Below are 110556 nucleotides of genomic sequence, written 5' to 3'. Positions count from 1 at the left end.
TGGGATCATGGTATCCATGCAGATTCGTGGGCTGCAGTGGGGAGGAAGAAGGAGGTAACATAGTTTCCTTCTCCCTTTTCTCTCAGAGCAGGGCCACTGATGGAAAAGGCAGAAATATCTAACCCATTAACAGTGCCTTGATCTGTAGACATTAGCAGGTGTTAAAGGCACAGGTGCTCGGGCTGGTGACCAGACCAAGTCTGGAATGACCTATAGATGCTTTTGTAATACAGGACCAGTTTAATGACTGATCATTGCTGGCCATTGTGAGGGGATTTATTGCTGGATACTAACTGTGAACAACTGAAGTCCTTTGACAGGAACCATGGCAGAGATTGTTGAAAGAAGGGAAAAGAATCAAACAACCGTGTAGATATTTAAAGAAACCGCCTTCTGTGCAAATGGAGTAGTGGGAAGGTGGGAAGAGGAGAGAGCACAAATAAGCATCTTTGAAATGATGTGGGTGATGAGAAAATTGCAGTGCTGACAACTGGCATTTTCAGTACCAAGCATATGTAGAGGATGTTACAAAAAGAGTGAGGGCAAGTTTAAGCCTTCAGGGCCAAGGGAATTTTTATCGAAGGCTCAAGCCAGTAGGAAGAATACGGTAAGTTAGAAGCCATATACGTTACTTGCAAACAATTCATTAGGTATGTTGTGTTGAATTCATATCTCATGCAGTTGTGTAGATTTCACTGTTAGAAAGGAGGAGTTTGGAGTGTACAACACTTTTGCTAATTTTATATTTGTTTCCTTATGTGTCAGTGCTGCTGCTGTAATGGAAAAAGAAATAACATCAAATTGGCGGGGGGGTGATATCGCATCTCCATTTTACCCTGTTCCAACAGATAGTCCTACTGTAGTTTTTATGAACAGGAAAATAAATATATATAGCAGTACTGACTGATATTTTCCCCACACCCTTCCCACAAGTTATAGCTTTTGTTGTTGTTGTTTGGTTAAATCAGATTGCAAACAATAAAGATGCCTTGAGAAAGACCTGGAATCCCAAGTTTACCTTAAGGAGCCATTTTGACGGAATAAGAGGTCTAGCTTTCCATCCTGTTGAGCCAGTGTTAATTACAGCATCAGAGGACCACACATTAAAAATGTGGAATCTACAAAAAACTTCTCCAGCAAAAAAGTAAGGTCATTTTTGGTAAAGATACATTGAAGTGAAACTTGCAGGCTGTGAATCTCATAAAAATATAATGGGATGTGATTAATCTGCTACTGGAGAAATGAGGTTGTTCTTTGTGGTATCTCTGTATCACACTAACAGGAAGCAGAAATTCAAAAGCTAAGCTAAAAAGGATTTTTGGCAGTTGCTCCACCCACCAAGAGATGATTAACTGCATTGTGCATTCCTTTGGTAGATGGGGGGAGCACTACATATATAGTCTTTATTAAAAAGGTTTATTGTAAAATAGAGGGGGAAATTTTATATACACACACATACACTTCGGCAAAATTCGGCCCTTCTTAATTCGGGACGTGCCGAAGTCCGAACTCCCCCGCTTTGGATCTGTGAAATTCGGCACGAGATGCGGAGTTCGGGGGAAAATTCGGCCGGGTCTTTGAAGTGCTGGGCGCCGCCTGCCCAGGCGGCGCCCACCACTTCAAACCAAGTCAGGAAGGGGGCGGGGGTCTTTAAAGAGCCCCCCCGTGGGCCTTCACGGGGCTTCCATGAAGGCACTCGGGGGGCTCTTTAAACATCTGCACCTTCCAGCTGGGAGGCGCAGATCTGTTTAAAGCGCCCCCCGCACACCTTCAGGGAAGCCCCGTGAAGGCTCGTGGAGGGCTCTTTAAACAGATCTGCGCCTTCCAGCTGGGAGGCGCAGATCTGTTTAAAGCGCCCCCCCCCCGGCTTCAGGGAAGCCCCGTGAAGGCACGCGGGGGGGGAACAGATCTGCGCCTCCCAGCTGGAAGGTGCAGATCTGGGGAGTTTCAAGACCCCCCGCCCAGTTTCCCGAGAGTTCGGGAAATTCCCGGGAGTTCGGGAATGCCGAACCTGCCAAATTTATTCGGCGATCGCCCCGAATTTGCTGGATTCGGAGCATCATTTTCCCACCTTTTTTCAGTTCGGTTCCATCTGAACTGAAAACCTCCAAATTGCGGAAAATTAGGCTGTTTTTTTGGTTTGGACGAACCGAATCGACAGCCCTAACACACATACAATATTTTCATTGTTTTTTCTCTTCATTCTGTTTGGAGACTATTCCAACTGCCTAACGTGCAACGTGCAGTTTACAAAAGGTGTCTGTCTTGTGGGGGAAAGTTACCCACTACGTTTTGATCTGTTTAGGGGGAAAACTTAGTAGACTCCTGCCAACATTTTTTTTGGGAAGTTCACTAAACAAGTGTTTGTCACCCCTCAGAGTGATTGTTTTTGAGTGAGACCTGTTGAGGTCATTAATAGTGATTACACAGGCTAGAGGCTTGTGAGGTATTGTAGGAGTAGGGAACAATTTAGAAATCTACCCCCCTTTGTCTTTCCTTTCAGGATACCCCTCCATCCTTTTTCCTTTAATCGTTTCTGGACATATAAATATTCCAGAAATGCTGAAGCTAAGGGGGAAATTCCCATTCTTCCCCTTCATTGCCTGAAGGAAAAATGGAAATTGTTGGGGAAATTGAAATGTGTAACTTGAAATTGAAACTCACTTTAAAAAAACATACATAAAACTTACCTTACTGCTTTAAGAACACAAAGAGCAGAATTCATAATTTTGTTAGAACTGGTACCAGCCACTTTACTGTAAGAAGGCTTCTCATGCAAGATGCATGCCAGTTGAAAAACTGATTCAAATTTAAATGTTTGCAGCTTTGTAAATTAAAGTTGTGTGATTATATACACTTCTATTGAAGCAAATAAATATGGAGCAGTAGTATAACCTCTTGCCCATAGCCTATAGGTAAGAGGAATGAGTCTTGTGGGTTGTTAACATTTATTTATTTATTTTAAAAATTAAAAACCTGGTAGATTTTATTGCAGCTAGCCATTGAGCTGTATGCTGTTAATCAGCTTCATTTTCTTATTACACAACAAAGCGTTTGGCTGTTGATGACTCCACAGCCATTTTGTGACTGTTCTTTAGTGATTTCTTGGAAGTACCTCTTTTCAATAGGGTAACAATAAAAATCACTAGAAGAGTACACAGAAGGATGAGGAATAATTATCTCATTATCCATACATAAAAAGGAAGTATCTTGAAAGATTGGAGTGGAGCTGGTAGGAACTAATAAATATGTAACAGATATGTAGAAATACATGAAAGTTTAGAAAGCTTTAGTGTAAAGTTTAAGGCAACTTGAAAGTTGCCCCTGAAAAGCTTTATCGGATATTATCAGTGGTTCATGTCGTGTTAAATCTTTGAACTTGCTATTCTGTTTTTATTTTTGCGTAGGAGCGCTTCCCTTGATGTTGAACCTATATACACTTTCAGGGCACACAAGTAAGTAAAATGTTTGACAAGAAAAGGAGATTTTTCCCTCTTAAGGGAGAGTATCGCTTATTATTCACTCCGCCATTTTTATGACTTGAATTGTGGATTGATTCGATCCGTGAAGCCATCATGAGGTGACTTCGTCTTGTGCAGAGTTCAGGTTTCATTTATCTAGTACTGCCATGCTTCTTTTGAAAGGGTTTTAGGAGTGGCGTGAATAAAAGCTGTGTTCTGGCCACAGGATGAACTAGAGTGCCAGTTGCAGTGACTTGAATTGGGTTGATACTTCTGCCTAATGCTGGCTTAGGGCCAGCATTTTTCAAGGTGCTGTGCATGGTATTTTGTTATTTGGAGAACTTATTGTTTTCCATAGATGAATAGGAAAGGGATGGGCAAGAAGACAGCAGTTAAACAGGTAGAGAAGGGTTAGAGCTTTTCAGAGAGGGCTTTGATGAAGAATGGAACTAAAGAAACATAAATGTAAGTAGTCTTACCTTTACAGTAGGCTGTTAGGATCCTCAGACATTTAGATTATAGCTGGTATCCCAGGGTTTGCAGCAGAAAATGGTGACAGTGAGGCCAAAAGTAGGAAATGAGGAAGGAAATACAGTGAGGAACAGAGGGCAGAAGGGAAAGCTTTTTGAACATAGACTGGACATTTGCAGTAGATGCTTGGCACAAGGGGGACTAAAATAGAGGGATGACATTATAGCAGTGGAAGAGAAAAATTCTAAATCAGTGTAAGAGGGTTGGTAACATGACTAGATCCGGGGCAAAAAGATAGTTTAGGCATATGCTTGCATGTGGAAGAAAACTAGCAGATCACAGGTGTTCTAAGGTCGCTTACCTCTTAGACAAGTGACGTGACGCCTGTCAGTGACAGAGAAGACAGTGTGTGTGTGTGTGTGTGAGAGAGAGAGAGAGAGAAAGATAAAGTTTGAGTGCTTAGAAAATCTGCCTTCACTGTGTTCACTGTGGGGTTGTCAATGTTCCAGTCCAATTTCTGTGCCCAGAAAGGGTATTGTGAACCAGCCTTTCATTTCCAAGGCATCTAGAAAAAAATTATAGGTATATAGCTTTGGCTGTGTATAACTTTGGCATGTGCTTATGTGATGTTGACAAGCTGACGCTGACGATGAAGTTCATTAGTCAAAGTATTTTTTGAATGCTTCCTCCTGCAGTAGTCCAGTGCTATGTGTCGTAATGAGTAGCAATGGGGAGCAGTGTTACAGTGGTGGAACAGATGGTCTCATTCAAGGTTGGAATACCACAAACCCGAATGTTGATCCCTATGATTCTTACGGTGAGTGTCCCTTTTCTGGCAGTGTGGTATAATGGTTAAGAGCGGTGGTTTGGAGCGGTGGCCTTTAATCTGGAGAACCAGGTTTGATTCCCCACTCCTCCACATGAATGGCGGATGCTAATCTGGTGAACCGGGTTGGTTTCCCCACTCCTCCACATGAAGCCAGCTGGGTGACCTTGGGCTAGTCACAACTCTTTTAGAGCTTTCTCAGCCCCACCTGCCTCACAAGATAAACCGGTTTGTTTCTCCCTTAAGTGGTAGAGAAAGTTGGCATATATAAATCAACTCTTCTTCATTAAACTTATATGACAACTTGTTGAATGTAGTGGAGCTCAGTATGAAATCAGAGAAAATGGGTATATTGAGGAAAATAATATAACGTGAACTAGGTGAGCTGGAAATGCTGTATAAGAGATCATGTGAGACAGTCCTGTTATTTGGAAGCAGGTGGACATATGAAGATATGAAGCTGCCTTACACTGAATCAGACCCTTGGTCCATCAAAGTCAGTACTGTCTACTCTGACTGGCAGCGGCTCTCCAGGGTCTCAGGCAGAGGTCTTTCTCATCACCTACTTGACTAGTCCCTTTAACTGGAGATGCCGGGGATTGAACCTGGGACCTTCAGCATGCCAAGCAGATGCTCTACCACTGAGCCACAGCCCGTGATCGGGGCAAGAACATATAAACATATAAAAGATACAAAATGCAGAATGTGGAATAATTTTGGAGGCACGATGAGTGTCATTGAGAACAGGGTAGAGCAAAATCTTAAAAACAAAACCTCAATGAAAACGGATTTTTCAAGTTAACAAAGACCACAAGACGCTTTTTAGAAATTTAGGCATACTTGCTTTCATTTTGAAAATTGTTCACAGATCCCTCCGTCTTAAGAGGTGCATTTGTAGGCCACACAGATGCTGTGTGGGGCTTAGTTTACAGTGGAACACACCAGCGCTTGCTCTCCTGTTCAGCAGATGGCACTATACGGTTATGGAAAGCTTTGGAGACCTCTCCAGCGCTGAATATATTTAATGATAATCAAGGTAAGGAATAACATTCTGAATCTTCGTACTTTTACAAATGATGCTGCTATCAGTATTTCAGTTTAGAACTGTGTTTTGGAATATTTATGTAGTTTAATTAATGTGGATCATTACTTCTTAGCATATATTGTTTTTAAAAAGTAGATTCCCAGTATCACAACATCAACCACCCTTAGGAAAACACAGTTTCCAAGGGCCTTAGACGGAATGTTTTGTATACCCTTAAGGATCAGACATATTTCCCTGTTTCATTTGTTGAAGAAGGTGTGTGTGTGTAAATGCACAAGCTTATTTATAGCAGAGTGTGCTAAACTTATGCACACTCACACATCCTTCAACTGTATCTTTATATGTGTCTTTACTCTGATCCTTAGGGGGTATTAGAAATAAGCATTTAATTTCTACTGATTTTTTCCCCAAAATATTTGGATAGAGATTCATATTTTGCAACAGAAATGCACAAGTAAGTTCTGTAGGAATTAACTGTAATAATAAGAAATTATACTTTACCTTTACGCCTGTTAAGACTATTTGCATTCTTAGTCGTGGAGTTGCCTGGTTTCCTTAGAAATTTTAAGAACATTAGAAGAGCCTGCTAGATCAGGCCGGAGGTCTGTCTAACACATGAACACATGAAGCTGCCTTATACTGAATCAGACCCTTGGTCCATCAAAGTCAGTATTGTCTACTCAGACCAGCCGCAGCTCTCCAGGGTCTCAGGCGGAGGTCTTTCCCATCACCTACTTGCCTAGTCCCTTTAACTGGAGATGCCGGGGATTGAACCTTGGACCTTCTGCATGAAAAGCAGAGGCTCTACCACTGAGCCACAGCCCCTCTAGTCTAGCATCCTGCTTCACACAGTGGCCAACCAGTTGTCCTGGAGGGTCAAACAGAGAATAGAAGCCGAGGCCCTCCCCTGCTGTTTCCTCCCGGCACTGGTATTCAGATATTTGCTGCCTCTGGATATGGAGGCTCCATTCAATCGCCATAGCTAGTATCTATTGATGAACCTCTCCTTGAATCTCCCCCCCCCCTTTAAAGCTATCTGTGCTCATGGCCGTTACTTTGATAGAAAAGCTCTCCTGAGCAACTCTATTTTACATAGTTTTCAGAATGATATGAGTGTAAGAGCCTTCCTGACCTCCTCAGGCAGGCCATTCCACAAGTGGGGTGAGGGGGTGCAGCCGAAAAAGCACATGTGTGGGTGAGTGTACGGAACATAGGAGGAGAGGACTTCAAACTAAGGAGCTGTATGTAATCCTTTCTGACAATTTTTTTTTTTGTACAGAGATGGGGATTCCATCTTCTGTGGATCTTGTGAGCAGTGACCCAAGCCACATGGTAGCATCATTTAACAGTGGGAACACAAGCATTTTTAACATGGAAACGAGACAACGGATTCTCACCTTGGAGTCCAACATAGATACTAGTAGGTATCCAGAATGTTGTTGTGGTGTGGTTGGAGCATTTAATTAGTTGTTGTTGATATGTAGGATTCAGTTTTTTCTGTAGTTAGTCCCAATAAATGGGGGCAGAATTCATACTGCTAATGCGATTAGAGCAATGTCCAGCATATCCCATGGCGCCTGGAAATTTCATTGTGGTGTCTAGTATATTCAACAATGATGCTGTTGTACTGTGTCAGGAATTTATTTTATTATTTTATTTACTTCATTTATACCCCACCTTTCTCCCCAGTGGGGGACCCAAATCCACTTACATCGTTCTCCTCTCTTACATTTTTTCCTCACAATAGCCCTGTGAGGTAGTTTAGGTTGAGTGTGTGACTAGCCCAAAGTCACCAAGCAAGCTTCCCTGACAGAGTGGAGACTCAAACACGGAACTCCCAGATCCTAGCCTGACTCTCACACCATTATACAACATTGGCTATCACAGCAAGTATGAAGGGTTGGATCCAAGTCCCTACTGAGAGAATACACAAGAGAGAGGAAGTATAGGAACCGGGTAGTGTCGGAACAAATATCGAAGCTGTTTCCAGCTGTGGCCTGTCTGATCTTCCCTTGCTGGTGGTGTTCCTGCTTGGATGGAGGTGGTGCGACTCTCCTGCAGCCCTTACTCTCCTGCAGCCCTTAGTCCTCTGGCATGGGCAGAGGGTGATGAGCCCTTCATTCCTACAGACTTGGAGCAGCTGCAAACTTCTTCTTTTTTGTCAGGGAGGGAGGGAGCAAGTTCCCTGCAAGGGCTGATTATCCTGTGGGCAATGGCTGGGCCCAGGATGGTTTCCCTCTTGCTGTGGTGGCCTACCTAGGAGGGAAGGATTTCAATATCTCACTAAACCTTATTCATATGGCCAGTGACAGATGTTTAGGATACAGGTGTGTGTGCCTTATTCTATGTTGTGGACTGCTGGCCATAATGTGTCTGGGTATGTGATCGGGCGCCGCCCGTGGCACAGAGTGGTAAGCTGCAGTACTGCAGTTAACGCTCTGCTCACAAATTGAATTCAGTCTGGGCTGGCGAGCCTGCTGCGGGCTGATCTGGGCTAGTACACATGGCCCGGCCCGACCACATGACATTTATGTCATATCCTAGCCCTTGTAACAAATGAGTTCAACACCGCTGCTATATGCTGACTCTAGACATTTTGGTCCCCCCCACTCCTTGTAGTGGTATCAATAAAAATGGCAAATACGTTCAAAATGTTATGGGATTGGAACTTCCGTGCATTATAGATCTTCATTATGGATGTGAAATTCAGTCAGTTGTCTGAGAAGGTGCAGTGTTAGCTAAATAAAAACTTTAATTTGTTGGGGAGGAAGGCTTGATTTCATTTTCATGTTGTATACTAAATACTCAATAGGCCTAAAGAAGCACAGTTGCTTTGAGTAAGCTAAATATAATAAAATTTGTATTTGGAACCAGCTCGGCCTGCTAGATCAACCCATTCACCCATGGCTCACGTAGCTTAACATTTGTTTGAAGTTCATTTTGTGTGTTATGTTTTTTTTCCTTAGCTGCTAGCTCTTCTTGCCAAATAAACAAAGTAATCAGCCATCCTACTCTTCCAATTAGTATCACTGCCCATGAGAACAGACACATCAAATTCTATGACAATAACACAGGTAAGTATTTTCTTTGGTGGGTCATGTAATATAAAAAAAACTATCATAGAGTTTTAAACTGTGCTTTGCAAGTTCTCTGGCTTGTGAAATAAAGAGGAAAAAGGATATACTAGCCAAACAGTACTGCTCAAAGAAATTGGGCTAATGCAGTATTTATATTACGGCTATAGCATCCCACGCAGCAATTCCTGATATTTAACTTTGTCAAATAAAAGCAGATGATGCCTAGGACCAGAGAGGGGATTGGGAGAGCTAATTCATGCACTCAAGTCTTCTATGTGACTTACTGTCAAGGGCTATGGATGTTTTCTGCGGGTATCTTTTTGACAATCTGTAAGAAGTTCTTTACTCCTGATTTTAATGCCCCAACCTCTGTCTGCACTTATAAATACTTATAAACTGGACAGTAGAAGAGAGCATTATTCAGTTGTATAAATTTCAGAATCGGCATCTCTTATTAAATTTGCTGTCATGGAAATTTTGTAACAATTAAGACTGCCTTATTAAAACCTGAGCCACTGGGTAGCTTAAATCATGTCTTTTGCAAAGTTTGATTTCAAGACAGCAACTTAGTACATGGAAGTTGCACCTGTTTTATTTTAAAGGTAAACTCTGTTTAACTTATGTATTCTCTTCATAGGTGATGCACAGTAGACATGTATTTTGTACCTGGTTATAGGATATATGAAAAGCCACCCTTAGCTTTACTGCATTTTACTGAAAATGACAATAACATTGTTGAATATATTAACTCCCAAACTTTGTATCTGAGTCCTTTGGTAAAAGTAACCCACCATGTAGAATGCATCCACCACGGTCCATCAAAGTGTGGTAGTTCCTTGTAGCCACCTTTCCCCTGCTCTCCAGCTTTATATCTGCTAAGTACATGGCCATGATATCATCTTGGACCCTTGCTACAGCCAAAAGCTGCTTATGACTCCCAGAAGCAATTCCATTGTACCAAATGCACTGCTCCATCCCTGTCACCTGGCAAAGAAGAGGGTAACATTGGGGAGGGGGGAACACACATTGTCTGCTGTTCAAATAAAATATCTGCCTGTTCTTCTTGAAGACAGTTGAGTAAATATGGTGTCGGTGTGTGTTTAAGAGTGGAGTGTGCCCTCAGTTTTAATCCAGGAAAAGTCTGCCCAGTTATCCAAAATCTGGGGAAGAGGTTTAGCAAAATGCAATTGAAGGGATATTGACTGATACAGAAGCAGAGTCGATTGGTCTTTCCAGAAGAATAAAAATTGGAAGTACACTCTCCCAATAGGAAGAATTGACGTGGTTTAACTTTTTTTAGCATAAATATCTCATTACAATAAACTCTGATAAAAGTTCTGTAATGCATTAACTTGTGAAAACAGGTTGTAACATCACATTTCATCTTTAATTGCAAAGGAAAACTGATTCATTCCATGGTAGCGCACTTGGATGCAGTCACAAGTTTAGCTGTTGACCCAAATGGCTTGTACTTGATGTCTGGCAGTAAGTACACTTAGTGTTTGTTCTTTACATAGCCTAATAAGTTTAATGTTGGCTGCAAATATTAGTTTTTTCTTTCTTTTTTCCCCTTAACATAGGCCACGACTGTTCAATACGCTTATGGAACCTTGAAAGCAAGACTTGTATTCAAGAGTTTACGGCTCATCGCAAAAAATATGACGAATCCATTCACGATGTGGCATTTCACCCCTCCAAATGTTATATTGCCAGTGGAGGAGCAGATGCACTTGCTAAAGTCTTTGTATGACGCAATGCTTCCCCTCCCTTCTAGCTGCCGGGTGTATATATATATATATATATAACAAGGTGTACAAAAGACAAGGGCAACAGTCTTGCCCTTTAATTCAAGTGAATGTTAGTAACGGTCTAGGGTTGTTGTTGTTTTTTTTTTTGCAAGGTGCTCTTTTCTAAATTAAAGGGTAGTTATAAGAGCTCAGCTGGGAAACTCTGTTTCGAACAGTCCAGAGAAGAACCGTTTTTAAAGTTTCGGCCGTGTCAGTTTGTCCAGGCAGGCCTGCGACAAAAGGAGACAACCCCTCCCCATAATTTTGTTAACTGTGTCAACAGTGCAGAGCTATTGACAAGGAAGCAGATCACTTCTCTGCCTTTTCCTTAAATGAAGAATTTTATTCCCATGCTGCAGTTAAATAATGTTAAACTCTGGTGATTCATGTGACTCCTGGATCCACCAGATTAATATCATCCCATCTTTTCCTTTTTTGGGGGTACCTCCTGCTGGATGATGTACATAAAATAATACTTGATTTAACTTTAGCCTGCTGGCTGTTATGTTAGGTGGATTGGGTTTAAGATGTTAAATATTAAAAAAAATATTAATGTGGTAATATGTTTCCCTAAGTATACTGTATTAAAAGTAGATATATAAAAGGCAGAAAATGTATGTTTTATTTAAACCTTTGAAAGAATGTGTTAAGAAGTGGCTGGAACCACAATTTAACCTTTGATCCAGCTTCATGTGATACCCAAGGGCATACATTGTTTACAAGGAATGTGACTTATTTCAGATGTTGATAATTTGGTAACTTCTTCCCTCTTCAACTAAACACGAATATCTGTGCAGGCTGTAAAAGCATGTCAGCTGCATCTAAAACAACAATTGCATTGTGTCTTGAATGAAGCATCACTATCGTGTGATCTCGGCAATCTGTTCCCTATTGCCCCAGAGTCAAGACTGCTTCTCCCCACACTGTTGCTACGAAGGAGGACTTATGTGAATTAGCCATGTAGGTGGGATTTTCCTGCTCGGTCTGCATCTTCCCTGTGGATTGCTGATTGAGCGGGGGAAATGTTCCAGTCCCACTAGTTGGTCCACATGGTTACTTCCTTCATACTACACAGCAGCCTGAGCTGTACCCTCGGAAGCAACTATATATGCCACTGTATGTATGACTGTGTGTATGTGAGAGAGAAGGGAGAGTCAGCTACTGTCCACCTAAGTGTGAAAACGGCTGCAGAATACTGGAATACTAGAAAGATTGGTTAAAAACAAACTTTTGAACCTGTGCAATTTCTTATATCTCTGAGATGTTTTAATGTAGTTGTGCTGTTTGTCATTAACTGTGTGAGGTTATGGGCAGCCTTAGTTGGAAGTGACCACCAGTAGGAAAGGCAGTCTGCATCTTGACTTCGTTCAAGAGACTTCCTGGGTTAGGAATTGGTAGCTGGCAACACCGCTTAGACGTAATTTGACACTCTTGATCACTCTTGTAAAAGGATTTAGACATCAACAGATTTATCTGTAACAAAACTGGACATCAACTAGGGACGAAGAATTCAGATTTAAACTTTTGGTGCTCTGTTGTGGAGCTTTAAACGATTGTTTCCTTTCGGTTTGAAGATGTTGCATGCTGCATTCAAAACACAAAAATGTGTGAAGAACCTGTTAATAGAGATTTCCTCTTGATACTGATGTGCAGTATATGCCCTTAAATAAAAATAAAACTTTTAGATGTAAAATTACAATAGTAACTTAAAATATTTAGGCATCATCTTACCACATATTTTGAGTAAAGTGGAAAGTCGAACTGCGTAAATATGCATTTATCTATATATGACCTTTTTATGTACATGCCCCTGGTCTTCTTGATGTCCTTTATTTTTTTAAGGGTATTACAAAGATTTATTTAGAAAAACAAATACATGAAATTGTGTATATTATGTGTTTGTACAGATATATATATATAGAGAGAGATATTATATAGATATATATATAGCTATAGATTGTAAACAATATGTATCAAAATACATTTAAGGGAATATTCTATTGGTAATTTTGCTGTTTTAGTATTAAAAGTTATTCAGGCTTTGTGAGTACAAAGGATAAAAAAATGTATGAGTATTGTGCTCTTTGATAAAGCAATGTAATACATAGTTGCTGATGTTTAAGCTACTGTACATATAAGTCAGCATGCTTGTTTTTAAGACTCTGATTCTCATTATGAATGTAAGAAGTTACTACTCAAATGTGGATTGAAAGCTGTTTCATCCTGCTTAGTGAGTTCTTACTCCAAATGAAGTGACTAGTAAAAGAGGCAAATAGCTAGAGGCTGAGATGCCTTTTGGAAAGCAAATAATAGCCTCTCCATGCGGTTGTGAGCTCTGTATATGTGCTCTTTAGACTCTGTGTCAGTATCCTGCTTGTATTCTGTAGACGGCATCAGACTGTGCACAAGGTCTAGAAGTTCTCTGGGATCCCTTTGCCAGCTAGAGATGAGAAAGACCTCACTTTAACTTTTACTTGCCTGGCGGAATTGAGACCTCACTTTAACTTTTACTTGCCTGGCATCTCTTTTGTGCATTTCTAAGCACTTGGGCCAGACTGCCGAATCTTCAGCCCGCCTTTTTTCTCCTTTTCTCTGTCACTCAGTTGTAGCTGAACTAGTGAACTGCCTTCATTGAAAAGTATTGTAGTTAAGGCGATATCAGGTTATATACAGGCTTCGCCTGTGAGGCGTTGATCTGCGAGGGGTATGAACGCATGCTAGTTGTCTCTTGGGACTTTGGTCTCTGAATGGTAAATTCAGGAGCTTAGCATTAGAAGGAACTTGTGGATCTATTAGGTTTGATCCAGATTGAATTGGCCATTTCCACTGATATCTCAGACTCCCTCATGTCATCCCTCTGTCTCCCAGGAGCAGCATTTTGTGGAGACCGGTGAGCTGCAGTGGGAGGGGGGAGGCAGGCAATTTCCATTGTGCTACTGGACAATTTAGCCTGGATCCAGCCTATTGTTATGCATACAAGTTTGCACCAGAGCAGCATAGATCTCCTCTTCCCTCTGTTTTCTCTGAGTCTCTGTAAATGAAGTGCCAAACGATATCCCCCTCCAAGAAATGAAAGACAGCATTAATTATTTTGCCATTTGGCATATCATGTCACAAGACTTTTACAGCTCTGAGCACTTTTGCAAAGAAGAATGTATCCATTTGTTGCACCAACAAGCTATGTGGGTGTTATTGCCAATCCCCACTCATTTAAATTGGCAGCCCAGGGAATTAGCAGGGCCAGCATTAGTGGGGCAACCCAAGCTGCAGGTTGCCCAAGGATTGTTCCGTATCTGGTTTCTCTTATATAGCATTGCATAGAAGCCATAGGAAATGTTGGACTATTTGCATACAAGACACTGGAAAGTGCTTTTGAGACCATCTTGCACTGCATGTGAACATTAATGCAGGATAGACTGGAGAACAAGTATAAATTCCAGACAGCCCAGATTTCAAATGCAAGTAACACAGCGATTTGAAAGTCAAGTGAAACTCCACCTGTGAAAACACATCCTTGCCCTCTATTTTGATCTTTCCTATATTTTTAATGAAAAGTTTAGATGGACTGAAAAAATGCTGAAGGCCATAAGAGCCTCTCAACACATTCAGAAAAGGTATGTGGAATAATTCTTCTGGGATCATACCACTTTGAAGACAGGTGGGGGTAGTTAATATTTCATTGCTTCCTTATATGAAAACTTTCTACAAAGAAAAAACAACAAGGAGAAGGGGCCTGAAGCTGCCACCTTGTCAGGGTGGCTTTCCATAGTCGGAGCGTTAGTGATGTGTTCAAACATAAAATGTGCTCTGAAAGTGGCTGTAGCTCAGTGGTAGGGTTTATGCTTTGCATGTGTAAGGTCCCAGATTCACCCCCTCAGTTCAAGACCCTCAGGTACCGTGTGAGGAACTTGCCAGTTAGAGCCCTATAGTCTGGTTTTAGTATAAAGTAACTCTACAAGAAGTGGAACACATGAAGCTGCTTTATACTGAATCAGACCCTTGGTCCAACAAAGTCAGTATTGTCTACTCAGACCGGCAGCGGCTCTCCAGGGTCTCAGGCAGAGGTCTTTCACATCACCTACTTGCCTAGTTCCTTTAACTGGAGATGCCGGGGATTGAACCTGGGACCTTCTGCATGCCAAGCAGAGGCTCTACCTCTGAGCCACAGTCCCTCCCCCAAGCCTAGGAGTTTTATACCATGTGCCCTTGCTACCATGTAGCCTCACCCTGAGATCTTTAACCAAAGCAGAGCTATCTGCATATAATTTCAAGCTCATTCAGCCCTCACATTGAACTCCCAGTATGGATTTTCCATACTAATTTCAAATTTTATAAAAGACCAGGATTTGCTTAGTTGAAACATGGTTTTCTAACCAGCACAAAATTACATCACCACGGCATGGAAGTAATTCCGCCTTTAGTACTTTAATATGATAACATTGATTTCACTTAGCATTCCCCCCCCCTTTGTTGAAGAAACTGTTAAACATGTGCTACCCCTTGGGCTTTGGGAGATCTCATGGCTACTTCTGGTTCTCCCTACCAGATTAGGAAATATTCATTGGTTCCACAAATATCTGAGACTTAAATGGGGATCCATTCTTTTCATGACAACAGGTTAGTTTTCCTGGAACAGCAACTTTGGCTGCCGCCACGTTGTATGCTGCTTTGGAAACTTTCTTCAGTTTCAAAAAGAATTGATGGCAAGGGATGGGAATTGTTTAAAGGGAAAAAATGCCACAGAGTCAGGGTAAGCCGAAAACCGGTTTGAATCCTGGCTGTTGGATCTGCCTTGTTAATAATTTATTATGTGCTTAAGGGACTTGCTGATTCCAGGGACAAAATTTCAGGGTGCTCAGTGAGGAGGAGGGCAAGCAGAAAAGTCCTACTCTGTGAGGTCTGTTTTCCTCAAATGGGGCTTGCTGGATGCAAGCCAATGTTTTTAGAAGGCTGCATGGGACAGAGATTTGGATTAGGACTGAAACGTTGGAGGGGGTAGGCAGACAGACAACCTTTATTCGGTATATAACCAGCAGAGTTACAAAAAGTCCCTAATCCTAATACACTGGTAAATCTAACCCGCCATCCAAATACATTGGATGGGATACAACACCCCACAGGGTTAGTAGTTTAACCGATCCTCTCCTTGTATAGTTTTACTAATTAACCCTCTCCCCCACTCCCCGTGGTGTTGCTAGCAGTGGGAGTGTAGAAAAGACAGTTATTCTGTGGGCCATTTTTTTTGCTGTTCAGGGCTAATCGCATCAGCTATAGTTAGCAAAACTGTGAAAGGATTGGCTTTTACCCCTACACGCAGCCCTAATCTGAGTTGAGGCCTTGCCCGTCAGCTGTTGTTTTAAATACGCTGGGAAGGGATTGCTGACTTCCCAATATCACATCTGTTTGGACCACTTAATTTAGGCAAGGATGAGTCTGAAGAATGTAGAACTACTGTGAGGTAGATATGCTAGGTTAACGTTATTTATTGGATTCTATAGAAGAGGCAGTTGTAACACCAGAGTTTTCTGCTGCACAGTTAATGCAAATCAACTTGAGTATTTGAAGTTAATTTGGCAAGACGTGCTTATAGTGGATCAGCAGATTTAAAGGCATGCTGTGGCATGACGGGAGAATTCTTTCTTTGTGCCCTTTTTCTGTGACTCATGTGAAAGAGGTCCATTAGGCTTTAGTACCGTGTTGGCGAACCTATGGCACGTGTGCCACTTCCGGCACGCGTAGCCCTCTCTGCCGTCACGCGCGGGTGGGCTCCAAAAGGCCTCCCGGGTTGTCTGTGCCCCTCCCTGTCTCAGCTGAGCTCCCCCCCCCACCGTGCGTGTGTTGGCGCCTCAGCTTCCAGCCTTGCATGCACACAGCTGGCTTCTTCCTCTTCCCCCCCTCTTGCCCCGCAACAGCTGACAGGCGGCGGGGAGGCCAGCAGCAACGAGACGGGGCCTCCTCCTCCAGAAGCAGCTCCTCCTCGCTGCCTTCCTCCTCCTCGTCCCCCTCAGGCAGCTCTCAACAGTCCAGCTCCAGGCCACAGCCGCCGCCATCGTCGTCCTCCTCAGGTGCCTCTCCCCCTACCGTTTCAGGTGCCTCTCCCCCTACCGTTTTTGCCCGCCGCCTCCTCCTTCTCAGGGCGCTCGCAGAGGGCCAGGAGGCCCCTCAACAGCCGCGCGTCCGCCAGAGAAAAGCCTGCCGTCTCCCACCGTCCTCCCCCTCTCTCCCGCTCATGCTCGTCCCTGACTCCTGCGGTAGTGGCTGCGTGGCTTCTGCCTTCTCCCTCCCCGCCCCCTAAGGTCACCTGCAGGCTGGTGGGGTTGCGAGTGTTGGCGCGCTCGCCCTCGCTCTCGCCGCCCCCTCCTCCCCTGCCCTTGACAGCCAGCTGGGAGGCACCCGATGCTGCCGCGCCGGGGCCCGTCTCCGCTGTCCTGCGCCGTCGCCTCCCCAGAGCTGCCAGTAAGTGGGGGGGAGAACCTCGGGTGTGCACCCTGGAGCAAGTCCTGGGTGGGGCTTGAGGCCTGACCCAGGACACTTTCTTCCTTCCATCCTTCCTTCCTTCCACCCTTCCTCCCTTTCATTCTTTCTTCCCCAGTTCCTTCCTTCTCTTTCCTTTCCCAGTTCCTTCCTGCCTTCCTTCCTCTTTCTTTCTTTCTTTCTTTCTTTCTTTCTTTCTTTCTTTCTTTCTTTCTTTCTTTCTTTCTTTCTTTCTTTCTTTCTTTCTTTCTTTCTTTCTTTCTTTCCTCCCCCAGTTCCTTCCTTCCTTTCTTCCCCAGTTCCTTCCTTCCTTTCTTCCCCAGTTCCTTCCCCAGTTCCTTCCTTCCTTTCTTCCCCAGTTCCTTCCTTCTCTTTCCTTTCCCAGTTCCTTCCTGGCTGCCTGCCTTCCTCTTTCTTTCTTTCTTTCTTTCTTTCTTTCTTTCTTTCTTTCTTTCTTTCTTTCTTCCTTCCTTCCTTCCTTCCTTCCTTCCTTCCTTCCTTCCTTCCTTCCTTCCTTCCTTCCTTCCTTCCTTCCTTCCTTCCTTCCTTCCTCCCTTCCCTTCCCTTCCCTTCCCTTCCCTTCCCTTCCCTTCCCTTCCCTTCCCTTCCCTTTCCTTTCCTTTCCTTTCCTTTCCTTTCCTTTCCTTTCCTTTCCTTTCCTTTCCCAGTTCCTTCCTTTCTCCATCCCTCCCCCTTCCCTTCCTCTACTAGGGCTGCCAACCTCCAGGTGGTGGCTGGAGACCTGGCAACCCTAGCAATAATGTCCGGTGGCTGAGCAGAGGACGAGTCCTGGAGAGGTGCATGCCAAATACAAACAGTTTTTTATTGAAAGGTAAAAGTTTGCATCATTGAAAGCTCTGTTATTGTGTTTTTCTTTTAACGCAAAATATGTGAATGTATGAGTTGTTTTTTCTAAACTAAAACCTTAGCATTCAGGTTAAATTGCCGTATTGGCACTTGGCGATAAATAAGTGGGTTTTGGGTTGCAGTTTGGGCACTCGGTCTCTGAAAGGTTCGCCATCACTGCTTTAGTACTTCATAATTGTGCTTAGATCCTGAAAGTGAAAGATCTTAAATCCTGCCTCTTCACATGTAGTTATTCGGTTTGAAAGCAGGGGTCCTCACATGGCTTGCTCATGCCCCTACACCAGTGTACTAAGCATAGAAGGGTTGCACAGTTGAGTTTGTTGGAATTCTTTAAAGAAAGGGAAATAACTTCTTGCCAAGTCAAACGTAGGCTCATTGCCTACATGGAGAACTTAATAAATAGCCACCAAAGATATTATATAAAGACTGCTGGTCAGACTTTCAAGAATTTTTTTTTTGTTCTAGGAATTAATGTTTTGAATGTAATTGGATTTTTGACTGGGTGCCTTCCAAAACATTTCCTGTCATAGTCAGGTGTTTATGATAAACACAGGTTTCGGTGCCATTGCATCTGTGCCGTTCTAGGGCAGGGACAGTTTTGAAACCAGACAAAACATGTGAGTAAGTAAAGTCTTGTAACTGAGCAGTCCAAATTAACTGAAAGGCTCTCTTGTGCTACCATCAGGTTGCTCTCTGAAGCCGCTGCATCTGAGCAAACGGAAAAGAGCACAGAATAACTACCATGCTTCACAGTAATATGTGCTGGTTGGTTATAGCAATAGGAATTCTGTTAAAAGAGAAAAGGGAGTTGTATCAAAGATACTTTACTTTGACTATCAGTCTTCGTAATTTCCATCAGGCCACATAGTCTTGTTGACTATGGGAGACCATAAGGGATGGCTTAGAAAGTTCAACTCCTGTTTTATTTGGTGTAAAAACTTTATTACCCCTCACAGACACTTTGATGTCTTGCTGGGCTGAAGTCTTTAAAAAAGGTAGTTAGGATTTTCCTGTGTGCCGATAGCTATTTCTTGTCATATGCTTCCATTTAAACATTTATAAACAACCTAGTTTGTTGTGGTTTTTTTTTTTTTTTTTTTTTGCAGTGTGTTGTAAGCCCTGTGGGGAGAGGATTGGATTTAAGCAACTCGTTTTGTTTACCACTTGCATTTTGAAACCCTGTTTTCATTCTAAACAGATATAGACACATTTGACCTGAAGTTGAAGCCACTTCAACACTGGATATTGATTGGCATGTGCAGTTAAACCAAATAGAAGTTAGGTATATGTAAATATACATCTAAACAATGAGTTCACAAGTCAGCGTTCAACTGATTTCTTAGGGTTGCATCTAAAACAAGAGATTCTTGTGGCGCCTTAAAGACTAATTTTATGGTGGGCATAAGATTTTGTGAACCAAAGCCCCCTTGTCAGAAACATCTAGGGTTGCATGACTGTTGTAATTGTAACATGGTACCCATGTCTTTTGACGCTTTTATTGTGCGGGAAATAGCGGTTATTGGGAGGAATGCTTGTGCATGCGACTGTTGTGATAGAATCAGGCTATGAAGTGATAATATAGACTGGGTTAATTTAAGGCCAAGGGGAGATGTATCTTGGTCATTTTATGATACATGAATGGATAAGTGCACCACAGCACATGTTTGGTTCTCTAGTTGGTTTTCTAGAAAAAGATAAAGTGCACTGGTCCAGATGTGCTGTGCTGGTGTGTTTCTTATGGGTATCAATTTTCATATACTATACTGGTCAGCTGGGAGAAGCCCCCTGTGTTGAGTGTGAGTGGAAATAACCTTTATATTAAATAAGGTCAGCCTATTATGCTTAGGGACTGGACCTGGAAATCACCCAGAATTACTACTGAACTACAATAAGGATCTGTCCCCCTGAAGAAAATGGCTGCTTTGGAAGGTGGGCACTATACCCTGCTGAAACCTCTTCCCTCCCCAAAGCCTTCACCACAAAATCTCCAGGAATTTATCAACCTGGAGCCCAGTACCAGGGAATCCTCCCTCGAAGGCCAAAATAGGCCTGGAAAGCCCCCCCCCCCCAAGAATTATTTCAGATTTCACATTTTTCTGCAAATTTGGGGCCTTTCCAGGTTTGTAGAAAGATCCATCTTGCCCATTCACATCTCCAGTCACTGGATTTAAGTATCCAACAATTTGGCCAACCTCACTATTAGAATATAAAATTGATTAATGCAGTCAGACTTTTTTGTTTGTTTGTTTCACTATAATACTTCATAAAAGCTTTCCAGGGGTGTAATCTGCTATATTGGTGTGTCTAAAGTTTAACTAGAATAAGTTAGCGCAGAGGTTTCCAAACTGTGCTCCAAGGAGCACTTGGTGCTCCCCGAAACATCTCCTAGTGCCCCATGAAGAGATGGGAAAGAAAAATACTACTGTCATTCAGTTTAGTATATAGGTGCTAGGTGAAAACTAGTGCTCCATGACAAATTTCTCTCCTGAAAGTGCTCCATGACTCAAAAAGTTTGGGAAACTCTGAGTTAGCCATTTGAGGGCAATAGGTACCATGGATGTTTCCATCATATTGGCATTAATAAAGCTGTGGTTTAAATCCAAAGACTGACTTCCACTAAGTGGGGAGTTTCACTTAGTAGAAGAGAGTCACAGGATCCAACCCAGTGTTGGTGATGTGTCTCAGAAGTAGTTTCAGCCACAAAAGGTTCTTCATCCCATGATTTCTCCAGACAATAGTTGAGCTGCTACTATTAAGACTCCAACACAACCCTCAAGCATTTAGTTTAATATTTAAAGGATGTATATTTGAAGAACTTAAAGTAGCTTCTTCTCATCTTTCTCAATCTTGGTAGGATTGAACAGAAAAAAAAATACCCACAAAGAAATGTGTGAGATCACACTGAAAAGGCCACTTTGAAAAGCAACCTGCAGCAAAATTGTTTGTGAAATATATTGAGTAAACTTGTTTGTTTGCTTGATAACATGAATAAAATGTTCTTATGTATACACAGATAATCTTTTTGTTAATACATAGTTTAAATGAGGAAATTCCAAGGTAGTAATGAGGGCAGTTATACTGGACAGCTGCAAAGCAAATTGGGATTTCTGTGTACAGTTCCTGCATTCTGTGTTGAGTAAAATCAAATGGACCTTCCTGAAGTAACACTATACAGAGCAGCTTTACTAAATATTACAGGAGCAAATAAATGTCCTTTGTACTATGTATTTATGTAAATTGGGTTCTAATAAATACTATTTTTCAACATCTTTTGTGTTCTTTTGCCCCCCCCCCCCAGTGTGTGTAGCAAGTCCATGGGCACCATATAAAAAATCAAGATAGCTATAATCTTCTTTTATGTGTCAGTGATTGCTCTGCAGACTTGTTAATTACTCTGTTGTCTGTGTGTTCCTTTTGTGGGATTACGGCTTCAGCAGTTAAGCAATGAGAGGAAGGGATGACTCCACCATTTGGAAAATGGTTTATACAATAGAGTTGGCTATGATCAAATCTCAGTATCTTTTGCAAGAAAAATCATTCTTGGGTTTAGATGGTTGGTGGTCCTGAATTACAAATTGAGATGGGTACTGTAGATAGCAGAAAATTCCAAAGGCAAATAATATATATAGATCATTCCATTTTTTACAGTTGGCCATAATGCCTTGTATGGCTTTTCCTTTAATGTCTCGGGGCATATGAAGTCCAAAAGGGCTTTTTTTCAAACTCTTTGTAGAAATGAACTGACAAGGTAAGGAGATAGGTACGGAAGGGCCTCACCCCCTATTTTTCCCCTTCACTTTTAGTGTATATCAAACCTATAAGCCCCACCACACATTTTGCCTATGGGTGCACTTAGAGTACCTTTAGTATCATAAGAACATAAGAAAAGCCCTGCTGGATCAGACCAAGGCCTATCAAGTCCAGCAGTCTGTTCACACAGTGGCCAACCAGGTGTCTCTAGGAAGCCCCCAAACAAGACGACTGCAGCAGCACCATCCTGCCTTCAACATGAGCCTTTCAGTGGCTGGGGATGGCATGGCCGAGGCGCCACCACAGCGCCTCCAAAGAGGTTCCCCGGCCTCCGAAAGGCTTTAAAAAGCCTTCTTAAATTTAAAAAGTCAAAAAACGGGCATTTCCCCCATTGAGAATAGCGAGGCTGCTCCAGGAAAAACCTGGCACAGCAACGCTGTTGCTGGAAGGGGGGTTCCTGGCCTGGAGGGGCTTTGGAAGCTGACTAACGTCAGCTCTGCCCCAGGAACGTCCCCCCCCCATGCCAGCGCTGCATGTCTCTTCCAGGATTTATGTCCTGGAGAGACTGCGCCATCCAGGGAGAGGTGTGCAGCTCCACGGCGCCCAGGTCTCAGCCCTCCATCTCAGGAACGGGCTGTGTTTTCTTTGAGATAAACTTAACCACAGTGATCCCTGTAATCTTAGTTCATATATACACATCACTTTACTAGTGATATCTGAAAGTTCTGTCTGACTCATTTGTACATGCACATTAATGTTGCCACCATGCTTGTGAACCAGGTCATAGTCCTAAAAATGCACAGTATTTAATTTCAAGAAAAGATCTCAGTGTAATGTGCATGTCTGCCAAGAAACCGTACTACCAAAAGCTCTTCCCCAATGTCCAAGGACTTTTCCTCTCTTTCACTGATGAAGGAAATTTGCTCTTAACCTTCTGTGAGAAAGGTGTGTGTGTATAAATGCAATAACTAAACAAACCTGTTCAAAAGCACTTTCCGTTTCATTTGCTTTAGGGTAAAATTCTGGCAATGAAAAAGGAAGAGTTGATTTTTATACCCTGCTTTTTCTCTACCTTTAAGGAGTCTCAAAGCGGCTTACAGTCACCTTCCTTTCCCCTCCCCACCAGACACACCCTCTGAGGTAGGTGGGGCTGAGAGAGTTTAGTGAGAACTGTGACTAGAATTAAGTACCCAAAAGGTCAAGAAAAAATAAATATCCAAGGCCAAAGGTTATACAATCTAAAAATCATGTAAGTACAAAATATGTATATATTTATTTCAGGATAAGATCTAATACCACATATAAACGCATATAGGGCCCTGCAAAACCCTACCAAATTGACATGCTCATATAACACAATAAGACATAAAATCACATTGATTTTATGTCTTATTGTGTTATATGAGCACATCAATTTGGTAGGCTTTTGCAGGGCCCTATATGTGTTATATGTGGCATTAGATTTTATCCTGAAAAGATATATGCATAGGTTGTACTTACATAATTTTTAGACTGTATAACCTTTGGCCTTGGATTTTGTTTTTTATTGACCTTTTGGGTACTTGATTTTGTTGTTTAGGGTTAAGTTTTCCCCCCTTTGTTCTTGTTGGAGAACTGTAACTAGCCCTTGGTCACCCAGCAGGCTTCATGTGGAGGAGTGGGGAAACAAACCCGGTTCACCAGATTAGAGTCTATCGCTTCTAACCACTACACCATGCTAACTCTAAAAAAAATGCTGGGTCTCAGTCTTGTAGATTTTGCCATTAAGGCAGCTTCAGTGGGAAGAACAGTGTGGAGCAGCTATGGCCCCCCTCCCAATCCTGGACATTTTCTTCTCTGCTCCTGATTTAGTGGGGAGGCAATTACTTCTTGGAGTGTTTACTTTTGTTTAAATATCAAGGCCGGGGCTGCCATTGGCAAGGGGCAATTTCACCAACCTGTAAAACCTCCCACCTGTGAACATCTAACTACCTTCGAGCCTGTGGGAGGAAACGTGGGGCAGTAGCCACCCTGCCCCTTCAGAACTGAGCACTATGTCTTGCTCTACTCTGAGATGCGGGGGGTGGGGGGTGCTTCCATGGAAAGCTTGTTCCGCACCTCCAGAGGTCTTGGCCTTATGGTGTGTACAACAGGTGCAGGGTGAGAACATTAGATCTAGGGCGGAAGCCCATTCCTGCGGAGGCTGAACACAAGTTTGCTCAAGCCTTTTCTTAAGCTGCCTTGAAGGCTTACACAGAAGAAGGGTGGAATCTAAATCTCTCAAATAAACAAGCCTCGAGACTGTCATTCTGCATAACTGTTGCAGCGATAGAGAAAGGTAGAATAATCCTGACTGTTTTTCTAGTTAGAAGAATAAGCTTAACGACTGCTAGCCAAAGCACGAGGCTGGGGTACGTATTTTGCACGCAGAAGCTCTTCGATGCGATCACTGGCATCTCCATAACAGAGGATTTCCATTAGTTGGGAGGGACTTTTCCCGAGCACCTAGATGCTGCGGTCATTCAGTAGACACCACTGACAATCTCCCCATATATCCAGTGATGAAAGAGCCTGCAATGCAGTCTTTGGTTCCAAAGAGAGACGAAGCCCCTTCGGTGCTACTGGAAAAAGAATTGCGGCATTAGGTTTACGAGCGTTTGAAGGCAAACCCAAACACGCTGTTGTTTTTTTATTGTAAAAGGTACAGCAGCTTATAATGAAACATTCTTAAAATGTTAGAAAAGGAGTGTCGCTTCCTTCTTTCAAATATACAAGTACATAAGTAAAAGAAAACGGAGATGTATAAAGTCACGTTTTGGAAACGGAGATTTACAAAACTATGATCAACAAAACCTTTGCAGAGATGTTTTGACACATGGCCTGAGCGTTCATAACTTGTTAATGCTGCAAAAGGAATGCTACAGGTGAGCCACTTAAATGTTACAGGTGAGCCACATGCTTTAACTTAAAATGTGGGTTTTGAAGACGCAGATGTAGACAACTTGTTACAAGGAACTCAAGACTGAGAAGGCATGTTTTCATCCTCCCTCTCCATTACATATAATTAAATTTACTGTGGCTCCTGATGTCCTCACAGCTTCTCTGACCCCAGCAACAACTAACAATGTGGAAAAGGCACAGCATTATGACTAGGGGATACAAGGTAAGTTGTACTACATTTTATGGTCAGAAGAGTCCACATGGTTACCATTTTCAGTGGCAGATGTATTTTGTCAAGTAATTCCCTCTGTAATTTGAGACTGAAACGTTCCTACTTTTAAGAAATTAGAGACTTTACTATCATTTAGTCATCATAGGACAATACCAGTATTTGAATAGAGGTTCCAAACAAACTTGAAAATCCTTTAACAGAATAATTCTAACTACCCTCATTTTCAAATGTTTAACTACCCTCATTTTCAAATGTTTATAGAAGTAGGTCATTTACTTTGGCATATCCCTATGCTCCGCCACAACAATTCCGCTCATGTCAGTAGGGGTTTCTGCAAGTCCCAACCTAAAAATGGGCAAAATCAACATCTCCCCATACACATGCTTTCTCTGTTGTGGCTCCCGCCTTGTGGAATGGCCTGCTCGAGGAGGTCAGGAAAGCTCCCATTCTCCTGGCTTCCCGCAAACTGCAAAACTGAACTATTCAAGATAGTGCAGGTAATAAGGCTGCAGAGTACAAAATGGTTCCACAAACTAACTTGGCTAAACGATTGGGACTCGTGGCCTTTACTGCTGTATGTAGCGTTTTTAAGTAGGCTCCTGTTATGTAATTTCTGTATCGCTTCATGTTTCATGTTAATACTTCTGCTATACTTCTGTTTCTTTCTGGTGGTTCCAGTTTCTAATATCCCAATGCATTCGTTATTAAAAGTCCCATTTTGTTGATTGTACGGGCTCGCTATGTGTAATCCACCTTGAGTCCCTGTGAGAAAGGTGGACTATAAATAATGTAAATAAATAAAAATAAATGTCAGAGCTTTCTTATCCAGATTACCAAAAGCTGCTGTGGGCATTCTGCTATGATAGTGAAGGGGCTACAGTGTATACGAGTGGAGGGGAATTCTCACTGCACTTTGATAACACGGCATTTAAGCAGCTTAATTGATTATTTTGAGGGGTTTTTTCTAGGTATATGAGGCAGTCGCTGCCCCATCTGAGCCATCCTTAAAAGGTATTCAGATACTTAGACTACATTACTCACAGCAACCAGGAGAAAAGTCTGTAGTCCCATTCTGCCTCTTTTGCAACCTGTCTGCAGGCAGTGGTGGATCTACTATGAAACTAAGCATAAGCTTTAGGGCCCCTAATCCCAGAGGGCCCCTGAAGCAATTTTTTTAAAAATGAGTGAATTTTTCAACAAAATCGATGGAGTTTTTTAAAGTGTTTGTTATTAAAACTAGGCTATTTTAGTGATAGAATCATAAGCCAATGTGTTGAAGTACTTAATATTGACCTTAAAATATGCTCTAATACCCATGTCACACAGCCTCAAAATGTCCCTGTAATTGGTCAAATTTCAAAATTTCCTCAGGGGCTTGCAGCGCCTAAACCCTCAGCTGTACAGGCTTGCTGAGCTCGCCAGAATTTATTCATGGCCTACATTTTGGCAGCTGGATCTTCGAATCCTTCGTTGGTGCACGGCTTAATAGTTCTATAGCTCAGCCCTTAGGCTGCAGCCAATCGGAACCATAAAAAGACGTCCAAATTCTCAATTCAGGCTGCACTCGTCTTGCTTGTGCATTTTAACACCAAAATCAGATTTGCACCTCTTTATCCTAACGAGTCCCCTCTGATGACCTTCTTCCTCTCTATTAGAGAATGAACCAATACATCTGCCATAGAACAACCCCATTGAAGAAGATAACAGCAGTTACCCAGACCTCCTTGCTGGTTGGGAAGGGGCCCTTATAACAGTTCAAGCCCCAGGGTCCCAAAAATGTAGGTCCGTCACCGTCTGCATGTGGTGTCACAGGACAAATAGGCTGACTGCACATATTTCCATGAGTTGCTTCTATCTGGGACGGTGGTCCTCTTCTACCGAGTGCACAGCTTCGGGAGGGACGCACATGGAGCGGTGAGGGAGGAGACGCCCGCCTAGCCAGCCAGATCAGCCGAATGGAGTGACAGATGTCACAGCCAATAAATGCTTGTTATGGCTAGATGCAATCTGAAGAAAGCACCATTCCCCTCAGTCGAATGTAGGGTTGCCAACCGCCAGGTACTAGCTGGAGATCAGTTCAGCTGAAGAAAATGGCCGTTTTGGCAATTGGACTTTATGGCATTGAAGTCCCTCCCCTCCCCAAATCCCACCCTCCTCAGGTTCCCCCCAAAACCTCCTGCTTGTAGCAGAGAGGGACCTGGCAACCCCAGTCAAATGTGACAACTCTGAAAAACGTAGGCCTTTCCTTAGTTAGATTCTGATGTCAAATAAAATTCTGGTTGAAGGGCTACAGAATAAATAAAACATTGCACCTCCTGCGTTCGGTCTGTAAAGCATTTCAAGCAAAACCCTGTGTACTCTGCTGACATGATTACAAAATTTCTGCCACTGTCACCTATGGCCTGATTTTTAAATCTGGGGAGGGGTGAAAAATTCCTGCCTTTTCTGGGGTCCCTTCCCATGGTTCCCTGGGGTGCAGTATCATTGTTCTAGAAAGGCAGGAAGCTGCTCCCTGAGCCTATTGTTTTTGAAGGCAAGAAGGAAGGAACCATATGTTTTCACTATTATTTCCTTGCTGGGTTGCAGGTAGAATTGGCCTGGCATGTTTTGCAGCAATCATGTTTGGTTCACTAATCAGCAAACATCTCACTAATCAACAAACATTTCAATCACATGCATGTGGGTTATATAGACTTTGGAACTATGCTTCCCCACTCTATGCAATGTCTATGTAATTGTGGATTTGAGTCAACTGAATTAATCTAAGGATTTTACTTGTCTTTCTATTAAATAAGATTTGAAACCCACAGAAGAGAAAGGCACCGATCTACAGTACACCCATATTGCTACGTACGGGATCAGAGCTAAAATTGGCTGTCTTAGCTGGTTATGCCCATGGATAACATTTTGTATTACCTTGTACGATAGTCATTGACACGGCATGCAATAGAACGCGCTGCTCTGCTCAGTTCCGTGGCTGTGAATTAAACTCTGTACAAATGTTCTGGATTATCTTTGGAACAAATCTGTAAAGGCTGTCAAATTCATCCACAAAGAACGAGTGCTGCCTATCGGGGTCAGTCGCAATGGCTTCTAGCTCATCTTGGGCAGCCCATGCAATTCCTATTGAATAGGCAATGACTCCTGAAGCAAAAAGCAGAAGCATGTAATGGATTGGTGCATTAGTTCCAAACAGTATTGCATTTTAACCAGCCTTTAAAATATTCAAAATATATGGAAGGAAAAGATGAGTAGTGTCTGCTCAAAAGCTGTGGGTGATCTACTTCCCCCAAATGTTGTCAAGAAGCAGCTTGACGACTCAGAGCTAGTTCCAGCATCTACAGAGCTTCTCATGAACACATGAAGCTGCCTTATACTGAATCAGAACCTTGGTCCATCAAAGTCAGTATTATCTTCTCCAACAGGCAGCGGGTCTCCAGGGTCTCAGGCAGAGGTCTTTCACATCACCTACTTGCCTAGTCCCTTTATCTGGAGATGCTGGGGATTGAACCTGGGACCTTCTGCATGCCAAGCTGATGTTCTACCACTGAGCCACAGCCCCTCCCCATTGTAGGAGTTGTAGGAGGCGAAAGGCTGTGCATTGCAACCATAGTCTCTGACCTCCCTGTAGTCAATGCTGGGCAAAGCCTTTGACTGGGCATGTTTAAGATGGCATTCCTATTACCACTAGAAAACAGATGCCCCAGTGCAGTAATTGTACAAAGTACAATAAAACATAGGTCCCTGCTGTCCTGTGCTTATTTAATATTCTGTGTATCTCATATTCTCTTTCCATTCCCCCTGCCAATGTCTGGCATTTGTGTGTGTCAAGATTTGTGGGGGTGGGGGAGACATAATCAAAATTCAGTATGCCATATTCACTATTTAGCTCCTTTGCAACTTTGCATTTGAGGCAGAGGCTTGCATAATTTAAGAGCAATATTTTAGATCCACAGCTGCATCATAACACCGGCGCAGGTGAAGCTATTTAAATGGGTGTTTATAGTAGGGTTGCCAACCTCCTGGTACTAGCTGGAGATCTCCTGCTATTACAACTGATCTCCAGCTGACAGAGATCAGTTCACCTGGAGTAAATGGCCGCTTTGGCAATTGGACTCTATGGCATTGAAGTCCCTCCCCTCCCCAAACCCCACCCTCCTCAGGCTCCACCCCAAAAACCTCCTGCTGGTGGCGAAGAGGGACCTGGCCACCCTAGTTTATAGGGTATAATATTTACCATTGTGATGAGCAGCTGTTGCTGGCCCCCGGACATCGTCGTAAGATCTGCCATCTGTAATCAGGATCATGATCTTCCTTTTGTTAGGTTTGGACTTGCTGAAGAGCTGTTCAAATGCGTAGTTGATGGCTGCTCCAGTGCTGGTCCCTCCACTCCAATAATTGATCCTTTTGATGGCGTTCAGGACATCCTGTTTGGTGCGGTACTTATCAAAGCTGAACTCCAGCCTCTGTTCATAGGTGTACTGCACTGCGCCAATGCGTGTATCTGTATCTGAAATCTCAAATTCTTTACTAATGTTGGCTACAAACTGGAGGATAGTACGGAAGTTACCAGTGCCCACACTGCTGGACCCATCAATGACAAACCCAATGTCTGCTGCATTTAGACAGGTCTTGCTACACATGAGGCGATCAGAGTCACAGACTCGTTTCACTAAAGGCTGCACTATTTTATGCAGGCCGAACCAGCTGGGAACATTGATTGAATAGTAGCCATTGGTTCTGCAAACAGCCTGAAACAGAGGGGGAAAAAAGCAGAACATTTGCATTACAATTTACTAATGCGTTGTGATTGTTTCCCTGACAAATGTGTACAGCGGTGAGGATAGAGCTGCCAACATCCAGGTGGTAAGCCAAAATAGCCACTTCTGGGTATAAATGTACCGTAATTACTCCAAATCTAACACAGATCAACCATACAAAGTATAGCTAAACAACAGACTGTATTATACAATAACATTATTATACAATAACATTGACAAACACAACAAAAAGTCCTATTTCTTAAGCATAAAGACACAAAGTCACAATATTTCAAGGTTTCCAAAATTTACTATCCTAAAGACAGACAAAAAATACCATTCATCCTGAAAAAGAACCTGTTGGAAGTCTGTTAAGAAATAAAATTGTTAGTATCCTGGGAAGGAACCTTATGAAGGATTCTTGGATATGGATTCTTTAATATGAAATAAGAAATGGGATATAAGGTTGGTGAAGTGGAACTGATGAAGAACTGAAATGGCCATCTTCCTCTTCACTTTTGATCCCCTGCTTTGGGACTAAGTAACACTTACCTGGAATCCACACCTGAAAGAAGAAGAAAAAACCTAGAATTGGTATCTGTTGGACATTTTGTCTGTCTTTAGGATAGTGAATTTTGGAAACCTTGGAATATTGGGACTTTGTGTCTTTATGCTTAAGAAATAGGACTTTTTGTATGTGTTCGTCAATGTTATTGTATAATACAGTCTGTTGTTTAGCTATACTTTGTATGGTTGATCTGTGTTAGATTTGGAGTAACATCCAGGTGGTAGTGAGATCTCCCGCTATTACAACAGATCTCCAGGTGACAGAGATCGGTTTCCCTGGAGAAAATGGCTGCTTTGGCAATTGGACTCTATGGCATTGAAGTCCCTCCCCTCTCCAAACCCTGCCCTCTTCAGGCTCCACCCCCAAATCTCCAGGTGTTTTCCAACCCGGAACTGGCAACCTTAGGTGAGGACTGTTAAGAAACTGGCTTTGTTTAGCTGTTTCTTAGGCTTCCAAATTTTAGTTCAGGCTTTGGGACTAGTCAAGTTACAGAAGGCTCCTCTCTGGAAAATTAATGTCACACTGACTTGCAGTCCAGAGAGAAAAGGGATGAAATGGAGTCAGACACAGGTGCAAGTGAGATCATGGGACTTGGGGCTTCAAGACCAGGGGGAGTTTCCCACTCATATTCCATCTCATTAGTACAAGGAACCCTAGGCTTGGGTAAGGTGTTTGACAGAGTACATGCTAGCTGCAGAAATATATGGTTAGGTGTCTTAGCAACAAACCTGATTGGCCAAACAGGATCAGTCCAGCTTTGGGCAGTCTAGCATGAAGCCAGTCCATTCATTCTAGTTTGGGTCTTTACTTCAGGCCTGCCTTTCCTCTTGGGCTTCGTCTGTAGATTGTGCCCTGTACAGCTGAAATTCCTGCTACTTGGATTTTGGACTTGGAGTTCTATCTGGACTCCAGTACCTTCAGTCTGGCTAGGTAACATCCAGGCCAGAGGACTAAAGACTGAATAAGTTTTCTATTAGATTTATTATTTTCTTCCCTGTTTTGCACAGCTTCTATATTTCTATACTTTTGCACATTTCTTTTAATAAACGTTATTGATTATATTTCTGTAGTGTTATTTGGATTTTAGGGCTTCAATCTAAACTCAGTACCTTGACTAATTTTGGCTACAGCTACCAAGTAATTGTTTTTTGGAACTCAACTTGCAAGTATCCTACCTTGCAGAGTGGACTTCTTGATTAACGCCCAGTAGGGCTGGAGACTTGGTCCACTGGTTTCTCAGCTAAGGGTTAGTTTAGAGCAGGGGTGGGGAACCTTTTTCCTGCCAAGGGCCATTTGCACATTTATGACATCATTCAGGGGCCATACCACGTTTAGATCTCCCAGTGGGGGGGAGAGGCTAGTGTTGCCATGTCTCCAGCCACCACCTGGAGGTTGACAACCCCAGGGGAGGCCACACAGAGAAGGCCTGCAGGGCACCCCCGCTCCCCCCTCCCAGGCAGGAGGGCAGCCAGCGGTGGGCCCGAGCAAATGAGGTGCCAGGGGGGGGCAGCCCACAGTCGATCGGCAAGGGAGGAAGGAAAACAGAGAAAGAGGAAGAGGGAGGGAGGGAGAAAGAAATGGAGAGAGGGGGAGAAAGAAAGAAAAGGATGGAGGGAAAGAAAGAAAAGGATGGAGGGAGACAAAGAAAGAGACAGAAAAAGAGGGAGAAAGAGAGAGAGAGAGAGAGAGAGAGAGAGAGAAAGGAGAAAGAGTGACAGAAAAAGAGGAAGAGAGAAAAGTCTTCCTCCCCCCCACATACCCACCCACGCACACTGGCCCTGCGCGACCAGGCCCCAGCCTCCCCGCCTCCTCTGCCCACACACACACCCGGCGGCGCACAGAGCCCCGCGTGACCAGGCTCCAGTCTCCATGCCCTCCCCCCAGAGTCCACAAAAGCCCACCCCCCGAAGCCCGATTGGCTCCCGCATGCATGCTCTGCCGCCAGGAGCCGCTGGCCTCTTCCCCCCTCCCTCTCGCTGCTCAACAGCCGACAGGCAGCGAGAGGGGCTCATAATATGCTGCAGCGTTCCTGCACGCCGCGGCTGTAGGAGGCAGCCTTGGGGGAAGCGTCCCTCCCCCTCCCCTCTTGCCGACCAACAGCCAACAGTCGGCGAGAGGAGGTCCAAAGGATGCTGCAGCACCCCTGTAAGCCGCGCCCCAGGAACACCCTCAGGGAGGGCCGCCCTGCACCCCTCCTCCGCGGCAGGGCCCCAGAGCTCCCGAGGGCCACAAAAAATGTCCTCGGGGGCCGCATATGGCCCCCGGGCCTGAGGTTCCCCATCCCTGGTTTAGAGGGGCTGCCACTTCAGTAACATATTAAAAAGAAACCATATGGGCGAGCGGAAAAACATGGTTACTTCACAAGCCAGCAGCATCTATGACCGGGAAGAGGTGATGGGTGTTTATTCGTGCATTTCACCAGAGCAGTGTTCTTGCTGCAAAAGTAGCATTTGAATGGTGACTATTGTGTACATATGTTCAAGATTAATTACATATCTTAATGATCTCCTTGTAAATGTTTCCATGTTCTAAGGTCAGGATACCCTCGATCATAGATCAAGATTTTTAGTCAGTCAAATTCAGCCCGGAGACTTCCCAGCCGAAGGTACTAAAGACTTTTGAAACTCCCATGAAATGTGCTTCATGGCAGAGAGACAGCAAATTATCAGGCAGGAGTGTCCAGGGGGAAAGAAGTTGTTTTTTGAAGGACAGTTCCCAAAATCCACTCTGCTTCTTTACATGGGCTCATTTACCAGGCTCCTAGCCACAGCTGCATACTAATATCACTCAGTTGAAAAGGCATTCTGTAATGGGTAACCCGTCTAAACTATATAGCGTGTGAGAGTGAGTTCTAACTGAAGTGCATCCAGAATGTTCATGTATTTTGGAGAAAAACTGTAGGGAAGAGCACACAGTGTTCAGTAAACATTTCTTAACATTATGCATCTTGATTTAGGTTTTGAAGTAACTTGATTGCTTTTTCCTTGCTATTTCTCCTTGCTACTTCTCTTGGCATTTTCACTCTTTTACTCCACTCAGCACACCCCAGCTACAAGCCAGAGCAGTAGCCAGTCAACCATCCACATATATTGGACAAAGATGTCCCACTTCTATATTGAGTCTCCTCAGGAAGGTGGAAGGATCAGTTCAAATCCCACTGTTTTTCAAAGTGAATTCATTCACAGTACTAGAGTCTATGTCTTGTCAGATTTACCCCCAATCCCTATTACCTTATCCACAAAATTTGGTTCGATAACGTTCTGCTTTTCATTTTCATCTGGTCCTTCGATGGTGACAAAGAAAATGTTAATGCCAGATTCCCTTGCCAGCCTTGAGGCCTCTTCCACCTTATCAGTGGGCCATCCATCTACCATCACTACGGCAACGTTGGGTGCACCACCTCTGTTCCCATTGGAGTCATCAAAGAAGTTCTTGTTGACAAAGGAAAGCGCTCTCCCTGTGAAAGAAATGTAAAGAAAAAACCCCACAAAGTCCAGTTGTTCTAATTTACTTGGTAGAAGATGCATATGTGCCATCCCAAGATGCTGCTCGCTATTAATATCTTTTATATAATACTCGATACTGCGAGGAATGGCAGAAACTGTACGATGGAAGCCAGTGTTGTAGTGGAATTTAGAAATGTCTTCCAGGTGCCCCCTTGGCTTCTTATGAAGAGTGTTTATTTTAGATATTATACAGTTCAGGCCCAGAGGCACTAACTTCAATAGCTCCAACACACATCTTACCAGATCTCCTACTGGTTCTTACCAAACTCCACCAGAAGCAGATAGCGACTGCTCTAAATATTAGATCTTTATTAATCACATAATCCTTTCATACAGTCAGCACCACAGACAGGAACAAAAATTGTACCAAGACGAAGGCAAAAAATATTAATGGCCAAACTGAGGTTGTGTACAGTATTGTGCACACAGACTGAGACAATGTCTGGGGATGCACATTTCCATCCATATTGCAATGTCTATGGCTAATGTGAGCCCCCATAAAAGCCATGCAGTCCAAGTTGGTTTCCTCGCATCCAAATGCTGATGTGCCTTTATCTAAAGCCCCTCTATGCAGTCCCAAATCCTTCAAGGACTTTGCTGTGACATGTATCATTCTTAGTGGATTGGGATGAATGGCTCTTTAACCTCTAACAGAGGTTTTAGAAGATGAAAGGTGGGATGGATTATTCCATGAGAGCACTGTTATTATCCTTCATAGAATAAAGGCATTTGGTGTTTAGTTTCTGTTGGGAAACCCACACAGAGTCTGGCAGTATCGCACCTGGCATCACAGCTCACTGTGGGTACATTTATGCTGTAAAGTGAATATAAAATTGTTTTTAACTCAGATAAGTCATATACTAGTTCATAAATTTCTAGAGGAAATAATACTTTTTCACTTGGGACGAGGGGGACAGAAATAGGTGAAAATGACTTGAGAGAGGTCTTGACCTGAATTTGTCTAGAATATCTAGCATACCACTGTGGCTGGTCTTCTGATTTTTAAGCTGCTTAGCTGTAAATGTATCATTCAAATTACATACCGACATTGGATAATCCTCCTTTCTGTAATATTTTCTCAATAGCATTTTTCAGATCCTTAGAATCTGAATAGGTCTTCAAATTAAATTCAGTAGATGGGTCATCGCTATATTCAAACAAAACAAAATATAATTCACAGTGGGTAGCTGTGTTAGTCTGAAAGCTCATACCCTGCCAGAAAATATTTTTGTTAGTCTTTAAGGTGCTACTGGACTCTTTTGTACTGAAACAAAATATAGTCTTTCATAGAGAAATTTCCCTTGTATTATACCCAAGAAGGATAGCCAGATGTGTGGCACACACAAGTCCCTTATTTCATGTACTGGCTGGTATGTGCAGTATCAATGTGGCTAAGGATAGAAGAGGGATCCGCTGAAATTTATGTTAACCCCCCCCCCAACCCAAGTGCACAGATGGACCTGTGAAATGATGCATTACACCACATGGGTGTTTCACCAAACAATTACATAAATTATTTTCAATCCATGACTTTTGATTGTCTTGTTTGTTTATACATTTATCCTCCTTTCTACCTTCAGGCACTCAAGGTGGCTTACAACGTAACTCCTTAAATGTATCCTTACTCTCAAAGTAAAGTCAAAGAATTTAGCAACAAACTAGGTAAGATGGTAGAGATATATATCATGGGATCTCTTGCATCTTTATATTTCTTTTAATAGTTGCTGGGGTGGGTGGCAGAACAGAACTGCACTGGGGCCATATTGCCCTAATATGAAAAACTTACACGTATTTGTATTTTTCCCTTTCAGCGAACAGTAGCTTTGGAAAAATGGTGTGTGGGGATGAGTTAATTTCATATAACCCCGCACTCTGGCCTTAATCCTATTTGCCCTTTCCTATCATGGCTACTGTTAAAAGAAATGTAAAACAACAACAAGAGATCCAACACAGATCTTCAGTGTCTGATGTAGTTTGGTCCTCTGATTTACCCTGTCAGTATGTTCCGAAGTTCATATTCTAATTACTCAGGTATTTGTGCCTATGTTACCTCATTATGATATATGAAGGTAGTAGTAATATAATTTATTGCGGTCCTTGACCAGTATTACAAAGTTAAAACATCATTAAAACAATAGTTCAATATAACAAAAAATAGCTACATTAACATCAGAGCTAGTCAAATGGGTTTAGAACTCTGCATCAGCTTTAATATTGTTTCCCCGTGTCTTATATATCCCAAGACAGAATCTAGCTACTTGTTTGGATACTCAGTGGTTTCTAGCAGACAACAGCTATTCCAGTTTAGCCGCATCAGATTCATCAAGATATAATCTTGGTGTAGATTCATCAAGGAATAATCTTGGTGTAGATGATGCAGTAAAGTATTTGCTTATTTATTTGCAAGATTTATATCCCACTTTCTCCTTCAACAGGGCCACCAAGGCAGCTAACAGATTAATATAAAACTACGTCTTCAAAACTACATTTTAAAAACCATTAAAATCAAACAAATACACATCATTGAAACCAAGTTAAAACACACATACATAACAATGACAATTAAAACATAAGGCAGGAAGGAGGGATCACTGAGGGAACACCCACTTGTGGAAGACGGCAGCAGAAGGAAACAGGTGAGTGTCTCTGGGGAGGGAGTTCCAGAGTTTTGGTGCCATGACAGAGAAGGCCCTCTTCCACATTGTCACCTGTGTAATCTCAGAAGATGGGCACCCAAAGCAAAGTGTAGCAGGGCAAAGACTGGAGTAATATGGTCCCTACGACCCACTCCAGTCAATATCCTGGCTGTAGCATTCAGTTTCCAACACTTCTCAAGGGCAGCCCTGTGTAGAGTGCATTGCAGTAATTTAATCTAGATGTAACCAGGGCATACACCACAGTGGCCAGACCATTATTGTCCAGAAAAGCCACAGCTGGCTAACCAGTCGAAGGTGGTAAAAGGAACTCCTGGCCACAGCTGCCACCTGCTTATCCAGTGGTAGGCCTAGGTCTAACAGCACCCTCAGACTACAGACCTATTCCTTCAAGGGAGTGCATCTAGAATAGGTGACACCTTAAGTCCCAGGTCAGACCTTGCACTCACCAGTAACACTTCCATCTTGCCAGGATTAAGCTTCAGTTTTTTAGCCTGCATTCACTCCAAAATTGTCTTTAGTTATTGGTTCAGGGTTTCTACAGCAAGTGCAAGATAGAGCTGAGTGCCACCTGCAAATTTGTGACAACCCAGCCCAAATTTCCAGATGATCTCACCCATTGTAGATGTTGAAAAACATAGGAGACAAGATGGAGGCTTGTGGGCCCCCACAGACCAAGGGGCTGAGCAGAAGTCCTCTTAAACTACAGTTGCCAACTTCCAGGTGGTAGCTGGAGATCTCTTGCTATTACATCTGATCTCCAGGTAACAGAGACCAGTTCCCCTGGATAAAAATGGCTGCTTTGGAAGGTGAACTCTATGGCATTACACCCCATCAAAGTCCCTCTCCTCCCCAAACCTCATCCTCCTCAGGCTCCACCCCAAAATCTCGTTATTTCCCAACTTGGAGCTAGCAACCCTACCCTGTACCACTTTCTGTAACCTACCCTCAGATAGGACCAGAACCACCTCAAAATTGTGCTTTCCAGTCCCAGCTCAGAAAGGCAGTCTGCAAGTATACCATGATCAATGGAATAAAAAGCTTCTGACAAGTTCAGGAGAATTAATAGAGTTTCACTCCTCCTGCCCATCTCCCAGTGCTGGTCATCTACCTGAGAGACCTCTAAGGCTGTTTCAGTACCATAACAAGGCCTGACACCACATTGGAAAGGATCCAATCAATCAGTTACACAAAGGTTATACTTGTATTACAATCAGGAAACAAATCTTTGCTTGAGGAGTAAGACTCTGGATCTCAGACGATGGTACCCTGTTTTGTGATGATGTTCTGAGTGACTATGTGTGTGTGTTAAGTGCCGTCAAGTTGCTTCCGACTCATGGCGACCCTATGAATGAAAGTCCTCCAAAATGTCCTATCTTTGACAGCCTTGCTCAGAACCTGCAAATTGAAGGCTGTGGCTTCCTTTATTAGGTCAATCCATCTCTTCTTGGGTCTTCCTCTTTTCCTGCTGCCCTCAACTTTTTCTAGCATGACTGTCTTTTCCAGTGACTCTTGTCGTCTCATGACATGACCAAAATACGATAGCCTCAGTTTAGTCATTTTAGCTTCTAGGGTCAGTTCAGGCTTGATTTGATCTATAACCCACTGATTTGTTTTTTTGGCGGTCCATGGTATCCGTAACACTCTCCTCCAACACCCCATTTAAAAGGAATCTATTTTCTTCCTATCAGCTTTCTTCACTGTACAGCTTTCACACCCATACATAGTAATAGGGAATACGATGGCATGAATTAATCTAGTCTTGGTGGCCAGTGACACATCCTTACACTATAACAGGTCTTATTAGGCTGGGAATCCTATTATTTTAATACTGTGCTTCCCTGGGTATTTATTCTCTTATCCATGTTACTTCATGAGACTCAATTCTACTGAAAGTTTTAAAAACAACAACACTAAAATGTATCTAGAAAACTATTGCATCACAGCTACATATACAGATGTGAAGACATTTATTATACAGTTCATATGGTTTGATAATATATATGTTTCTTACCCATACTGAATGATGCCCATGAGAGGGCCAGCTACGCCAACATCCAGGGCTTGAGCTACATCTTTGAGGAACTGTTTTTGGATCTGAAAGCGGCGTTTTCCAATACTCCAGCTCCCGTCTATCAAGAATGATAAATCGACCTTGCAATCTGAAAAAACAAGACCATGCACAATATAATCATCCACGTCTTTCCTTTTTAAATTTCAAATACAACATATAACATATCACATGCACACACGTATAAGTATCACATATTACAATTACATCAAGTTTTTGCATACTGAATCAAAGAAGAGCAATTAGAAATGTCCACAACTAAGCCAAGTTTTGGATACCAGAAATCTAACCAAGGCTGCCAGCTTTTAAACAATAATGTTATTTTGGGCCTTTCCCCTACATACATCTTATTCAATTTCTGAGGAGTATAGTGCCATAAATTAAAGTTATACACTTTGATGCTAGTACTTGAGGCTTTAATAGGACCGCTTGTAAATATTTTCCATTTCTGCTCAGAAATTGTACAAAGAAACTGTTTCTACAAGTTTCTAAAGAAAATTGTTTCTTTCATAGGAATTTGTGTTAGTAAACGCTTATATATTCTTACTAACACCTCTTTCATTTCTTGTGTCTGACATATTATTCATTCAAAAGCTGTTAAATTAACGCAAAATTTCCTTCTGCTTTTTTAATTAATGTAATGTCTCAACTGAATAATTTTGTATTAATATTTCTTTCTATAAAATCTGCCTTCAAAACAAATTTATCTATTTTTATTATGTCAAGGATTCTTTCATTCACAATACAACTCTTCCAAGATTATATTTGTACATCTGCATTAAAAATGAAATATTCCAAAGAGGAAGTAGCTGGACACAAACGTTTTCTCAGTTTATCCCAGGAAATAAGCACTCCCTCTATTAATTAATTAGTATATTTTAAGCAGTCTTTATGGGGGGGGGGGTTATAACTGAGTACCAAGATAAATAACCCAAAGGAATTATCAAATATTATTGATCTAAGACCTAGACGTGCTTTCATCTGTATGAAACAACGTACATAAAGTTTTTAATGTTACAGCTTGGTAACATGTAGTGACACCCAGGAACATTAATCCACCATCTTGTTTTTGCTTTTGTAAGGTGAATAAGGCAATTACAGATTTTTTTATTCGATCCTATATATTTTGTGATATTTTGCCATGTGGTTTAGTTTTATCTAGACTATTTACTGGGACATATTCAAATACAAATATTTTTTGATGCAACATCATTTTAAATCTAGCTGTTCTTCCTAGCTAAGACAGCTGCAAATCACTCCATATATACTTTACTTTTTTTAAAAAACTCTGATGTAGTTATTTTCAGTCATGTAGTTCTCTTAAAGCAAATCTGTTGGAATTGAAGATAATTCCATACCTAAGTACTGGATTGAGGTATGTGCACATTTTAGTCCTGTGGATTTTAGAATCTGATTTTTTAAATAATGATCCATATTTAGTGTCAGATTTTCAAGTTCAGATGTATTCAAACAATATCCTGAGGCCAAAGCATATTACTTGCAACAGACCACTATTTACTTTAAACAATTTAAAGGATCCGTTACGGCTATCATTATATCATCTGGATATAAGTCTTATATTCTTTATCTCTTACTAATACCACTTGCATCTGCTGATTCTCTGCAATCATTCATACTAGTTGATCTATACATATGGCAAATAAAATTGCTGACAGTGGGCATCTATGTGCCACATGTTAGTTCAAATGGTTTAGATAAGTGACCATTCATTTACAGTACTGCTCTTGATAATTGTTTGAATTTTTGAAATGTTATAATTTGCCTAATATATTTTGCACCTCTGCGTGTGTTATGTGCTGTCGAATCACTTCCGACTTATGATGACCATATGAATTATGTCCTATTATTAACAGCCTTGCTCAGGTCTTGCAAATGGAGGGCCATGCCTTCCTGTATTGAGTCAATCCATCTCATGTTGGGTCTTCCTCTTCCTTCAGCTTTTCCTAGCATTATTTTTTCCCAGTGAGTTTTGTCATTACACCTTTAAGGTTTGAAAAATAAATTGCCACTCAAGACAATCAAAAGTCTTTTTAGCAACAACACAAACTAGTAATGTTTCATTTTCTTCCATTACAACATATATGATTACAGTTATTGCACACCTAGTATTGTCAGTTAATGTTCTTCCTTTTACAAATCCAGTCTGGTCCAAATGTATGTATATAGACATTACAGAATTTAATCTTTTTTGCAAGTATTGATGAAAAAGTCTTATACTCAACGCTCAGCATGGTATAGATATATAAGAAGCAACAGAACATAGGTCCCTACTTTTCGGGTGAATTAAAGTAACTCTCGCTTCATTCCACGTATCCAGTATAATATGATCTGGCAAAGATGTCTTAAAATGGACTTCTAAAGGTTGTATTAAGAGATCCGTCATTAGCTTGTAATATTTCCTCAATAGAATCTCTGGTCCAGGTTATTCATCTTAAATTCTTTAATTACTTAAATTCATCTTTTTGGGGTATTCAAACAATATTTATCATCTTCTGAAATTTTGGGCGTATTATTATTATCTAAAAAATCTTAAATCACTTTTTTGGTCAGATAATCAGTTTGGTATAATTCTTTGTAATAGTTTATTAATGTTTCTGATATTCCTTTTTCTGTTAGTGTTTGTCTTTGCAAATGGTTAGCAAAAATAGCTGGATGGATTTATTTTTCTGCTGTTGTTGTTCTGCTTAAAAAATCATTAATTTAACAGTCTTTCCTCTAAGGGATCACAGCACCTATTCTATCTTTGACTATAAAAGAAGAGCAGAAAAATCAACATTGTTAAGTTTATCAAGTACATCAATAGCTGATCTTAGCAACTAGCATTCTGCCTACTCTAGTTAGGAAAGACTTTGAGTTCTGCAATTGAAGCACCAATTGTCTATGAAAGCTGGACAGCTGCATGGTTCCACTTCCTGAAACTGGTGCTGATCTTTCCTACTGTAATAAAGGGTATTAGAATCAATCAACTTGAAACCACAGAGGCCTTTAAAAGGGTGATTCCATTCCCTAGAAAAACAGAAGAGTTAAATTTGTGGGTATTTGAACACAACATGCTTTAATTAAACAATGTTAATATCTGTTCTTGACCTGAAATTACATTTGAGTACTAGGCCACTAGCTTTGCAGGATTTGAACTTCAAGAGGCGCTCTAGACAAGCAGCTCTGAATATGGCAAACCTCTTCCTGGACTGTATCGTTGATAAAAGCAAGTTGAGATTTCATGATTTATTCCTCCCCCGGCCACACACACACAAGACAAATCTCCCTGAATATGTAACACTAGTATGTCAATGAGATGACTAAGCTAGAACCCTTCTTCCTCTCAACTAGCTTTCCAGGTGTGGGGTGTTTTCTTTTTAATACAAAGCAGAATCTAGTCAGGCGATTCTCTATCTGCATGTTTAAGTGGTACACTCATGACTGTGAAATTTTACCATACTGCAGAGTCTAGCGTGCCTCTCATACTTCCCTCTGTATTGTGTTGTATCCTGCATTCTTCCTTTTACAACTATTTTAAAGTATACGTTAATTAGTTTTGGAATGAAAATCCCCTACTATGTTCAAGTGGCAATTGCTATTTTGCCAGACATGAAATTAGTTCAAAGAATGATAATCTCGTCGAAGGCTTTCACGGTCAGAGTTCATTGGTTCTTGTAGGTTATCCGGGCTGTGTAACCGTGGACTTGGAATTTTCTTTCCTGACGTTTCGCCAGCAACTGTGGCAGGCATCTTCAGAGTAGTAACACTGAAGGACAGTGTCTCTCAGTGTCAAGGGTGTAGGAAGAGTAATATATAGTCAGAAAGGGGTTGGGTTTGAGCTGAGTATTGTCCTTTTGCAGGACAATACTCAGCTCAAACCCAACCCCTTTCTGACTATATATTACTCTTCCTACACCCTTGACACTGAGAGACACTGTCCTTCAGTGTTACTACTCTGAAGATGCCTGCCACAGTTGCTGGCGAAACGTCAGGAAAGAAAATTCCAAGACCACGGTTACACAGCCCGGATAACCTACAAGAACCAATGATAATCTCCTTTGTGGATTTCAAATCTGTCTCTCTAGGTAGTGTGTTAGTGTGTTTAAAAACTTAGTTGTAGACACTTAAATACATGTGTCCCTGCTCATTTTACTTTTTTTTTTTTGTCTAACAGGACTCCAGACACATCCAAAGTTAAAACTAGCTTCCCTTTAATTTAAAGAACTATCTGATCTTTTGTGGCTTGCAAGTGATATCTTCAAGAGTTCACAACCTATCTTTATTTTTCTTCAAACCAGTGAGAAAACAGTCATTAAGTGGAAAGGGATCAACACTTGGATACACTTAAATGGCATTTACTGTGCTTGTTCTCAGTGAGTGGTTTCTGATAACATTCATACCAAGCCATATTGGCCCATAGAGGAGGAGAGGAAATCTTTGAAAGAATTGTAATCGTAGGAGAGGACTGAAATCAACATTCTGATACAACAAAATGCTAATAAAAACATAAGATGAAACTAGCCCTCTGTATGATTTGGCTTGTAGAATTACTAACATTGCAGACCTTGTTAAATGCTTCTATACAAAGGCAGCAGTTTCCTCAATTATGTTAGTACTTCAGTGTACTAAACTGCCAAAGTTGCCAAAGCTGACTATGAGCCCATTCCTTAAGGGGAGGGGCAAAGCTCCTTAGGAGCTGGCATGACCCCGCGCCGGCATAGGTGCCACAGAATAAGGTGGCACCTATGCCAACGAGGGGGAAAACATGCCGGTGTCCAAGAGCCGCTCTCTCCCGCTGCCCGCGCAGCCACTCTGGCATGGGGGAGCATGGGGGGGCTTTCCAGCGTGGGGGGCCTTCCCGGGGCGTTCCTGGGACAGGAGCTGCCATTAGGCAGCTTCCTCACCTTTTTAGCCCTGGGAATGCCCCCTCATGCTGTGGGGGGGGGCATTTTTTGGTGGTGCAGCTCCATTGGAGGCAATAGGGGGTCCCTCCATTTTTGGTATTTTAATTTTTAAACTTTTTTGCCTTAATTAATTAATTTTTCTTCTGTTTTGTATTTTTTGTTAATATGATAAAATGCTGATATAGTAAGAAGGTAGAATAGAACAGCTACATTTTGAGTAAGATGTAATAGTCCGTATTGTGTGTGTATAGAGTTTATGTTTATGGTGTTGTAAGTATAGAAAAATAAACATTTACTAAAAAAACTAGCGGTCATATTAAAAATTACTACCTATCATATTTTTATCCCATTCTGTATCCAAGGAGCTCAGAGTTCATCCCTCCTAAATTTTAACCACATGCTTCACACCTCCTGCATTTTACCACACAACAACCCTGAGAGGTAGGTTAGGCTGAGGAAGATTGACTGGTCCAAGGTCAACAGTGAGCTTCATACCTGAGTAAAGTCTCCCCTATCCAATATTCAGCACTCTAACCACTACAGTGCACTGATTCTATATAAAACATAATTTAAAACACAACCACAATCCAGCTTCTCTCAGAAAATATTTTCATTTGGGGGGGGGGAAGAGGAGTGTACCATATAGCAAAATCAAAAACTAAGGGGTTGCCATTGCCATTCCAGCATTCTCAATTTAATCACATGCTTAAAGCTATTTTCTGATTCACATACTTGGATTTCCCTGGGAAACTGGCTCCAAAGGTTTTGGGACCAAGTCTTCTTTGGAACTGAAACCTGGAAAGTTCAATAATATGCTAGTTTAATTAAAAATGCAAAATCCCTCCCCTCCCCAAACCCCGCCCTCCTCAGGCTCCGCCCAAAAAACCTCCCGCCGGTGGCGAAGAGGGACCTGGCAACCCTGTGCTTATAGGAGGCATGCAGGCCTCACTAGGTCCCTCCTACCTCAGAATAACTTTATAATTCCATTCTGAAATGAAACCAGCATGGTCTATTACGTTTTTAAAAAAAAAACCAATTAAAATGTATTATTTAAGGAATTTTGAGAATTAGATAACTGAATAATTCTTTTTAAACGGAAGAAGGCCACTCAGCATGTATCACTCAGTGCTAACAAAGAGGCTTGAATTCCCAGTGAACCCTCTGGGCTCTCAGGAATACTTTATAATTGTATTGTCAGTCATGGGAATATTAGCTCACTCTTTAGATACCTCATTGAAAGCTAATTAGGCTTCCCCCCCCCCCCAGATTATCACAGTTGTCTGGGCTTATTAAATCTCCATTCAGGTGGTAGTTGCCATATACAAAGGGGGGAAAAACCATTCTCTTTGAAGGGATCATTTGCATGCAGGGACTAACTTCAGCAATGGACTAATTTCTTTTACTGTTTTCTGGCTCCTTGAGTTCCTCACCCCTCTTACGTATTTTTACCATCCAAGCTTGGCATGCAGTGCGAAGAATAACTTTATCTGTTCATCAGAATTCATGCCACTGCCTAAAGGTTTCCAGTGTTTAGCAACAGGATAACCACAAGACATGTTTCTTCTTCTTCTTCTTCAGTAGCTTATTTTCTTTTTTTAAAAAGTGATGATAAAAGATCAACCCCTTTCATTAAAATCTGGAGGAACAGAAACGCTTTGGCCTGCTGCCTAAAAGAGAGTTATGTAGTTTCCAGGCAAACCTCAAAGGGGAGGGCATTCCATAAGCATGGTGCCACTACTGGAAAAGCTATGTCTCTGGTCGTCAGCTGCTTCATCTGAGAAATGGCCTCATAATTTCTTCTCAGGGTTGCTGGTAGGGTAAAAGACTTTCTGTAAAGTACTTACCTGTTTCAAAAAGGCTTGGTCCAGATTTCCATAGGTCTGTTTCCATAGCTTTTATACATAAGGGAGAAGAATAACTATTATTTAAAGTAAGAACACAAGCTAAAGTTAATAGAACAAAATGTCACTCTTTTAAAACGGCCCCTTTTAAACATGTGTCACAGCAGTGCGTTTTATCATAAGAAGCTGAATAACAGGAGTATATACAACATTCACGGCTTTCAGTGAGATGCTACAAACATTTTGGATCCCTGAGGTAAACCTTTGGGTGTGAGGGGCTATTCTGATGGAACCAGTCTGATCTTACTTCCTTTCTTGGCTTGTTGCTTCTATTTCATCTGTGTTCATCAAAGCATGGTCAGAGGTGCTATGGTATTTCATTCTGCTCTTTGTCATCCCTGTCCGCTTAGATTCTAATGCTGATACAGTATTTACAGATCTCAGATCTTTTTAGATGTTTGTGTGGCACCCACCTGAGCAGGTGCTTTGACACATAGGGATGCTTCTGTATTACACTGTCTCCTTGTCAGTCCAGTGTGATGTTCAGGAAAGATTAGGGGTTCAAGGATGCCACTGTAAATGCATGAACATGGTTCCTTGGAAATAAATGTGTTTGGGACTGAGGTGTAACACACATACACAACCCATAGAAGCTGATGCCAGGAATAAGGTAGTGAGCAAAGTGATGTCTTATATAATTTATTTGTTTACATGTACGGGAAATACCTAGGGGAAATTATGAGTTGACTGACAGGATAAATGCTGCTGACCAGATTCTGAAACAAATTTGGAATGGAAAGTACACCAATGACGGGAAAAAAATAATGTTCCTGGAAGCAGAGAGGGTGTTTAATGCAAACATTCCAAGTGTGTATTCTGAACTAACTACACATAAGATCAACAAGATGTAAGCACCAACTGTGTTGAACGTAGCTCAACTAGGAATGTTGCCTAGTCTGTGAGCCACTTTTTATCTTGAACTAAGTTTTCAAAAGACTTGACATTTAATATTATATGGGTAGGAAATAATCCATTTGATGTTATCTATCCTGAAGAAATCTGGTCTGAAAAACCGTGTGCAGGTTGCTGACAAATAGCCCCACAATGTGCTACAGAAAATATTCTTGTCATTTGGTGGGAGATCTTTTTTTTTTTTGCCCCTGACCCACTATACAGTCCAATTCCAAGAAATCAGAACTCTTTTCAGTTACAGTGGGTAATGTGGGTTGGAAATAGTAGTTTTGCAATTCAGTTACTCCAGTCTACGCCCATTGACTCTGTAAGGTGAGAGAAACTAGTGCGAAGGAAAATCTACTCAGACATCAAATGTTGTAGGAATCCCCAATTACCCCAGTCATGAAAAATAAACCCTACTAGAGGCTGAAATGAAAACTCACCCAGGTTGACAGGAGAACTGGCAGCCTTCCGGAATGAAGCAATTGGTTCTTGGCGTTGAATACCTATGTGGTTTGACAAAAAGATTCACAGAGGAGTCAATTCTAGGATGTAGAGTGAATCTGAAGCTACAGTTTTGCTGAAACTGCATTTGAAGAGAGTGAAAAGAAATGTGAAGGATACGTGTTTTCTATGTACAAAGGATGGTTTTGTATTTCCAGTATGGAACTAGTTCTTTCTCTTTCCGGCCTTTTAAAATGTTGCCCCAGTAAAAAGAACAACATATAACATGCACGAATTCGTAACTGCATGCACAGATTGTTAAATATGTTGCATTTAATTCTCTCTGGAAGCAACTTGGTGCTACTTGATACTCCATGAAGCAGGAGACTGCTGGTAGTTTGAGAGCAGTTTGAAAGAGAAATGATTTCTCATCATGTATATACTTATTCCATTTTTATTTCCAGTTTTTACCCGTTTTTATACTGTACTTAAATCACTTGAACCCTCTGTTTGACCAGAAGAGACAATGGAATGGAATAATTATTTATACCATAGAAAGCAATATTTTTCTTAAATCACTTTCGATTGTATTAATTCTAGGTACCAGACCAGGTTAAAATGATCAAGAGATTTATTTTAGTAAATTCTCCACTTCTATAACAATATAGATTGTTATCCAAAGTCATGAGAACTTATTATGTATTATATTTAGAAGACAATGTTAGAAGGTAATCCCCCCTTTCTTGTTAATTTGAATGAGAAGCTCTATTTAATCACCCACTCAAGGATCTCCAGTTTGAAAGTGTGTACGTTAAAGTAACTTTTGACTCATCAGGTTCAATTAATTTCAATAGGCCAGGCACTTCAGTCCAGAACAAGGGAGGACCCAGTCCAGAACATTCGCCACATGACCATTTGCTTGTAATGGTACCAGCATGTCATGGAGAAGTCCCTGGGGTTTAGCTTGCAACCTAGAAATTGTTTAACCAAGCCAGTGCCGTTTACTTTATTTGAACTCCTCTGATGCTGTCACTAGATTATGGATTTCAGACTAAATGATATACTTTGGCTTTAATAATTTGAAAGTTTGGATCCACTAGAAGTAATTAACTTTTAAAAGTTAGTAGTGCTTTAGACCTGTGATTAAAACAGGATGTGAGATTTGCCCAAATCTAGCCCCCTAACATTACTGGGACGATTAATCATGAGTTAAAATCTTTCCTATTGAAATTAGTGGGAATTAAAAGGGCTTAACTCTGATTTGCTTGCAGTTGGTACCTTTTAGTTTGCAATCTTGTTCATATTTCTTGGAAAGTAAGTCCAAGCTAACTTGAAGGACTTGCTTCCACAGAACCATGTTTCAGACGGGATTGCAAATTTTACTTTAAAGAGATACAAGAAGTCAGATTTATTACAGACAAACTAGAAAAATAAGTCACAGAAAGTCTTTACCTGCATTAGTGCGAGGGATATTTCTGTTACTTGCATAGCTGGAAGTGCTTCTGAATGCTTTAAAAATATTTTATTGGTCAGTACATAAACTTCAACATTATTTTAATTAGAACATTTTCTTAGTCTACATTAGTTTACACTGGGACATACCTTGATTCTGGGTCCTCCCTTGTACCGCCTGAACCTGCCCTGAAGTAGGCATTAGAATGGAGAATATCATTTAGTTTTCAATTCCATTATAAGGCATTCATTCTAAAGTAAACGTAATGTCATTGCTGGTGAAGTTAAAGACTTGCCCTAATCCTGAAAACTGGATTTAAAATGTTAGTGTAGGATATTAGTCAAAATTTATAGTTAATTTAAAAATATTATTAATGAATTATTGGCATGTATCCAACCGTGCACTTCTTCCAATGGTGCAGCATTTATGTTTGCGGAAGTGGGATGGTGATTATGGCCCCCCTCCCTCAATGCAGACCCCCCCCACTTTGCCCCTTGTTGTGTTCCTGATGACTCATTGGGGGACTCAGTGGGATGCAGCAGGAGGGGGAAGTAGGGAGATCTTGCTCTGCAAAGTCTTTGGACGTCTGGATACATGCCATGAGTAGTGCTGTCAGCCTCCAGGTGGAACCTGGGAATCCCCCGGAATTACAGCTCATCTTCAGAATACAGAGATCAGTTCCCCTAGAGAAAATGGATGCGTTGGAGACTCTGTGGCATTGTCCCCCACTGAGGTCTCTGTCCTCCCCAGGCTCCATCTCCAAGAGTTTTCCAACCTGGATCTGGCAACTCTACCTCCCCATTCTCCGCTAGTGGCCAGGGGGTACCTGGCAAGCCTAGATATAGAATTGGGGGCATGTCAACAGGACACCCTTACACTGGTTTATGAGCTACAGTTGTAGAAGCGGAACTGGGGGACTCTAAAAGTGGGCTCAGCTCCCCACCAATAAATATCATTATCAGGATTCTTCAAAAATTCTGTAGGTGTTTCCCCAGCAGTCTGCTGTTGTGCAATTGCCATCAGTTGAATATCAGTTATAACTGCATTTCCAGATGACACAATAACAATCTGCAGCTAGGGTTGCCAACCTCCAGGTAATAGCTGGCGATCTCCTGCTATTACAACTGATCTCCAGCTGATAGAGATAAGTTCACCTGGAGAAAATGGCCGCTTTGGCCATTGGACTCTATGGCATTGAAGTCCCTCCCCTCCCCAAACCTCGCCCTCCTTAGGCTCCGCCCCAAAAATCTCCAGGTATTTCCCAACCCGGAGCTGGCAACCCTATCTGCAGCTCTGCCCTTCTAATTCTGAAGGTGCCAATTTGTTGTGATTTTTCTCTAATGTTGTGAAAAACAAATCTAATTTATTTATTGTTCTTATTAAAATGTTTATGCATCACTTTCCTCCAAGGTGGCTTCTGTGCTGTGGATGGTGTTTGCACCATTTTGACACATCACTGTCACGGGGCTTAAATCAGATTGGGGGCTTGCTGCTCAGGGGCACACTGTTAAGCACTCCCCAACCCCAATGTCCCAGTTGGTTCTCCCTGATCATCGCAGTGTCCTGTCCTGTTACTAGGGTTTTCAACCTCCAGGTGGAGTCTGGAGATCTCCTGGAATTATAACTGATGTCCAGACCACAGAGATCAGTTCCCCTGGAGAAAATGGCAACTCTGAAGGGTGGGTTGTATGGCATTATACTCTGCTGAGGTCCAACCCCTCCCCAACTCCTGCCCTCCCCAGGTTCCACCCCCAAATCTCTAGGAATTTCCCAACCCGAAGTTGGCAAGCCTACCTGTTACAACCAAGCTATGCAGCAACAGCTGCTGTCACCTTATTTTTCAAAAATCATCTACATGAAAGTGTCATTAAGAAATAACACTAGTTCTCCTCTTACCTGCAGGCTCCAGGCAATGCAGCATTTTTTTTTAAATGGCACTTATAACACTATTAAGAGCACCATTTCTTAGTGCGTGGTTTACGTGGGAAATTTTGGCTTTGTGAAGGAGAACCTGGAGTTTCCACCTTGGGGTGGGGGAGTTGCATAAATTGCTACCTAGGAATTGGGTACTGGATTAGCAGACTGGCTACTTAACAGCAGTGCAGTAATGAAGGAGGAGTAATAGGGTGCCATTAAGTAATAGAACCAAACAGCTCACATTTTTTAAAAGGTTGAAGAAGCATACTTCCACAGATGTTCCAAGCAGTTGGAGAGTCAGAAAAAAAAACCACTCACTGTTTGGCTAAGAAAATCCATCTGGGGAACTATTTCAAATGGTGCAAGATCCTCTAGCGTGGGCCTTCTGTTTCATGCAGCTCACTCCAGGGCACCATTAATTATCTGGCAGAGAATGACTCCAGCATGGGACTAACCTCAGATACTTCAAGCGGTATAAAACAACTTGTAAACCCCTCGCTTGGTTGGTTCCCCATCGAGGCCTTTTTAATAGGGCACTGTGGTAGGTATCATTAGGAAGACATGGCAGCATTTGTATGTCTCAAAATGTCCCCCCACCCAACGTCTGAGTTATTTCTAAACTGTCACAACATTTAACAAAGTAAACAACATGACTTTCTAGACTTATTAGATACAAAGGTAATGGACAGAGTATGTTCTATTTGCTTTTGCATTTAATCTCAATAAAATGGATGGATGCAAATTGGCTAAGCTGGATTCCCAGAATGCATCATATATTTGTATGATAAATGGCTGCTCAGGATGGGAATAGACATTTGGAGACAGCTAAGCATTCCCCGCCCCCCTCAGATATTTAAAATACTGCTGTAGGCTACAATTCTATGGACACTTTCCTGGGAATAAGACTCACTGGTGGGATTTACTTCTGAATAGGCCACCTTAGGATGGCTCCTATAACCTATTAGTGGGCCATCTGTGTTGGACCTGACCAAGGGAACAGAGAACTTCAAGGGAGCAGTCAACTTCTAATTTCTAAGTAGAACAAATGTCCATTTATAAATTATAAATCTGAAATGTTCACAGAACCAGATCTAGGAGGATGAAACTATTCGTTGTTTTTTTAGAGATGCCATGGACCAGCAGCTGCTCATAACATTTGTGATAGGGGTGTGCTGACTCAATAAAATGCAGGGTATTTCCAGTATTGAAGTACCTGATACAGCAAAAAGCTCCACCATGACAATTCCTGGTTCTGATATTTACACTTTTGATAATATCAGAATGGCATTATACTCTGCTTAGGTACCTCCCCTACCCCAAATGTCACCCTCAGATCTTCAGGAATGTCTCTACCTGGAGTTGGCAAGCCTAGAAACAACTGCTCTTCAAAGTTTAAAGGGCTGGTGTGCTAAAAACCAGCTGGGGGCTGGGGCAGACATCTTTTTTTCTCCTTCCACCCCCTCCCCACTTTTAATGCATATGGGGGGGAGGCACTTTAAAAATATCCTTTTATTCCAGAAAGGGCATGATTATTGTTGTGTACACCCCTAATTCGTGGTGTCATATTCCACACAGTGTCCCCCCCCCCAAAAAAAAGAAAGGCCACATTAATTGAGTATGAGAGAACTGTGATTCCCTAGCAGCTCAACGTAGTGGCCTGAATTCCAGGAAAATCACGATCCCTTTGCAATGGAGACATTTGCTAGGGCAACGGTGTCTGGAATGTGCCAGCAAATTAGTAACCGCTGTCCATTGCCTGTGCCAAAAAATTCATTTTTTAGAAAGGTCCTAAAATCATAACTTTTCCAGTGACATCAGTAATTCTAAATAATATGTTAAAACAACAGTAGTATTTTGTAGCACTTTTACTGACATTCAGAGTACTTAACTATGGCTATTCCAGATTCTCTGCTGTATTTGACTACCTTTGGTTTTTCCCATGAAATCTCATAGGATTCCTTGCTTTAAAGCAGCTAATTGTCAGACATAATTTGCTTTCTTTTCTGTGGAACTATGATGCAACTATGAATGTTCAGTGCAATCCTAATTATGTTTATTCAGAAGTAAGCCCAATTGATTTAAATGGGATTTTATTTCAGGCAAATTTATTTAGGATTACAGCCTTGGTATGATGATGCTCTGCCCTACCCTGTCCCTGTACTTACTTGATGCTACAGCTGCCACTGATGCGTAAGCTGGATGGACATGGCTGGAACCTAAGAACAAAGAAGAGCATCTCTTACTGCTGGTACAATGAATGCCGTAATCCAGGGGTCCCCAACTTTTTTGAGCCTGGGGACATATTTGGAGTTCTGGCACGGCGTGGTGGGTGCAGCAACAAAATGGCTGCCGCAGGAGGAGAAGCCAGCCTCAAAATGATTGCCACAGTTTAATGTCAGTAACATGGTATAGCCCCATGGGTGCAGAGTGGTAAGCTGCAGTACTGCAGTCCAAGCTCTGCTCACGACCTGAGTTCGATCAAATAGCCGGCTCAAGATTGACTCAGCCTTCCATCCTTCCAAGGTCGGTAAAATGAGGACCCAGCTTGCTGGGGGGTAAAGGGAAGATGACTGGGGAAGGCACTGGCAAACTGGCAAACCACCCCGTAAACAAAGTCTGCCTAGTAAACATCGGGATGTGATGTCACCCCATGGGTCAGGAATGACCCAGTGCTTGCACAGGGGACCTTTACCTTTTTAACATGGTGGGGATCCTCATGATATGGTGGCAGCTGCTGGCAAAGCAACTTTTTCAAAAATCTGCACAGCCAATCAGAAGCCTTGATGTGCAAAAGTCCTACCTGGCCCTGCCCACTTCCTACTTGGTGGGCACCAGAAAAGGTGTTGACAGGCACAATGTTGGGGGCCCCTGTGCATAACCATTCAATTGCCAACGGGTGGAACGGAGGATGAGCTTATGGGAAACATTACAATGAGATGGGCCAAAGTGACGGGCTCTTCGCAGACGACAGCGTTCTGTAAAGTCCAGCAAGCCCATTTCTGACGTGCTCAGTGCTTCAGGAGATGTAGTCCATTGTACTCACCTATATCTCTGACTTTGTGCATTGCGTGCTGGGGCTTTGCGGTTGCCACAGTCATTGCTTTGGTGGTGACCGTTGTAGGGATGGCGGTTGGGACTGCTGTTGGCTTTAGGGCTGCGCTGACAAATTCTGTTGTCATGACAGTGGGCTTTGGTAAGGAGGTGACTATTTTGGTACCTGGTAACGGTGCTGCAGTTGTCAGATATTCTCTGCGCAGTGAAGTTCCTATATTAATATTTAAATATGGAAGATTAATGTAAAGAGATATATGACACATTATACGTAGAAAGAGGAAAAACTATAGATCACGACAGACAGACAGAAGCATCTCATGAAGGTACCCTAAAGCACATGGGGGTGGCCTTGCAGTTAATGGCCCAGAAGCTCTCAGGTGGAAAAGTCACCATTTGTGAGAACCAGCATTTACGTGAGAGGTGGTTTCCATGGCTACTGTAATTTATGCTTTTAAAAAAGGAAAAAAGGAGGGGGACACATATGTTGTAGCTGCACAAGTCCTGCTTCCAGGCAGGAGCACTGTACACCTTGTGGCTGCCATGCATAGATCTGAGCTCTTTGTTTAGAGGTGGACTGGACTTCTATCTGACCAAGAAAGTCTCCAGTGGGCTGTTGACCTGGAGGACAGCCTGCAGCCATGAGAAAAGGTGCATCTAAATGATATGTGAGACGCAAGCTGGGCTAGGAATCCCCTAACCTGTCTCACAGAAGAAGAGTTGGTTTTTATATGCCGACTTTCTCTACCACTTAAGGAAGAATCAAACCTGCTTACAATCACCTTCCCTTCCCCTCCCCACAACAGACACCCGGTGAGGTAGGTGGGAATGAAAGAGCTCTAAGAGCAGTGACTAGCCCAAGGTCACCCAGCTGGCTTCGTGTGTATGAGTGGGGAAACCAACCTGGTTCACCAGATTAGCCTCCGCCACACGTGGAGGAGAGGGGAATCAAACCCAGTTCTCCAGATCAGAGTTCACCTCTCCAAACCACTGCTCTTAACCACTACATCAAGTACTCTTGGGGGCTCACCTTAAAAACACACTTGGGTGCTCAGTGCAGCTTGCAGCACTCTGGGGGGGGGAGGAGTTTTCCTGCCTTCCCTCCTGTACTATTTTCCCTAAGGAGGGGGGGCTGTTTGCCCCTTTCTTGGGCTCCATGTGTCCTGGGATCATGTGATTGAATGAATTCATTAATGATTACTGCTGACTTTTTAATAGGGTTGCCAGGTCCCTCTTCTCAACCGGCGGGAGATTTTGGGGGCGGAGCCTGAAGAGGGCGGGTTTGGGAAGGGGAGGGACTTCAATGCCATAGAGTTCAATTGCCAAAGCGGCCATTTTTCTCCAGGTGGTCTGATCTCTATTGGCTGGAGATCAGTTGAATTAGAAGGAGATCTCCTGCTACTACCTGGCAGTTGGCAACCCTACTTTTTAAAAAGGGGTTGGAACAAAAACAAAGCAAAGAAACTGAATAATAATATAAACAATATGATAATAATACCAATGTTTCCCAAGAGGAACAATCCTTTTATTTAAATGCTTCTTTTTCAGTATTCTTAAACAGTTATTAAGCTTCCCATGTTAAACACTAGACATTTCCTGCAAGAAATGAAAATTCTGCCATAGTATGTATGTATGTATGTATGTATGTATGTATGTATGTATGTATGCACTTATTTATTTGGATTTATATCCCGCCCTCTATCCCAGCCAAAGTAGTTAAGATTCAAAGCAATTTAAAGAAATATCCGTTTTGTTGGTTTTACTAATGCCTCAAGAAAAGTCAATTAGACAGCATAGCAACTAGTAATTCACATTGGGTTGGTGAATCTTTAACTGCATCAAAAGACAATTCAGTTGATGAGCAACATAATGCAGTTGTAAATGCACATCTGCATCCAGCGGTACAGGAAGCTGCATGTGCTTGGAACTCCCATGCTGAATTGGGGCACAACTTTGCATCACATACAGGGAAACATACACACACACTCTCAAAAGGAAAAAACAGCTTCAGCAGAAATTTAACCACTTGCCTCCTTTAACTGAGGGGCTTCTGACAGATGAATATTCAAGAGTTGATGGATACTGCACACCTTTTTTGGGTTTGCCCTCTATGGAAAAAAAAAACAAGAAAAAACAAAGTGTAGGAATCTTGAAATAAAATTACCCATGTTTTGAAGTCACGGAACAGTTAGCATTTAATGCATTCAACATTTAATGCAGAATTAATGCATTAATCTTCAGTCCACTTGAGGTTTGCATTTAGCCTTTCAACCATTACCCAGGGTTTGCAACTAAGGCAAGACTCACCATTCATGTGGCTCTGTGACACAAAAGAATGTTATGGGTATTATTTGAAAATGCTTTTATGCTGAAGAATCAGCACTTTAACACAATTTGCTTTTCATACCTCTTGACATTTCTTTTTGAAAATAACATTCTAATACCCATCTACTGAACCAACCAAGATTTATCTTGGAAGCAAGTGAAAGACTAATAGCCAACCCCTCAAAAATGTGTGTGTATAAAAACAGGGAACCTGCAAGGACTTGTGAGCATTTCCCTCTCTATCCCTTTCCATACACTATTTCCTCTTTCTCTCCTCCTAGTATCCCTCATATCCTCCCTTTTCCCTCCGTCTTTCTCTCCTTCACGCTCACTAACCAGCCTTTCTTTTATCTGCCCCTTCCAGTGTGCAGCTTTATTATTTGTTTACTCCATTTATACTCCACCTTTCTCCCCAAAGCAGCTTACATCATTCTCTTCTCTTCCATTTTATCATCACAACAATGCTGTGAGGTAGATTATGCTGACAGACAGGGCCTGGTCCCAGCTCAGGCAGCAAGATTCCTTGGCAGCAGGAGTGAAAGAGGGCAGGAACTGGGGTGGGGGGGAATGACGTCTCGCCAATGGCATAAAGTCCCTTCCAACGAATACTCGGAAGTGAAGTCATGTTACTGGCAGGACACTTTAGGATCTGGACAAAACTACTATGGTAAAACTCTTTAGAGAAAAACAAAATTTAATCCATCATAAGCTTTCATCAATCAGTGGTCACTTCAGATGCATGAAGTAAAACATCCATTTATATTTAACATCACAAATTTCTGATGCTTTTTAATGTATTTTGTTGTATGTTAGATAGATGGACAGATAGATTCTTTAGGCTGAAAGCCCCAATGGATTTAAGTTGTGCTTTTCAGTTGTATTAGGGCTGATATGTTCAATACCTACAGCAATCTGCCTAGGGCTAAAAATGCTAGTTAATCAAACAAAAGAGAAGGGAAGTCTGAGCACAGTTGCATTTGATCCATATACTTTCTTTTCCATGCAGCAACTAACTATTCCACTTTTCATTTCACCAAAGAACATTGTATTTATTAAATATTGAAGTGCCTATAAACTTCATTTATGGGAAAACATATATTCTTTCATATGTATGAACATTCATAGGTTCATGAAGTGCTATGCTCAAGAATAGAGAATAGCATCAGGCAGATATATTCTGCCCACACATGGAAACTTTGGGAACGTTGGCATCCATAACTATAAGAGGCTAACAGAACACATTGCCTGGTACAAGCTTTCCCCTGTAGAGAAAAACAGTGTCTTACCTTCACTGTTAGGAATGTGAATCACAAGACCAAGTGCTTGCTTAGAGACAGCTTCTACCAATCTCTATATACTATGTTAATTAAAGTAAGGTAGACAGCCAATGTCTAGTGAGTCAACGTAATGGGAACATCCCTAACCAGAAGTTATAATTGGGGTTGCAATCCTTTGTTCTGTGTGAAGACTGTCCTGCGCATTAGGGCAGTTTTATCCGGTATGTATATTGGGCTCAATAAACGACTGCTTTGAACTATCAACCTCCCACTGTGTTATATTGATTCGAAATTAATATTATAACACAGGCATTTCAATATATGTTATAGAAATACATATTTTAATTTTTTAAAAATTGAAATGAAAAGCTGAGAAGGCAAAGCAATGGTGGTCCCCCCCCCATACTTGGTTCACTTAGAGAGATACACAACAGAAGGTTTTCATGGTCTGCTAGCAGACGGTACTTTTGATCTGAATGGAGTCATTCATTTACATGCAAGCATATTTAAATACTTCGACAGTGAGTACCAGCCAATTTGCATGCCTCCTAGTGGGCTCTTCATTTTGGTCCCCACGAACTTGCCCGGTGTTCGTTTCATTTTGCTTCCTGGCTTGGCAGCCCTGACTCTTCCTTTCTATGGGCTTTTGTAAAGATCCTTATTGGCCAGGCAGGCAACTCTCAAACGTCTCATGCTTCATAAGTGGGCCTGCATTGTCAGTACGGCTTTTGTTTTCAATGTAGCAGTGCCCCCGTTGGCTTGTTGACAGCAAGCTTAGGAGAGAGGGCAGCAACTCTTCTTTTCCTACTGAACCCTCCTTGCTTGATGTCACCGACAGATAACTTACTGCAGTTTGTTTACTTGCATTTGCGTTTATTTTCAGCACCCCCCTGCATATTTCTCTATGTAAATTAATAAAATCTACTGTGTGTGTGTGGTAATTGCTGTCAAGCTGCTTCCAACTCATGGCGACCCTATGGACCAGTGTCCTCCAAAACATCCTAACATTAACAGCCTTGCTACCAACGGTGAAATCCGGTAGCTCTTTAAAAAGCAGTGGAAGTTATGCGGCTTGACGCTCCATTGGAAGGATTGCTTCTATTTTTAAAAATGTGGATCTTTAATCACTAGTCCCATTTTGTTATTCTGCTATAGCAGAATATAGGGCAGGGGTGGGGAACGTCAGGCCTGGGGGCCGTATAAGGCCCGCGAAATCATTTTGTCTGGCCCTTCATGGGTCCTGGCAGATCTCTAGCTCAGAAGGATCTAAGACTGGCGATCTGCTCAAAAGTGAGTCGCTCCACATGGCAGACACTCAGAGCCGTCTCTGGTCGTGCCTCTTGGCTAAATGATTGACCAACTATAGCAGGCTAATTTTTAATCTGATAATTTTGTATGGCAAGCGAATGATGTTATAAATATCCACATGGCCCTTGGCAGAAAAAAGGTTCCCCGCTCCTGATATAGGGTATAAACTGCTTGTGTACATGTCAGTTAAGCTGGGGGCATGTGAATAGTGATGCATCCCTACTGAACATTGTCTAGATTGAGCTTTGTGTGGTAAGAACGTAAGAAAAGCACTCCTGGATCAGAGGTGCCCTGGCACAGTAGTAGTAGAACTGCTTGGCATGCAGAAAGTCCCAGGTTCAATTTCCAACATCTTTGGTTTAAAAAGAGCTCATTAGCAGCTAATGAGAGACCTGTGCCTGAGATCTGGGAGAGAGCTGCTAGACTCCTAACGCAATAAAGATTCATTTCTTATTTCCCCACTACCAGTCAGTCTGATATGTAATTTTAAAAATATTAAATATTGTACCTGAAACAATGAAGGACTCCCTCCACCGCGGCAAAGACAGTGATTGGATTCCGTTGGAGTAACTTCCCTTGTAACCAGATTGTCCAGCAACTTTTTGAACAAGAATTTTCCCTCCAGACTTGTCAATTATGCCGCTGCAAAAACAATGTAATCCCATCAGAAACATAACAGTTACTTTTTAATTATGCTTTTAATGAAGAGGTTCCACTTTTAAGCTGTTTTTACAATCTACATCTGAATGGCAACTTCTACTTCTAGGCCTACTGCTCTCGGAACTGGATGTTCCAACCCAACACTTAGGTGTTTCTCTCTATGTTTAATGCACTGAGGTGCATGTTCTGCTACTCATTATGTCCAAATTACAGTAGTGAATCAAGGTACTTTCTATTCAAGGACTAAATCTAATCTGAGGATTACAATTTTGAGTTTGAATATACCTTAATGTTTAATTTAGTTCAAACCCTTCCCATAAATAGGGTTGCCAGCTCCGGGTTGGGAAATACCTGGAGATTTTGGGAGTGGAGCCTGAGAAGGGTGGGGTTTGGAGAGGGGAGGGACATCAATGCCACAAAGTCCAGTTGCCAAAGTGGCCATTTTCTCCAGAGGAACTGATCTCTGTCACCTGAAGATCAGTTGTAATAGCGGGAGATCCCCAGCCACCACCTGGAGGCTGGCAACCGTACCCATAAAGCATCCCCAACAGATATTTAATCCAGATTTTGTAACAGTAAAAGATTCTGCAGTTCCTTATTGAGGTCATCAAGCAATACCATGGAAGGCATGGAGATGAATTCATCACCATGGAATGTGACATTGAGTATGGTTATGTAGTCAGAATCCAGCCTGATTCATGTATGGTTTTATTGTCACCCCCCTGTATCCACAATGGGGACCAAGGTTTTGCCAAGAGTCTTGATTTTGCAGACAAAAACAAGTATATCCATATGAACACATGAAACAAGCTTATACTGAATCAGACCATTGGTCTATCAAGATGAATACCGTCTACTCTGACTGGCAGCAGCTCTCTTGGGTAAGGTCTTTCATATTACCTTCTACCTGGTCCTTTTAACTGGAGATGCCAGGGATTGAACCTGGGACCTTCTGTATGCAAAGCAGAGGCTCTGCCATTGAACCGTAGCCCTTCCTATACCCTTGTTCACAGATTATAATGAAAGATATTGGAGGGGGGGAGGGCATGGCCAGTGGGTGCAACTCAACTCCTTACATATGTATATTCACTCTTCCTAGGTAGGAATTTAGGAACAGTCCAGTCTCACTTGAAAAAAAGGAGATGCACATTCTGCCCCTCCTTTAGGAGAATGTGCATCTCCTTACTGATAGATAGGTGGAAGGGAAACTAAAGATATGCATGCATTCACCACTTCTTCTGAATACTCTAATTGGTTCTCAAGCACATTTACTGGTTATTATTTATCCATTTTTAAAGATATTTATACCCTACTTTTCTAACAAAGTGACCGAAAGTGGCTTACAACACCATTCTCTTCTCTATTTTATCCTCATAATGATCACCTTAACATACAGAGCAGCTGTCCGGAACCCAAGTGCTTGAACATTTGGCTATTACACAGGTTGCAACCCACATCCATATATCTGATTATTTGCTCTATTTACTGATTTTGTTTTGAGTCAGTCAGTGTAATCTTCGTAATACTTTAATGGCAATTTAATTAAAATGCCTGACTTTATCCTTCTACACAGCAGGTGGCAGTATTTTTGGAAATTAGCCTCTGATCTAAAAAGGAAAGCTATATTTGATTTCTAAAATTCTCTCTCTGTGTGTGTACGCTAAGCAGCTAAACACTTTATGTAAAAATCAATTTCTTCTATCTTTTCAGGACATACATAATTTCTTACATGGAAAATAAAGATTTATTCTTAGCTTTTTACTAGTATTAAAATTTGCTCAAACTTTTTAAATTCTAAAGAGGCAAATTTGGCGCATACATTTTTACCCTGTCAGATCACATTTATATAGGATGAAGGCAAGATGGCTTTGGGCCAGACGAACACACTACAGTGCCCAGCTTCCCTTCAACACACCCACCCCATTTCTGAACATCCATGGGGTGGGGTTGAATATTTGTATTGGGTGTATGCACACACATAGTGTTTGGCCGGATTTTTTCCCCTAAAAAATTCATGAGAGCAGTATGGACAAACATCTGATTTTAATGTTATGCCCCTGTAGAAATGTTTAGAAAAAAATCAATCACAATGTTATGTGATTTTCAAATCTTATTCTTATTTTTATCACTATAGTGCTAATAATATTTACAGTGTGTACAATATTAAAGAATTACATACATAAATGTTTCAACTTCTATACATACAAGTAAAGCGAAAAGGGACCGAAGTACTAACAAAACCCCATATAGGGTGAAGAGTGAAAGCTGTGGTTGGGCGCAAAAGTTCCTTCACTGAAATCACGGTGTGATCCTAAGCAAGCGTCCAGAATCCACAGCCAGTATGCACAACAGACTGTAGTAATCTTCGCCCCGTGGGGTGGGAACCGGGAGACTCTGGTACGATGGAAGGGGAAATGGCAAAGGTTGGGAACGCTTTTCCTGGAATAAGTTCCCACGTTTTCGCTGTTAAGCTTCTTCAGCCAATATATCAGCAATAATACATATGTTCCTTATCCAACACAGTGGTCACTAACAGGATTGAGACATTTGTGGAGGCATTCGCATGGCACAATTTGCCTCTTGACTATAGGGAAGTGTCTCTGAGTATATCTCTAAAGGACCTGTGGCAAGGCAGGGCAAGACCGACAGCTGAGCCCATCTTTGATTCGCAGGTATGTGTGCTTGGCATTTCAGATGCAAAGCTAAGAGAAAGTAGGATTCTCCCCAGTGGGAGCTCTGTTTTCATTAAGTATGTCTTCACCACAGCATGGGGCCTTCGCTCAGCGGAAGAGCTTCTGCTTGGTATGCAGAAGGTCCCAAGTTGTAACCCTGGCATCATCAGATAAAGGGACTAGGCAAGTAGGTGATATGAAAGACCTCTACCTGAGACCCTGGAGAGCTGCGGCCGGTCTGAGTAGATAATATTGACTTTGATGGACCTACGGTCTGATTCAGTGGAAGAGGAGGAAGAAGAAGAGTTGGTTTTTATATGCCGGCTTTCTCTACCACTTAAGGAAGACTCAAACAGGCTTACAATCCCTTCCCCTCCCCACAACAGAGACCCTGTGAGGTAGGTGAGGCTGAGAGAGCTCTAACAGAGATGTAACTTGCCCAAGGTCACCCAGATGGCTTCGTGTGTAGGAGTGGGGAAACAAATCCAGTTCACCAGATTAGCCTCCGCCGCTCATGTGGAAGAGTGGGGAATCAAACCCGGTTCTCCAGATCAGACTCCACCGCTCCACCGTTAGGCAGCTTTGTGTGTGTTCATGCTGTTAGTGCAAAAATAAATGTAAATAAATGTTGCCCCTTGTTAGCTGCTGGTAGGACCAAAGTGAAAGGGACTTAAGGGGCTATCAGCCCAACTGACAGTGGAACTGCTGATTTTGCAGAACCCTTCCCTCCATTGCCGCCAGTGCCAGCTGCTGAGGACACACCCCTCTTTCTCTGCTGACCTGTGAATAGCAGCACCGCACACACTGGAAAAAGAAGCGTAGATGTCTGTGCCATAGACCCGGTATTTGGTGTCTTGACATCCGGAAGGACATTTTGCAATGAATTCTGGATTGATGATTTTCGCAGCTTTGATATCACATTCAATCTGAGGAACGTCTGTAAACACACAAATCTAATTATTTATTTTTTAAAGTTAACAACCCTGATAATACAGAAGCCATTCATAATAATTGTTAAGTTGAGCAGGATACTGAAGAGGCAGCATTCAATACAGAAGCCATTCATAATAATTGTTAAGTTGAGCAGGATACTGAAGAGGCAGCATTTAATTTCCCTCAATTTATTAATTGACATGTGCAAGTTTAAGTGCCCAATAACTGAGGAGGAGGAGAAGAGTTGGTTTTTATATGCTGACTTTCTCTACCACTTAAGGAAGAATCAAATCGGTTTACAATCACCTTCCCTTCCCCTCCCCACAACAGACACCCTGTGAGGTAGGTGGGGCTGAGAGAGCTGTAAGAGAGTTGCCAGGTCCCTCCGCCACCGACAGGAGGTTTTTGGGGCGGAGATTGAAGAGGGCGGAGTTTGGGGAGGGACTTCAATGCCATAGAGTCCAATTGCCAAAGCGGCCATTTTCTCCAGGTGAACTGATTTCTATTGGCTGGAGATCAGTTGTAATCGAATGAGATCGCCAGCTACTACCTGGAGGTTGGCAACCCTAGTGACTAGCCCAAGGTAGACGAGATTAAAAAGTAGAAGAGATTAAAAAGCCAATATTCATTTTGGGGTTTGGGTGTTTAACAGTATTATCCTAAGCAGAGTAGCATCCATCTATGTCCACTGAAGTGAACTTTGAAGAGTGCAGCTCTCTTGAAGATTGTATTGTAAACCACAGCAAGAATATCCCTACAGTATGTTTAATCTAGCATGTTAGAGCCTCAATGCGGCAACTTGCCATAAAGGCAGAGGCTCTGCTGTACATACAGAGTTCTCTTTGGGCCCAGAGCTCAAGTAAGACTCGGTTTCAGGGTGATTCAGCTTCTGGGGGCGCTTAGCTGATTTTTAAATTTAGAATGGGTGTGCCACTTCCCACATACACACATGTATACGTGCACACTCCCTCTGTGTCTAGGTCACAAACATTCAAAGTTAAGCTTTGTTGTGTATGTTATTATATTCATTGAAGTTGGCTTGGAAATCTGGCCAACAGAGCAAGCCCAGTGTCTCCAGTTCTATGGTTAACCATGCTACTTCACACTCTTGAGCCAGGACTTGTCTCTGTACCTTAAAAGTTGTATAACCCCCTCTCCGCCCCCAGCTGAAAAAGTTTATAAATATATACTCATGCAGAAAGCATCCAAAGACTGAAAATGTAAAGAGCAAGGGTACAACAGGGAGAAAAGTTTAGACTTTTAGGAAAGAAGACTTGAATGTGATCCAGTTTATATTTAGGTGGAGGCTAGTAATACCCAACAAGTACGCAGGGATTCATAGCATAAAGGAGGCATAATGCTTCTTAACATCGAATGTACCAAGGTCATGCAATGAAGTACAAAGGGCTAATTGGGGGGTATGGTTAAAGGGCCGATTTTATGGGGAGACAACTCCTATTGTCTGGAGAAAAGTTAATGGAGAATTGGGATTTCTGTTTAATTCAGCTGCTGAATCCTTCAGTGAGACTAAAGTACAGAATACAAATGTCTTAATAATATATTAAATAATGAATGCATAATACCATATGGTTAATTTAAAAGTTTAAAAACTATGTATGTTCTTCATGTAGGACAAAAAAATGTCATCCTTTTACTTTTGTGTCATCAGCCACAAATATACAGTGCCATTTGGGAATCCCTGGGAACATTATGACGTGTAAAAACCAGAAGCAAAATGGCTGACAGCTACATACTATACACAGGCATCGTTTCTATAGGCCACTTTTATAATGTCTCTATTCAAGCCAGAAGGCAGCATCTAAACAGGGAAAGAGCTTCCAATGTGGATGAAGCTCCCATTTTGGACTACTTTGTTCACTTACGTAGTTTAGACTTTTTGTTCCTCTTTGCCACTTCTTTAGTTGCAAGTGTACAAGTCAGGAGCAAGGCTAAAACAGAAAATATGAAAAAATATGAGGCAAATACACCACTAGCGGCATGAAGATCTATGAAAACGGAATGTGGTTTTTCTTAAATTCAAATGGTTTATTTACCTTTACTAATAAGTCATGCATTAAAAATTCTAATTTTCCATTAGTGTTCTACTGCAGTTTGCCACCTTTGTTTTCCCAAGATTTGTATAGTCACTACTTTAGGTTTTGCACACAGTGTATAAGAACATAAGAACTAGGGTTGCCAGGTCCCCGCTCCCGATCGGCAGGAGGTTTAGGGGGTTGAGCTGGGGTGCATGCATGCAATGATGGTTCTTCCCATTTTACTTCCGGAAGCGCTGCATCGCCGTGGCTGATTTAACACTCAAAACCAAAATTTGGGGGTTTGAGTGCAAAAGCAGCTGCAGCAATGCAGTGCTTCTGGAAGTAAAACTTGAAGTGCCGTCATCGCATGCGTGCCCATGCAGCCGCAGCTCCAGAGTGGCTGGTTGGATTTGCCCGCAATTGCCCGCCAATACCACCCACCTGGCAACCCTAATAAGAACATAAGAAAAGCCATGCTGGATCAGACCAAGGCCCATCAAGTCCAGCAGTCTGTTCACACAGTGGCCAACCAGGTGCCTCTAGGAAGCCCATAAATAAGACGACTGCAGCAGCATTACCCTGCCTGTGTTTCACAGCACCTAATATAATAGGCATGCTCCTCTGATACTAGAGAGAGTAGGTTGGATGACTAGCATTCATTTTGACTAGTAGCCTTGGATAACCCTGTCCTCCATGAACATGTCTATTCCCCTCTCAAAGCCTTCCAAGTTGACCGCCATCACCACATCTTGGGGCAGGGAGTTCCACAATTTTGAATGCATCTTTTGAACATATGAGTAAGCCCATTGGTCCATCAGGCTCTGAGTTGTCTACTTGGGGTGCTTGGCAGATAATTCCCCCCCCCACCAAGTATAACCTGACAGCCTTAAACTATAGATGCTAGGATTGAATCCAGGATTTGCTGCATGTGCTATACCACTGAGCCATGGCCTTTTCCCAGAACAGGAATTGTTCCTTAAGTAAGTCAGGCATCTGTTGCATCTACCACAGCTCTCTGAAGTCTGAGAACAGGGGTTTGCTGCTCCCAATATCCTTTCCACTGCAGACTAAACATAAAATTCTGTATTCAATAGGGTTGCTAACCTCCAGGTAGTAGCTGGAGATCTCCCGCTATTACAACTGATCTCCAGCCGATAGTGATCAGTTCACCTGGAGAAAATGGCCACTTCAACAATTGGACTCTATGGCATTGAAATCCCTCCCCTCCCCAAACCTTGCCCTCCTCAGGCTCCACCCCAAAAATTTCCAGGTATTTCCCAACCAGGAGCTGGCAACCCTAGTATCCAAGGCCTGTGATTGACTACTGAGCTATGCCTCTTCTAGTGCAATTGACATAACCTGTCCTGAGTCTACAAGGCAGATTACAAAAATAAACAAATTAAGCAGATCGTGTAAAATATTTATTCTTTATTTACTTCATTTATACCCCACCTTTCTGCCCACTGGGGGCCCAAAGCAACGTACATCATTCTCCTCTCCTACATCTTATCCTCACAACAAACCTGTGATGTAGGTTAGGTCGAGAGTGTGCCACTGCCCCAGGGTTACCCAGCAAGCTGCCGTGGCAGAGTGGAGATTCGAACCTGGGTCTCTCAGATCCTAGTCTCCCAGATACTATTCCGACACCCTAACCACTGCACCACCCTAATATGGAAGTGAATATTACTTTAAATACTTACCAAAGACTGCAGCAATAACCTTCATGGTAAGAATCCAGGAGCTTTAATAAAGTTCACTGAAAAATAGAAATCCAATATTTTTACACTTAATGTCAAAAGTCCATTATTGAATAATATCTATATGATCTGTCTTGGTTACTTTAAGGAATATACTTCTAATACAGTGGTGGCAGTGACAGAATAAGTGACCCTGTCTGTACTGATTATCAACCACATATACATTCACCACTTGATCGACGAGCAGAGATTTGCTTGTATGAATGAGTTCAAACAGTACCAGCTATTTTATTAAGCATAACGTGTATGCTATCCTTTTTTCCAGGAGATTATATGTATGGCATTATTTCGTTATTTATTTAAAACATTTCTATGCCACATTTCCACCTAAACAAGGTTCCCAAGATGGCAAACATTACACTTTTAAATATTTCAACTAGGGTTGTGCATATCAATATACCCAAACCGAAAATAAACCCGAAATTAGCCCTTTTGAGGTAGGGGTCTTGTAATCACAGCCAACTTGGTCTGACCAACCATCCAACCACACAACCATCTGTCCATCACCATTCACTGGATTAATTTGGATAAAGCATAAGGGTTGTTAAAAAGACGGGGCTCACCAATCCCATCTGGAGAGATATACCTTCCAACTAAAAGAGCCTGCTTCATCAGCTGCTCACACTACCAGGCTTCCAAAGGAGACTTCCCCACTCGCACGGATGAGCAATCTCCTTCAGACAGCCCCCTTGGTCAAGACTTTGGCTGGCTCCCCCTCACACCGAAAATCTGCTCTGAAACTGAAGGTCACCCCGAGTAGAGGCTTCGTTTCCCTGCACCGTGACCATCTCTTGAAAATAGGTTTTTAATGACCATAATAAGGGACTGTTCACAGGATGTCATTTGCCACCAAAAGAAATGTTTTCAGTGCCATATATCTCTTGCATTTAAGCCGTTTCCCTCAGTTTGGAAGCTAATTTGCATGGACATCATGCTATGCGCCCCAGATACAAAGGCAGCCCCCAGACTCTGAGGCGCCAGCTTGCCAATCAGCTCTTTCCACCAGTCCTCGGCAGCGCTTAACTTCTGACCCTGAAAATGGATGGACAGCTCGGCTTGCAAATGCCTGGAGGACGGTGTATTTGAAAAAGAGGCAGTTAAATAGGGTTGCCAATCTCCAGGTACTAGCTGGAGATCTCCTGCTATTACAACTAATCTCCAGCCGATAGAGATCAGTTCACCTGGAGAAAATGGCCACTTTGGCAATTGGACTCTATGGCATTGAAGTCCCTCCCCAAATGCCACCCTCCTCAGGCTCCAACCCAAAAATCTCCAGCTATTTCCCAACTCAGAGCTGGCAACCCTATGGTTAAAAGATGGGTTAAGGAGTTGAAAAAGGACCCAGAGAAAGGAAAACAGGGGGTGCGGGGGGGGGGATGAAAGAGGCAAAGAAAACAGAGCTGAATCTGGAAACAGATTCAAGTTAGCTCCCAATTTACAAATCTGGAAATACAAAATGACGTGGTGCCAGCTGCAAAGGACTGAACTAACTGGAAGTCTGAAATCACTGCCTAGACCAGACAATAGACATGACCCTACAGTAACTGACGTTCTGAGCATGGCAAAGTTGGATTATGGCATGGCATTGGCTTATTATCATAGAACTACCATACTAAAACTGACAGGAAGAAAGGTGATTCCTTTGAAATATGGTGTTGGAGGAGAGTTTTATGGATACCATGGCCCACCAAGAAGACAACAGGTGGGTTCTAGATCAAATCGAGCCTGAACTCTCCCTAGAAGGTAAAATGACTAAACTGAGGCTATCATAATTTGGTCACTGGAAAAGACAATAGTGCTAGGAAAAGTGGAAGGCAGCAGACAAAGAGGAAGTCCCAGTATGAGATCAATTGACTCAATCAAGGAAGCCACAGCCCTCAGGTTACAAGACCTAAGCAGGGCTGTTAACGATAGGATGTTTTGGAGATCATTAATTCATAGGGTCGTCATAATTGAAAGTGAGTTGATGGCACGTAACACTCATTAAACTACACCATGTGTGAGACATAGTGTAGAGACCTCTGGTCTGGTCCAGCAGAGCTCTTCTTATGTTCATGTAAGTCTAGGTTTTAACAGTATATGTTTAATTTGACAACATTGTGTTTCAGTTTGTCAATCCCAGCCAGGTTCAGACGGTTTTGGTGGAGATGTCACTAACCAACAGTACTGGCTTCCTTTCAAATTCTTAACCAGCACTCACCTCTGTGCATTATATATGTCTGAGGGAACCAGTTCTTTGAGATACCCAAACAGGAAACTAAAGAGGAAGTGCTCCATAGCAGAAGAGGAGGAGGAGGAGGAGGAGGAGGAGAAGGAGAAGAAGAAGAAGGAGGAGGAGGAGGAGGAGGAGAAAAAGGAGGAGGAGGAGGAGAGTGCGCGTGCAGGCCACTGTGAGACCAATCTAAGCATCATAACATCATGAGTTGCCTGACTACATCAGCTCCCCAGGGCAAATAGGGGGATTTCTAGAATTTTCTCTCTTTAGACCCTTACCCCACTCCTCTTCCACAAAGAACAGATATAGAGGAGGTCAGTTGTTGTAGCTGTTTTGGCATGACAGAAGATCCGTCTCCTATGCCAGTCTTGCTAGACTACATGCAGTAGTAGTAGCAGGACTGGGATTGCCCTTCTAAATAAGTCTACTGTGCGTGATCAAAGCATTGATGTGCATTAATGTGAAAGTGCCCTAAAAATTTGAACTGCAGTCATTTAGGCCCAATCAAATCTCTCTTTGGAAGGTGATTTCATTAAAAAAACAACAACACCTAAAATAATATTAGGAAAGGTTTTAACATTTTAAATGTTAACATTTTCAAACCACACCTAAATCACAAATGCTATATTTTAAAATGGAAAGTATTATTGGCAGGCTGACTTTCATAATTCTCTTTATATAGTTGCAGGATGAAAGACGAATTCTTCCAATGGATTGTTTAATTATACTCCTCATAAACAGTTTGGGCATGCCTAATCTGATATTTTTAAATGGAAGTGCTGGTTTTAGGTATTTGATTTTTTCCTGTGGATTACATAGGCAAACAGACATTCTTTATGGGCATCACATGGCTTAGCAATGTAAGCAGTTTATTGTTTCTGATCACCCACAGGAGTCAGCTTGCACACTCTTTTCCAGAAGGAGGGCATAAGAATATTTCTCTCAATGGTAGTTGTTGCAGCAATAATTCAAGAAACACTAAGTGACTATGAGCAGTTTACAAGTAGCTGAAGCAAATGGCCTAGAGGAAACATCATTACCTTGAATTCAAGGCGTCTGAGTTAAATTTAGTTTTACAGAGGATATAAAGAATAACTGGTATGGCAATAGGTGAACCAGAGGTGAATTGATCTATTTTATTTCACTTTAGAATTTCTGTTAGTTAATTAATTAAGTAGACTTCATTTATACCCTCCTTTTTCCTCCTGTCATGCAAAAACAGCCACAACATTCTTCCCTTCTCAATTTTATCTTCAGCACAACCCTGTGAGTTTAAGATGAGAATGTGTGACTGGCCCAGGGTCACCCAGAAAGCTTACATGGCAGAGAGGGGATTCGAACCTGGGTCTTCCACATTGGTGAGGACGACTTTAAGCAGGGCTGGTAGTGGAAAGGTGGTAGGTTTTCTACCATTGGAGATTTTCAAGCAGATGTTGGATAGCCTTCTGTCAGGAATGCTATAGCTTCAGATGTCCAACACTGAACAGCAGGTTGGACTGGATGATCTAAAGATGGTCTATAAGGCTCTGTCATACTCTCAGATTTGTGATACCAGCCATAGTGAGATTTTCTCCATTCAAGCTGTACTATACTGAAAACCTGCAGTACCCATTTGTTTTACAGCTAGGGTTGCCAACCTCCAGGTAGTAGCTGGAGATCTCCTGCTATAGAGATCAGTTCACCTGGAGAAAATGGCCGCTTTGGCAATTGGACTCCATGGCATTGAAGTCCCTCCCCTCCCCGAACCCTGTCCTCCTCAGGCTCCACCCCCAAAACCTCCCACTGGTGGCGAAGAGGAACCTGACAACCCTATTTACAGCTCATCTTAGAATGGAAAGATTATGTCATGTTGCCACCCTTACAATGATAGTTGTCATCGCCTTCACATTTCTTTATTACATTTTCATATTTGTGCTTCAGACACATTGCCGTGGGTTACCTGTAGCTCATTTTCTTAGCTTCTGCCCCAAAACAAACTGGTTCATGTGGGGAATATGTGCATGTCTTGCAGTGTGGGCTGGATGGTCTTTTTGCTTGCATAGAGAAGCCCATCAAAGTCATACCGTCTAAAGGGGACCCCCATACACAGAGGCAGGAAACTTCTATATCAGTGCTGTGAAGCAGCAACAGGGGAAGAGCCTGGCCTTTGTGCCCTGTTTGTCTTTGCCTTTCAGGGCAACTGATTGGCTGCTGTGTGGGACAGTATGACGGAGTAGGTGAACCACTGTCCTGAGTCCTACTTATGCTCCTATATTCCTTCCAATTGATTCCAAACAGCTGAATCACTACTCATGACATAAATTTAAAGAGAGGCATCTTCCTTTTGAAAGACAAGCTCACTTATCACTTGTGAAATCAGCTTGTCTTTCAATAGGAAGATGCCTATTGAAAGGCAAGCTGATTTCATAAGTGATAAGTGAGTTTTCTGAAGCTCTAGTCTGGCCTTTTATGCAGGGATGTTTCCCCGCGGTCACTCCCACCGACTGCTTCGGGGCTTCCTTTTGGTCACGGCATGCCTTTTCCGACCATCAGAGGTCCCCTCGCTCTCCCTGCACGTTTTGCCAGCTATTTCCAGATTCTGGCTAACACAGCATCTGGAAAACACAGGCAAAATGCGTGGGGAGAGCAAGGCAACCTCTGACTGTTGGAAAAGGCATGCATAAACAAAAGGAAGTCCCAAAGCAATCGGCGGGGGTGACCGCAGGGAAACGTCCCTGCCTAAAAGGCCTCTGAATCCAAAACCCATATTGTCACACTCATTCTTAAAGTGGCTCTCTTCTGTTATTTGTCCTGAATTAATAATAGTGCAAGTGACATACTCCAAACCAAGCGACTCTGTGCGTGTAAAATTAATAGAATAGGGAATATTGGGCTCATTCTTTTAAAATCACTTTTACTCTGTTTTACCCTGACTTTAGTTAAAGTAATGCAAGTGCTTAATCCTTTAGAAATTATTCTTTAACAGAAGAAATAAAGATCTCACATGTCAAGATATGAGTTTAGACTCCCGCTGCTCTTTAACAGCCTGTTCTTATGAATCATCTCTGAGGTACACGCTACTGTGCACTATTATAGTGAGGGGTGTATTCTACCTTTGGCAAAGAGGACAAACATCCTGCCCTACTTCATGGTCTTCAAATATTAGTTGAGATACCTACTCCACACAGATTTAAAGGCTTTAAACAGATAATTATGATTACTTCCCCTTCCTTTAACCCATTTTTGTTGTTAATAGAATGACACAACGCATAGTTAAATTGTGGAACTCCCTGGCCCAGGATGTGGTGATGGCTGGCAACTTAGAAGGCTACAAGAGGGGACTGGACATGTTCATGGATGATAAGGCTATCCATGGCTACTAGTCAACATGGATACTAGTCATGATGCATACCTATTCTCTCCAGAATCAGAGGAGCATGCCTATTGTAGTAGGTGCTTTGGAACACAGGCAGGATAATGCTGCTGCAGTTGTTTGGGGGCTTTCTAGGGGCCTCTGGTTGGCCACTGTGTGAACATACTGCTGGACCTGATGGACCTTGGTCTGATCCAGCATGGCCTTTCTTATGTTCTTATATTCTTAGCGTATAACCTCTACTATCTAAATGTAACAGCTAAAATGATAACACTTTTTTTCTGGAAAAACTGGAAAACATCTTAGTAAAAACACGGTTAAGAAAAGAGTTGCTACTGCAGAAAAACAGTGAAGGGTTAAATTGCTGTTCTAGACAAAAAAATTAAAAAGCTATGTGGATGAAGTACAGTGGACCATTGGAGCTGTGGCATATGGAGTAAAGGCACATCAATTCTGAGGTGTGCTACTGCTGCTGAAGAGATTGGGAGAGGGCTGGGTTCATTAAGGGATTAGACATCTTCTTGTACTGGCTGGAGATCGTGCTCAGGAACTTAGGAGCCCTCTTTCCAGTGCTGTGGCTTATATAACTTAGACAACTGGATAAAATACCTCCTGGCATCTTTGAGACTAAATGGTTTATTTGGCATGTATTCTTGTAGGCTCAGAGAGCCAAGAAATGGCTTAGATTGTTGACTCAGTTAAAGCTTGGCCGGAGAAGGTAGCTTAGTGAGTCAAATTTCATAGTTTATAAAAATGGAATGGCAAAAGAAAACACAACACAACTGGAGCAAGGGGTGAGCGTTTCAGCTGAATTTTACATTGCGAGGCTTGAAAGTGGGCAATTGGTAAAGGATTACCGGATCTATTATAAAAGGTACCATTTTGCCCACTGCATAGATCCTGTTCTTTAGGACCACATAGATATAAACACCCTGATCACCTTCTTTTCAGACCTACTGCTATGCTTTCCAGTGCAGAGAACAGCAGCTGCCATATGTAGCTCTATCTCTGAATATAAGCAAGACTGAAGTTAGCCAGAAGGTGGATTGGAGATCACCTGTGAACTTTTGGTACTTTTCGCTGCATTCCTTGAAAGAATAGCAGGAGATAAATGGCATGACATATAAACTTGCATTCTGCAAGCAAGAATACATGTTCGTGGCAGCTACTGAATGTGTTATCTTCCCACACATCAATGCCTAATTCAGACATATGCTGAGCCAACAAAACCCCTGCAGTGCGATATTCTGTCTCATGTGCAGATTGGCTTGCTCTGTGCTGGAATGCAGGTCTCTGTTATTTTGGCTTCTGTCTATATTCCCCCAAGTTTGACTGTGGGCCATAAAAATATTCCATTTGCAGCCTTTGCATATAATCAGTGTACTAAATGTGCACTATGGCTAACAACAGCTTTGGTGTGGTTTTATTGACAGATGGCCATCTGTCAGCAGTGCTGATTCTATGACCTTAGGCAGTTCATGAGAGGGAGGGCATCTTGGCCATCTTCTGGGCATGGAGTAGGGGTGACTGGATGTGTGTGTGGGAGGTAGTTGTTAAATTCCTGCATTGTGCAGGGGGTTGGACTAGATGACCCTGGTGGTCCCTTCCAACTCTATGATTCTATCATTTTATTGGGGGACACTGCACAGAGGGATTAGTGTTGATGCCTTGTACCCTAGTGCTACAGCCCTGATCAAATCCCCCCCCAAATGCTCTTTCCTCACAGACTATTTTAAACCTCAGTAAAGGTAAAATGCAGTCTGGACTTGAGCCAATATATTCAAGAGGGACAAAGTTTTTTTTTTAATGTAAGAGCATTGAAGGTGGCATGGTAGAGGCATTGTTGTATAAATAATTTTGTCTCACTGTCATCAATGGTCAAAAAGGTTTTATAGTGCTTCAGAGATAATAGAAGTAAAGGTGTGCATGTTGCAAGCAAAGATACCTCTGGAAAACCATCTGTAATGACAGGGGTATTGGCAGAAACCCCCATTGGTGAGTGCATGAAGAGAAGTAGCACCATGGGCAGCAGCCATCTTGAGATAATTTGCAGTGAGCCTTGCACAAGGCAGCAAGCCGAAAAAAGAATAAAAAAGGGTTTTTCGGGAAAAACCCTGTGGAACTCCCCAAAGAGTTCCATGGACCTGTGCCATGATTTTGCAGGTGAATCTTGACACCTGCAAAATGTCATGTTTTTGGCCCAAAGGGGGTTAGGAAGCTACCTAAAGGCAGCTCCGCCCCTGGGAACACCCCCTAAATGCTGGTGCAGCCTCTTATGTCAGGACAACACTGCCGGGGAAACAGCGAAGGCGCCTGAGGCCCACACTTCTGCGCCATTCCTGAGGGACAGCGTAAGTAGCCCTGCCCTGGTGTCCATGCCACTCTGGACAGTCCAGAGTGGCACTTACATCGGCACAGGGGTCATGCTGGTGCCTATGCAGCTCCGCCCCCCCCCCCATTCAGGATTGCACGGTTAGTCTCCCAGGGTATCAGTTTCAAAGTTTCCAGCTGCAAATATTACACCACCTTCAACTGTTTCGGGGGCGGGGGGCGGGGGAATGTCTCCAACCTAAGATATCCACCTTTAACTTTGTAAGACACTAGAGGAGTCCTGGGGAGATGGCTCCTGCAATTTTTTTTGTTGTCCAATGTAGGACTGTTATCAGTTAATGGACTGGATCAAGGGAATCATCAGCAAAAGGTAAGGAAGGTAATGGTTCTTCTCCATCCCCTAGTGGCCAATTCTGATTCCACAGGAAAATTGATTCCTGGGGTTATAGGAGTAGTAGCCGTGCACGTACCAGTGGACTGAAGTGATGTGGTGGAAAGGAGTGAAATTACCCTTACTTCTCCCTTCCCGCTGCAGTCTACTGACCTTTTTGACTATTACATCCCAGGGATTCTGTGACCCTGGGAATCAAGTTTTCCAGACTCACAAATGCCTTGGGCAGATCTGTGTGAGAGGATTGCTGGATTCAACCCCAAATGCCCCGTCACCACATTCATACTGCTATTTTATTACGCCTTTCTTTCCGCTTTATGCACAGCTTAATTAGGAAACATTCTTGAGGTTTATGTTACTTGTTTGGACTATACAAACAAGTAGGTGGAACTGTGTTGAAAAGGCTGAACAGCACTTTTCTATTTTTAATCATGGTATACTGACTGAAGACGAACCATGGTAACATATGAAAATATTCTACTATTGTCATTAAAGCGTCAAAAGCATTAAGCGGCTATGTAAGGTGTTCAGATGAACTGGTGAACTTGTGAACAGCTAACACTGAAGTTATGGCTTCAGAATGCAACACACCTTGCAAAATTTTAAATGGCAGAAATGTGAAATCTTTCTAGGATGATTAACTCCTACTCCCCACCCCAAGGAATTCAGCTTCACGCCAACACCTGTGTAATGTCTATGCTTTTGTGCATTTATCATTCATATACTTCCTCTCATATACCCATTGTAAGAACTTCGTTCCAATAATTCTCACCTAAGTAGTGAAAAAAGCATTACTCTCATGGAGTAATGAGGAATGGGAATTTTTTTTGCAAGCCTCCTATGATCCTGAAAACTTTTTTGTAGCCTCTTTTCACTTGTATATAGCATCTTTTAAGTTTACAAATCACTTTATATGTTCTTAAGTATGGTGGACTAAAGCAAGACTAAAGCTGAACATCAAGAAGGCAAAAGCAATGATTACAGGAGAATTACTCAACTTTGAGGCTGACAATGAGGAAATTGAAATTGTTCAAGACTTTCTATTCCTTGGCTCCATCATCAACCAAAAGGGAGACTGCAGCCAAGAAATCAGAAGGAGATTGAGACTGGGAAGGGCAGCCATGAAGGAGCTAGAAAAGATTCTTAAGTGTAAGGATGTGACACTGGCAACCAATATCAAGTTGATTCATGCCATCATATTCCCTATTACTATGTATGGGTGTGAAAGGTGGACATTGAAGAAAGTTGATAGGAAGAAAGGAGATTCCTTTAAAATGTGGTGTTGGAGGAGAGTGTTACGGATTCCGTGGACTGCCAAAAAAACAAATCAGTGGGTTATAGATCAAATCAAGCCTGAACTGACCCTAGAAGCTAAAATGACTAAACTGAGGCTACCCAACTTTGATCACATTATGAGAAGACAAGAGTCACTGGAAAAGACAGCCATGCTAGGAAACGTTGAAGGCAGCAGGAAAAGTGGAAGACCCAACAAGAGATGGATTGACTCTGTAAGGGAAGCAACAGCTTTCAGTTTGCAAGACCTGAGCAAGGCTGTTAAAGATAGGACATTTTGGATGGCATTGATTGTGGCTGAAATAATGAAATACAGAGTTAAGTGTCATCAGCATACTAATGAAACCCAGCCCCAAAGCTCTGGTTGATTAACCCTTCAGGGACTCTATAAAACAGGTGCTGATCTGTTGACGCTGCCCTTTCTGTCTAATCAGACACCAAAGATTGAAACTACCAAAGGCAACACTTCCAAATCCAGTTCCATCTTCCAACCAATGGATGAGAATGGAGTGATCAGCTGTATGAAAAGGTCCCTGATTGGTCTAAGAATATCAATAGGAACAACTTGAACAACATTAAACAAAGATTATCCACCTGTGCAACTAAAGCAACCTCATTTCCAAGCTCAGGCCAAAAACCAGATTGAATGGGATCTCCTACCCTAGAGAATCCTGGGAATTGTAGATTGGACCAGGTGCTGAGAATTCTTTATTCTAGCCTCTGTTCAGATTAACAGGAAAGAATGAAGAACGGTAGCAAACCAGTTTGAATCTCTGGGCAACCTAGGGTTGTCAGGTGCCCGGTGGTGGCGGGCAAACCCCCAGGCAATTCACCCCTCTGCCCGTCGACCAGCTGAGGGTCAGTGGGCAAACGTGCACACGCACGTACACACCACAGCACGTCACTTCCGGTTTACAACTGGAAGTGCCACCTCGCTAGAGGCCTTATACCACTCAAACTCCCAGTTTGAGTGGTAAAGGGGCACTTGTGATGCGGCACTTCCGGATGTAAACACATTAAAGGGCCTTTTACCACTCAAATTCCCAGTTGTAAACTGGAAGTGACATGCGCGTTGGCGCTTCAGCGCGCATGCACGCTATCCACTCAGCTCTGCCACAAAAGCCTCCCGCCGGAAGAGAGGGGGGACCTGGCAGCCCCAGGGCAACCTTGGCTAGGCTAACAGCTCAGCTTTCCGCTTTCAACTGGAAATAATATTCCTTGCTTCAATATATTTTCTTTCTGGTCACAAAATAAAACAAAGTACTGTGTAAATTTTGTATTGTACCCATTGCAGCCCAGGAACTATTGTAGATGCCAACTTCCCCCTGAAGGTATATATTTAGTCCAGGAGTAAAGAATTTATGTGTGAGACCTGGTTCCCTGAAAAACACCTCAGGGTTGATTTTATGAATTTTTCTTACATGTCCACACAGAGCTTGACATCCTTCCATACAGGAGAGCTTAGCAGTAGAATTTCTGTGTATTTACATAGTCTCCCTTCATGTACTTAATCATGTACTAAAATGGCGTATTAATATATAGGTGAAGAAAAATGAATCTGTGGCAGGGCACACACAATCTGTGCTAAGATCAGATAGATCAATAGAACACCCCCCCTTTAAACCAGGCAGATGTGGTTGTTGCTCATACTTGTTCCACACTCCCCTATGCACACAATTAAACAGATGAAGGTAACTATTAGGAGGCTTCCATCTAGGACCTGCCTCGGGCTCTATGGGACTTTAAGCGGCAGCTGGTAGCTGAGGAAGAAGCTCAGCAGGGAAAAAGAGAGCTCACGGTGCTTTTCAGAAATGGCTATGGAGCAGCAGCTTTTTCAGACAGGAAGACCTCTCTGATCCAGTAAGAGCAAAAAGCAATCGGCAGTCCTTTCTCTTCAGTACCATCCTTAAGTTCCCCCTGCCCCTTTGTTTCCTGAAATGACTGGCTGGAAGAATTTCCCCTCTCCTCCTTACACTGCACAAGTGCATCTGTGTTGCTTTGTAAATAGCCATAAGAACATAAGAAGAACCCTGCTGGATAGGTAGGGTTGCCAGGCCCCTCTTCGCCACTGGCAGGAGATTTTTGGGTGCAGCCTGAGGAGGGCAAGGTTTGGGGAGGGGAGGGACTTCAGTGCTTACAGTCCAATTGCCAAAGTGGCTATTTTCTCCAGGTGAACTGATCTCTATTGGCTGGAGATCAGTTGTAATTCCAGGAGATCTCCAGCCACCACTGGGAGGTTGGCAACCCTACTGCTAGATCAGACCAGTGGTCCATTTAATCCAGCATCCCTGTCTCACAAAGTGGCCAACCAGTTACTCCGGAGAGCCAACAGCAAGGCTTAGGGGCCAAGGCCTTCCCTTGATGTTGCCTCCATCACATACATGGTCTTATTGTCTGAAGCAACACATCAAGTCATGCCTCAGGGCCTTCTGGAAATGAGACCCTAAATGGGAGCACTGCTTGTCTTTGCCTAAAGCCACATCACTCCATCCCTTATCATACAGTGCAACCAAAATGCTTCAGAATCACACCTTCCAACAACTCTCAGCCAGAAACAGAGAGGTGCATGTAAAAACCCTTACCAACAATCACTATGCAAGCCATTCCATGTTTCTACATGTTGTTGAAGGCTCTGCTCCAACTACTGTACACATTCACTCCACTATAGCTTGTTTTAATTTTAAAGCAAAGTGGGTGTTCTTGTTAAGAGGGTTTTTTTTAAAATGCCCAACCACATGTTATTATTAACAGTTAAAAATATATCTCAGCAGCCACAGTGTGTGAAACCGCAGGCTAAGCATGGCATTGGGCCTTAGTATTTGTACATGCATGGATTTATATGCGTATCCACTATAGACATCTACCCCCTACACAGTCTGCTCATAAGAAAGTATCATATTATGCAATGGGCTTACTCATAGGAAAGTGTTTTTAGGATTGCATCCTTAAAGACTCAAGAGAGGAAGCTGAACAATACCAACGGAATTTTGTGAGCCACCCCTAAAAGCAAGCTATAGGACAAGTACCAGACAGTTGGAACTTGCTCTGGTAAATAGGAACAGCTGGACAGTGGTCTTGATATTCCACTTTTCTTTCCATCATGGAACTGAAGAGTTCTAATCTAAGGTTGCCAGCCTCTGGGTGGTGGCTGGAGATCTCCCACAATTAAAACTGATCTCCAGGTGACAGAGATCAGTCCCCTTGGAAAAATGGCCACTTTGGCAATTGGACTCTATGGCATTGAAGTCCCTCCTCTCTCCAAACCCCGCCCTCCTCTGGCTCCACCCCCAAAATCTCCAGGTATTTCCCAACCTGGAGCTGGTAACTCTATTTTTCCACTCGCAACCCCTTTTCGCCCAAGAAATTGTTACACAACCCTGGGTATATTGGTATATAAAATGGGTATACAACTCAAACATTTACTGATAATAAATCATAAAGAAATTTATACTGTTGCCAAATTTTTCACGACCCCCACATTCAGTAACGTGACCCCATATGGGGTTGCGACCCACAGTTTAAGAAGCTTTGTTCTAGTAGTCTAGCATGTACCTACCAAGTATACCTTGAGTATGTACCTACCAAGTATACCTTGAGACCCCTTGAGCATCAGCAATGGAAAAATGCAACCTGCTGCTGCTAGGTAGCTCTTGCAAGATGTCCCTTCCAGCTGCATTAGGCTTATTTGTACAATCTTCGTCCTGAATGGAGCAGCTGCTGCCTGTTAGCTTGCCTTGTAGTGACATATGCTTACCACTAGGGTGTTCTGGGGCTGGTAGGAGCAGTAGTTTCAACTGGATGAGGCAGCTCCTGGCCATGCAGGCCTATGGTCCATCCAACTCTAAGCCCAAGGCTGGGCTATCAAACGTTATCTGGTTGAAAGAGGCAAGTAGCTTTCTGTGAAAAGGGTAAGGTTTGTCATTCTGCTCTGTGAGTGGCATGACGTACTTTTAGTTACATCACATGAATAGGGTTGCAAGGCCTGGTGACCAGTGGGAGACAGTGGGAGCAGGGACATGGGGACCATTGGTGAAGATGTGATGTCATTTCCAGGAAAATCCTAGAAGTGACATCACACCTCTCTAGGAATTGGCAGTTCCTAGAAAGGTGTGACATCACTTCCGGGTTTCCCCCAGAAGTGGTGCGATGCCATAGGCCTGATGGTCATATTTTATTTTATTTTTCTTCTACTGCCCCTTAGAGCTGGGATCAGAGGATCTCCCACACCACTTTGGAATCTGGCCTCCAGAATAACACAGGGCAATGGTTGCTACTGGGTCTCTGGGATTTTGTGCCTCTGAAATGTTATTTATATAAAATGCTTGAGATGTAAAGGGCTGGGCCACCATGGTCAGATAGTAGTTTACTAGCAGAGATTCTTAATGCTGAAAAGATACATCCCAGGAAATCATAGCAGGTACGCAAAAGAATCTGCAGAAGGTTAAAGTCTTTTTTTAAAGATGCGTGAAAGCATCCTTCTAGGTTGCTGAATAATTCTTTATGATGAAGTGGTCCATTTAGCATATACTAGGGCATATCCATTTCTAATATTCACATTTAAAGGGGGTGGGGCAAAGGTATGCCTAGTTTACGCTTCCCCTCTTCAGTCTTTATGACAGCTTTCTAGCCTCCAGGAATAACTTTCTCTTCCTGGCCTTTGGAACATCCAGCAGATGTTTTATTGCACTCATTAAGTGAAGCATTATTTTTGTTAATTTTTGAACATTGGCTTAGCAAATGGGCACACAAGTGCTTGAGGAAAAAGGGTGTTTTCTACTTTCTGTCCTGGAGAGCTAATGCTATCAAATACATACCATTAGTTATTTATGTAGGGTAACCAACTGGAGCCAGAAAATCAAACTTTCATTTGTAATACCCGTCCTGTATATTATACACTGTTTATTAGTTGGTGCTAAATATTAATTAGGTTTTTGGGGAAATTGCAGCAACTAAAACTTGGGAAACCTTCAGGGAACCTTTGGCAGAACCTTTTCCCTATATTGTGTGCAGTTCTGGAGGCCTCACTTCAAAAAGGATGTGGACAGAATGGAGCGGGTGCACAGGAGAGCAACAAGGATGATCAGGGGCCTGGAGACGAAGCCCTACGAGGAAAATCTGAGGGACTTGGAAATGTTTAGTCTAGAGAAGAAGAGGTTGAGGGGGGACATGATTGCTCTCTTTAAGTATTTGAAGGGCTGTCACTTAGAGGAGGGCAGGGAGCTGTTCCTATTTGCAGCAGAGGATAGGACTCACAATAATGGGTTTAAATTATGGGCAGAAAAGTACTGGCTGGATATTAGGATTATTTTTTTTACAGTAAGAGTTGTTCAACAGTGGAATCGGCCACCTAGGGAGGTGGTGAGCTCCCCCTCTCTGGCAGTCTTCAAGCAGCAGCTGGACAAACACTTGCCAGGGATGCTCTAGGCTGATCCTGCATTGAGCAGGGGGTTGGACTAGATGGCCTGCATGGACCCTTCCAACTCTATGATTCTATGAAAATATGTCCAAGTCAACAGAGTGGCAAGATTCGAGTCAGGTAGCACTTAGAGATCAATCAGATTTTCAAGGTACAAGCTTTCGAGAGTCAAAGCTCCCTTCATCCCCTTGTGAGCCTCACATTTTGAGAATTGGGGCCACAGGGGCACTAATGGCAAACATCACCTAGTAGCCATGGGTACCACCCTGGGGACAGTAGGCTGCTCGATATTTTGATTCCTGCAGAAACATCAGATGAAGAATGGCAGTTTCTTCAAAGAAAACCCGTATGTTGTTGGCCAAAAATATAAAAAATACATTTGACATTACTATCCTATTAGACTAATTGTATGCCAAAGCATACTAGGGGAATGCTGGGGCTTGGCTTTGCCAGTAACAATAAGTGGGCACAATCTCCCAGCTATTGCTCCCACAAATACTGCATTTTTCCAGTGGAATTTGTGTAGGAGCAGCATATGTTGGATAGTGCCCAATGTATTCAGAAATGTAAAAAACATGTTTTCTTATGAAAAGTGTTGACAGTTGGTGAAGATCTTTTATTGTGTCTACACCCAGATGCAAATAAAGCTTCCAAAAATATAGCACAGCTTATAGTGTTGCAAAAACCAAGTTTAAGAAACATTGTCTAGAGATCAACAAGGAAAGTTGTACCCTCTTTATCCTTTTAGACCAGGGGTCCTCAAACTTTTTAAACAGGGGGCCAGTTCACTGTCCCTCAAACACTGTTGGGGGCCGGACTATAGTTTGAAAAAAAAATGAACAAATTCCTATTCACACTGCACATATTTTATTTGCAGTGCACAAAAAATAAGAGAAACAAGGCAATATTTAAAATGAAGAACAATTGTAATCAACATAAACTTATAATATTTCAATGGGAAGTATGGGCCTACTTTTGGCTAATGAGATTGTGGCTGTGGCTAATAGGAGTCGGCGCGGCTCTCCTGTCCTCGCGGCTTGTCTCTCTTCCCTCCCGTGGGTAGGGAGCTGGGAGGAAGTGACCGGTCGTCACTTCACATGAACACATGAAGCTGCCTTATATTGAATCAGACCCTTGGTCCATCAAAGTCAGTATTGTCTAAGACCGGCAGCGGCTCTCCAGGGTCTCAGGCAGGGGTCTTTCACATCACCTACTTGCCTGGTCCCTTTAACGGGAGATGCCGGGGATTGAACTGGGGACCTTCTGCACGCCAAGCAGATGCTCTACCACTGAGCCACAGCCTCTCCCCTCTAATACATGAACACATGAAGCTGCCTCATACTGAATTGGACCCTCGGTCCATCAAAGTCGGTATTGTCTACTCAGACCGGCAGCGGCTCTCCAGGGTCTCAGGCAGAGAGGTCTTTCACATCACCTACTTGGGACCTGCTGCATGCCAAGCAGATGCTCGACCACTGAGCCATGATCTAAGGCAGAGGTCTTTCACATCACCTACTTGCCTGGTCCCTTTAATCGGAGATGCCGGGAATTGAACCTCGGACCTTCCGCATGCTGAACAGATGCTCCAGCACTGAGTCAGGGCCCCTCCCCTGATCTCTGTCGTCTGGACATCAGCTGTAATCCCAAGATATCTCACGGCCGCACCTGGAGGGTGGCAACCCTATTTTAACCCCCCCCCATTGCACACAAAGAGCCTCGCCTGATTGCCCCCAGGGATCCCCCCTCCCTCCCTCCCTCTGCCCCCGTCTCACCGAAGTGCCCCCCGCAGTGCTGGCACTGGTCGACCACCCAGCCAGGCTGGCACTGGCCGGTGCCGGGCTGGCAGCGCCCTCCGTTGGCGCAGGGCTTGTCACACTCCTTCGCCTCCATCAAGGCAGCCACCGGAGCCAGCAGGAGGGTGAGGGCGCCCAGCAGGAGCGGGAAGGCGGCGGCCATGATTGCCGCTGTGCTGCCCGTCGTTCGCTGCCGCCTCCGGCAGCATCGCTCCATCACCTCAGCTCAGGCGGCGGCTGCTGTGAGAGGCTTGGCAGTCAGTCTGCTGCTGCTGGCACACGGACGGTGGCCGGCGAGAGCTCCCGCTGTGGTGCGGCCTCCCGGGAGCTACGGTGGCCGGGCAAGCTCATCCCCTACCACGCTAAGCTTCGCTTTCTTTTCCCCCCCACAAAGGGGGGGGGAGAAAAGGTCATCGCTCCACCCCAGCGCGTCCCTCAGGGATCAACACACTTCCTCCCAGCATTACCTTGCGACTGCAATTTTTTAAAGGGGCCAGGTTCAGGACCCTGACGGGCCGTATCCGGCCCGCGGGCCGTAGTTTGAGGACCCCTGTTTTAGACTGTAGGCTGCCAGTCTAAAAAGCAAGGTATAGTAACAAAGATAAATTTAAATAGATATATCTGCAACCACTGGTTGACCTTGAGGCGCTGATGGTATGTCTGTGGATGTTTTTGGAATTACTTTTGATTGGTTCTTTTCATTCTTGGGAGAGTTATCCTTGAAGATAGTGGTGGAGTAGATGATGGTTTGCTCATCAACCTACAGTGTCTTCTGTGAATGATTCTAAAGGATTCCTTCTTGTCCATTTTCCTTTCCAATTTGCATACGGACTTCTGAGTAAGACCATTTGGAGGTTAGGTTTCTGAACTACTAATATGTTGTTGATTGTCAGCTCTACTTGTCATGTTAACTTGACCCAGGACCCAAATTCTTAGGGTTTAATGAGTCTTTCCCTACTAAATTAGTTGAAAGGTTAAGTCAGGTGAGGCAGGATTTCCATTTGCAGACGCTATGCTGATTCTCCCTCAGCAGTCTATTCCTCTATGTGCCTAATAATTCTGTCTTTGATTACAGTTTCTACTCATTTGCCTGGGTCAGATGTCAGGCTAACTGGCCAGTAATTTTTTGGACCCTTTTTAAAAAATCACTGTAACATTTGATACTCTCCAGTCTTCTGGTAGTGATAGATTATATATACGGGTTAGTAGATCAACGATCTTATATGAGAGTTTCCTAAAAACTCTCAGGTGTATGCCATCAGGACCTGGAGACTCATCAATTTTTAATTTCCCTAGTAGGTCTAGAACTTCATGTCTTGTCACCTCAATTTGACTCAGTTCTTCAGACTCCCTTCCTGAAAATAGTACCTGTGGCATGGTTACATGCCCCACACGTTCTACAGTGAACACACAAGCAAAAAATTCATTGAGCTTCTCTGCCATCTCCCCATCTTCCTTTAGCAATCCCTTTATTCCTTTGTCATTCAAACACCCAACTGCTTTTCTGGCTGGTTTCCTGCTCTGGATATATTTAAAGAAATGTTTACTGTTTCTCTTGATGCTTTTAGCAACTTCCTTTGAAGTTCTCTTTTTGCGTGCCTAATCATTGATTTACACTTTTTTTTTTTGCCAGAGCCTGTGGTCCCTTCTGTTCAGTTCATTGCAGCAGACATTCCACTTTTTAAAACAAGACTCTTTACTTTTTATAGCTTTCTTGACTTGCATTGTTAACCATGCAGCCGGCAAGGTAATGTCTCACCTTGTACACATATCAAGGATCCATACACATAAAATGGGACTTTTGTCACTGCTCCAGTTCATTGTCTCCAATCTCATGTGTGACACTCCAATCTATACACTCCAGGAATGGCGTTATGTGCCCTTACCACTCCTGAAGCCCCACATAGATTTATGTTTTTGCCTTCAAGTCTAGCCATCTTTAATCTGCTTAATTTATATTTAATAGTGCATTTTTAAGAATCTGGAAGCAGTTTTAAGAACCTGGCTTTTAAAAACAGCAAATGTTGGCAAGCGTACAGAAAATTTGACTAAACAAAGTGTTAAGTAAGGGGTTTTGTTTGGCTGAAAAATCTCTGGAAGATGAAGACATTTACCAGAACTTGTTCCTTCACTGCCCTTCTCAAAGGTGTTCTTCGAGGGTTGATGTTTTATCGTACTGCCACTGACTGGGCCTCAGAAGCCTGTGCAGTGATGAAATAGCCATGCACATTGCATAGAGTTGCAAGCTTTAGGTTGGGAAATACCTGGAGATTTGGGGAGGGGGGTTGGAGCCTAGAAAAGGCAGGGTTTGAGGAGGGGAAGCACCTCAGCAGGGTATAATGCTATAGACTCCATGCTCCAAAGTAGCCATTTTCTACAGGGGATCCGATCCTGGTCATTGAGATCAATTGTAATAATGGGAGATCTCCCGGTGCTACCTGGAGGTTGGCAACCCTAACATTGCAGATATAAAGATGCATGATTTTACTGTGCTCGAACCTATACCTCAGCCCAGAGTCAAATTTAACCAGAGCTAGTAATGGTGTTTTCTGATTTTTTTGTTTTATTCACGCTTTTCTACAACAAAAAAGATGAATATATCTCCATGTTATTACAGAAACCTCCTCTCTGCCAAGCAATTTGTCAGATCAGATTAAAATGAGATGAGAAACAAGTCTGTTCAAAATCTGGTGGCAATCCGCATTCAGCAATTAGCTCAAAAGACAAATCTTTTAGTCTAACAGTGGTCTGAATCCTTCTGTGTTCCTTATACAAATATGCACATTGTTTACCATGGCTAAATGCAAGCTGTCTGATTGTCTTTTTTGTACAATCCCATTTGAAAATCTTGTGCCTTTGACTGAATTCCTTTTGCAGTGACATGCTAATGAACAATGACAATTTTAGCTGCTTTCTGTTTTGCTTCTGGGACTTGTTTAGGGAAGGAAGGAAGGAAGGAAGGAAGGAAGGAAGGAAGGAAGGAAGGAAGGAAAGAAAGAAAGAAAGAAAGAAAGAAAGTTCTCTGTCCCAAAACGTTTTCCTTCCTGAACTATATAATTTCTTTATTGCCTTAAAAGTGATGCAGGTATCAGCCAAGCATTCAGAGCTCTCTTTCGCTCCCTGAAATGTTTGCTTGGGGCAGTCAGTACATGTTGCTACTGGTCGGACACAAATCACATTGTAGAGACTTATCAAGAATCCAATCTCTCTAGGGGAAGGTAAGCTGCAGTGACAAGCTTGATAGAGCTAGCCCTCTTCAAAGTCTTCCTAGAATAGCAGCCATTCAGCACAAAAGGCGATTTGGGGGAGAAAAGAGACTCCTCTACTGCCCCAACACACACACACACATGTACAATCACACTGCTATTTCAATTCTGGAAGGGTTGCTGAGTTAGTTTACCAAGGCCAACATTAAAAAAAGTCTCATAGTAACATGAAATTGTGAATCAAATTGCATGAGGATGCAATATGCTTTACCTCCAGAAATTAGTATAGTAATAAGAGATTCCCAAACCAGTTAAGTACTATAACACAAATTCATCCTTCTATGGGTCTCATGAATGTGCTTCCATTGGCTCAGTCAGTTGGTTTTGTCGGCAAGGCCAGATTCTCCTTAATTTAAAGAAGGTCCCTCATTTCCAAATGGACCGTCTTTAACAACAATGTCATTGCCCAATAGATAGCAGTAAAAAAAAATTTTTTTAAAAAAAAACACCACTAACTTTACAGAAACTTACTGAAAACAACATTAGAGAAACATCTTAACCCAATATTTGTGCAATTCCGAAATGGCAAGGAAAAAGGGGAGGGTTGGAATGAAAGCCATGCTTGAAAATGAATACAAGTTTAAAGGACAACACAAATTATATACCTACTGTCTTGCCTGAAAAATACTTTCAGGTTATAAGATAATATCCATAAAAACTTGCAGATGCTATTTGTGTGTGCATGTGTGTGTGTGTATGTAACGTCGTAGGCATACTAATAATTTACAAAATCTATATCAACTCTAGTGCAATTTCATTTATGCTTCTTACCCTCAGGGAATCTCCTAATATGCATACAGCGTAAAACTGCAAAAATAACAATAATTTTTAAAAAATAGTCTACTCCCCACTGTTCCCATCCCCTTCAAAATTAAATCTGTAAAAAAAGTGTAGGGAAATAATTGGTATTACCTTGCTGGAGGTGTATGTTTTTTTTAAAGTCCTTTTCTCCACCCTGTAAACCTGGGTTACTTTTTCCAAGATGTTCTACACCACAAACGTCAGACAGTTTTAGTCTAAAGAATCAGAAACAAGGAGGAAAAGGAGTCCAGGGCACCTTTTTTCTTTCTCATCAAACATTCCCGTCGAGCTCCCAGTAGTTTGAAAGACACATTAAACTCCTTCTCCCTCTCCCTCCCTCCCTCTCTTTCTGTCACCACAAACACAGAGCTCCTTACATTGATGTAGCTGCTGACTTAGGCGGTGCACTTTTAAATTTCTATTCCCTCCCACTTTTTTTTTCTTCCTGGTGGGGATTCTGATAGAGGGAGAACTAAATTGGCATGTACTGTTTTTGTCAGAGCCTTATGGAAATCCAAGACTATCTTGACTCTTGTTTTGGCTTATGACTTCAGAGTTTCTTTGTGTGCTCAGTACTGTTGAGGTTGCTACTTTTCTTTCATCATGAGCGAGGGATTTCAAATAGCATATTTATTAGAATCTATTCACCGTTAGCGGACAGACAGCAAAGAGGAAATATAATCAATAGACAGGGAGAGGCATCTTTTGTTCTGTGAATAGCTAGTAGAAGCAGTTGTAGAAAAATGGGGATGTATCTAGCAAAATAAATATAAGATGCACATTTACTTGGGTTAGTAGTAATTGTGATTGGAACTATAGGGATCAGATGGCTGGTAAGGGCCAGGTTCAGGTTTCTGTGTATTGTATAACTGTATAACTTGGCCCCCTTAAACCTTTGGTACAGTCCCTTTCTCCTCTAACCCTTTGGTACAGCCCCTTCTCCATTTGGCCCCTCCCCATTTTCTTTAACCACTCCCTTTTCCATTTTAATTTACATGTCATTTTTATAAGGATTATTGTCTAAGATGAAACACTTTTCAAAGGCTACCATATAGAGATTTGCGATAGAAGGGGCGCAAGAGGCGCCCATTGCTACTCCTTTGATCTGCAAAAAGAATTCCGAGCCGTAACGAAAGATGTTATTTTCCAAAACAATATCAGCTATGTCTAACAGGAAGTGTGTGGGGGTGCTAGGATCTGGACGCCTGTCTAATTCAGTCAATTCATTCGTCTCAAAAGGAACTCCACATTACCACGTGATTATGAAGCAGCAGCCAGAAACCTCCATACAGATCTCAGCATGAGGGGCTATCCAGATCAAGTCTTACGAGATGCTAAACAAAAAGCCGACCTCAGAACACGGGATTCCATGCTTGCTACATCTCATTCCCGCACCAGAGAGGGTATTTTCTGTTCCTTAACCTACAGCCGCCATTCCAATTCCATTCAACGCATCATTCACAATCATTAACACATTCTATCCAGCATCCCAGGATGTGCCTCTCCCCCCACTTTTGGACTCAGAAGGAACACTTCCCTTAGAGATAGGCTGATCTACTCCGATATTTCACCACAACGTCCTTCCCCTGCTGTCACAGGCCATTTTCCATGCGGGTCTTGCTCTTTCTGCCCATTGAGCTTACCACTCAAAGAATTCAGCTCAACCAGTTCAGATTTTAGGTTCAGACTCAATCACTTCTCTAACTGCTCCACAAGCAGATGTGTGTACGGGATCACGTGCAAGTGCCAAAAATTGTACGTGGGCAGCACCTGCCGCCCACTCAAACTTAGGATAGGCGAGCATAAATCCAGAATTAGATCATTGAATTTTGACGCTCCATTGACTTCCCATTTTGTGGAACAAAAACATAATGAAAATGACATCAGATTTTTTGCTATCTGGGTTTACAAGGGGAACTCCTTTGACACTGACAATGTCCAAAAGATCTTGCTCAGGCAAGAGTTACGTTTTATTTACTTGTTTAAATCTTATTTTCCATTTGGGCTTAATAGTGAATTAGATTTTTCCTGCTTCTTGTAAACATTAGAAGATCTTACCTGTCTCTCTGATCAGCTGCACCTGTTTCATAGAGAAACCTTACCTGCTGAGCCTGAAGCCTTATAATTAGCAACACCTGTTGTTGAGCCACCAAAGACAGAGCACTGAGCAACCCTTTGGGAGCAAGTAGTGACAAGCTGAGAATCGCGTCTATTTTCTAGACTTTAAGTATTTGCTTCAACTATTTAAGGTATGCATAAGTATCCATTGTCTTTTAGGAACCTTTATTATTGTTATCAGCTATATTATATTTATTGGTAACGAGATTACTTTTGAGAACGTTTTTTGGAAAACTTTATTACACTCGCAGGAATCTTGCACACGGAGAGCTGAAGAAGCCGCCCCTGGTGGCGACGAAAACGCACAGCATCCGGACGGCGTTCCGACTTCAATCTCCCTTTTTGCCTCCTGTTTTAAAATAAGAGACTTTGATACAGAGTCACTGACTCTGATTTTTAATATACATGAATTGTTTTCTATCACAGTTGGCATATGAAAAAGTGTACATAATATCCTTGTTATAACATTCTTGTTGTTTTTGAAGTAGCTTTGCTACTTTTGTGTATTGTATCCGTTTTTAGAGTTATAAGTTTCCTTTGGCACCATAATAGCACTTGCACTTCTGTACTTGTCAATACATGTGTTTGCATTTAACTGAGAGCCTGTACTATATTTACCTTAGCCAGACTATCTTTAGTACTTGTATATAGTTATCTCAGCACTACCTGGAGGTTGGCAACCCTGTTTGGAGTGCTATTCAATATAATTGGCATCAATTGTGTAAAAGCACTACAGATATGGTTCTGGAGGAGCCTTGGTCTCAGAGTCTCTAGAAAAGTTTCTCTACTCTCATCATTTGAAGTGAGGAGGCCAATTCACATCCCTGCAAAATGCTTAAGCAGCCAAACAATCCCAACATATTGACAATGTTCATTTGGAACCATCAGGTAGAAAGAACATGCATGGCACATGCATGCTATCTGCACTGGCTGTGCTCAGGTGCAGCATTTAGTGGGGGCTGGAGTTGTTCTTCTCTGGTATTTCACACAACATGTGATTATTCCTCAGGGATACCTAAGGTACATTTATATCTAGGAACACCTAATATGTGATTATTATAAGGAATGAAAAGTAACCAGAACAGACATAAAATATCCCTGAGGAGACCCCGGAATTAAAGGTGTAATTTAATGGATTTGAGGGGATCAGTTCCCCCAAAGAAAATGGCATTATACCCCGCTTAGGTCCCTCCCCTTCCCAGTCCTGCCCTCCCCAGGCTCCACCACCAAAATCTCCACGGATTTCCCCTCCTAGAACTAGCAACCCTATATTGTTGCCATAACCATTAAGCCTGTTGGCTTTCCACCTTTACCTGAAGGTTCTGTTTTCTAGAGAGGCTTCTGGTTTCCTTCCTTTTTTTATACTCTGTTTGCTATGTTCACAATGGAGACTCAATCTTGAATTTCAACTCCATATGTTGGGGCTGTCCCCTGTGATTTTGTTATCTATTTGCCCTCGGGCCACAACGCTTTCTCTAGATAGAACATTGGGGGCCTTAGATCATCAGCTGGCCCTTGCTAGGGCTTGTAAAATGTGCTGAATGCTTTGATATTGTTCCTTCTTCTACACTTCCATCTTATTTCTATCAATTTATTATCCCTAAATAATGGAGGATTTTTCTTTCGGCTAGTTTAAATGCTTTTACCTCCTCTATTTTGCTGGGTAGATTCCAAGGATCAGCTTTTTACATAGACTGTCCTTGGGATCTGGTGCAATTGAAATGCTGGCTCATATTTTCTTTGTTTGCATGCTGGTGGCCCTGTCGAGAGAGTTCTGGATTCAGCCAATAATTGCTACTAGGGTTGCCAACCTCCAGGTACTAGCTGGAGATCTCCTGCGATTACAACTGATCTCCAGCCGATAGAGATCAGTTCACTGGGAGAAAATGGCTGTTTTGGCAATTGGAGTCTATGGCATTGAAGTCCCTCCCCTCCCCAAACCCCACCCTTCTCAGGCTCTGCCCCAAAAACCTCCTACCGGTGGCAAAGAGGGACTTGGAAACCCTAATTGCTACTGGTGCTTCTTCCTCTTCCCCAGATTTTTTTTGGGGGGGCTAGCTGATATTGATTTTGGTATAATGCTGACAGTGGCAAAAGTTTGGGCTGTAGTGGCTGCAATACAAAGGTGGAATTAGAGAGCAGTATCAGTGTGATTTATGTTGTCCCAGACTTTTGGGTCATCGGATTATTTGAAATAAAATTACGTAAATAACCCTCCATTTTGTAAGGCTTTGGGTTCATGACCAGTCTGTGTTTGCCAGTCATGTGCGGCTCTTGGGCCATTTGCAGAATAATAGGTGGCGACTTGGCTGAAGAATAGGTATCAACAGAAATGCCAAAGCGCATCATGTCAGAGAACCATTCTCTGGCAGCATGATAAGCTCAGGGACACATTGCCCGGTACAATGGAGGCCCAGAGATAAACTGACTCAATTACACACTGAAGGCTCTTAGACTATTGTTCAAGGGCTTTTGCTTTAATCAGGTGCTCTTTTGGTACAGTGCTCTGGTGCTTTGCCACATTCCTTTCTGACAGAGTAACATCAACCTCTAATTAATGAAGTTTTCTCTTTCATGACATGTTCTCGGGAGGTAACTAAACCCGCCTCTGACATGCCGCTTTCCCTTCCTTTTCTTATTTGGAAGTTTTCAAATAGGAGAGCTCACTCCGCTGTACCCCCCAACCAATAAGGTAACTGTCTGCTGACTTCGCCTGAATTCTCTGCCCCTCTCCAACCCTGGGAAAATCAAATGCTTCATCTGGTATTCGTCTCTTGCTCCTGTATTTAAGCTGCTAAATCCTCTGAAAGTGTGCTTAATAATCTCATTTTGAAGTGTTCCTGTTTTGCTGTGTTCCCTGAATCTCAGCTGTCTTGATGTACTATTTACTCTTTCCTAGTTCTTTTCCTTCTGGGTTTTATTGGAATTCTTGTTTGGGTCCCCACAAGACCTTGGCATGCTGTCATCAAAAAACTCCAGACTTCTTGGTTTGTGCTATGGTTGTGCATATCGATATACCCAAACTGAAAATAAACCCGTAATTAGCCGTTTCGGCAATATTTGGGTTTGGGTCGACTAAATACTAAAACCTGGGAATATGCCGAAAGCCGAATAGGCGATTCCCGAAAAATCTGAATAGATATTGGGACTTTTTTGGGTTTCAGCTATTTGCCTTTGCTCAGATGCACAGCTCTGTGCTTTCTCCCATTTTTCTATCTTTGACTGGTTTGGTTGAGGCAGGGGTCGTGTAATCGGAGCCAACTTGGTCTGACTAAACTATCCATCACCATTCAGTGGGTTGATCTGGATCAGGATAGTCTGGGTGAGAAATCTCTTTCACAAGAGCTGCCTTGGTCATGACTTCGGCTGGCTCTGACATCACCCCCCCCCCTGAAAACCTGCTCTCAAACTGAAGGTCGCCTCGAGTAGAGGCTTCATTTCCCCGCACTGTGACCATCTTTGAAATCAGATTTTTTAATGACAATAATAAAGGACTGTACACAGGATGCCACCAAAATAAATGTTTTCCATACCTTATTTTTCTTACATTTTAGCCTTTTTCCTCAGTTTGGAAGCTAATTTGCATGGACATCATACTATGCGCCCCAGATACGAAAAGAACCCCCAGACTTTGAGGCACCAGCCTGCCAATTGGCTCTTTCCACCAGTACTCGGCAACACTGAACTTCTGAACCTGAAAACCGATGGACATGTATGTATGTATTTATTTAAATTTCTATCCTGCCCTCAATCTCTGGCCGAAGCCGGGCTCAGGGCGGATAGCAAGAAACCAATAATAAACAATAAGACCATAAAACATCTATCATTAAAATCCATTAGCATTAGCAAAAGAAGGCAAATACACCATATACAAGTCTGGACTATACATCCCACATTCAACCCATCTAATATGATTGATTTGCAGAACAACAGCCCTGTCAACTATAGATAAGCAGAGTATACTTAGATATGTGGAGTGGAAAATATTCCATGGAAAAATTGTCCACATGACTGCTTAGGATTGTACCGTTAGAAGTGAACCCTGTGCCTCAATTGGCACCCCAAACCCCCAAGAAGATAGTGTATGTGTGTGTGTGTTAAATGCCGTCAAGTCGCTTCCAACTCATGGCGACCCTATGAATCAATGTCCTCCAAAACGTCCTATCCTTAACAGCCTTGCTCAGGCACCTGGTCGGCCACTGTGTAAACAGACTGCTGGACTTGATGGGTCTTGGTCTGATCCAGCATGGCTTTTCTTATGTTCTTATGTTGGTCTTGAAAACTGAGGGCTGTGGCTTCCTTTCTTGTTGGGTCTTTTTCCTGCTACCTTCAATATTTCCTAGCATGATTGTCTTTTCCAGTGTCTTCTCTTGTCTTCTCATAATGTGACCAAAGTATGACAGCCTCAGTTTAGTCTTTAGCTTCTAGGGTCAGTTCAGGCTTGATTTGATCTATAACCTACTGGTTTTTTTTTTTTTGTGCAGTCCACGGTATCCGTAACACTTTCCTCCAACGCCACATTTCAAAGGAATCTACTTTCTTCCTATCAGCTTCTTCATTGTCCAGCTTTCACACCCATACATAGTAATAGGGAATACAATGGCATAAATTAACTTGATCTTGGTTGCCAGTGACACATCCTTACACTTAAGAATCTTTTCTAGCTCCTTCATGGCTGCCCTTCCCAGTCTCAGTCTCCTTCGGATTTCTTGGCTGCGGTCTCCCTTTTGGTTGATGATGGAGCCAAGGAATAGAAAGTCTTGAACAATTTCAATTTCCTCATTGTCAGCCTCAAAGTTGAGTAATTCTCCTGTAGTCATTACTTCTGTCTTCTTGATGTTCAGCTGTAGATAGTAGCATTAGCAGAAGGATCAGAGAACAGTGATGAAAGACATTTCTATGTGATTCCTTTTTAAAAATCACACCAATGAATTCAGCATATATCCAGACTAAAGCTTCTGAGGGCAAAACTACACACTCCATTGGTTGGGTCCAGGTTCTAGAATCATAGAATCATAGAGTTGGAAGGGACCACCAGGGCCATCAAGTCCAACTCCCTGCACAATGCAGGAAATTCGCAACTACCTCCCCCCTCCACACCCCTAGTGACCAGAAGATGGCCAAGATGCCCTCCCTCTCATCATCTGCCTAAGGTCACAGAATCAGCATTGCTGACAGATGGTAGCACTCAGGGACTAGTAGTCACTCAGCAGCTGGGAGGAAAGACATGTTTAAAGTCCCCAGGAACTCGACTGGGCTCAGGAGGATGGTGTGGTGGGACTTTAAAAACATGGCCATTTCAGAGCAGGGAGAGAGGCAGAAGCCCAGTCACCCTGAGCCCAGTCAAGCTCCTGGGGGACTTTAAAAATGCCTTTCCCTGCAGCTGCCTTTCCCCGCTAGGGTTTCCAGGTCCCTCTTTGCAACTGGCAGGAGGTTTTTGAGGCAGAGCCTGAGGAGGGCGGGGTTTGGGGGAAGGGAGGGACTTCAATGCTAGAGTCCAATTGCCAAAGCGGCCATTTTCTCCAGGTGAACTGATCTCCGTTGGCTGGAGATCAGTGGTAATAACAAGAGATCTCCAGCTAGTACCTGGAGGTTGGCAACCCTATTCCCTGCACTGTGACTACTATAACTCAGATCCAACTTATCAAAAACATGACTTGTTATTTGGCTCTGAGTTGCAGCTCATTACATTTCATGTAAGCTTGCTTTGCCCCTCTGCATTGTTGCATGTTGTATAGAAAACGGGTTCAGGATAGTGTAGAGCAAGTGGCGTATCTTGCAAGATCCCTGAAGCTGCTTCTGCCCTGGTGATGCTTTTCTTTGTACTGTATTTAGAACTTGAAATGCCCACTAATTCCATGGTATTGCTTTAACTACTGTGAACAGCAGATGTCCAGATCTGAATGATGCCCATTAAATTTGGAATCAGGAAATGCCTTGGGTTTTCTTCACATGAGGAAGTCTGTGTTCATTACAGGCCACAAGCATGTTGTTAAACTTCAGAGAGCTAAAATAAGTATGCCTGCTCCAGGAGCTACAGTGGAGATTCCACTATGTTAGCCAATGTGCATTCACTGGTGAAACATCCTCCTTTGTTAAACTCCTCTTGAGAATCCTTGTTTTGATGCAAAGGTGCACCAAATTACAATTAATACTAATGGATGTCTTTAAGTTAAAAGGCAGCTGTGGGACCATAAGTCAGTCTAGGTCAGGCTGGAGAACATTCTCAATAGAGCATGCCACCCCAACAGTCAAATCAAATACAAACAAGCGACCTTTAAGCAAACTAGCTGAGCAAGCAAGGCTAACAATAGGTAAGAAAGCAGGACCATGTATGACTGTCACTCTGGCTGGGGATTTGAGCTTAGGGTTGCCAGGTCTCTATTTGCCACCGGTGGGGGGGTTTTGGGCGGAGCCTGAGGAGGGCAGGGTTTGGGGAAGGGAGTGCCACCCAGTCCAATTGCCAAAGTGGCCATTTTCTCCGGATGAACTGACCTCTATCAGCTTGAGATCAATTGTAATAGCATGAGATCTCCAGCTAGTACATGGATGCTGGCAACCCTATTTGAGCTGCTTTAGGGATTGTAGATGTTTTTACCTTGTACAGTCACTCTCCATTAGGGCTTCCAGGTCCCTCTTCACCACTGGTGGGAGGGTTTTGGGGCAGAGCCTGAGGAGGGATGGGTTTGGGGAGGGGAGGGACTTCAATGCCATAGAGTCCAATTGCCAAAGCGACCATTTTCTCCAGGTGAACTGATCTATATTGACTGGAGATTAGTTGTAATAGCAGGAGATCTCCAGCTGCTACCTGGAGGTTGGCAACCCTACTCTCCATGCCACATGAAAAAACTGCATTTAAGACTTCCCTCACTGGCTTCACATGGCATGGATGGGTTGGCGGGAACTGGTGTTCCTCAAGAAATGCAAGTCCAAAGGTCATTGGAAAGAATGATCCACAGAGGCATGCAATGCTACTTCTGGCCAGCAGAGGAAGAAGAGTCATTGTGCCCCATACTATTCAGTTGTGATAACTAGGCATGCTACCATATTCTTCTTCACAGGGTGGGTTGGATCGACATAATGAAGAGCCTTATGCCATGGTAGCCATCCTTTTGCATTATTTGTTTGTTTATTTATTGCATTTCTACCCCGCCGTCCCCAGGCATAAGGCTGGGCTCAGGGCGGCTCACAAAAATACCACATTAAAAACAACAACAACAACAACCCAGGACAAAAGCATTAAAACTATGGTTCAAACAGCCCAATACAATCTAATAAATAAGGACCAAAATGTCCAATGGTGCCAAAAACGAGTATCTGGTTGCATCCGGGCGAGCAGATGGACAAGCCCCAAAGGTGGTATAAAGCAAAAAGGTGGTGGAATCAGCAGCAGGGGTGGGGAGGATTAGGGCGGCCAGTATTTATAGGTAAAACCGTAGCTGACCTCAACCATAAGCCTGGCAGAATAGTTTGTTTTAGTTTTCAAGAGTTTAAAGTCAGTTTTTTCATATATCCAACCAGAAAGTCTTTAGTTTTTGTGGTTAGCAATGTCACACATCCAACTGGAGTTGGTCATTGCAGGTCAGAGAAAATAAACATGGGATCCTCTGATTTAAGTAGTCTTGCGGAGTGCTCCAGCAGTTCATCAAAAGCTGACTTCTCTGCCGTGTTGAACCCAATGGAGAGACGCGTGGCAAAGCAGAGGTTTTTGTGGTTTACAACTGAATCTGAGTGACTTTCAGAATTTGTTTTGCCCATCGCTATAAAGGCAGGCCTATAAACTATAATGCCAATAACAGCTGCCTTTGTGCCGTGCCTCAGGACTTCCTGCCAGGCTTCTGCCGAGATTCCATGGGGCACTGAGCTGTCAAACGGCGTAGGCAATGCCAGCAACAACTGCTTAGCGCCCTGCTTCCATGGAACTGAACAGATCCTCTCTGTGGCGGGCTTATCCCCTGGCTACTTCGTCCAGTGTTCCAGGGTCTAAACAAAATTCAGATTTTTCTGGAGGGAGCATGGTAGAACTGTAGCAAAGCATTGGCACCTACACGTTTCTAAAACAGTTTCTGCAGTCAGAACGGCCAGTGAGATTAACAGGGAGATTAATTCATTTTCTCTCTCCTGATTTCAAGATAACGACAGCAGTTCACAAGAAACCTCTTATAAAACTTTCTTTACCATGGCTTCAGAATTAGAATTACAAGACATTTGGAGAACAATGAATACAACAGCTAAAGAATACACCTTTTATTCAGCAAGACATGATTCACACTCCAGAATCGATATGATATGGGCCAGTAAATCAATCTTCACGCAACTACGTAAAATTCATATCTTACCTAGAACTTTTTCTGATCATAATCCTGTTACTTTTGATTGGAACAATAAACAAGCATTTAGATGGCGAATGAATGATAAACTTTTAAAAGACAATAAGATACAAAAGGAATTACAGGTTTTAATGACTTTTTTGAAATTAACCTTAATGGGGAAACTTCTTTGAATACAGTTTGGGACGCATTCAAAGCTGTTCTGAGAGGTTTTATGATACAGAAACATTCGGCCTGGAAGAAGACTCAATTGCAATTTACAAACAATATACTTTGGAATTTACAAAATTTGGAGCAGAAATTGGTAACGGTAACACAGGAAGAGGAGAAAAGAGAAATTCAAATAAAGATTTCTGCATCTAAACACCAATTAAATTTGGTAATAATGGAGGAAATGAATAAAAATCTGAAACTTGCTAAACAAAAGTATTTTGAATATGCAAATAAACCAGGAAAATTTTTAGCAACACAACTGAAGGACTCATTTCAAAAGAAGATTATAACAAAAATCCAAACTGTTAAAGGACCAGTTTATTCAACTTCAGAAATTCAGAAAGAATTTGTTTCATTCTACTCTAAGTTATATCAGAAAGAAAATACTCCAAAACAGAAAATAGATAAATTTCTAAACTCAATACAGATGAAAGCTTTGTCAATGACCCAGAGAGAATGTATTGAAGCTCCAGTAACAAGGGAAGAAATACAAGAAGCAATACTGAGACAGAAGACGGATAAAACACCTGGACCAGATGGAATTACTGCACTATTTTATAGAACATTTAGTGACAATTTAGTTGGATTTTTTGGCTCACTTTACAATGCAATTTTGGACGAGGGAACATCCCCGGAGACTTGGTCACACGCATTTATATCATTGATACCTAAAGAAGGAAGAGATCCAGAAAAAACATCCAATTATAGACCTATATCGCTGCTAAATGTGGACTACAAAATTTTTGCTTCGGTTTTGGCATGTAGGATAAAACAATGTATTAAGGATCTTATACACGAGGACCAAGCAGGTTTTATACCAGGAAGGCAAATAAAAGACAATGTAAGAATTTTACTAGACTCACTGGAATACTATGACCAGAATATTCAACAAACTGCGGCTTTTGTATTTTTGGATGCAGAAAAAGCCTTTGATATGGTCTCTTGGAACTTTTTGAAACGGATTTTGGATAAATTGAATTTTGGAGATCGTTTTCAGAAAGGTATATCGGCTATTTATACCTCCCAACAAGCTAAAATTTTGGTTAATGAATCAATGTCAGATAATTGCCAAATCACGAAAGGGACTAGACAGGGATGTCCCTTGTCTCCACTTTTATTTTTGTTGGTGTTGGAACCGCTATGTGTGAAACTAAGAAGTATGGAGGACATCCGCGGGTTAAGAATTAAAAAACATGAATTCAAGTTGAGAGCATTCGCGGATGACCTACTGCTAATTTTGGAAAATCCAACACAGTCAATGAATATACTTCAGGAGACTTTGGACGATTTTGGAAAAGTATCAGGCTTTAAAGTGAATCAAGAAAAAACAAAGATAATATTTAAAAATTTATCGGAAACACAGCAACAGGAATTTATATCTTATACTGGCTGGGAGAAAGCTAACAAAGTTAAATACCTGGGAATTTGGATTACTGCAAAGAATAAAGATTTGATAACCAACAATTACCTCAAGTTATGGGGTAAGATTAAAACTGATATGATTATATGGTCAAACAAAAAATTGTCACTAATGGGACGTATTTCAACGATCCAAATGAATGTCTTACCGAGGATGCTCTTCTTATTCCAAAATTTACCAATTATATCACAAACTAAATATTTTGAAACTTGGAGGAAAGACATTTCAAACTTCATCTGGCAAGGGAAAAAACCAAGGACTGCCTATAAATACTTGGTGGATCTAAAAACTAGAGGAGGTTTAGCACTGCCTAATTTTCAACTCTATGCTGAAGCGGCAGCTTTAGTATGGCTAAAAGACTGGATGAACTTGTCAAATATACGTTTGTTAGACTTGGAAGGTTATAATAACTTAAGTGGATGGCATGGTTATTTGTGGTATGATAAAATTAAATTACAAGCAACATTTCGTAATCATATAATCAGGTCCTCTTTACTTCGTATCTGGATGAGATATAAACATATTTTGGAACCAGAAACACCGATGTGGATATCGCCTCAAGAAATGCTAACTTTGCGCCCACTTAGACCAGACAAATTTATTACTTATCAAGATCTAATTAACTGGGAAGGAAAGAAATGCTCACTAAAAGACTTTCAACTTCTTAAGGATGATTTACAATGGCTCCAATACTACCAAATCAAATCAGTTTTTATACAAGATGCAAAAAAAGGTTTTTCTAAAGAAAAATCTCCTTTTCAAAGGATTTTACTAGATAATAATACAAAACTGATTTCTAAAATGTATAATCTCCTTTTAACAATATATTGTGAGCAGGATACGATTAAACCAACTATGATTGATTGGGCTCAAAATCTGGGACATGATATTGTTTTAAATAAATGGGAAAGATTATGGTCCACGCCCCCCAGCCAGCTCCCGCCTTCCGCCCTCATTGGCTGGAGCCTTTCCTTGCCCCAGCCAATGAGAAGGCTGTAACTGGGCAAATCGGGCCCGGCACGAGCCCTGTGCGCGCGCAAACGCACATGTCGGCCGGCCGGACCCGATTTCCCTCCCCCACCGCCGCGATCGCTCCTTCCTCCCCCCGGGGCAGCAAAGATGGCTCCCGGTAAGGCGGGAACCCTGCCTTACGTTTAATATACACCTTATACACATAACCTGAAGGTCATTTTATACAATATTTTTAATAATTTTGTGCATGTGGGGAACCTGCCGTTGGCACAACCAGCCTGCACACGTGCCATTTTTTAACCCTTTGTGGGCCCTCAAAAAAAATATTGGATTTTGGATCAATTTGGACATTGGATTTCCGGATAAGGGATACTCAACCTGTATGTGTCCTACAACATTTAGATACTATTTATGCCTATACATCATTTTATAAATCTGATAAGCGAAGTCAGGGACAAACTACATGTTACAATGTGTGCAATGTGTGCACTTATGTGGGAACTCCATTTAAAAGCACCACAAGGGCCCAATTCATATTGGGACAGTGGAGAAGGGGGTGAAGGGGGGCCTGCCTTCCCCCGTGCCTTTTCCCCAAGCTGAAATTGTGCCAGGGGCTGTTATCTGCCCTCTACATGCAACAAATGTGGTGATTTTGTTAATCCGTCAAGTCTACATTGTGAGTGTTGAGTTTGGGACTTCCAAGATTTGTTTTTTTTTTTATATATATAAATTTTATTAGGTTTTATACTAGAAGTTTTCCATTACATTGGACAACATCTATAACAATATCAAATTTCAATTCTAACTTAGAGTTGTTATAGTTCCATATCTTATAATAAAAAAAAGAAAAAAGAAAAATGGAAAAAAAAATTTTTTTTTACTTCCCCTTCACCTCTATCTGCCTCTTAATAAAAAGTTCATCCCGTCGTAGGTAATCTAATCTTAATAAACTATCGATACCATATAAACATTTAATTGTAGGAATTAGATTGATTTTGGAATAAATTGGCCACAGCTTGGAATTGGCAAACAGCTGCGACCCTCGTGGCGCAGCATGCGAGATGTGTCAAGCGCCCAGGCCGTGTCCACCACGGCCATGAAATTGTTTGAACTTATTGAATAGCGGCGTTCCTTTAATTAACCCTGGGTCAGCAAATGAATTTCGTGTTTGGACTTGGGTCCCATCCCCAAGATATCTCATTATGTATATGCAAATATTCCAAAATACAGAAAGATCCAAAATATGGAACACTTCTGGTTGGGACTTCTGGTCCCAAGCATTTTGGATAAGGGATACTCAACCTATTGTAGGAAACTCCTAATGTTATGCTCATGTTCTGTTCTGGTCGGTTACACACATTCAAATCTAACTCAAGAAAAATGAGAACAGGATATCAGCTCGAAGTGTTCACAATTGTAATAATGCTTGTACAGTGTTTGCTGAGATATCCATTCTCAGTTTACACTGCCTTTCTGGTACCGAGAGAGATCAAAAATAGTTTGAAAGTGCTCTAGGAAAGCTTGCTTTGAAAATATCTGCTCCTTTGTTAGGGCTGAAAAGCTGAACATAGTTCTTAAAATCTTGTTAGGTGGATAATGCCTTCAAAATATAATCCTGTCCTGCTCTGGTATGTTCTCGATTAGATCATCCTGGTAGTCACATAATCGGAGAAACGGAAACCCGGAACTGACATAAAGGTTCAAACCTTTTGGAGCAGAACAGGATAGTCCCAGCCCCAAAATTCCTGAGATGTCAGGTCATATAATAATGACTCTTTACGATGAATCAAAGACCAAGCTGTTATCTGGCAGTGAAAGTTCACAATTATGCATGTGGGACTGATTTGCTTGATTTCTTCTCCTCCTTTAAAAGTAGGATTTGTGTGAATTGGGCCTGCTCACATATGGATTGTGGAAGAGAACCCAGAGAGATTTTGTTACAGTAATTGAGTTTTTTGGGGGGTATATTGCAGGCAGCGTTTTCCAGGCTCTGTTTCCTTCCTCACCCACCTTCTGCCACTGTTGGTGGGGTTGCCAACCTCCAGGTACTAGCTGGAGATCTCCTGCTATTGCAACTGATCTCCAGCCAATAGAGATCAGATAACCTGGCCGCTTTGGCAATTGGACTCTATGGCATTGAAGGGGACATGTGGGGACAACAGTGGTCAAAGAGGTTCAATGAAGAGGGACCCTGGGGGGTAGGCCCCTAGTAGTCTTACCAGGTTGGTCCTCTGCTCTGGCAGGAGGTTTTTCAGGTGGAGGTGAGATCGCGCACGCGCAGCCACACCGACACAATCACGGCACTTCTGGTTTACACCCAGAAGTGCTGCATTGCAGCAAGGCCTTTACCATTCAAACTGGGAGTTTGAGTGGTAAATGGCCCCTTGTGATGCGGCGCTTCCGGGTGTAAACAGGAAGTGTCATGTCACCTTGGGCAGGCGCGTGTGCACACGTTGCCTGCCGACTCTCAGTTGGTCGTCAGGCAGCCAGGTGGATTGGTGGGGGTTTGCCTGCCACCACCTGGCACTTGGCAACCCTAGCCCCTAGTAGGGTTGCCAGGTCCCTCTTTGCCACCAGGGGGAGGTTTTCGGGGTGGAGCCTGAGGAGAGCGGGGTTTGGGGTGGGGAGGGACTTCAATGCCATAGAGTCCAATTGCCAAAGCGGCCATTTTCTCCAGGGGAACTGATCTCTATCGGCTGGATATCAATTGTAGTAGCAGGAGATCTCCAGCAACCACCTGGAGGTTGGCAACCCTAATAAGCATACTTGAAGTACCTTCCAGCAGTCATATGGCAATTTATCACCCACAAAAACTGATACACAAAAGTGTACAGAGAAAACAGTTGTGATTTTAGTGATCTGTTTGGTGTATCATATTTGCTTGGTTGCTACACAAACTGTTCAGCTTGATGAAGGAAATGTGCCCTACAAACTGCATAATTTTTTCTTGGGTCGTGTTAAAAGGAAAAAAACTTGTTAAGCAAATCGAAACAAGCCCCTGCTTAACCTAGAGTCCTGCTGATTTTCTGCACGGCTGGGCAGGCTACCCCGTCACAACATTATAAGACCAATTAACATCTCTGTTGGATGGTGGCATGCAGTGGTTTTTCCAACAAGTAACACAAATTCTTACAAAGTCACAAACAAGATTTACTCAGACAAATACCTTCATTCTCAGAGAGGCACAGAATACTTTACAGCAGGTCCTTCAGGAACAGTGTGGGCCAGAAGTAAAGAAAGTAAACTAATTAAAAACTTGTGATTTTATTATACAGGTGGGAAGTATTAGTGTGCACACATTTGAAGGCTGTTGGTAGAAGACTAGACCAAAATGATTGATTGAATAATACACACAATGTCAATCAAATTCTTCTACTGGTTGGGGTCCAGAGGAACAGTTAACAGAAAGAGTTGGCAGACCAGATCTTTCCCTGCCTCTCCTTTCCCCAGGTAGCTTGCTGTTTGCTGTAAAATCTCTTTGGAGGGTCAGGAGAGCCTCACAAAATGCCCAGTAGTATGGGGTGCTGCAGAAACAAATGGGAAATCAGGTAAAATCCCTTCCTTCTCGCTCTTCCACTAGCGGCTCGCGTCAGTGGAAAAGGAGGTGGTGTTACCTGATTCCCCCTCATCACTGCAGCACCCGGTACTGTTGTGTAGTTTGTTTGTGAGGTTCCCTCAAGCTTCTGATAGGCTTTTCAGTGCAAAGAGTAGGCTGCCTGGGGGGAATCTGCTCTGCCAACTCCTTCCACGAACCTTTTGGCTGGATCCAACCTTGAGAAAAGAAATAGCCATCCTGAGAAAAGACATAAACACCTGTTAAAATAGTGAAGCAATGGCCGTAACAATAAATGCAAATGTAAAGCAAAATATAACAAGATTTATTGAAAAGATGAACAATCTTCTTTGAGGGATTTTTTGTGTGTGTGTGGACAAGTAAAACAGTTTATAGTCATCGGTTTTGAAAGTGTTTGATTCCTAGAACGGTGCTTCAAAAATAGCTAATAATTGTGTATTTGATCGATCCTCTTTGTATTTAGCATTCTACAAGCAGAGGACCGATGAAGATTATGGTGGGAGGAAAAAACCCATTCCCACCACTGCTTGCCTCCCACCCCAGCAGTCTGCACGTACCTGGCTTCCCCCTTCCTGCTCGTTCTGGCTCTTGCTTTCACTCCACTTGCCATCCCGTTTCCTTTTCCTCATTTCCTTTCCTCCAACCTACTCTCTCTACTTTCCCCTCACCACCAGCATTTTCATTCTCAGGGCTTTTTGCCTCGCCCTTGCCGCCAGTGTGCCTTCCCCCCACTTTCTTTCCTCCCCCACCCCCATCCAGGCAAGCCAAAATGCTGTCCAAGATCTTGTGTGACTATCTTGTGAAATTTCTGTCACCATCTGGGGACTCATGGGCAATTGCTACAAATTGCCAAGGTGGACAACATTTACCCAATGTTGGAGAAAATGCCCTCAGGCCATCGGTATATTCTGTAGTACATTACATCCAAGGCAGTAGGCCTCATCAATGTGGGGAGGGGTGGACAAATGTCCATTTGCATTGTTTCATAAAATTAATAACAATGAATGGATGCCATTGCCAATACAATATTAGGCTAGCTTGTCAGTTTCAAAGTTGTTTAAGGTTTATCAGATGATTATTCCTAGGAATTGTGTGAGAGAGTATGTTGATTTGTAAAGGGAGAGAAGAACAAAACCCTATAAAAATCAAGTTATGGATTCATCTGATTGACTCTGCAGGCCAAATCAAAACCACAGATAAAATTCATATTCTTATATGGTGGAAAGGATAGTATCATCACCAATCTGATATGGAATTAACATGTAATGCACGTGATGCTGTGGGCAGTGACTGAGGACTTGACTAGAGAATACGTGTGACACTTATCAGGGAATGTTCCCAAGCACTGTGGGGCTACTGTTGGCTTGTGAGAGTGACACTGGAGTAGTGGGAGCTGCAGTCAGTGCATGTGGAGCCCCACAATGGAACAAACAGGCCTCCTGTAGCCATTTTGGCTTAGGAAAATGGTGCGGGAGGGAAGGCTGTCTGGCCCTATGCCATGCATGTAAGCCAAATGTGCCCCCACTGCACTTGGGAATGTTAGTTCCCTGATGTTATGTGTAAGACGAGTCAGGTTGGGGGATCCCTGATGCATCTCATGTCACACATGTCATCTAGTTGAGCCCTGAAATATTCTGCTTCTTCTTTGTATTCCCCCATTTAAGGACCAATTTGGATTTCTGATTACGAAGTGCACAAAAACAGGAATGCATCAAACTCCTGATCTTTTTTTCATAAGAAGAATCCTGTGGGCAGGGGCCTGTATTTAACAGAAATAGTGACGATTGCTTACATACAAATGAACCTAGGTTACATCATTTCAGCGTTTTTCTTTTAATTTCAGTCTGTCTGGGGGCCAAAGCAGACATGAGACTGAGAGTTCCTTGTAGGAGCCACCAAGCATTTTTTCCTTCTAATATATACACTTAAGAACATAAGAAGAGCCCTGCTGGGTCAGACCAGTGGTCCATCTAGTCCAGCATCCTGCCTCACACAGTGGGCAACCAATTACTCTGGAGGGCCAACAACAGGGCACAGAGGGTGAGGATTTCCTCTGACGTTGCCTCTTGGCACTGGCATCCTTCATCAGGTACGTGTGTGATATTGCTATCAGTTTTGGTGAATAAGGGAACAGTGATTGTCTACCTGGCTCTATCCCTTTTGGTCTTTTGGTTTGGGTTGAAGATTGGCCTCCTTGACAGAACAAAAAACAAAATCCATATAATATTTTTTCACTGGGGCCAGGCAAAACAACAGAACGCATTTACGGTATATCCAATAAAAGGTATTGCATAGGTTTTGTTTCTTGTTCTGGAGTTTGTGTGGGCCAATAGGGCTAATTTCAACTTTTGTCTGCTCTTTGAATAGAGCCTTTGCTCACAAGTATGGCATATGCTACCTCCTAATTTTTAAAAATTGTTACTGGCATTTGTAATCATGTTTATTGTATTTGGATTGCTGGCTTTCTTCTTAACCTTTAATCTTTTTAGCTGGTATAGATGGTTCCTTATTTTTACATGTTGTCTTTTGTATTGTATTGTATGTGGTATATACATTTGTATTATATAATTTTAAAATATTTATATAGATGAGTTTAGTTGGAACTGATCCTGGGGATCCATGTTGAGGTGAAAGAACAGTGCAGAAATATTTTGAATAAACATTTTCTCAGAAGGAGAAAATCAGGAATATCTCAGGCAGCCACAGTCCGCTAACCTCTGTTTTTTCCTGAAATCTGTTCTTATTAGAACAGAGAATGTGAAGAAAAGAATAGGTTCTGGCTGTAGCGAACACAGTAGGTATATTAATAAATGTAAATTATTTAATCAGTTACTTTATTAAATGTGACTAAGTTTGTTTATTACAAACCCTCAATACAGATTCGATTATTAGGGTTGCCAGGATCCCTCTTTGCCACTGGCAGGAGGTTTTTGGGGTGGAGCCTCAGGAGGGAGTAATTTGGGGAGGGGAGGGACTTCAGTGCCATAGAGTCCAATTGCCAAAGTGGCCATTTTCTCCAGGTGAACTGATCTCTATCGGCTGGAGATCAGTTGTAATAGCAGGAGATCTCCTGCTACCACCTGGAAGTTGGCAATCCTATCGATTATGAGTCATTGCAATAATCCTTCAATTTAATAAAAAAGTATAATTGTTCAAAGTAACATACTTAAAACAAAACAAAAAATAGCCTTAAAACTCTCTCAGCCTCACTCATTAAAATTTGCCATCTATTAGTCAACGGAATCCTTTACTTTTTAAAAAAATATTGTACTAATTTATATTGTATTCTTCCCTGGGGCTCCCAGTCATTTGCCACTCAGGATCTGATCCATACTGATTTAGCTTCATGGTCTCTAAAACTTTGATTCATTGATCTTCTGACTAGGCCAATTAAAGTCAGCAGCTATATTTGTGGGTGAAAGGAACTCAAAAGGATGACAGGTGGGAAGACAATTTAGTGGCAAGACTTGTAGACCTATTTATGGAAATTATTGAGATCCTCACAGTTTGGATTGATGTAGAATCTCTATTTTAAACCCAAGTGCTTATAACTCACACAAAGTCCCTTCAAAAAAGGTCAGTAGGCTTCAGGCCCCTCTCTCTGAAAGGAACATGGCTAAATTTCTGAGTAGTAGTTAAGATTAAGCCAGTGCTGTAGTCGTTGGTCACAAGGTTTCTTAATCACAAGATTTTGCTCAGTGAGGGTCAGCCCCGGAGCAATATTTTAAGGTAATTGATCTAAATCCATGCATTTTCTTAGTCCGCAGGGGACGAAGGGATGTCGGAGTTCTGAAAGGGGCTGCAGTTGAATGACAGAAGCCGACTTTTCAAAACAGCAAGAAAAACCCAAAGCCCAACTCACTCAAAGAAAGTTGAGCGTAACATCAAACCAGCCCAAATTCCTGGCTCTAACCTCCTCCTCCTCCTCCTTTCCACCCCCAACCAAAGCTACTTACTATTTAAAAGCTGATCTTTTCTGATTGTTTGCTAATGGCAGTTGGCTTGAATGGCTAGGAAAATGTTATGTAACCAATTGCTGTGATTGCATTGTTGAATCTGAAAGAAGTGACACATGCAAAGGTCGCCTCTGGAGTTGGTTTAATTACAGCCCAGCGCATCGACATGATGTCCATCTCTTTGCCTCCCTCTTTGTTGCTTTTGAATGCCAGTGAAATGTCACTGCTCTGACTGTTAAGGTGGAGGTCAAACAACCACCACACGGCTGAGTTCAACAAGGAGATCTTCTCGAGCCGCATGGGGAACTTTCCACCAGGGAGTTGCTGCTTGACCACTTATATGCCCCGTTCTCAGATATTTCTGAGCATTTTTACACTCTGCTTCGCGCATTAATTGGATTATTTGTTTTCAGGCATCTTGCTGAGCAAGTCAGATTGTCCCACACCCGGTGAGCAAAGCCTAACATAATTGTGAATGGTTCAAAGTGGTCTTAAAGGTGAGTATGAGTGTACAGACCTAGACTGGTTCCTGAGCCTGCTGTGACTCTTGAATTCATGCCTGGCTTATCCAGATGTCAGGTTATCTGAATCATCAGTCCAATGGTCAAACCTCATGCATCGCGGTTAAAGAAGAAATGAACCCAACTGAATTGTTGTAAAGAGTTAGAGAACTCGCGTTAATTACCTTATCACTCTGGCAGTGGGGAAAAAAATGTCCTTCCATTGCCTCAATACGCAGAATTTGAATTATGATAGTCACATTCAGTAGGAGCAAACATCACTTTGCTTGACACAGAAGTAGCTCCACAAATGTGGAAATAACCGTTCATTATATTTTGGATGTGTTTTTAAGCTATTTTTGGCATTGTGTGAGTGCTGCATCGACATCTCAAATATTATACATGGTTTTCTCATTACAAAAAGTAAATTGTGTTCCAATTAGTTATGTGCAGTCCAGGTGCATTTCAAATTCCTATTACCTTTTGTGTTTTTTTTTAAACTTAAACATAGATCAAGAATGGATACCTTTTACTAGCTTGACTAATCAGTTAGCTTTAGGTCTACGAATCTGCCCACTAGATTGATCCAGGCTCCCTAACACTGGCTGCCATGAGGTGAGGTACGACAACAGAGGGCGGGGTTTGGGGAGGGGAGGGACTCAATGCCATAGAGTCCAATTGCCAAAGTGGCCATTTTCTCCAGGTGAACTGATCTCTATTGGCTGGAGGTCAGTTGTTATAGCAAGAGATCTCCAGCTAGTACCTGGAAGTTGGCAACCCTATTCTAGTCCAAGAACTCTGTTATGACACATGTTAAACTGCAAAATGTTTTCTGCTCTGGCTGGATTTTTAATGCTTTGTTTTTAATGCTTTATTAAGTTTTAATGACTTTATGCTGCTGTATGTTTTTATCATGTTTTATTTTGTAAGCTGCCTCAAGCAGGTTCTTTGGAGAAGTTTTCTACATAAATAAATGGTACCCCCCTCCTTTGCCTTGTTGACTCCCAAGACCAAGTGTGTCTGTGTTAAAGAAGTGTTCTAAATTGGATTACAAACACTTTGCATGCTGTCATACCGCACCAAGGAACTCTATTTCACTCCACTAAGTATGGGCATACAGCAACATAATTGTCCCTGTCTGTGCAGATGCAAAGACAGGAAGCGCATGCACCTAAAATTGGTTGATTTTAAATGATGTACAGCCTGCCCATTTTGGGCCAGGGGCATATGCATTCCAAGAAAGCCCAGACATTTGTGAGAATGCACCAGTAGCAGCTTTCCAGCCAGTTGTCTTAAGAATGCCCCGGACAGAACAGAAGCAAAGCTAATCAAAACGCTGCTGGTTTTAAATCAATACCATCTCTGAGATGCTTGACTGGAGAGAAAATGGACATCAGCTGGAAAATAGAACGATCACTAGAACAGAAATACCTAGAAACAGGGAAGTAGAGTCTCTGTTAACTGTTCTGTGGCCTCTTTATTGACATCCTGCTTCTATTTCTTAAGTAAAGGACAAGAATTGGCTGTTTGTGTCATTGGTTCCATTTACTCCTGGAATTATCATGGTCAGCTCCATCTATTAGCTTTTCATTAGTTATGGTAATGAAGTCCAAAAAGTCTCAATTTTCTCCTAAAAATAAATGTGCATTCAGTTGAAATCCGTGCCCATGAAAGAAATCATAGTTCACTTTCTTATTACTTATAAAGTTTATTTGTTTTAAAATTGTAATTAGAGATGATAATCTCAAAACAAATATACTTAGGGAGGAAAGGAAGGTGGGCTTTTTTGTAACCATCCCAAGGAACACAAATAGAAAATGTAGTTTTTGCGAAAACATATTTGCCTCCCCAGCCATCTTGGACAGTGTTAGATTCCATGGTTTTCCCACAAATGTTAGTATTTTTCTTCGTTTAATAATGAAATGTATGAGCACCATTCCTTGGACATATATGTGCTCAGAATTAATATTTTAGGAGCTAGGATTTCACCATCTGTATCCATTCATTGGCGTAGTGTAGTGGTCAAAGAGCAGTGTGGTGTGGTGGTTAAAGAGTGGTGGACTCTAATCTGGAGAACCGGATTTGATTCCCCACTCCTCCACATGAGTAGCAGATTCTAATCTGGTGAACTGGGTTAGTTTTCCCAATCCTACACATGAAGCCGTAAGGAGCCCCGTGGGGCAGAGTGGTAAGCTGCAGTACTGCAGTCAAAAGCTCTGCTCATGACCTCAGTTCGATCCCGACGGAAGTCGGTTTCAGGTAGCCGGCTCAAGGTTGACTCACCCTTCCATACATCCAAGGTTGGTAAAATGAGTACCCAGCTTACTGGGGGTAAAGTGTAAATGTCTGGGAAAGGCAAAGGCAAACCACCCCTTAAACATAGTCTGCCTAGTAAATGTCGGGATGTGACATCACCCCAAGGCTCAGTAATGACCCAGTGCTTGCACAGGAGACTACCATTACCTTTTTACACATGGAGCCAGCTGGATGGTCAAGTCATAGTTCTTTCTGAACTTTCTCAGCCCCACCTACCTCACAAGTTGTCTTGTTGTGGGGAGGGGAAGGGAAGGTGATTGTAACCCGGTCTGATTCTCCTTAAAAGGTAGAGAAAGTTG

General features: G+C 42.4%; 2 protein-coding genes and 1 non-coding gene across 3 annotated transcripts in view; 1 reads left to right on the top strand and 2 right to left on the bottom strand.

Moving 5' to 3' along the window:
• STRN (striatin) overlaps positions 1–10662 on the top strand; it is a 57254-nt gene extending 46592 nt beyond the window's left edge. The window contains exons 11-18 of the mRNA XM_056852827.1: positions 969–1144; positions 3408–3455; positions 4628–4749; positions 5627–5794; positions 7083–7223; positions 8770–8877; positions 10279–10365; positions 10461–10662. Coding sequence (XP_056708805.1) covers positions 969–1144; positions 3408–3455; positions 4628–4749; positions 5627–5794; positions 7083–7223; positions 8770–8877; positions 10279–10365; positions 10461–10630 — 1020 coding nt within the window. The 3' untranslated portion in view covers positions 10631–10662. The remainder of the gene's footprint in view (positions 1–968; positions 1145–3407; positions 3456–4627; positions 4750–5626; positions 5795–7082; positions 7224–8769; positions 8878–10278; positions 10366–10460) is intronic.
• TRNAE-UUC (transfer RNA glutamic acid (anticodon UUC)) lies at positions 6557–6628 on the bottom strand. Its single transcript has one exon. It is a non-coding gene; the product is annotated as a tRNA-Glu (tRNA).
• A 17209-nt stretch (positions 10663–27871) lies between the features above and the next one.
• On the bottom strand, positions 27872–87183 carry VIT (vitrin). Its single transcript, XM_056852610.1, has 18 exons — positions 86970–87183; positions 65944–65999; positions 64091–64156; positions 62055–62211; positions 58451–58584; positions 55063–55140; positions 53025–53246; positions 52147–52197; positions 48214–48252; positions 48064–48120; positions 46611–46673; positions 45217–45264; positions 44105–44167; positions 38412–38559; positions 34787–34890; positions 33468–33694; positions 29147–29660; positions 27872–28053 (listed from the first exon to the last, which is right to left on the bottom strand). Exons 2-18 carry the CDS (start codon positions 65966–65968, stop codon positions 27875–27877), a joined length of 2175 nt encoding a protein of 724 aa, XP_056708588.1. The 5' UTR covers positions 65969–65999; positions 86970–87183; the 3' UTR covers positions 27872–27874.
• Positions 87184–110556: the final 23373 nt, after the last annotated feature.

The sequence above is a fragment of the Euleptes europaea genome, chromosome 7 (assembly GCF_029931775.1).
Source record: "Euleptes europaea isolate rEulEur1 chromosome 7, rEulEur1.hap1, whole genome shotgun sequence".
Taxonomy (NCBI): domain Eukaryota; kingdom Metazoa; phylum Chordata; class Lepidosauria; order Squamata; family Sphaerodactylidae; genus Euleptes; species Euleptes europaea.
The sequence above is the reverse complement of the archived record's forward strand: the minus strand, read 5'-3'. Positions and strand labels throughout refer to the sequence as shown.

Coding starts and splice junctions, on each gene's coding strand:
- VIT (XM_056852610.1), bottom strand. CDS start 65,968: ATGAAGGTTATTGCTGCAGTCTTTG. Junction 46,674..48,063: donor TATCCCTCGCACTAATGCAG/GTAAAGACTTTC, acceptor CAAACCACATAG/GTATTCAACGCCAAGAACCA. Junction 44,168..45,216: donor ACCAAGCCTTTTTGAAACAG/GTAAGTACTTTA, acceptor TGAACTTTCCAG/GTTTCAGTTCCAAAGAAGAC.